Below are 144179 nucleotides of genomic sequence, written 5' to 3'. Positions count from 1 at the left end.
GAAAGAGCAAACTCACTCTTCCTCTGCCTTATTGTTTTATTCAGGCCCTCAGTGGTTTGGGCGATGCCCACCCACATTGGTGACGGCAATTTTCATTAATCTGTCTACCACTTTGAATGCTTATCTCTTCCTGAGATACCGTCACAGACACACCCCAAAATAATGTTTTACCAGCTACATGGGTATCCAATCAAGTTGAAACAGAAAATTAACCATCACAAGGCTCATGAGGAAATCAAACCTGCTCAACTGTGCTTATCACCCAATTTATTTTTTGCCCAGAAATCTGGTTTAGGACAAAGGAACTGGGATCTGAATCAACCCCCAAAGAATAAAAGAAATCACTGAGGTCCTTCCTCCTAGCCAGATGACTACTGCTTTTCTGTCCTTTGCTCCCAAACCTCAAAATCTCTAGGCCATGCCAAATTCTAACATCAATTATAAAGTGCTTTTTAACCTGCAAACCACAAACCAACTTGTGGTTAGACAACCTCAGTATCCATTATCTGATGATTTGGGAAGAAGTGAAAACTGTCTCACCAATATTTGGTTATTTAAACTTTCCAAAAGAACTTACAAATAGAAAATGTGCACCCTTGGGGTACCTGGGTGGCTCAGTCGGTTAAGCATCTGCCTTTGGCTTAGGTCATGATCCGGGGCTCCTGAGATGGAGCCCCGCATTTGCTCTCTGCTCAACGTGAAGCCTGTTTCTCCCTCTCCACCTGCCTGCAGCCCTCCTGCTTGTGTGCTCTCTCTCTCTGTCAAATAAAATCTCTAAAAAAAAATGTGCACACTTTCGAACAATGAAATATGGCAAATTCTACCACAGTGATCATCCCTGAAACCTGAACAGGATCCCTTCTTCTCTTTCTGTGGAGAACTATCACAGCTCCAGGACAATGTTTTCCCCTACACTCAGCAACTGATGAGAAGCTCCAAAGAAGAGAAACAGGAAAGGAACCAAAAGGAAGACCTGAACACTGACAACTAAACAAGTGGTGAGACTCACTGGCTATACCTCACTATGCAGGGGGTGCTTTCATTTCATTGCTGTAGTAAACTCAAAGCAGAAAGCAACATAATATGGGCATTTCAAGCCGGAAGCCTCCCATAAATCCACACGTGCACAGGCACACGCACAAGCACACACTCTTCGTGCGTGCTCCCTGCCCAGCCCCCTCAGCTCTGGGCACTGAAAGCTTTATGAACAAGAGCCTGCAGGATATCTGGAGATTGCTGACAAGATTCAAAGGGATGGAATTTTACAAATCCTCATAAAAGAACTGGGAGCCCTTGCCAATGGGAATTTGAAATACGTTCCTCTCCTTCTTTGGCTGTACTGAAGAAAAAAAGTCATAAGCAACTTGCCAAGAACATACATTCTCACAGAACATATCACCCTCAAGCTAAGTGCTCATCGTCCTCCCTTCTTCAAGCATTAGGAATCAGTGACATTGCTGGGATAATATGGACCTGCCTGGCACCTTCAATCACTTGGCAAATTCTCGAACAGGGCTATGTCACTTCAGCTACTGAAATAAGGAAGCAGACTGGCATTACCAAATTAGCATGTGCAGTGCAGAAGTATAAGAAATGGGACGATATTTCAAGGACTTGGGAAATGGCAAATTCTATATTGAGCCACATCCACTGCAGGGCACTATATTGCTATTTCTTCAAGGTGCGGGCATTGTATGAAGGTAAACTGTGCTGTGCACACTGGTAAAATGTTTATATTCCATCAGCTTTCTTGCCAGAGGAAAGAAGTCATGGAGCTTTGTACATATGCCAGATGAATTTTATTATAGAAGCCATAGCTTACTTCTAAACAAATTATTAAATCATCAGCTTTTTAATGAAATGGAATTGTCTACATGGATCTTCCAGCTAAAAGATGCTCTTTCATAGAAGATGACTGTCCCAGAATAGGAGAGTTAATTTAACCACATGCTTCAGGAGATTGTGGAAAGGTAACAAAACCAATATTTATTGAGCAAAATGCCAGGCACTGAGTAGGCATTTGCTGTGTGACTTTGCTATTACCAACCTACAGAGAAGAACAATTACTCCCACATCAGAGATGAGAAAATTCCAAGAGACTGGATCACTTACCTAGAGACATAATGCTAAGAAGTGGTAGACATGAGATTTGAAAATCTAGGTCTTCCTAAAACCTAAACTCATTTAAATGCCGTATGCTAACTCCCAACCTGGACAAACTAGGCCTAGATATTCTCGCCCTGGCTTTTCAAGCCAAAATTAAATATAAGTAAATCATCTGCAGTAAGTCAGTCTCCTGTCAACCAACAGGTGCGAATGCTCATATATTTTCGGTAATTGGTGGCATGCACTGGACATTTCATACGTGCAGACTATATGCCCTAATATAATTGCTGTTAGCAAAACAGAAGACTTGCTGGTCAAAAAAAATGGTCAGAACAGGGGATGCCTGGGTGGCTCAGTCGTTAAGCCTCTGCCTTCAGCTTGGGTCATGATCCCAGAGTCCTGTGATTGAGCCCCGCATCGGGCTCTCTGCTCAGTGAAGGACTGCTTCTCCTCTCCCACTCCCCCTGCTTGTGTTCCCTCTCTTGCTGTCTCTCTGTCAAATAAATAAATAAAAAATCTTAAAAAATTGGTGCCAACAATTTTTTAAAAGATTTTATTTATTTATTTACTTATTTGAGAGAGAGAGCATGAATACGGGGAGGGTAGACAGAGAGGGAGAAGAAGGGGGAAAGAATCCCAAGCAGAGTCTGTGCTGTGAAAGAGGCTCAACGTGGGGCTCAATTTCATGACCCTGAGATCCTGACCTGAGCTGAAACCAAGAGTCAGACACTTAACCAACTGAGCCACCCAGGCACCCCAAATTTTTTTAAAAGAGTGGAGTAGAATGGGAAGCTAAGGATCATCTAATTCATGCTTCCATTTATTCATTCAACAAATGTTTATTGAGTACCTAAGACCATGCACTGCTCTAGTCACTGGGGATATAGCAGTAAACAAATCAGATGACATTTCTAGGCTCATAGATCGTACTTTCTCATGGTGAAGACAAGTAATAAATAATATCTTTATTATGGAGAAACCTGGCAAACACTACCTTCATCAAATGCTGAAGGTTAACATAACCAATAATCTGTGGATTTTTTCACACATCATTTGTGCCCTGATATGATAAAAAGGGCATTTCACCTCTGTGGTGCTCTTTCAAAAAAAATAATAATAACATTAACTCTAGTCTAATTATGAGAAAACATCAAGTAAACTCATATCGGGGGCATTCTACATGAATCTAGCCAGTACTCCAGAGGACTGTCAAGATCATGAGAAACAAGTAAATTTACACACACATGGAAACTAAACAGTACATTCCTGAATAACCAATGAGTCAAAGAAGAAATTAAAAGGGAAATCAGGGGCACCTGGGTGGCTCAGTGGGTTAAAGCCTCTGCCTTCGGCTCAGGTACATTCCTGAATAACCAATGAGTCAAAGAAGAAATCAAAAGGGAAATCAGGGGCGCCTGGGTGGCTCAGTGGGTTAAAGCCTCTGCCTTCGGCTCAGATCATAATCCCAGGGTCCTGGGATCGAGCCCTGAGTCCAGCTCTCTGCTCAGTGGGGAGCCTGCTCCCCCACCTCTCTCAGCCTGCCTCTCTGCCTACTTGTGATCTGTCTGTCAGATAAATAAATAAAATATATTTTTTAAAAAGGGAAATCAAAAAATATGTCCAAACTAATGAAAATGAAAACACAATATACCAAAACATATGGGATGCTGAAAAAGCAATTCTTAGAGGGAAGTCTATAGCAATAAATGCATATATTAAAAAAAGAAAGATCTTGGGGCACCTGGGTGGCCCAGTCAGTAAAGCATCTATGCCTTCAGCTCAGGTCATGATTTCTGGGTCTTGGGATCGTCCCACGTCAGGCTCCCTGCTCAGCGGGGAGCCTGCTTCTCCCTCTCCCTCTGCCGGCTGCTCTGCCTACTTCTACTCTCTATCTCTCCATCAATAAATAAATAAAATCTTCAGGGAAAAAAAAAGAAAGATCTCAAATAAGAACCCAATTTTACATCCAAGGAACTAGAAAAAGAACAAACAACCTAAGCAGAAGAAAGTTAGCAAAAGTTAGCAGAAAAAAGGAAACAACAAAAATCAGAGCAAAGCGAAATAGAGACTAGAAAAATAGAAGAGATCAATGAAACTAAGAAGAAGGGATGCATGCATCTCTATGTTCATATCAGCATTATTTACAATAGCCAAGATAGGGAAGCAGCCCAAATGTCTATCAATTGATAAATGCATAAAGAAGATGTAGTACACACACACACACACACACACACACACACACACACACACACTGGAGTATTACTCAACCACTAAAAAGAATGATTTGGGGCACCTGGGTAAATAAGCCCTGGTACGTCCAGCAATGGGATATTATTCTGTTGGGTCCCCCAAAAACTGGGTACCCCAATAATGGGTCCGTGATTAAAGGAACAAGACTGATATAAGGTGAAAGTCAAGCAAAGCTTTATTTCGTGCCAAGCATCAAGAATCTAACCAAACGTTTGGGGCCGCACCTGTTACAAGAGAGGGCGACCCTTCTCTGTTTCAGACTAGCTTTTAAGGGCAAAGGCCATGTGGTTGGGCCTGGCCCCGCACAGGTGGCCAATGAAAATGTAACACACACAGGAAACTCCACAGTGATGCTAGGTGACCAACTGAATTACAATTTACCCTAGTAGACATTTGAACCAGCCTATTACATCTTGATTAGGATTGGCGCCAAAAAGGCTCCCAGAGGGCGGGGGTCCCTCCTCCTTGGTAGCTAAGGAGACAGTATGCAATCCCCCACTGATCGGATGTCTCCACCTGGCCAGACCCACCCTTTATCTGGGCTTTGTTACCCGGAGCTGGTTTCTGGGACTTGTTTCCAAGTAAATCCCCTGTGGGGAGGGGGCAGGGACAGTTTCTAAATAGGTCCTTACATTCCCCACTTTTCTTTGGAGACTAGTCAAATCTTTGACTTTTTAGCCAGTTCCATATCCCCCCTTTTAATGGCTGCTAGACTGTTTTAATGACTCCAGTGTGATTTATCCAGAAATAGTACTTCTCTCCTAAGGTTATGCAGAGCCCCCCCCCTTTGATCAGAAACAGTAAGTAAGCCCCCCCTTTTCTTTGCAATTGCTTATGCCTCCCGCCTTATTTAATTTTCCTAATATTTATAATTTTTAGTATAGAAGTTTTACATGTTTTTGTCAGATTTATTCCAAAATATTTGATCTTTTGATGCTATTATGAATGCTATTTTTTTATGTGTTACTGGTTTGCCTTCTTTCCTAAGTTTTTTTTTTTTTATTGTGAATTGTTGGTGAATATTGTCAGGTACTTATGGTGCATCCAATGGAATGATCATCTGATTTTTATCCTTTTTTTCTCCTAGACAGGCAAATGCTTAAAATATGCAATTTGACTGGGCACCTGGGTGGCTCAGTGGGTTAGGTGTCATACTCTTGACTTCAGCTCAGGTCATGATCTCCAGGTGGTGGGATTGAGCCCTGCATTGGGCTCTATGCTCAGAGGGGAGTCTCCCTGAGATTCTCTCTCTCCTTCTCCCCCCACCCTACATGCACGTGCTCTCTCTAAAATAAATAAATCTTTAAAAATATATATATACAGTTGGGTAAACTTTGACATATTTGTATGCTCATGAAGTCGTCACCCCCAAATCTCTCCATACATCTCTATAATCCTCTCCTCCCACACTACATGCTTCTCCACCTGCTAACCCCTGGGTAGCCACTGATCTGCTTGCTCTCCCTCTGGTTAGCTTTCATTTCCTAGAATTCCATATAAATGGACTCATAGGTATATATTTTTCTTATATGGCTCCTTTCACTCAGCATAATTATTTTGAAATTTATCTATGTTGTTGCACGTATCAATAGTCATTCCTTTTTATGCTAAGTAGTGGTATCCATAGGATGGATAAACTACAATTTGGCTATTTAAAAAAAAATCCTGCTATGAACATTCATGTATAAGTCTTTGTATGGACATATTACTTTCTCTTGCGGAATTATATTTGAGTGAAATGGCTGGGTTATGTGATTGTTTTTTAAAAACTGCCAAAATGTTTTACTAAGTGGCCATAAAAGTTTATAGCACTTCACATCATTTGGGAGCATCAAGACTTCCAGTTCTTCACAGTCTCGTCAGCATTTGGTATAGTAAGTGTTTTAAATATCAGCCATTCTAAATAAGGTGGTACCTATTTTTTGTTTTTATTTGCATTTCCATAAGGACTAGTGATGTTGAGCATATTTTCATTTGTGTATCTTCTTTGGCAAAACGTTTGCCGTAATCTTCTGTTGTGCATATTTTTACAATGGCCAGCAAAAGTTGAAGTGCAGGGTCGTATGAAGACAAAAATTTTTACCTCTTTTTTGCTCCCTTCCCATTCTCTTAAAAAATTAAATATTTTTTAAGAAGCTGCTCAGGTTGTTTTAAACAATATTTTATTTTTAGTGTAGTTTTAAGTTCACACCAAAATGGAGAAGGTACCCTGGTTTCAACGATAACTCCTGCCAGCCTCTACCTCCTCCACAAAGAACATCCTGAATTACAGTGGTCCATTCTCTTTATATTTTAAGTTTTTATTTCAATTCCAGTTAACAGACAGTGTTATATTAGTTTCAGGTGCACAATACAATATAGTGATTCAATAATTCCATACATCACCCAGTGCTCATCACAAGTGCGCTCCTTAATCCCCAACACCTATTTAGTCCATCCCCCCAACCCTCTCCCCTCTGGTCACTGATCAATTTGTTCTCTATAGAGTCTGTTTCTTGATTTCTCTCTCTGTCTCTCTCTCTCTCTCTCATTTTTTTCCCTTTGCTTGCTTGTTTTGTTTCTTAAATTCCACATACGAGTTAGATCATGTGGTATTTGTCTTTCTCTGACTTGTTTTGCCTAGTATTACAGTCTCTAGCTCCATTCATGTCATTGCAAATAGCAAGATTTCTTTCTTCTTTACGGCTGAGTAATAGTCTACTGTGCATATATACACCACGTCTTCTTTATCTATTCATCAATTGGTGGACACTTGGGCTGCTTCCCTATCTTAGCTATTGTAAATAATGCTGATGTGAACATGGGGATGCATGTACCCCTTTGAATTAGTGTTCTTCGATTCTTGGGGTAAATACCCATTAATGTGATTGCTGGATCCGTAAGGTACTTCTGTCTTCAACTTGCTGAGGAACCTCCATACTGTTTTCCAGAGTGGCTGCACCATTTGCATTGCCACCAATGGTGCGAGGGGATTCCTCTATCCCCACATCCTCAGCAACACCTGTTCCTGCTGTTGTTGATTTTAGCCATTCTGACAGGTGTGGGGTGATATCTCATTAGAGTTTTGATTCACAATTCCCTGACGATGAGTGATACTGAGTATCTTTTCATGTATCTGTTGGCCATCTATATGAAAAATGTCTAGTCATGTCTTCTGTGCATTTTTTATTGATTGGATTATTTGGTTTTGGGGTGTTGAGTTGGATAGTTCTTTACATGTTTTGGGTACAAATCATTTATCAGATGTCATTTGCAAATATCTTCTCCCATTCAGTGGGTTGCCTTTTAGTTTTGTTGTTTCCCTCACTGTGAGAAGCTTTTTATTTTGGTGTAGTCCCAGTGGTTTATTTTTGCTTTTGTTTCCCTTGCCTCAGGAGACACAGCTAGAAAAATGTTGCTATGGCCGATGTTCAAAGAAGTTACTGCCTATGTTCTCATCAGAGATTTGTATGGTTTCAGGTCTCACATGTAGTTCTTTCCTCCATTTTCTGTTTATTTTTGTGTATGGTGTAAGACAGTGGTCCAGTTTCATTCTTTGGCATGTGGCTGTCCAGTTTTCCCAATACTATTTGTGGAAGGGACTGTCTTTTTTCCAGTAGATATCCTTTCCTGCTTTGTTGAAGATCGATTGTCCATATAACTGTGAGTTTATTTTCTGGGTTTCTATTGATCCATGTGTCTATTTTTGTGCTAGCTGTTTTGATTACTACAGCTTTGTAATATAACTTAAAGTCCAGAATTGTGATGCCTCCAGCATTGTTTTTCTTTTTCAGGATGCTTTGGCCATTGTGTCTTTTGTGGTTCCATACAAATTTTAGGGTTGTTTTTTAGGACTTCCAGTACCATGTTAAATAAGAGTGTGAGACTGAACATCCTTATCTTGTTCCTGAACTCAGGGGAAAAGTTCTCAGTTTTTCCCCACTAAAGATGAGGTTAGCTGTGGGCTTTTCACAAATGGCCTGTATTATGTTGAGGTATGTTCTCTCTAAACCTACTTTGTTGAGGGTTTTTATCATGAATGGATGTTGTACTTTGTCAAATGCTTTTTCTGAGTCTATTGAAATGATCATATTATTCTTATTTTTTCTCTTATTGATGTGATGTATCACATTGATTGGTTTGCAAATACTGAACCATCCAGTAACCCAGAAATAAAACCCATTTGGTTGTGGTGAATGATTATTTTAATGTATTGTTGAATTCGGTCTGCTGATATTTTGTTGACGATTTTTGTTTCTATGTTCATCAGGGATATTGGCCTGTAGTTCTCTTTTTTCAGTGGTGTCTATCTGGTTCTGGTATCAAGGTAATGCTGGCCTTGTAGTTGTCCAGTTTTACAACTGATGAACCTACATGGATACATCATCATCACCTACAGTCCATAGTTTACATTAGGATTCATTCTTGGTGTTATACATTCTGTGGTTTAAACAAACTTATGATACATATTCACCATGATAAAATACCATGCAGGTAGTTTCACTGGCCCCAGAAATTCTCTGTACACCGCCTAGTCTCTCTCCACTAAACCCTAACAACCACTGATCTTTTTACTGTCTCCATAATGTTGCCATTTCCTGAATGTCATTATAGTTGGAAACATATAACACACAGCCTTTTCACACTGGCTTTTTCACTTAGTACTATGCATTTAAGTTTCCTCCATGTCATTTCATGCCTTGATACCTCATTCTTTTTGAGTGCTGACTAATATTCCATTGCCTGGATGTACCAGGATTTATTAACCCATGCACCTACTGAAAGCCATCTTACTTGCTTCTAAGTGGGGGGGTCTCCCTAGAATTTTTAACTCTTAGATTTATTCACATTGGGCTTTCAGAAATTTGTCAGTTACAGTCCAGGTTTTCCTACCTTGGCACTGGTGCCCACAGAGGTTTCTGCCTTCAGGTTTGTGCTCTAGTAAACTGGGATTCTCTGTTATCTGCTTCTCTGTCTCTGCAATTTTGGGGACAGAAGTTTGCTCTGTGACCTCACTTCTCTCATGGATCTAAGAAGATTTGCTGATTTTTATATTTGTTCAGCATTTTAATTGTCATTAGGGTGAAGTGACAACTTCTAAGTCCCTTATGTGCCAGCCCCAAAACTGAAAGTATCTCAGTAATTTTTTTATTATAGTCATCAAGTGGGTATTTTGTGGTATCTCACTGTGGTTTGGATCACAGCATTTGTTTTTTAGTGGTACCTCATAATGCCACATTTTACAATTTTATGGATGAGGAAAATGAAGCATAAGAAAGTTAAGTCCAAGGTCATATAGCTAAAAAGTGTAAAAGCTGATCTTTACTGACCCCAGGCACCATAACACCAGAACCCATACTTTTTTTAACCAACTAGACCTTAAGTAGATGATAAATAACTGTACAAGTGAATTTAACTTTAACCGATATTCCACAAACATTTCTGATTTCGTAACTTGTATGATGTAGTCTGTAATCTTACCCTTGCATATGCTTCAACTTAACACATTTGTAAAGCTTTTTCCCTGCCTCCATTTTCATTCTACTAGCCATCTTGAAGTGATATTGTTTAGTATGAATTGCACTGCTGAATTTGGCCTCAAGGTATAAACACTAATGTTATATCATTATTGGAGACATCATGGTTTCTAAATGCTGATGGTGTGTTTTATTCTTTCAGTGAAATGTTGCAATGAAAGAATATCTTCTAAACTGACCTTCAGGGGCGCCTGGGTGGCTCAGTCCTTAAGCGTCTGCATTCGGCTCAGGTCATGATCCCGGGGTCCTGGGATTGAGCCCCACATTGGGCTCCCTGCTCAGCAGGAAGACTGCTTCTCCCTCTCCCACTCCCCCTGCTGTGCCCTCTCTCATTGTGTCTCTCTCTGTCAAATAAATAGATAAAATATTTTTTAAACTGACCTTCAATCTTCTGTTTTATTTTAAAATATAATCTATTATTTTTTTATTTCATTCTTCTCTACTGGTAATCTTTTTAATAGAAATATAATTCTCATGGCATAAAATTCACCTTTTAAGGTATACAATTTGGGGCACCTGGGTGACTCAGTCAGTTAAATGCCTGCCTTCAGCTTGGATCATGACCCCAGGGCGCTGGGATTGACCCTTGCGTCAAGCCCCCTGCTCCGCAGAGTCTGTTTCTCCCTTCCCCACTCCCCTCTGCCCCTCCTCACCACTTACTCTCTCTAATAAATAAATAAAATATTTTTTAAAAAATAAAGTGTACAATTCCGTTACTTTTAGCATATACACAAAATTGTGTGATTATCAACATTATCTAATTCCAGAATGTTTTTATTATTCCCAAAGAAACCTTGTACCCATTAGCAGTCACTCTCCACTTCACCTTCACTGTCAGCCCCAGGCAAACATTAATCTATTTCCTGTCTATAGATTTGCCTACTCTGGACACTTCATATAATGGAATCACAAAATATGTAGTCTTTTGTGACTGGTTTCTTTCACTAAGCATGTTCCCAAGGTTCATCCAGGCTGTAATATGTATCCAAATTTCATTCCTTTTTATGGCGGAATAATATTCCATTGTATAGCTATACCACCATCTGTTTACCCATTCAGACCCATACTCAAACTTCTCTACTACGTGGCCCATCAGAACAGAGGGCAGAGTGCCGTCACTGTCTGATACTGAGAATACAGGAGCAAGACCAGGTTTGATGCAGAAAGACAATGAGTTTAGTTTTAGACGTACTAAGTATGAGGTTCCTGTGGTACCTCTGGCTGCAGATGTCCAGTTGTCTAAGTTCAATGGGCAAGTGTAAAGCAGTCTAAAGGTCTGGTATGGACATACTGATGAGGAGAGGGCAAGCTGAAACACCTAGGGGACGCTGAAACCGTGGGGGTGTATTGAAAAACATCCAGAGAGATGAGACAGAGCACATATAGTATTGTATTCGTAGGGCTCTACTAGATAACACAGTGACCCCTGTAATGGTGAGTATTAGCCATGTCTACCATATTTCCTATGGGGAGAGTCTCAAATGCCATCCCATCAAAGGGATGGAAAGTGAGAAGCCTCTATGCAAACTTATTGAACATCTTAGTATTTTAAGAAATTAAAGTTCATTTCTCCTACATACAGGGTCTCCCATCGGTCCATCCATTCTCCAGGGAATCTCCCGCCGAGTGGAAACTCAGAGACCCAGGCTGGCTCCACCATGTGCGTCCACCACTTTGATCCATCAGCACTAAGGATTGCTGCACCGGGGGAAGAAAGAGCTGGCGCTCAGGCAGGAGCTACAGCAGCTGAGGTCGGGGAGTGAAGAGCATCACTGCTTCCTACACCACTTACAAGCCACTTACTAGTTATGTTTGGCCCTCACCTGTGTGCCAACACTTTAGGAAGTGTAGTATTATGGGTAACCAGAAATGGGAGAAGAAGCAGGTAATGGTGAGTATTAGCCATGTCTACCATATTTCCTATGGGGACAGTCTCAAATGCCATCCCATCAAAGGGGATGGAAAGTGAGAAGCCTCTAGGCCAACTTATTGAACAGAGGCAGGGCCTTTTTGTAATTATTCACTCCCAGGTATATACGGAGGGAACTTGCACAAGAGATCACCCCAAGGGAGTATGACTCCATGGACCGGACAGGCCAAGTGGCCCCCACAGGTCAGCTGTCACTTAGGTATCACGCCATGTGACCTCACTCGCCAGTAGCTGGATCTAAAGGAACACAGGAAGCATGACGCTGGCTTCAACTTGGCCCATCCCAAAGAAAGAGAAAACCACAAGAGAGGAAGAGAAGACCAAGGTGGGAAGAAGGCAAGAAGGTGAACCCCGTTCCTCTCTGTGCCGACCACTCCAGCTGCCTCAGTAATTGCTGCATTTAATGTGTGACACAGTGGGGAGAAAACAATTATTAATAACCGAACCTGACTGGAGTCACTTCCAATCTTTCCCTGATGAACCTTCTCGATATTTCTATGCCTAAAAATCCCCAGGGATGTTTATGAGGATCCCAAAAGGCCAGACCTGGTTGTTTTGACCTCTTGCTAACAAAGCAGGAATGCACTAACACCCCCTGAAGCCAGAGGTCTCTGCGACATCACCACCACCCTGCTGAGCTCTGACACTCTCTTTAAAATCAGAAGCTGTTTGACAGCCTATGGGAGCTCCTCGATCCTACTGTTTCCAAGGCATTGTTCCCTAATTCTCTAAACCCCATTACCCTCTACTCTGTCTCTCATGAAAGGAGAGAAAAAAGATCTCTTCCATAGGCTTATACTTCAACTACATGGCCAAAGTATAATGAATGTTTATGGGCTAAATATCCCTATTAAAACTCAGATCATATCACAACACATATACATACTTATATAGGACATGTATCTCTCAGAGCATACCAAAATACACACACACATAGGATATGTGTCAGTGTGTGTGTGCGTGTATACACATATAATACAGATCTATCTGTTCAGGGGACAGACTTACAATAAAGTGATCCAAAAGTTAAAAGTAACAGGACACGTAACTAAATATCAGTCAAACACAACTAAAAAGGACACAGGGATGACAATGTTGACATCAGATATACATGGAGTCCGGAAAGAGATCACTCATAAGTCATCACTGGAGAACCTGAAGATCTCAAAACCAAGAGGTGAGTTAAAACTAGAAACACAACATGGGCAAGACCAAGAAACATAAGGTTCACTGTACTTGCCAAAATCAGTTAAATATATAGACTTCAGAATAAATATTTAAAACATGATTATAAAACCTGAAAGTTTTTACAAATCCATGAGATGTGATTTTTGTTATAACTTTCTGTATCTTCCCCAGCCACGTTTCTCTGTAACAACCTAATCTTAGTTAATTCTTATTTAATCTGGATTCACAGACACAGTTTTTTACTACATAATTCTAACTGGAACACGCAACTGCTTAGAATATAGTGTTTGAAGCATTTTTAATGAAATTCATTCATTTATTTAATAAATATTTATTGAGGATTATACTAGGCAAAAAGGATAAAACAGTTAACTAGGACACACAGTCCTGTCTCAAAGAGCTTCTCAGTATAGTAGGGAAAGCAGACAATTAGGCATTAATAATATAAGGCAGTAAATACCAGAACACACGTCCGAAGGACAACTAACCAGGAAAAACTTCCAAGTGAAGTGACACCTAATATGAGCAGGCTTTGATGGAGGTAAGGACTACATTTCTAGGCAGAGGAAAAATTATCTGGCAAAGGCCTGAAAACGGATGTGTGCCAGGGAAGAGTGGCAAGAAATGAGGCCAGGACGTAAGCAGGAACGCAAGTACATAAAGGCATTTGGAGTGTCTCTGGAGAGTGGTCGGAAGGTACCCTAGGGAATTAAGCAAGGGATCGCCCTATCAGATTTTGCTTTAGGAATTATGCTCTGACTAGGGAGAAGGGATTGAAAGAGGGATAGGACACGAGACAGCGGGGCCAGTTAGGAAGCTGTTAGAACATCCAGGTAGGATGGGATAGTAGCCTGAACCAGGGAAGTGGAAGTGGAAATGAAGAAAAATGGGCACAAATTTATGACATGGCGAGTGAGTGGATGCGATGGCCATTCAGTGAGCTGCAAAGCCTCTCAAACTTGACTCAGCAGATGAATCACTTGAGGACGCAGACCCTGACCCAGCAGGTCTGGGACGGGACCAGGACTCTGCATTTCTGACAGCTCCCAGGTGCCTGCATCACAGTGGGAACATTAAGGAGCAGAAAACAGAAGGGGAGGAAGAACACTGAAAGAAAAAAGAGATGTAATGCACTGGAATCCATATGGTACGTTCAAGGGGAGCTCTCCTCCTGTAGGCAGTTAGACACACGAGTCTGACACGCAGAGAAGAGCTGGGCTGGGAGCAGAGGTTTGAGTCACCAGTAAAAATATTGCGGAAGTTGCCGCCACCTGCTCTCCTGTTTTAAATGCAATAGTGGGGTTGGAAGCCAGATGGCAGTGAGTTCAGAAGTGAAGGGTACAGCGGTGGAGACACGGACTCGGGAAATTCAGTTGTAAAGGGACAGAGAAGCATAGAGCCATAGCTAGAGGACAGTGTGAAGTTGAGAAAGGATTTTTTTAAGATAAAACTGACTTGAACATGCTTACACGCTGTTAGACCCAGCTGTCCGTCAACAGGCCGTTAGGACGATCAGTCGGGCTTCCTCTCTGACAGTTCCACATCATCCTTTCTAACAGTAAACAACATTCTGTATTGGACTAATAATTTTCCTGTTAGCTTTGACAGCTGTATTATAACTGGAGTCTCCTATAGACACATAGTAGAACATAAAGAGGGCAATTCTGCCTAGGATCTACCTACTACCTACTCACCTTATTCTAAGGCTCTCTCTAAAAGCCATATATTGAAGATGCTTTCCGATCATTTTCACCACCAACAACAGTTTTATTTTTCATATTACTATGATGTATCATATTACATTTTATATGCCCTTGGAGCAAACCTGACATAAGCAATTAAAAGACAGCACCCAGGGATGGCTGTGTGGCTCAGTGGGTTAAGCCTCCAACTCTTGATCTTAGCTCAGGTCTTGATTTCAGGATCATGGGTTCAAGCCCCATGTGCGGCTCCATGCTAGGCACGGAGCTTATTTAAAAAAAAAAAAAAAGATGGCACCCAAGGACTTAATCACTGAATACTACTGAGAATCGTAGAATGTATGAAAGTTTAGGAAGGACAAGGAAAAGTGGAAAACTACTTCACTAGGCATATGGAAATTAGGAGTACTGCTGGCTGGCTGCCAGCCACTTAATGATTAAAGCCAGTATGCCAGAAACTCGAAACAGAAACCTAGAAAAGGTCAGTGCCCTCTCAGAGTTTATTACACTAACTACAAAATAGCAGTTTGCAAAGGCACAAATAAAGTGTGGAAGACTGAGATAAAGAATGAAACTTAGCAAGAAATGGGAAATAGAAGGACATAAAAAAGAATTGTTGAAGGCTTTGAAAGAAAAGACAAGGATGAATGATAAGCAGAAGAACAGGAAAGGGATAGAGTGAATCCTAAAGGTTGACCTCATCACAGAGTATTTATATAAGAGATACAGAGCTGCAAGATAAGTTTGCTAAATACTTTGAGTAAGTTCACATCACGACACCAAAATTTATGCAGGAGATGTCATTTTTATTTACAGTTCATTAAAAAAAAGGAAAAGGATAGCTATTTTGGGGGGAAAAATGAATCACATACTTGAAAGGACCTTGAAAGATATCTGATTCTTGACAAAGAAGTACAGCTGTCGGCCTCCAGCAGCACCTACAGCATCTGTCTCAGACTTCTAGCCAAGGTCACACTCCTCCAGGGCATCGCCCAGCCAGTAACTGAGCACAGCCGGGCACTGTGCACAAAAGCCTCCTCTTTGCCCTCTGCTCCCAAGCTCCCTTTTATGTTGCCCAGGACTCTGTGAGATCTCCCTAGCTCACACCTCCTATCACAGGTATCAGATCAGCGTCCCTTTGGCTTTCTCCACCTAATCATGCCTCCTTGGCTTTTTACCTCGCACAGGCATTATGCTCCCTATCCCCCAGGAAATTTCATGAACTCCTAACTCTACGTCCATGGCTGTCTCCTGATGGATACAACTAATGCAAAGAACATACTCACAATTCACATATCTGACAAAGGACAGAGTATACAAAGAATCTTCGAAATACGACCCAATTTTTTTTAGATGGATAAAGACTTCATTGACAAAGGTATGCAAATGGCAAACAAGCCCAGGAAAAGACAGCCAGTATCATAAGCCAGCTGAAAAATGCAAAATAAAAGTACAGTCAGATACAACACACCTGTCGGAACAGCTAATATTGAACAGACTGACAATTCCAGGTGCGAAAGAGGATGTGCGATGACTGACATTTGCATCCATTGCTGGTGGGAGTGTAAAATGGTACGATCACTTTGGAAACCAGCTCGGCTGTTTCTTATAAAGTTAAATTTGTATTTACCACATGACTCAACATGTACACTTTGAGACATTTACTCCAGAGAAATGAAAACTTTCACACAGAACAACTTGTACGTAAGTGTTCACAGAAGCTTTATTGGCAATAGCCAAAATGGGAACGAACCCAAACAATAAGTGAATTAGAGCATGTTCGTTCCAGGAAGAGCACCTAGCACTTAGAAAGAACAATGTAAGTCCAACCACGTGACTGAATCTCAGAAACACTGAGTCAAAGTGGCTTCTGCATCAGAGAAGTCAAATACTTAAAAGGACATTTATGATTCCATTTCTGTGAGGTTCTAACACTGGCAAAACTAATCTTGGGTGATAGAAATTGAATCAGAGGTGCCTTAAGGAGGGAGGGACAGACTGCAAAGAAGTAAGAGGAAATTTCCTAGGGTGATGGAAATTTCTATACCTTGATTCAGTGGTGGTTACACAGGTGTATATATCTGTCAAAACTCATCAAACTCTAGACACAAAATGTATGCATACTGCTACAACTAAATTATACCTCAATAAATTGATTTTTTTTTTAGATTTTTATTTATTTATTTGACAGATAGAGATCACAAGTAGGGAGAGCGGCAGGCAGAGAGAGAGAGAAAGGGGGGAAGCAGGCTCCCCACCGAGCGGAGAGCCCGATGTGGGGCTCGATCCCAGGACCCTGGGATCATGACCTGAGCTGAAGGCAGAGGCTTTAACCCTCTGAGCCACCCAGGCGCCTGGCATGTATAAATCCTTTATTAAATAAATACTAAACAAATATATAAATACTATATCTAAGAGTATCTGTTGGTATTGCAAGTGGAATATTTATCTCATTTACATTTAGATAATTATTGCTACAAAATAAAGAGGCTGTTGGTCTGTTTATTTTTCTTATAGACAGTGGCCTTATTCTGTTTTTTAACAGAATTCTTTCGGGTTTTATAGGCATATAATCATATAAACAGCAAAAAGAAATAACTTCATCTCTTATTGTCCAACATTTTATAATTACTTTACCTCTCTTATTACAATTACAAGTCCTCAAAATAATGTTGAATAATAACAGGCATCACCAGATGGCCTTTCTTTTCTCTACCTTCAAGGAAATATCTGAGTGTTTACACTACTACTTATGGTTGGATTTTTCATAAAGTGTTTATCAATTTGCAGTTTCTTTCCACTTCATTTTATTTTGTTAAATTTTTTCAAATGACTTTGCAGCTTAGATAACATACGGTTTTCTCCTTTAAACTGTTGATTCAAAAAAAAAGACTTGATTCCAATTAAATATACTTATAGATTTCCTAATATTGCAATAGTTTGATTCCCTTGAATAAAACATCTTGAATTACTCTTTTGTTGTGGTACTGGATTTTCTTTTAAATACATATTCATAAGCTAACTTGAACTTGGGAATTTTTTATACTATCTTTATCATGTTACTATAAGGCTGGCTTCATAAAATGATTTAGGGAGCTTCTTTGTCTTTACTCTAAAAAATATTTAATTATGTATTGTTCTTTTTGTTAAAGATTTGTTTATTTGAGAGAGAGTAAGGGAGGGAAGAGAGGGCAGGGCAGAGGGTGAATCTCAAGCAGACTCCCCACTGAGTATGGAGCCCATTTTGGGGCTTAATTTCAAGACCCTGAAATCATGACCTCAGCCAAAGTCCGAGGCTTAACCAACTGAGCCATCCAGGTGCCCCATCCATTGTTCTTTAAAGATTAAAAAGGATTTGAAGGATTTACTTGTGTGTCAAGTCTTCATGCTATTTTTATAATGGATATTTAATCTTTAATTTTTCTAAGGCAATTAGTTTCTTAGTGTTTTCTGCTTATTGAGTCAGTTTTATTAGAAAATCATTCACATCTCCTAGGTTTTCAAATGTGTGACTTCTGAATTTTACTATAGTACTTGAATTTATTTCTCTATCATCACCTTCTTTCTCATTTCTACCTTGTATAATTTTGTTCTTTTTTTTTTAAATCAAGATCAAAAGAGGATTATCTAGGACACCTGGCTGGCCTCATTTGGTAGAGCACGTGAGCCCCAATCTCAAAGTCAGGAGTTTGAGCCCCATGTTGGGCATAAGTCTTATTTAAAAAATAAAAAGTAAAAAATAATACACTCACACACATATGGGGCCCCTGGTTGGCTCAGTTGCTGAAGCATGTGACTCCTTATCTCAGGGTGGTGAGTTCAAGTCCCACGCTGGGTGTAGAGCATACTTAAAAAAAAAGAAGGGGCACCTGGGTGGCTTAGTGGGTTAAGCCTCTGCCTTCAGCTCGGGTCATTATCTCGGGGTCCTGGGATCGAGCCCCATGTTGGGTTCTCTGTTCCGGGGGGAGCCTGCTTCCCCCTCTCTCTGCCTGCCTCTCTGCCTACTTGTGATCTCTGTCAAATAAGTAAATAAAATCTTAAAAAAAAAAAGAAGAAGAAAAAGAAAGGAATCATCTATCTTATTGGTCTCTTCAAAGAACTAGCTTTAGGATTTATTTATGTGAGTTTGGGGATTTTTGTATTTTATTAATTTCAATGATGTTTTTATTGCTTCTCTTACTACCATTTCATTGCCAATTAAGATATGTAATAAGTTTATGTATTTTTTTCTTTTTTCTTAAATTATAATGACATTTAAGCCTATAGAATTGCCTCAGTACAACTTTCATTTGGTCCCATGTTTTCTGGTAGGAAGTGTTCATATTTTAATTGTTCATTGTATGTCATTTTAATTTTTATTTCCTTTTTGATTCAAACGGAAATAAAGTGATTCTATGCCCCGTGTAACAGTTTAAATTATTGGAGTCTTTTATTATTATTTATTACTAATTTTGTTGGATTATGATCAGAGATTATGACTTGTAAAATGTCTGAGTTTTTAAGTTGATTAAGATTATTTTATGTGGCTAAGTATAAAGTGTTTTTATATATAGTCCACGGACCTGTAGGTATACACACACACACACACACACAGTATATATAATATATACTACATATGTACTACATTATATGTTGTAATTACTATACATATGACGCAAGATTCTGAGCATTTATAAAATTATCAACTAAATCGCCCACCCCCCCTCACACACACGATCATGGTTCCCCTTACTTTATTTTTTCATAGCATGTATCCTTTATGATCTTGTAACAAACTATGTAATTTACTTATACGGCGCTTACTGCTCATCCTGTCAACTCTACATGACTGTAAGACGGAGCAGAGCCGATGAGTTTTAGCTGCGTCCACTGCTGTATCCCAAAAGCTACAACGGAGCCTGGCACCAGACCCCAAAATACATAAATCACCATGACCACACAAAAAGCTCAACAGCAATACGACTGGTGTCCGTTCATCACCACCATCTGTTTCAACATCCGCCACGTGTCACAACCAGGCAGGTGCTACGTACATGTAGACAGACAAGTCCCCGTCCTCGCCCAGCCTGTAGGGCGTCCGAAAAGGAACGGGAGCCGGGGAAGGACCCCGCGAATCCACGAGAAGCGGATTCTTTGTGTCCTGATCTCAGAATGGCCGCAGTGGCCACCTTTTCGACTCTTCTTGTGCTCTGCTTCTCACGGTTAAAAAGCATCAGCGGTCACATCCCTAAGATGTACTGAGGGGGCTTCTCAAAGAGACAGCGGCCCACCCCCTGAACGACCTCGAACGGCTCTCTCAAGGCGCGGGGCTCCCAAACCCACAACACTGCAGAGACCGCGGCGGGGATGCGAAGTGTTTCACTGAGGTCCGCTGCCCTCCGCTGAGGTCAAGCTCGGACGGGCCCCGCGAGGAAGCCACCCGCCTCGCCCACCACGGACGCTCGCCGACACGCTGGGTCCACCGAGGCAGCCCCACACACCAGCGAGCAAGAGCCGCCGCCCGCAGCCGGACCTCACCCAGCAACACAGGCATCACATACGCATGCGCAGTAGCCGACGCCCGGCGAGCTCGACTCGCAGCCTCCGTCCCGCCCCTCGGACCGGAAGAAGTTGCTGACGCTTCCGGCGCCAAGCAGCCCTTTGGTTGCCTCGGTGATGTCGTGGATTCAAAGGGTTCACTTGGTCGGGGGTCCCGGAGAGGAGGGGGACGTGTTCGACGAGGAAGCGGACGAGTCGCTCCTGGTGCAGCGGGAATGGCGGAGCCACATGCAGAGACGAGTCAAAGTAAAGCTGCGCGGCGGGTGCGGGGGACATATGCCGGATGGCGGGGAGAGGGGCACGGAGTTGTCGGGAGTCAGGGTCGCGAGAGGAGAGGCCAGCGTGGTCCCAGCCTGGCCGGACGCTGCCCTCCCTACCTCTGCCACCCCGATCCTGCTAGGATGTCCCACGTGAAAGCGTGTGAAACCACGGGGCGCGTTAGACGCCGGGAACAGACAGAATGAAGCAGGTCTAGACTCCGAAGAGCTTGCAGTTTGACGAGGATCGCAGACAGGCTGGGGGAGAAACGCAGACCAACTCTGGCTGCTGAAGGACAGGTGCACGCGGGTGCTTGAATGAGCGGAGACCCTGAAGTTAGGAACGGTATTAATCGATACTTGTGGGAAAAAATGAACTTAGGAATGTCGAAGAGCAGCAGAGTAAAGCCACTGTGCAATCCTGGCGGCTGGGTGAAGGAGCCGGAGTCGGTTTTTCTCTGTAGGTGTGAGTTACCCGTATCTACTCTGTCCACCGTCCGTTGAAACTAAGCTTAACACCACACTCAGCTTCCAGCTCCAGCGCTCGGAGCTGAGCTCACACGGTGAGGGCCGCTTCCACCTAGTATCCCTCCGACCTTATATTGCCCCTGATCCGCCCGTGTTTGTTTCAGTAAAATGTGTGCTTAGCCCAGCAACCGCGCAGTTCCAGAAATGCTTTATGTGCGGCGGGGGTTAGACCAGTAAGCCGCGATCGTCTTTGAGTGCTGTGGCACCGTCGGAGATGCAGGACAGAATGCCTGCCGACAGACAATGTGCGGTTCATTTGAATTTGGGGATCAAGCAAAACTTCTAGAACCACAGTTGCCGTCTTTTTTGCTAACAGTTTCCTCTTTCCCTGCTTGAGTCGATTATTAAAGACCTTGGATAACCTTTTTACTGCCCTGCCTTCTCGCCCACCCACCTCAGTCAGTGCTGCGGAGGGGCCAGACATGCAACTCCTCTGCATCCTTGCCGTGAAGGCATTGTTAACACAAAGTTTTTAAAGCGGTATAAGAATCAGTATTTTTAAGTGTGCCAAAGAAGTCGACTTCAAAAGTGGGATATGCCCATAATAACCTTTACGAGAAGCATAGTCTGCTTTGGTTGTGTGGCTGTGCCATCTGCCGTAGAACCATTATGTTAAATAGTAGTAAAGGCCTGTTTCATCAGTTTTCCAAGTTGGTTCCATGACTCTCTAGAAAAACCTACAGTGGTTTAGTTGGTGTGAATTACAGCCGCAGCTCTTCATTACTTGTTTTTAGGAAGGCTATAGAGATGGAATAGATGCCGGCAAAGCGGTTACACTTCAACAAGGCTTCAACCAAGGGTATAAGGAAGGTGCCGAAATCATTATAAACTATGGACAACTCCGAGGAACACTGAGGTAATTTTTAAAACGTAAATGCTGAGTCATTTTAACCCCAGTACTACCCGAGGAAGTTTATAAATGTATTATGTAAAAATAAAGCATTTAAACTGAAGTACTTTTTCTAGTGTTAAATCCACAAAAGAGTACTGTGGAGCATAGAATAATATTGCCTTCAAAAAGTCAAAATCATACGTTCATCCCCTTTAATATGTGAACTTTAATAAGTTCATCCACTTTAATAAAGGACAATAAAGGCGTTGTCCTTTATTGCAAAGAAATGCTAGGAAGGTGTATATTTTTTGCTACCTGAACTACCACTAATCTGTATCTCTAATTTAAAAGATCTTCAGGTTTTGAATAAACCTTTTAATCTTGCATATGTGCCAGAACACAGTATCACAGACTTCTAGACTAGAAGTGATGAAAATTATAACTGGTTATAGAGAAAAAAATGATTCCCTTTACTTTAGTGCTGAACATTGAACACCTGTCAAGATTCCGTAGTAATAACGGCATATGTCAAAGACAAGTGGTCAAATGACAGAAAGAGCTAGGAGCATGACAGACTTGTCATCTTTGACACTATATACCTTTTAAATTATCCTCTATAGAAAAAAAAACAAAAAACATAAAGTGATTCAAAGAATCACTCATTTTAAAAAAGGGTAGGAAATAAAAGTTACCAAAACAAAAGAACTCATTGTTTGAGGTTTTAGAAAATTCAGCTGTCAGAAATTGGAATTTATAGTCTCCAGTAGGAAAATGATCAAGTATTCATTTTACATCAAGTTAAATCTTTTACAAGCTCTGAAAGTTTATTGCTAACTCTTGTATATCACTTGATCCCATTTTTAAAACATGATTATTCTTCGATGCGCCTGGGTGGCTGGGTCAGTTAAGCGTCCACTCTTGATTTTTGCTCAGGTCATGATCTCAGCGTTGTGAGACTGAGCCCCAAGTCAGCCCCTGGGCATGGAGCCTGCTTAGAATTCTCACTCTCCCTCTCTCTCTGCCTCTCCCCCCACCTCTTTTTCCCTCTCTTAAAAAAAAAAAAAAAAAAAAAAGACAGGATTACTTTTCTCAGTAACTTATTTTATGTCATGGTTACCTGAACAATCTGAAATGTCAGAAAACAAAAGTATTGGCTGTAGTAGAAAAAGACTAGAAGAATTCTTACCTTTTTTTTTTTTTTTTTTAAGATTTTATTTATTTGTCAGAGCACATGCACAAGCAGGGGAACAGCAGGCAGATGGAGAACAATGTGGGACTTGATCCCAGGACCCTGGGATCATGACCCAGGCCAAAGTCATATGCTCAACCGACTGAGCCATCCAGGCATCCCAATTTCTTACCTTCTCCAAGATTATTAGTTAATTCCACAGTGATTATAACAAAGTCGGGAAAGAGAAGTTGCATCAGAACTTTTTTTCCTACCCTTTAGTTTTGATGGCAAGTAACTCTATGCTTAGAGCAGCTGTTTTCAACGTTGGCTGCACCTTGATATCAGCTGGGAAGCTTTAAAAAATAACACCTCCAGAGACTCTGATTTCATTGGTCCGGGATGTGACCTAGACCTTGACAGTTTTGAGAGCCACCCTGGTGATTCCAGTGTACATCCAAGTCTGAGAATCACTAGTCCGGAAGCCATGTGATGTCCTTCAAGGAGAAACTGATTTTTGTGATCTCTTCCTCTGAGTTGCATCCCTCTTCAGCAGAAGCTACACAGTCATAAAGAAAAAACCTAAAATCAAGGAAAGTGGATGTGGAGTTGTGAAGGAGGTGTTTGGAATTATAAGCAGTTTATATGATTACTTCCAGTTTAATTTTTATCAAAAGATAAATCTTTATATACATTAAAAGCTGTTTTAGCATCATTACTTTCCTGATTTTGACTTGCATTATTATTGAATTATTATTTTTGCATTGTGTTATCTGGAAAAGAAACGTGTAGGGTTTAGCATCAAAAATTTGAAAAGCCTGTGATTGTTTCATTTTCTTCCTATTTAACTCTTGTTTATATTTTCATTCAGTGCCTTGCTCTCCTGGTGTCATCTTCATGATAACGGTTCGGCTCTGATCAGTAAAATAAATAATCTTCTGGATGCAGTTGGCCAGTGTGAAGAGTATGTGCTCAAACATCTAAAATCAATCACTTCTCCGCCCCACGTTGTAGATTTATTGGACTCTATTCAGGATATGGACCTTTGTCACGTAGCTCCAGCTGAGAAGATGGATGAAGCGAAAGATGAAAGACTCTGTGAAAATAACGCTGAGCTTCACAAAAACTGCAGCAAGAGCCTTAGTGAGGCAGATTGTTCATCTTTAGAAGGTTGTGGAATACGGGAGCGTGAACATTCTGAAAACCCAAGCCTCACTTGGATTTTAGAACAGACAGCCAGTTTAGTAAAACAGCTGGGAATATCACTCGACATATTACAGCACCTCAAACAACTATAAAAATTCTCTTCACTTTTTTGATGAAAGTACTGTTCATAACATGTCTTAGAACATTTTGTTTCTTAACAAACTAACCAAAATATTTGTACCAGGTTCTACGTTGAACACATCATTTGTAGGTTATCCTTCATGGAAATTTGCACTATCTTCAAAATTAACACTATTAAATGTAATAAGAGCTTTTTTCTTTGTCACTGGTAATTTTTATGTCATTTAAGATATGCTCAGAGACTCAAGTTGCCATTGTCATTTTCAAGTTTCTGATCAAAATCAAGCATTTTCAGACTCATTAGCAAAAGTGAACAAGAATCAAACACATTTTGTAAGGACCTAACCCTGCTTTTTGCTTTTGTCACCATCAAGTGGTTAGGGCCTTACCACCAACTAATCAGACCAAAGTTACCATGAATAACCTAGTGGATAACATTATAAATAAACACACGTAGGCATATAGAAATATATATACTGAAATTAAGAAGCTATAAGTGTAAGAAACTGAAGAAATGTTTATGCTGAGGATTAAAAACAAAATATTAAAATTCGTTTTTGTTTTTGTTTTTTATTGTCACGCAATCTCCACACTGAGCATGGGCTGGAGCTCACAGCCCCCAGATCAAGAGCCACATGCTTCTCCAACTGAGCCAGCCAGGTGCCCCATAAAATTCATTTTAGTTTTATGTTAAAGGCAAGGACATACAATTCCAAGGAAAATACAAAATACATTTCGTGCTCAAGTACCTGGTTTTTCCACATAGTAAGGAGTCAGTAGTGGTGTCTAACCATGTGCCAGGTCATTTCTAAACCAGTTTTGTTTCATGTATTCAAATAGGAATAAACTCTGGAACCACTGACCTCTTCTACCTTGTAGCAATAGTCTTAGTCCAGCATAGACAACATTAAGATTCAAGCTTTTGCTCCAGCCCCTAAGCATATGAGAACAGGAAAGGATTTTTCAGCACTTTCTTGGCTAGAATACAAAGTTGTATGAGATGCCTTCTTTTCTCTAAAAGACAGACATACACAGATAGAGAATAGAAGATAAGTCTTTCCAGAGATCGATAAAATATTCTACTGTGATCTCACAACCTCCTTCAAGTTCATAAAACATTGAAAGGTAAGCCTGGCTGTCTCTGTTGGAGCATCCGACTCTGGATCTCAGGGTTGTGAGTTCCGGCCCCACGTTGAATATAGAGGTTGCTTAAAAATAAAATATTTTTTTTAAAAAGTTCACAGAACATTAAGAAATTAAGCAACAAATTTGAAGTCAGAGATCATATCCTGGGGCACCTGGCTTACTCAGTCAGAAAAGTATGCGGTTCTTGATCTTCAAGCCCCGCACTGGATTTAGAGATTACTTAAAATCTTTAAAAATAAGACCATATACTGTTTGAGGATTTCTGAAACATGTTGAAGATATCAAGTGACACTTGACAGCTACTTTAAAGAAGTGCTTAGGGGCACCTGGATGACTCAGTCAGTTGAGCGTCTCTTAGTTTCAGCCCAGGTCATGATCTCCGGGATCGTGGGATCGAGTCCCACATTGGGCTCCCTGCTCAACGGGGAGTCTGCTGCTCCCTCTCACTCTGCTTCTGTGCTGTCCCCTCTCCCTCTCTCAAATAACACTTTAAAAAATAATAAATCTTTTTTTAAGTGTTTATATCTCTCTAGGTGTAAACACTAATTCAGATATTTACTAATATCTCTCTCTCTATATATATATATATATGGATATTATGCACAGACTCTAAAATCTTAATCCACTGAGCCACCCAGGCGCCCCCAGACTCTAAAATCTTAAAGTGTTGTTCTGTCCTGCATATCACATATGAAATCTCCATCTCTAATGATGCATCTTGAAAAAGTCACACCCTGAGTGGAGATTTCACCAGTGCAGGAAATCTTGAGATTTTATTTGGGCTCACCCTGCTAAGATTCTCCGAAGGTAATACCCCTTGCCACCACGGATCATATGGTGTTTTTGTGCACATGTTCATAGAGAAGGAAATCACAGAGAATTAGCCAAGCTGATGAAGCAAGTTGGTCAAAAACATCTTTTAAACTTGCTTTGCCTTTTAAAGAAAATTATGGACTGCAGAGGAATGTTAATGGTATGCCCATTACACCTGCGTCTAATGAACAGAGCCTCTGTTTTACCTTTATGGTCATCTAGGGCCTTTTCATGGTAACAGCCAGCGGGCTTATAGCATGAGTCAGGACAAAAGACACGTGTCAAGCACGGTTTCTTTCCCTCACTCCTGCTGGTTCTAGAACAGAAGGTAAAGCAAGACCGTCCCAAAGCAGGCACAGCCAGAGTTTTAAGGCCCAGAACCCATACACGAGGCCCGAGTGGTATGGCTTCCTTACAAACAGAATTTTCACCTCAAGTAATTTCTAGATGCTGAAATCCCTAGAGCATTTTTGTTTTAATGGGAGAAAGAGTCCACAATACCCTGCTTTTCGGATATCTCAGTTGCTAGAGCTGCTGAGGCCAGGAAAATGTGTGTGAAAGACAACAGGAAGTGGGCAGCTGAATTTACCCTATCTGCATCCTTATCTCATTTATATCCTTAGCCCTGCTTGTGAACTGCTTTTGTGGTAAACCCAAATAAAAATCTTGAACCAAGTCCAAGTTGGAATTCTCACCCACCTTCAAACTAAAGTCAAAGCTTTGTGTTCCAGTCCAAGGTAGAGAGGCATAGAGATAATATAGGGAAATATATTTTAAAAATCTATGTAATTTCAATCAAATAAAAATGAAAATCTTACTAATTCCAGACCAATGGATGAAGTAAATGTAATATGTCATGTTAATGAACTACCAATCAGACTTCTGGCTCGACAGAACTTCTCAATGCTCCATCCTGGCGGTACTTGACCCATAGTCGGCCTTTCTCGCTTTGGCGGTCATCGCCGCTTCCCGACAAACTCCCCGCAAGAGGAGTCTGCTGTCATCTCAGATTGCCTTCTGCTCATTCACTCCTCAGCCTCAAACTGCTTCTTGTTAAGGTCACCTGTGGCTGAAGTCCCACAGCAGCCCCTCCCTGACTTGTCTCCCCTGTCACTGGACATGGTGACCATCCCCGACTTTCTATGGTCCCTCTGCTTGCCTTCTGCAGCGGCACGTCTTCCTGTCCTGCTTACCCTGGTCTCTCACTATGTCCCATCATTCTGCCAAGTCTCCCCTTCTCTGCCTGCGTGAGGCTACTATACTTTCATCCTTGAACCTCTTTCTGTTTTTATACTCTAACCAGATCGTCTCACTTTCTCCCACAGTTTCAAATACACTGACTATCCCAAAGCTGATGTTCCCACCCCTCTTCCTCTCCCAAGCTCTAGACCCGTATTTCCGACTGCAATTTCTCCTGCCCGTCTCCGGGCATAGCTGCACAGCACGTCTAAAACTGACCTCACTTCCATCTTCTCCCTTCCCGCCCGCCCAAACTGCTGTGCCTTTTGCACTGGCAATCCTCTCCTGTCATCTCTGTTCACTCAAAGCCAGCAACCTTTTCTTTTAATTAAGATATAATTGATACATAAACACTATATTAGTTTCAGGTGGCTGGTATAATTATTCGATATTTGTGTATGTTGCAAAGTGGTCACCACAATGAGCTAATTAACATCCATCACCACAAACAGTTATGATTTTTTTTCTTATAATGAGAACTTTGGCAATCTAATCTTAGCAACTTTCAAATATACAATGCAGTATTATTAACTGTAGTCACCGTGCTGCATATTGCAACCCCATGACATTTATTTTACAGTTTGTAAAAGCTAGAAACGTTTAAGTCTTTCTCTGCTTTTCCTTTGCTATCGGACCCTACTTCCACTGGGGAGTTTATCCATCTTACTTTAAAACATGCCTTGAGGGGAACCTGGGTGGCTCAGTGGGTTAAGCCTCTGCCTTCTGCTCAGGTCATGATCCCAGGGTCCTGGGATAGAGCCCCATGTCAGGCTCCCTGCTCAGCGGGGAGCCTGCTTCTCCCTCTCCCTCTCCCCACCTCCCCTCCCCGACTCATGCTCTTTTTCTCTCAAATAAAATCTTCATTTAAAAAATGCCTTGAATCTGGCCCCCTTTCATTCTAATCACCAGATTTTTTTTTTAAAGATTTTATTTATTTAGGGGAGGCTCAGTGGCTCAGTGGTTAAAGCCTCTGCCTTCGGCTCAGGTCATGATCCCAGGGTCCTAGGATCGAGCCCCGCATCGGGCTCTCTGCTCAGCGGGGAGCCTGCTTCCCCCTCTCTCTCTGCCCGCCTCTCTGCCTACTTGTGATCTCTGTCTGTCAGATGAATAAATAAAATCTTTAAAAAAAAATACTCCATGCATTATGGACAGTTCCCAGCTTCTAATTTTGTTCCCTGCTGACTCTTCTTCCCAGAATATGTTATTCCACATCCTTCCTTCCTAGCAAATTCCTTCTTACCCTTCAATACCACCTCAAATTTCAACTTCCTCAGGCAGTTAGTTGTTCTCCCCAGTATTCCCTCTGCATCACTTTGAGCGTCTCAGTCTTCAGATTTATTCAGGAAATCGCCTTATTCATAGTTACGTCCCAGCAGTGCCCATACTTAGGTGGTGCCTGATTAGAGAACAAGTGAATCAACTAGACAAAATGAAAACAAACCCAGAAATTTAGGATTAAAAATACATCCTGTTCTTTTGTCTTTAAAAGGGAAAAGCAACCTTTGTATTTAACTTGAAGAAAAAAAAATTCGCTTTCATTTTACACGTTAATACCACATACCCAAATTGTGTCATCGTCTTAAACCAGGCTAAACAGTAGCAGTAGACGCTACTACTCACTGGGGCACCTGGGTGGCGCAGTCAGCTGAGCGTCCACCTCTTGATTTTGGCTCAGGTCGTGATCTCAGGGTCATGATCTCAGCCTTGTGAGATCAGGCCCCACGCAGGCTCCACACTCAGTGGGGAGTCTGCTTGGGATTCTCTCTCCTTCCGCCCCCCCTACAAAGTAAGTAAATCTTTGAAGAAAAAAAAAAGCAATACTACTCACCAGTCATTTGAAATTGAACTAATGAATAAAATTACAGCATAATTTTTAAAGATACGAAACTATATTTGGAATTCAGTTTTAGCTATTAAGCAAGAAAGGACAGAAGGAAACCACAAGTGAAAAAACTGGAAAGAAAGAAAAATACTTGTTTCTAGCAGGATGCCTGGTGCCTAATCTCTGATAGCAATAAGGAGCTGGAGGAAATGCAGGAGTGGGGAAAAATAGCTAAAAATACAGTGTTCATGATACACAAGCACCGTTCTGAAAACTTTGCATGTACCAATTCGCTCATTTCTCACAACAATCCCATGTGACTGAGCTATTAATTATCCCCATCCCAGCAATGTGGAACCAGGGCACTGAGAAGACCAAATAACTCTTCCAATTCGCCGTTACGTATATGGCTCAGATGAGATGTAAAGCAAGGCAAATCTAGCTCCAGATTCTGTGCTCAGGGTAGATGTGCACTGAGTAATAGCCCAGTAGCAGCAGAACAGCTGTGTTCAGTAGAGGGTCTATGAACTGTATTTTGTCTTCATTATTCATTTTTACTTTTCTGCATTTTTAAAATCATCTCAAGTATTATTTTTTAATAAAATGTTGATAATAACCAGCAGCTACAGGACACCCGGGTGGCTCAGTCGGTTAAGCATCTGCCCTCAGCTCAGGTCATGATTCTGGGTCCTGGGATCCAGTCCTGCATGGGGCTCCCTGCTCAGCGAGGAGTCTGCGTCTCCCTCTGCCCTTCCCCATCGTGTGCAACATTCTCTCTCACAAATAAAATCTTTTAAAAATAATAATCAGAGTGACGAATAACAATAAATTTATCAGAAATTTGTTTGCCATATACTAGAAAAGGAAAAATACCATTCCCTTCTTGGGGGAAGGGGGAGAGAATCTCTCCATAGGGAGTGGTACAGCAAGGTGCATTTAGCATATTCCGAAATAAAATTCTCCTTGGACTCCTTAGACTTTCTACACTCCTCATGGAGAGGATTTTTGTGCCATCTATTCTGTGATAATGTTCCTTTAGCTTTCTTAAATTTCTACTTAACTTTCACAAGCAGGGTTATTATCTCTGGGCTTACAAAATACATGCATTGCTACCGAGCTGCCCAAAGGAGCTAAGAGTCCTTAACGTACCCCAAATTCCATTTCATTGCCCTGTAAGTAGTGTGATTTTTCAAGAAAGAAGGTTAGCCAAGTGCAATGAGACCTACCTATGATGGACTCTGCTGCGGAGGCTGAGAAGTTGAGCTCCCTGTTCTTTAAAGCTTGCGCGTGCAGCTGGCCGCGGGGAAGGAGGCGGAGATGGTCTCGATCCTTTCCCGAAAGCTGTGGAATTCCTTGGCCACTGGGTGGCGCTGCGGCATCCCGAAATGTAAGTGCTCTGTGCTTCGTCGTCAGTGTCGCAAGGACAAGCCAGTGATTGTGCCTGTAGCTATGCCAGACAGACTGAGTCACCCGTAATGCTGGGAAGGTTGGGAGTGAAGAAAATCACGAAATGAGAGCCCCCCCCCCCAGGCTGAGAATTTTTCTAAATCAAAATAACCAATCCTAAGGAAACGTGTTCGCAAGAAAAAAGCACCTTTTATTCTCCAAATCCCTGTGGCCTAAAGATAAACACCCAGAACGCAAAGTATAGGGACTTTAATCAGAAGTGATTAAAAAAATTATAATTTCACATGCTTGAAGCATTTCTATTTTGTCAACCAGGGCTGTCCCTAACGTGTTTCAAACAGTCTTAATCTCTCCCTCCATCCCTCTCTCCCTCCCTCTCTAGCTCTCTCTTCTCCCCCACTCTCCCTCCTTCCCTCCCTCTCTTCCTCTTTCCCTCTATCTCATCTCTATCTGTGTCTCTCTTTTTCTCTCTCACACACACACAAACACAACTTCTCAGGATTCAGACTTAGGGAGAGACAACAACTTACTTTGTTAACCTCTCCAATATGTCACAACCCTTCTTTTTTTTCACCAACATGTCGACGGCCAGAGGCTTTCTTCCTATCAAATACATCTCTTTCCAGCTACTCTTTAAGTCTGTTTCCTTAGGAGTTGCTAGTCACCATTATGTAAAATTAGTTACAAAATAAGTATATAAGTTCTATAAGAAATTTTTTAACAAAATATAAATAACTTGCCAAATCTTTTGTAATAATAAGAGTGATTTGACAACAATAAGAGTGATTTGACAGTCCTTATCAATAAAGCAAAACTGGACTGAAATGAGGGTATAACGTAAATAACCTGAAAATAAAAGACCTTCCTTCTTCTTCTTTGGGAACACTACAAGACATTTCTTTCAAACTCAGATCCTAAAATAACCAAGGACTCTCATTTGTGACTATAAACTTATCCTGTAAAACATCAAAGCATACTTTAGGAAACTTCAATGATGAATTCATTTACTTGTTAAAAACTCACCACAAATTTTTCATCACTACTAGAAATTATGGTCACAGAGTTGATTACAGAAGGAAAATTCATTTAATGCACTTAGACATTTAAATCCCAAGCAGGAGCCAATTAAACTATTGTCACATGAAATCACTTGGTTTTGCTATTCAAGATACCAAATGATATATTATTAATCTGTGTTTTAACCTTCTTATAAGAATGTATGAGGTTCCCACAAAGTCTGCAGTCTGGCGATGTTCATTATGACCCCATTTGTCGGCTCAGAGACAGTTTTTATTTCTGTCCTTATGCTAGAACAAAGGACTGCCATCGTGAATGTAGCGGCAGAACAGGGTCAAAGACGTGATCCAGGTTCACTCAGCTGCTCCCTGGCTCTATCCCTGTAGTGTAAACATGACGCTCCTGACCTCATCCCAGGTTACAGCTGTCTCAAGGGAAGCAACCAAGGGACGATGGGAGTTAAAGGTCGGGCAGAGTAAATGGCCATTGACAGATATTGTTCGGTTGACGGAGAGAGTGAGTAGAGAGGCTGACAAAGAAGAATACTGAAGCTCGACAGCTTTTTGTCTGCTATGGTAGGGTCTGTATCAAATCAAAGATACCCTACTTCTAGGATTGATCCAAGGGAATAATTGAACAGGTTATGAAAACTCTGCACAAAGATACTCATTGCCACATTCTATCTAAAGTAAAGAAGAATTAGAAACAACATAAATAACCAGCACCTGCGTGGCTCAGGTGGTAAAACATCCAACTCTTGGTCATGACTCAGGGCATGATCTCGGGCTCACAGGACTGAGCCCCGCCCTGGGCTCCATGCTCAGCAGGAAGTCTGCTTGAAGATTCTCTTCCTCTGCCCTTCCCCCTGGGCACACTTTCTCTTTCAAATAAATAAATCTTAAAAAAAAAAAAAGAGAATAGCTACGTGAATTATAACCTATCTATTCACAACAAGGACACACACCCGTTACAGATTATCATTATGAGAAACGGGAGGTACTTAGGGGTATTTTTAAGTGAAAGCCACAGTAATATGTTACATACCTATGTGGACAAATTATGTTAAAAAATGTGTATTTTACAGATTAAAAACTGGAAGATTATGCTCAGATTTGGTAATGTATTAATGTGATAGGATTAGAGGAGTTTTTCCTTTTTCAGAATTTTCTTTTATGTTGAGCTGTTATACAATAAGAAAAATATTTGGAAAACTATTCATTTTTAATAAAAAGAACCACGTGTGCTTTATCCTGAAAATCAGACTCTGGAAAAAAAGCAAATGCACTTAATTCAAAACAGTGGATCAGAAAAACATCCCTGGCTACTGTCTGGTGAGGGGGCATACAACAATAAATCAAAATATATTTATGGTTTACTATTTTTTCAATTATATCAAAACCAGAAATTTATCCCTTGAAGTATACATAGTCAACTTTAAACTCCAATGGAAGAGAAAGGGGCGTATGCTAGAAGCCATTTCTACCTGCTTTCAGCGCACTTTCTAACAGCCCTTGTAAGATACTAACAATAGTAAGATACTAACAATTATACCAGCTGGGGGGGGGTGCCCCAGGACAGGGGTACATTCTCAGTCGCCTGAGTAGACTGGCCTTAACAAACTAAAGCAAAACAAACAAAAATTAAAATTAAAAAGTGTTTTATTGGATTTGTCCACAATATTGCTTCCATTTTTTTTAATATTTTATTTATTTATTTGACAGACAGAGATCACAAGTAGGCAGAGAGGCAGGCGGAGAGAGAGGAAGGGAAGCAGGTTCCCTGCGGAGCAGAGAGCCCGATGCGGGGCTCCATCTCAGGACGCTGGGATCATGACCTGAGCCGAAGGCAGAGGCTTTAACCCACTGAGCCACCCAGGCACCCCTATTGCTTCCATTTTAAAAGAGAAGATCATTCACAAAATTGGAGTTCCTATTAGCCCAGTTTAGTTATTTTTCATTGACTCCCGGGGAAAACCAGTATCATGCCTATGAATCATTTGTACACAATATGTCTTACCCAATAATAAGATACTCAGAGCCCAAAAAAATTCAGCAAGAAGTGACCGACTGCTAAGTTAAGTAGCTTTGGAAGAGAACATATATGTTCCTCTCATTTCTTTGGTTCTCCGTGTCTACTGGACCAGGGCAATAACGGGTCAAACCCGCCACAATTCCGTGCATGTCAATAAGCCGTATGCATCCGGACATACTGTATGCTCTCTGCTTCCGCAAACACTTGGAGCCTGTTCATTCCACATCTGTAAAATGGAGGTAACGGTAGCAATTTCACTGTTTCTCCGAGGCTCACCTGCCATAAGGTATGTGGGATGCCTGGGAGATGCACAGTGCCGACAGCTGATACCCCTGGGGGTTGAGGACTGCGATCGTCCGCTCTGAAGCTCGGTCACTGGCAAGTCCCATCACCTTCCCGTGCCCGTTCCTTCATCTCTCAAATAATAGTGCCTCATGGGGTTGTCGAGAAGCATAAACGAATTCCTACAGGCAGAGCCTTCCGGGCAATGCCGGGTACGTCTGCGATGTTCACTGCCCAGCAGCTGTTTGTTTTCTGCTCGCCCGAGCTTCTGCCTGCTCTTTGGGTCAACGGCTGCCTTCAGACAACGTGAGCTATCCCGAAGTTCTCCCCCACCACTGCCCTGCCTAAAGGTAATAGCATGATTTCTTGCTCTCTTACTTTTTTTGTTTCACAGGGGTTGGGAGGAAGGATGGTTACGGAGAGAAAAGGAGAAAATGCTTTAAAGACTTACAGATATTAGTATCAAATTATACTTTAAAGTGATGATCGATGGGGGAGTTTTTGGAAACGGTGGGGACCTTTTTTTGGTTGTCAGAGGGATAGAGGAGGGTGTCTCTGGCAGTAGTAGGGGGAGAGGCTGCCATCCAAGCTGTAATGCCCGGGTCGACCCTTCACAACGCAGAACTGTCCTGCATCGCTCACGTCGCCCAAATGCCCCAGGAGACATTCGTGTCACTGGAAAATCTGCTTAGGATGATCTAAGCCTGAATCTAACTACTTATTAAATATGAACACAAATGGTTTTCTCTGTTCAAACATTATTGCTTTTCCAAGTTTTAAAATAATTAGGTTCTTCATGAAGTATTTTCAACATTATAGAAACAAGGTAGAAAATAGTATTTAGGGAAAATAAGTCTTTCATATTGCTACCTGTTATGGACTGAAATGTGTTCCCCACCCCACCCCCGGAAATTCACGTTGGAATCTTATTCCCTAGTACCTCTGAATGTGACTGTATTTGGAGACAGGGTCTTTAGGGAGGTGATTAGCTTAAAATGAGGCTGGAGGCTAGTAGGGCCCTAACACTTAGAAGAAGAGGAAATTTGGACATCCACGGAGACGCAGAAGAAAGACCATGTGAGGACACAGGAGAAGATCGACGTCTGTAAGCAAAGGAGAGAGGCTCCAGAAGGAAACATACCTGCTGAAGGGCTGACCTTGGTCCAGAACTCTGAGGAGATAAATCTCCATTGTTTAAGCCACCCAGTCTGCGCTACCTTGTTATGGCAGCCTGTGCAAACTGATAACCGCCCCCCCGCTCCCCGCTCCAGATTCTTTCAAAATCTTTCTAGGTACATACTAGCAAATGGCACAATTTTACTTCATAGAAATTCATTGCTTCAACAGATACATATTGAATGTGTAGTATTTTCAGAGAGGATACTTTGCAGTGTAGGACAAATTCTCTGCTAAAATGAAATCATGCCAAATATACAAAAAGCAGCTTGATCTCTTCACTTTATAACATATCCTGGTATCAGCCTCTGTCGTTTACTGCGGGCTTCCTATGTTCCGGGCAGTGGAATAAACACTTTGCTTGCAATGTCTTATCCCTATCCCTCGAAGCCAGAAGAGATAATAGACTTGAGAGCCTTTGGAAACTCTAAAGCTTAAACGACATGCAAAGGAGGTCTCCCCACCAGTGGTCTTCATGGATTCACTGACTGGAAACCATCAAATTTGGAAGGAGCTTTTATTCACCATACATGGGAGGAAACTGAGACCCAGGGGAAACAGGGCCTGTCAGAGCTCGTGGCTGGGATCCGTAAATTGATTCTGGTCAACAGAAGCCCCAAAAGATAATTTCTTGCAGAATCTCGGGTAACCACGGAAGAACCAAGCTCAGGAGGTTAAGGAAGGGGGTCCACAGCTCACCGAGCCACTGTGAGCCCCCAGGCACCGTGGGCTCCTGAGTCTGCCATTGGACTCACAACACCACTGCCACGAGAAACAATCCAGAACTACTCTCTCTTTTTGTCCTCTCTCTTCCGATTCTGAGTTCTAGGGAATAAATAAAATCTTAAAAAAAAAAAATTAAAATTTAAAAAAAATAAAAATAAAAACAGGAGATATCAAAAAAATAAAATAAAATAAAAATAAAACATGAGATATCTTTTTAAATTTTATTTAATTTTATTTTATTTTATTGGTGCAGTTTAGTACACACAGAATTTTTCTGGGGCTACAACTACTACCTAAAAAGAAAGAACATTGTAATAGGTTGTGTTTGGAATTTTGCCAACTGACAAAAAACAGCTCCTGGTATCAAGTCACCAAGGCTGCTAACCTCTCTGTCACATGAGCCCTGTCAGCTACAGACTCTGTCCTGCCTTGGTGAGGTAATGCCCACACAATCACATCTTAAAATACCGATGCTTTGGCTGATAATTATCTTCCTTTTACTTCTCCCTTATATTACAATTATAGTCCTTTTAAAAAAAGATTTTATTGGGGCACCTGGGTGGCTCAGTGGGTTAAAAGCCTCTGCCTTTGGCTCAGGTCATGATCCCAGAGTCCTGGGATCGAGCCCCACATCGGGCTTTCTGCTCTGCAGGGAGCCTGCTTCCTCCTCTCTCTCTGCCTGCCTCTCTGCTTAGTTGTGATTTCTCTCTGTCAAATAAATAAAATATTAAAAAAAAGATTTTATTTATTTATTTGAAGGGGGAGGGGCAGAAGGAGAGGGAGAGAGAGAATCCCAAGCAGAATGCGGGGCTCAGTTCCACAACCCCATGATCATGACCTCAGTGGAAGTCAAGAGTCGGAAGCCCAACAACTGAGCCCCATCACAATTTTTTAAATTATGTCTGGAGGTAAGTTATTATAAATTTCACTTTAAGGGAGTCAAGGATTCATGACAACCTATTACCCATGGAAAAGTGAGTAGACACATGGGTCAACGTGGGTTTCAAAACCACTGCTTTAAGGGTAGTAACTCAGGATAGAATCTGGAAAACAAAATTTTGTATGTATCTTCCTGACTACCTTTTACTTTTTAAAAATTCTCTCTAGTTTCTTTGTTTCCTTTTCTTGGTTTAATTGGCTCCGATTTATTCTTAGTCTCTACTGGTTTCCAGGGTTGGTTGGTTTGTTTGTTTGTTTGTTTTCCTTCTTCTTCTTCTTTTTTTTCCCCAGGTCTTTTTAAAGCTCCCAAACTATATCTGTCTCTGAGAGATACTATATTTTCTCCAGACTTTCTTTTGCTCCAGCCTAGATTTAATTAATATGTTACTGTGGGCTTTCTGGTCTTGAAAAGCTAGTGACACTCAGTCCTTTGTGTACATGTAGGGAGCTTGTAAACTTGGCAAAGCTTGGAAGAAGGAAACATCACAGCTATCCCCTACACTGCCCAGCAGGGACAGGAATTTCCAGTGTTTCTTTTCTGGCAATAAGTCTCCCCTCAAAGGAGAAGGCCTCCCCACTCCTACCAAGTATGTGGCTATTTGGTTAGAAGCTGTTTGCTGATTACATCCACTTGCAACAAGCCAGGATTCCTGTTTATTCTCTTGCTTGCTTCTGATTTCTAAAGACATCACCCTCTGTGTTTAGAATTTACCTTAAAAATGAATACACTGAGCAATTTTAGTTTTAGTTTAGTGTAAAATAAAAAAGTTATAAAGTAAGTCACTTGTGGTCATTTTATAAGCAATAGAAACTAATTTACCTTGGAAATTGATGGATTTTGAAAAGTGGTTGTCCTAGATAAACATCCTTACTTTGTAGCTTTCTGTATAGCTAGCTCAGTGGCTCAAGAGCACATGGATTTTAGGATCTGAAATCTGAAATTGAAGCTATTTGTCGATTGTTTGGGAAGAACGTCCTTAAATATATACAAATAAGTACTTACTGGTGCTCTGCTGATGTTCCAAAACTAAAATGGGTCCTTCTGATGGCATGCCAATTTCGCAGCATCTAAATTGTTTAATTATAATACAGTAGTGTTCAAACTTACTAATGTGTATAAAATATTTACAGATAAGTTATCTTTTCTTACATAATTGGGGACCCCAAATCCTACTGAGTTTTAGTAGAAGTCCCCATATTCTTTTTGATAGAGTATGAAATAGTTCAAACTTGGTTCTTAGCTATGCAGGAAACCCGATTTTCTTCAAGCTGGTGTTTCACCAGCAGAGTCTAAATTCCACCCACCCTCCCTCACCCCCCCAAAAGTAGTATTCCCTTTTTGACTCCCAAACACCTGAGGAATTGTGGTGTTAACAAAAGGCCTGTTTCTATCTGTTAAGGCAACTGTTAGACATCAATATGCAATAGGCTACCCTCTCTTAAAATCTTGTGAGTGATTTGGACTATCTCCTGAACTCCAGGGGGAGAGAGAAGTCTAAGGTCTAATAAGAGATAAACCTATCAACTTAATTGTCCGCCGATTGTTTGGATGGATTCGAGAAAAAGGAGAATCCATGAAGAAATATTTGTTGGTATGTATCGAACACTGTCCTCAGGAAACAAATTCTTTTCTTTAGCTAAGAACCAGTCATGCTCAGGGACGAATTTTTTTTTTTTTAAGATTTTGTTTATTTATTTGACAGAGAGAGATCACAAGTAGGCAGAGAGACAGGCAGAGAGACAGGCAGAGAGAGAGAGAGGAGGAAGCAGGCTCCCCACCGAGCAGAGAGCCCGATGCGGGACTCGATCCCAGGACCCTGAGATCATGACCTGAACCGAAGGCAGAGGCTTAACCCACTGAGCCACCCAGGTGCCCCTCAGGGACGAATGTTAACGCATCGACTCTAACTTCCACTGCCTTACCATTTTTACCTGAGCCATTGGAATACCCTCTCAACTTCCCTACTTACTTTCTGTAGCTCCCCTGTCCTGCACAATATTGCCAAGGAGGATTTTTCTAAAACCCAAGTGTGGTCATATTGTTCTCTTCTATGTGTCTCCATGACTGAAACAAGTGGTTCCAGCCTTCCTATTGTTTTTTTTTTCCTTAATTCATTTAGTTGTTGAAGTAATCTCTACACCTAACGTGGGCTCGAACTCCAACCCCAAGATCAAGAGTCCCATGCTCCTCCCACTGGGCCCGCCAGATACCCCATCCAGCTTTGTTTTCAATGTCTCTCCTGTTAGTGCAACAGAGCCTCACCCACCAGTGAGGCAACACATGCTGTTCTGAAGTACTCTGTGTTCTTCTAAGTATTTACTGCTATGCCTGGAATAAATTTTTTCCACTGTCTTCTCCTTTACATCCAACTAAAGTACCATCTCTAGGAAGCCATTACTCATTCTGCCAGGGCTAAAGTAATAACGTTCTCCTCCCTGCCTCCCTGGGACCTCCTGCCTTGCCACATCACACAGTATAATTAGTCTTCAGGGTTGCCCCATTGTTCTGTGAGTTCTTACAAAAATTAAACAGATTTTATTAAAATCTGGATCCTTGGCGTTTAGTACACTGCTAGACATCCAGTAAGTTCTCAGTATACATGTATTAAACAAATAACATTCCACAGAATGATCCTTTTCTCTCCCACAGTCTAGACAACACTTCCTTAAATGCATGCAAGTCCCTTTGTTTTCTGGGGAAGGGCATCTTGGATGTCTATGAAGATTTTGTCCATTGGAAACGTATTAATGCATAAAGTGACATGATTGCTCTGGTTTGTTTAGGTCTCTTGAATTTAGTCTGTATGACTGAGTTTGATAGAACTTGATGGCTCTGGACAGAAGAAATAGAACTGCTGAACACAGCTTTAAAGTTTTTCAAGCATCCAAGAGAACCCACCAAGACATAGACCTTGTGGGAACATTCAGATGACTGTTGAATTTTCCTCTTTTATTTTATTCCATCCCGGGAATTTTGTCTTATTGGATCTGATGGCTAAGATCCCTTTGGGATTGCTTGTTGGTGCATGGGTTCAAAACTTTAAATGGCCAACAAGATTCCTTGACTGTTTTGTGCCATTATTGCCCAGCCATTTTCATGGTAGTATTTTTGATTATGTGTAATGTGTTACTGTTTCTATTTTTGTTTTTCTTTTGTTTTTGGTCAATCACCTTCCAAATTGGAAATAATTTGCCTATCCCTGACTCCTCATCTGGGATTTGACCGTGTCTTTGACAGTTGCTAAATGCCAGGAATTGTTTTTGTTCCTTATTCTTTCATAATTTATCCCATATATTTTTGTTTATTGAAATAATTCTTTCAAATGTGAAAGTAATAATTTTTTAAGATTTTATTTTTAAGCAATTTCTCCACCCACCATGGAGCTTGAACTCAAGTTTCCAAGATCAAGAGTCCCATGTTCTATACCACTGAGCTAGCCAGGCACCCTGAGAGTAATTTTTTTAAATGTACAGTTGACCCTTGAACCATGCAGGGATTAGGGATGCTCATCTCCAGCACAGCTGAAAATCGAAATGTTTACCTTTGACTCCCCCAGAGTTTAACTGCTAATAGCCTGCTTTGGGCTGGAAGACTTACTGATAACATAGAGTCAGTCAACACATATTTTGTATGTTATGGGTATTGTATGCTGTATTCTTACAGTAAAGTAAGCTAGAGAAAAGAAAATGTTATTTAGAAAATCATAACCAAAATACATTTATGTACTTTACTGTAAAAAAAAAAAAGTGCATAAGTGGATCCACGCAGTTCGAACCTGTGCTGTTCAAGAAACAATTGGATGTTATTCACAGTTGTGAATACCCCAGCTAGACTAGTGCTCGGTAACATGTGGTGCTTCATAAATATCTTAAATGAATGGGGGAGGCACTTGGGTGGCTCAGTTGTTGGGTGTCTGACTTCGGCTCAGGTAGTGATCCCAGAGTCCTGCGATGGAGCCCCATATTAGGCTTCCTGCTCAGCAGGAAACCTGCTTCTCCCTCTCCCACTCCCCCTGCTTGTGTTCCCTCTCTCGCTGTCTCTCTGTCAAATAAATAAAATCTTACTAAATACATACACACATACATACATAAAATGAATTAGTGAACTTTTTTTTAAAGATTTTATTTATTTATTTGACAGAGATCACAAGTAGGCAGGCAGAGGGAGTGAGAGGGAAACAGAGTCTGATGCGGGACTCGATCCCAGGACCCTGAGATCATGACCCGAGCCAAAGGCAGAGGCTTAACCCACTGAGCCACCCAGGCGCCCCGAATTAGTGAACATTTTAAATCAATTCCTTTTTTTTAAATCTCCCAATTCCTAATACTGGTTATAAGACACAAGTAGATTTTTTTTCCCCTGTCATTGACATCAATAAAATGCTTATGTTTTTAATAGAAACAAAATTATTAAAAATATGTTTTCAACGTTCTTTTAAAGAATTTTTTTTTTTTAAGTGACTTGGCTCAGGATGCCTGGGTGGCTCAGTTGGTAAAGCGTCTGACTTCGGCCCAGGTCATGATCCCAGGGTCCTGTGATCGAGCCCCATGTGGGGCTCCCTGCTCAGTGGGGAGCCTGCTTCTCCCTCTGCCTGCCACTCTCCCTGCTTCTGCTCTTACACTCTTTCTGACAAATAAATAAAATAAAATAAAATAAAAGTGAATTGGCTCTTTCAGTTTCAGTTGTATGACCTGAAAATTGTTTTTTAAAATTTGAAAAGAGGGGTGCCTGCGCCTGAGTGACTTGTTAGTTGGGCCTCTGCCTTTGGCTCAGGTCATGATGCCAGTCCGGTGTCAGTCCCTGCTCAGCGGGGCCTGCTTCTCCCTCTCCCTCTGCCTGCTGCTCTGCCTACTTGTGCTCTCTATCTCTCCGTCAAATAAATAAATAAAATCTAAAATAATTTCAAAAATGTGAAAATAGAACTTCTGTATTAAAATTTTTATTTCTCTTAACTGCCACTTACGAAAGGATAATCTGTTTTGATCACTAACACTGTTATGAACCTTTGTGTTTTCCATAACTGAAGGTGATTTACTTAGCTCTGTAAGTAAGATTACTGATACCTCTGTCACAAAATACACTTGTGTTGGCCAGGAGGCACCATGAGCCCAGCAAGGGCGATTCCAGGAATCTGGCCCCAGCAACAAGAGCAGTAAAAAGGTACCTAAAATGTAGGGAAATGCAGCCTTATTTCAGGAAGCCATGCTTGGAGGCAGCAGGCAGACAATAAGGTCATACATCATGAGACACGGAGACAATGACTCACCAGAAGTCCCTTTCCAAACCTTGGGCCTTAGAGGAAGTAAACACCTGACATGTGTCACTAATAAAATATGTGTTATACTGGACAGTTTGTGATTGTAGAAGCAGGAAAGTCAGAACACGAGGGAGTGTGATTTCAGTACAGCCCAGCCCCATCAACATGAAAACCACATGTGTATACAAATGGATTATGACCAAGTATATACTACATATTTAAGTATTTAGTACATTAAATATATACTAAGACACTATGCTAAACACTTATAAACTACAATAATAGGGTTAAGATTCCCTATTTTAATCATTTTAGTTAGTGGAGACGTAATTAGATGTAATTATCATCACTTACACTAATCTCACAGAATTGCCATGAAACGATTATTTATTTAGTTTTTATTTATTTACTATCTAGTTGTTAAATGATAAAATCATGACACTTACTGAACGCTTGGATTGTGTCAAACACTGGTTTAGGGTTTCGTTAAGAAACTGTTATTCTCAGTAAGTGTTAATGTTACAACTACTTTACAGATAAATTAGGAACCAGTAAGATTGAACTCCTACCCGCCTGGCGGCAAACCCTATGCCCCTAAAAGGTGTGATCTTTGGTTACACCCCCTCAGGCCTCGCCACTGGATGGCCCGTCTTGGCCGTTGCCCACACAGCTTCATAACAGACCTTCACATGGCCGCCTCCTCCCTGTGTCCTCCATGGGGTGGTCTCTCCGTGCACTCACAGCCCTGCTATCTCTCCCCGTGTCCCTGTCTCCTCTTCTTATAAAAACAGCAGTCCTACTGAGTTAGGGCCTGCCCCGAAGACCTCTTTTTAGCTGAATCAGCTCTTCAAAGTCTTTGTCTCAAAATATGGTCACATTCGGAGGTACTGGGGATTAGGACTTCAACATGTAAACTGGGGAGGGACCCCATTCAGCCCATAACCTCTACTACATACACTACTTCAGCTGAAACTTTGTTCCAGGCGTGGCTTCTTGGGAACACAAACAACTACATCAAACAAGAAGGGTGCTGTTTGGCACACAGTCCTAAATATTTCTTTAATGTTTTTTGTAAAAAGCTGTTGTACCAGCAATGGGTCTCTTAGTTTTCATGGACATTAAAATGCCTTATTTCATTTTTATTCTTGAAGGTATCTTTGCCAGCTGTTAAATTGTAGATACTTTTACTAGATATAAAATAAAGTTCCAAGTTGGTTTTTGTTTTGTTTTGGTTTTGGGTTTGGTTTGGTTTTGTTCTTTCGGCACCTTAAATATGCCATTTAATTGCCTTCTGGCTTCTGGTAAGAAGTCAGCTGCCTTTATGTATCATTGCTTGCCCTGTTTTCAATGTGCTCTTTTTCTCTGGCTGCTTTAAAGATTTTCTCTTTAATTGTAGATTTCCGTAGTTAAGGAGGATGTGCTTAGGTGTAGTTATCTTTGTACTTAATGTGCTTGGGAGTTTGCCAAGAGTCTTGGATAGTTCACCAAATTTGGAAACACCTCTCTCTCTCTCCTTATAGGACTCCATTTACACACAATGTTAGACCTCTTGATATTGTTCAACAAGTCACTGGGGCTCTGCTCATTTTTTTCCCCAGGTTTTCTTCTGTTTGTTCAGATTAGATAATTTTACTGTCCTATTTTTAGGGGTACTAGTTCTTTTCTTCTGTTATTTCCAACCTAAAGTTAAAGATATCCAGTGGATTTTTTTAATCAGGTATTTTAATATCTAATTCTAGAATTTCCATTTGGCTATTTCTTTCTCTGTGTGTGTGTGTTTTTGTTCTTTTTATTCTTTCTTTCTTTTTTTTTTTTTTTTTTTAGTACACTCCACACCCAGTATGGAGCCCAGCACAGGGCTTGAACTCACTACCCTGAGACCAAGACCTATGCTGAGATCAAGAGTCAGATACTTGGGGCACCTGGATGGTTGAGTGTCCAACTCTCGGTTTCCACTCAGGTCATGATCTCAGGGACATGAGACTGAGCCCCATGTAGGGCTCTGCGTTCAGTGCAGAGTCTCCTTTGTTGGGTCCCCCAAAACTGGGTACCCCAATAATGGGTCCGTGATTAAAGGAGCGAGACTGATATAAGGTGAAAGTCAAGCAAAGCTTTATTTCGCGCCAAGCATCAAGAATCTAACCGAACGTTCGGGCCGCACCTGTTACAAGAGAGGGCGACCCTTCTCTGTTTCATAGTCTAGCTTTTAAGGGCAAAGGCCATGCAGTTGGGCCTGGCCACGCACAGGTGGCCAATGAAAATGTAACACACACAGGAAACTCCACAGTGATGCTAGGTGACCAATTGAATTACAATTTACCTTAGTAGACATTTGAACCAGCCTATTACATCTTGATTAGGATTGGCGCCAAAAAGGCTCCCAGAGGGCAGGGGTCCCTACTCCTTGGTAGCTAAGGAGACAGTATGCAACTCCCCACTGATCGGATGTCTCCACCTGGCCAGACCCACCCTTTATCTGGGCTTTGTTACCTGGAGCTGGTTTCCGGGACTTGTTTCCAAGTAAATCCCCTGGGGGAAGGGGGCAGGGACAGTTTCTAAATAGGTCCTTACACCTTGAGTTTCTTTTTCCCTCCCCTTCAGCTCCCCCCCAACTCATGAATGCTCATGAGCACATACTTTCTCTCTCAAATAAATAAATACAGTCTTAAAAAAAAAAAAGAGAGAGAGAGAGAGATGCTCTACCAATTGAACTACCTAAGTGTCCCATTTGGCTATTTCTTTTTAATTTCTGTTTCTCTCCTGGGATGTCCTAATGTTTGTTCACTACAATTATATTTTCTTTTATATCCTTGAGTACGGTATAGTAACTGTCTTTAAAATCCTTGTCTGCTGATTATAATCAGAGACATCCTAGGGTTGATGTCTATTGACTATCTTTTTCTTTGAGTATTGGTCACACTTTCCTGTGTCTTCTTCACTCTAGTAATTTTGGATCTTGCTCTGGACATGTTGAATTGTAGAGACTGAACTCCATTGTAAAGACTGAACTCCATTATGTTCTCAAGAGTATCAATTTTTGTTACAGAAGACAGTTAACTTGGCAGAACGTGGGCCCCAAACTCTGACTCTTCTTTGTTGGGCAGCAGCTGAAATCTCTGTTCAGTTCTTTCAGCATTATAGAAGCTGCTTGGATTCTGCCCTGCGCACACATAGTGCAGGGGTCCGCCAGAAGCTTGTGCAGAATTTATACTCCTAAATTGGAGACCCCTCTATGGCTCTCTCCTTTCTGGATTATTCTCGTTCATGTTTCCACTGTAGTTGCTCCAGGCACTGATTCTGAATATTTAACCTGTGAGGTTACAGGTTACTGAGCCTTAGCTAGCCTGCATGATGCTGACGGGAGTAGGCCCTCAGGTAGAGTCATTAAAAATGGAAAACTCATCTAATGTCCTTCCCTTCTTCCAAGTGTCCACTCTCTCCACTTTCTGCCTGCTTTGGTTACTTTTCAGTGCTTTCATATAGTTGTTTCCTTCTATCTTACACAGAGCTTCAAAGTTTACCTATGGAATGGTCGATCTGGTACAAGCTACTTGACCATTCTTGGAAGTGGAAGCTCATTTTCTTCCTTTAACCCAGAAAAATCTGCTCCATATATAGACATAATACAGATATTATGTCTATATATGTATGCCTATATATTTATAGACATAAATACAATATATATTGTATTTACATTTACCAACCCTGTTGCTCCCTACCAAAATATGCTTTGATTTGTTTTTTCACCTTTTAGAGATAAAATATTTGGAAAGAGGACAACTTCTCCACTCATCTTCTGGTGCTCGTATTTCATTTCTTTGCTGAAAAGAAGCTGTCAGGCTACTTTTTTCCCAGAACCTCTCTACTAATAGGGTTTTTACTTGTCCTGATTTATCTTTCCAATTCTATTCCTGTGGATTTGTGAATAGAAACAACATAGATGGGGAATTATTTTCCCAAGGTTGAGGAAGTGCCTGGGAGCGTTTCCAAGCATTCCATTCAATTGTTCTCTTTTTATTGATAAAAGTATTTACATAGAGTTTTTCTAGAGGATTGCACAGCCACTTTCTGAATAAAAGGGATGTTTAGTTCATATCTAATGGTATCACCATGAAAGGAGGAAAGATTGTCACATGTACCAAAGAAGATGGAGACACAACCAGGCTGCGGGGTCTACTCAATTCAAGAAACCTTAGAGAAGAAGGAGGAGAAGTAGGAAGGGGAGGAGGAGACGGAGAAGAGGAGGAGGAGAAGGGGAGAAAGAAGAAGAAGAAAGATCTCTCTGTGCCAGACTGTGCTGCTGATCTCACTGGGGCTGGGGGTGGAGATGACATTGGAGCACTAGAAATATCTTTTTAAAACAGTGTTTTGGGGTGCCTGGGTGCCTGAGTAGGTTAAGGGTCTCACTCTTCATTTCAGCTCAGGTCAGGATCTCAGGGTTGTGAGATTAAGCCCAGCGGGGAATCTGCTTCTCTCCCTCTTTTTCTCCTTCTGCCCCTCCCCTGGCTCACCCTCTCTCTCTCTCTCTCTCTCTCAAATAAATAAATAAACATTTTAAAAATAATAAAACATCTTCATTAAGATATAATTTACATCCCATACAGTAATTTTTTTTAAAGATTTTATTTATTTATTTGACAGAGAGAGATCACAAGTAGGCAGAGCGGCAGGCAGAGAGAGTGAGAGGGAAGCAGGCTCCCTGCCGAGCAGAGAGCCCGATGCGGGACTCGATCCCAGGACCCTGAGATCATGACCTGAGCCAAAGGATGCGGCTTAAATGACTGAGCCACCCAGGCGCCCCCCATACAATAATTTTTTAAGGATGAATACTATCTGAATAAATGAATACAAAGTTCCTAGACAACTTTTTCAGTAACTACTGGATTACAAAAGGAGGGGGAAATGGGCCCCTCACCTCCAACTCTCAAGTACAATTAGTGTTGCTAACATCACACTTACTCAAAGCTGTGTGTGGTGGCCCTAAGCAGATACCTGGCTAACTTTCAAGCCTGGAATGATTGGGCTTGAAGATGGAAAGAACCGAGATTTGGTATCTAAGGAACGCATCTGGAAACTGCTTCACTTCAAGCCCTCCTGAGATGAGAAGGAATCATACCTGCTTTTTCCTGGTTAAGGCTGCATACGGGGGTTTCTTTCTCTAACTCAAGCAGTTAAGGTTCTGCCCAGTTGTTCATTTTCTCTATGGAATACATCCTTTTCTTAATGTCTCTCTGGCCTTAATGATTTGAAGTAAAAAAGCCAAAGAAGTCACACTTGGCTGAATTCTCTGTCGTTAAAATAATTTTTTTTTTTTTTTTAGAGTCTGCAAAAGGAAGCCACTTATTATTTGGAACATTTGGGAACTGACAAAATTGAGTTTTACCCAATCTCACAATCTGTAAGTCACCTCTAATAATAGATATTCCCCATGAGCTAGCTTAAATGTTTCCGTCTCCTGACCACTTTTCTGACTCGACTCACCTCACAGCCTGGCTTATGCTGTGGCTGGCATGCCCTCTGTACCAACTTGCAACCTATTACTTACCACACTGCAATGAAATGCCCTATTTACCTCCCTGTCTCCCCCCATTAGGCCATCTGCTCTTTGAGAATATGCTCTTATCTCTCACTTCACTCTGAATCCTTGGCTTTTAGGTCAGTACCTGGAATAAAGTAGACCTTCAGTACATGTTTGTTGGATAAATGAATGACTGTGCCCAAGACACAACTGATATAGGGAAATTAATTGACATTACAAGAAGTAAACAGGTCATGTCTATACAAATCTCAAGGGAAAGATTTTAGAAACAAACATGATTCTATATCACTGGAATTGACCTTCTTTCCATTTGTGCTTCCAGTGACAATTAACACCTAAACTTTAAAGACATTCCTGGAATAAGTCACAGTAACTGTGGGGTTTGCCATCATGTAACAGATTGGAAATGCAAGACTTGTCTCTAAAATGGAGTTATTTTTTAACTGTGCCTTCTTCACAATAGAAAGGATCCTGTTAAAGTCTTTAGGGAATTTAAGGAAAAAAGTATATATATATATACATATATATATACACACACACACATATATATACACACATTTAGTCTAGATACCCTTTTTGTGTTACTCATGATACATTTGTATTACTCTTGATGTTCTACATAATCAAACAGAATAGTTTCACCTTCAGAATCCTGTCACTTATTAGAAAAGAAACAGTGGAGCATATGAATGAGCACCTGTTTAATTCATTGTGAGTTTAATTTCAGAGACTTATTAGCTCAAGGAACTAGTTGGCCTCAGTTTATTGCATTTTTTTTTCCCCACAAAGGTGCCATTGCTGAATTATGTTTTTGCCTTAAATCCTGGAGGAAAGATACCCCTCTGATCAGACCGCAACCCCTATCTACTGTCACCTGGTCTGGAAGAAGCCAGTATCAGCAGTGGTACCAAAACCCTGGACTTTTGACAGAGGAAGGGGTAGAATCACTAGATATAGCTGAAAACAGGATTGTTTTCAATTCTGGAAAGAGCTGAATCCCACCCCTCCACTTTCCAAGCGGTTTATCTCTAAGAGGTAAGATATTTTCTGTACTTTGCCCTAGAATAGTATGTCTACTACCTTCCCATTAAACTTAGTTTTCAACATAGTCTGGATTTCACATAACTGGATTTAACATAGTCTGCGGTGCAAATTCACAGAAAGGGGAGCCCTCTATGGGAAGGGAGAAGGAAGGTGAAATAAGATGCTTGGGAAGAAATGCTGACAAAAGGAACAAATGGATTGTGAATGTTGACAAGTCAGAAAGAAAGCAACAGAGAAAGAGATAACCCTACCCTGGATTAACCATAGTATTACTTTACACACCCTTTGAAGGTGTCGGAAAGACATATTTTCGGGGGCACCTGGGTGGCTCAGTTGGTTAAGCGTCTGCCTTTAGCTCAGGTCATGATCTCGGAGTCCTGGGATCAAGTCCCACATTGGGATCCCTGCTCCATGGGGAGCCTGCTTCTCCCTCTCCCTTCTGCTCTTTCTCGCTCTCTCAAATAAATAAATAAAATATTAGAGAGAGAAAGAAAGACCAAGAAAGAAAGAGGGAGAGAGGGAGGAGGGTAGGAGGGAAAGAGGGAAGGCAGGCAGGCAGGCAGGCAGACATAAAGACATGTTTCAATTCTTCCTGCCATTATTAGATGTATGTAAATGTAGGGAGTAGGTAACAGGGGGCTCCCGCTCAAGTACCAGACCATTGGGTTAAATTCTCCCACGGCCATCTGTCAGCCTTCCCAGAGCTTCAGTTTCCTTGTCTACAAATAGAAGTGAAAAGAGTTCCTACTCCATAGTGTTGTTTTAAGCGTTCAGTGATATCATTTACAGGACGACACTACATAGTGTCCAACAAAAATTGGCCATTATTGTCTTTAGCTGTCCTGCCATATGGTTTATGACCATTTATAGTCCCTTTGTGTTTTATTTCATTTCCTCAGAAGGGAAAAGGGGCACAAATCCATGAACTAAAGTTTTTTGAGGTCAAAGTGTGTATCTTATTTATTCTGTTATTCCTGGTATCTAGCACAGTGCTTGGCACACAAACAGTAAATATTTATTGAAGGAAGAACAATATTACAAAACATAATTCTAATTACAAGTATTAAGGGTTGAATTGTGTCCCCCTCAAATTCTTTTTTTAAAGATTTTATTCATTTATTTTGAGAGAGAGAGAGGATGGGGGAGGGCCAGAGAGAGAGGGAGAGAGAGAATCTCAAGCAGAGAGAGTGAGGAGCCTGACACAAGGCTTGGTCCCAGGACCCTGAGATCATGACCTGAACTGAAACCAAGAGCTGGACGCTTAACTGACTGAGCCACCCAGGTGTCCACTGCCCCCCCTTCTTATGTTGAAGTCCTAATCCCCAGTACTTCAGATGTGATCTCATTTGGAAATAGGGTCTTTGCAGATATAATTAAAATAGAGGTCATACCAGAGATGTGCAGACCCTAATCCAGGATTATTGATGTCCTTATTAAAAGGGTAGATTTTGGGGCGCCTGGGTGGCTCAGTGGGTTAAAGCCTCTGCCTTCCACTCAGATCATGATCTCAGGGTCCTGGGATGGCGTCCCGCATCGGACTCTCTGCTCAGCAGGGAGCCTGCTTCCCCCCCTCTCTCTCTGCCTGCCTCTCTGCCTACTTGTGATCTCTCTCTCTCTCTCTCTCTCTCTGTCAAATAAATAAATAAAATCTTTTTAAAAATATTTTTTAAAAAAGGGGTAGATTTGGGGTCAGACACATCAGGGAGAACACCATGTGAAGATGATGACAGCTATGGGGGGATGCTTCCACAAGCCACGGACAACCCATGATTGTCAACAGAAGACCAGAAGCCACAGGGCAGGATGTGTTTGTTTCAGCCCCCCAAGTCTATGGTACTTTGTTATGCAGCCTCAGGAAATGAATTCACTAAGTTAGTGACATCATCATCTTTAAAAAACTGGGTATGTTTATTTATAAGTGTAGTTCTTGGTGGTTTGAATCTATTCTGAAAGAGGTGCTTTGGTTGGTAGTATTTTGCATAAGCAAAAGTTATACAAACCAAACATAATCAAGAGCAAAATGAAATAGTTTTCTGGGAGGCACAATTCTGAGAAGTTATCTAAGTTTTTTTGGAAATGCCGTCATATTACTGAACTCTGTGCCAAGAGCATGCACAGCATCTGACATTAGAGCTGACTAAGTCGGTAGCTACAGTAAGCAGACTGAGATCAGCAGCAGAAGAAATCTCATTGTTTAATTTTATTCAAGTCGAAGTTCTGTAATTACCTCTATTACTTTTATGAAAACACTGTAAAATGTTTACAGGGTCAAGTAACACTAGTAAGCAAATCTGTTTATGGCACTATTTTTTTTGAATTCTCAAGAATAACTGACAATAAGTGTAATGATAAACTATGAAGAACAGCCCAACTTCCTTGACCTAACTGGTCCTTGTTGCCTTGAATCCCATTTAGATTCTTAGGAAGAGCATTATATCGATTTGACGCTGTTATGAAATAACAAGGGTTTGAAGTATATTCATGAATATTCTAACCTCAAGGAGAGCTAATGATGAACCATACTCAGCATTTAGAAAACAATGAATATTAAATGAAGGAATGAATGAAAAAATGAGTGAATTAAGAGAGCAGATTACTTTTGAAAATGGAACCCCAAAAGAGTAATTAATGGGAATATCTGTGGAGCAGTGACTGTCTTGGGATCATGTTTGCTTCCTCCATCCGTTCTAGAAGCAGATCAGAGGGACTCAAAAAGGCAGCCAGTCAGAAAGGAGAGCTAAGAGAATATCTGGTTAGAGAAACGTGGTTAAATTTAGCCGGGACTCAGCCTATCCGGTCTCTCCCTGAGAATTCCCCAATCTGCTACTGCCAGAAACATGCCACACCCCAGCCCAATCCAACCAATACCCCCTGAAGCAAATCAGTGACATAGTTAGTTTTCTTGATACCGAAGAGACTTGCAGAGAGGTAGGCAGACAACACATTTCTAAGAGGTTTTAATTTTTTTTAAGATTTTATTTATTTGACAGAGAGAGATCACCAGTAGAGAGGCAGGCAGAGAGAGAGGTTGGGGGAAGCAGGCTCCCTGCTGAGCAGAGAGCCTGATGCAGAGCTCTTTCCCAGGACCCTGACATCATGACCTGAGCTGAAGGCAGAGGCTTAACCCACTGAGCCACCCAAGTGCCCCTCTAAGAGTTTTTAAAAGCCAAGTTTTATTTCACTCAGAGTTTTTTTTTTTTTTAATTTATTTGAGAGAGAGAGAGAAAGAAAGCATGCGAGGAGAGATGTCAGCAAGAGAAGCAGACTCCCTGCCGAGCAAGGAGCAGATGTGGGACTCAATCCCAGAACTCCAGGATCATGACCTGAGCCAAAAGCAGTCGCTTAACAAATTGAGCACCCAGGTGCCCCTACTCAGAGTTTTACCATGAATAGAAACTGGTGATGAAAAGAGGATTCCCATGCCGTAGAGGTTGTTAGCACACAAAAAGATTTGAGGCTTCTGAGAAGATCCACTTTGCAAATATTCTCACACACTCCTTGTATTAGCATTCATGTAATGCATATACAGAGGAAGATATTCTTTAAAACTCACAGTGACTTTGGCACGCCTGGATGGCTCAGTTGGTTGAGTGTCCAGCTCTGGGTTTCAGCTCAAGTCATGATCTCAAGATCACGGAATCGAGCCCTGCATCGGGCTCCATACTGGGCATGGAGCCTACTTAAGATTCTCTCCCTCTCCATCTGCCAGCTCCCCCTCCACTCTGCTCATGTGTGTTCCCTCTTTTTCTCTCTCTCTAAAATAATAAATAAATACAAATAAACAATCAAAACTCACAATTACTACAGCTGTTTCTTCTAAGACGAAGTGGCAGAATTCCTATCAGGGAGAACATTACTATCCGTTACTTCCTTCCTTTGGCAGATGCTCATAGCAGAGAACGAACGGAGGGACTGAAGTTTTCAAGTATCTGCCAACTTTCCACATCCCCAAAAAGTAAGACCTGAAGTAAATGGCGCTTAATTTAGCAGTACAGGTAATGAGTTTTGGTACGCAAAGATAAGCCCCAGTTCCTAGGTAGATGGAAAACTAAATTAATCTGAAAACAAGGTCTGAGAATTGTGATGAAGTGCTTCGTCCTGAAGAGATTAGCTTGAAGACTGAAACCAGAGACTACTGTGGAAGGTGATCAGTGAAAATTTCCAATAGACAGAATTCCTGAGGATGTCTAAAAACATTAATGTCTAATAATCCATTTTAAGATGTCTAACTGGAGTAAAGTAAGTTCTATGCCCTTATTTTGAAACTTCAGTAAAGTTTGGTGCACACATATGCACACACACACAAACATACACATAGCTCTGTGTGTCTGATATGAATGGGTTTTTTTATATGGAGGAAAAGAAGTCATGTTCCAATGGTTGGATGAACACAGTGCATAAGGAAACACTTTGCCAGAGGAGATAAGCGGTGAAGAATTCAGTAGAACCAAGAAGTTGGACTTGAAGAATGTCAGCCTGAGGAACTTCAAAAAAAATATCGGGAGGATTTTGGATTTCCCACCAATGGCAAGATGAGGGTTGACTCGGTTTTTGAAATAGATCAAGGGCAGAGTTTATCAAGTAAGATGACTTTGGATGCAAGTAACAGAGAACCCTGGTTCAATCTGACTTAAATGGTAAGATAGTTATTTATCTCACATAAAGGCGAGGATAAAAGAAGGGCAGAAAATACAGAGGAGGGGTTGGTTGAGGATAAGGACTTAGGTGCTTTCAGTATCTCCTCTCTGACATTTCCGGTTGACAGCAAAAAGCAGTTCCTGGCAACACACCCTGATACAATATCCAGAGGCAGGAAAGAGGCCATTTCTTGGAATCTCCTTTTTATGATTGAGGAAATCATTCCAAGAAGCAACTCCAGCAGACTTCCCTACATACCCAGTTGGCCAGAATTATATCACATGCCTGCTATTAAGCCAATCTCCTGACAAGGGAGATTGCTTCCCTCCAGAAACACCCTAATTGGTTTAAACCAATCAAGATTTTCTCCTGGGTTGGGTATGAGTCATCTTCACCTGAGTCACAAAGCAGGCATAGGCAGATACATAAAAATCAGGATTTTAGGTCCACAGTGTGACTTCCATAGGTATTTGAGTCTCAAGGAAAATGATACATTGTTGGATGTGTTAGAGGCATACATATATACATATATAGTTTGTAGGTTGTGTGTGTGTGTGTGTGTATATCTATATACACACAATATAATGTATACTATATTAAGACTAGTGTGATTTTTAGTCATACATAATGGTTTTAGTGGTTCTCACAAAAAGAAGTTCCTTTTGTTTTAATATAAGAACACAAATAGAGACCCAAACGTTGATTTTTTTTTTTTTCAGCATAAAGGAGCTAGAACCCATTTAGGAAATGTTTTCGGTTCAAGGCGTTATATTTTTTTTTTTTTTTTTTTTTTTAGATTTTATTTACTTATTTGACAGACAGAGATCACAAGTAGGAAGAGAAGCAGGCAGAGAGAGAGAGGAGGAAGCAGGCTCCCTGTGAGCAGAGAGCCTGATGCGGGGCTCGACCCCAGAACCCTGGGATCTTGACCTGAGCCGAAGGCAGAGGCTTAACCCACTGAGCCACCCAGGCGCCCCAAGGCGTTATATTTTATGAAAACTGACAAAAGTGCAGTGCATCAAAGAAATCTTGTGCTATGAGAATTAGAGGAATAAGCTGGGGCTATGTAACCTGGGGGAAGAAAAACACTTGGGAGACTATAACAGATACCTTAATGTATTTGAAAAGTTAGTACGGGGGATATGGTATAGAACTATCCTGGGTAGTTCAACAGGTTAGAAGTAGGACAATTGGCTAAAATTATAGTGAGACATCCTTCAAGTCAAGGAACATAGCCAGCTTGCAGCGGTGTTATTGAGAGATTCTTGCTTTGGTAGGAAACCAGATCAGGTCAAAGTGACTTTATAACATACTGTAAGCTGACATCCTACCACATGGGCTGTGATGGCTAATTTTATGTGCCAACTTTGTTGGACAACAGGATGCCTAGATATTTGATCAAACATTTTCCTGAGGGTGTCTGTGAGAGTGTTTTTAGAGGAGAATAACATTTCGATCAGTAGACTAAGTAAAGCAGATTGCTCTTCCTAGTATGAGTGGGCCATATCTAATCAGTTGAAGGTCTGAGTTAAACAAAGCAGCTGACCCTCCTGCAGAGAAGAGGGAACTCCTCTTACCTGATTGCCTTTGAACTGGGACATCAGCTCTTTCTCCTCCTTCAGAGTCAAACTGAAACACTGGCTCTTCTTGACTCTCTGGCCTACTGGCCTTTGGACTGGTACTTATAGCATTGTCCCCCTACCAAGTTCCCACGTTGCTGACCACAGATCTTGAAGCTTCAGCCTCCATGTTGTGTGAGCCAATTTCCTAGATATAGACAGATAGATGATAGATAGATAGATAGATAGATAGATAGATAGATAGATAATCTCTTGTTGGCTCTGTTTCTCTAGAGAACCCTGACATATATGAACTGAGAACGTTTTACAAGGCAAGCCTTTTCTTCATTTCTTACAGGTGAGTGATTCATGTTCTGTAGATTATCCTTTTTACTTATTGCTGGTCTGAGGAAAATCTAGAACTCTGGTTCTACAATTTTTATTGATCCATTCATCATTGTTGTGTTCTTTTCATTAGAAAATGGAAACAGGGGCACCTGGCTGGCTCAGTCAGTGGAACATGAGACTCAATCTCAGGGATGTCCCACACTGGGTGTGGAGATTACTTTAAAACAAAATCTTAGAAAAGAAAAGAAAATTGAAACTGGTGGGCTGCAGGATCTTTTGGCCTATCTTCAGGGGTCATGGTAAAACGATTTTTGAGAAATTCTCTGGTCTAGACCACATCAAAAGTCTCTTAGAACTTCAAAATCCCTGGGGCGCCAGGGTGGCTCAGTCAATTAAGCATCTGCCTTCAGCTCGGGTCATGATCTCAGGTTCCTGGGACTGAGTCCCATGTGGAGCTCTGTCTCGAGCTCTGTGCTCGGCTCAATGGGGAGCCTTCTTGTCTCTCTCCCTCCATCCCACCCTCTGCTCATGCTCTCTCTCTCTCAAATAAATAAAATCTTTAAATAAGAAGTTGATTATCATAGGGCACCTGGGTGTCTCAGTGGGTTAAAGCCTTTACCATCAGCTCAGGTCATGATCCCAGGGTCCTGGGATCAAGACAGGCATGGGGCTCTCCACTCAGTGGGGAGCCTGCTTCCTCTCTCTCTGCCTGCTTCTCTGCCTGCTTGTGATCTCTGTCAAATAAACAAATAAAATCTTAAAAAAAAGAAGTTGATATCAATCTAAAACATAACTATAAACAAAATAGATATAATTCCTGCCCTCCCTATCAAGTAAGAAATACGAACAAGCAGTTCTAATATACTGTGCTAGGTGTTAAGCAAAGCCCAGGGACACGAAGGGAGCCCATGCCTGTGTCACCTGTGGTAGTCAGGGAAGGTGTGGAAAGTCCTCTAGAAGTGACATCTAGGTTGCGATGTGAAAGGAGAGTAGAATGTAGTGATGAGTAGTTGCCATGTGGTGTGAAAGAGGAGCGAAGGGGAGGTAGGAGGCTGGAGGGGGAGGTGAGAGATTTTCTCCAGGCAGGAGAAACAGCAGCGACAAGAACGCCACATGAAGTGGTACTCGACTTCACTGAATCCACTCCCACCCCACCCTCTACTTTTTCTAGGCTGAATTGAGATCACAACATATCCACTGACAAAAATGGGAAGTCGTTATGACGCAGCAGAGGTCGTTGCCATCTGACAACCGACTTCCAGATAATCTTTGTACAGCAGTGCTTGTGCAATGATTTGAGTATTTTGGAACTCCATCTTTAATAAAAACTAATGAAAGAAATAAAAAAGGTTGCCACTAACAGTGTAATTGAGACAAAGGCCAAAAAAAAAAAAAATCATTAGGTTTTCTTCATGTTGTGAATCTTTAGCCCAAATCAGATGCTTATTGAAGTGGATTTCCTGTGAGTTCAGTAAAAATACTAGAAAATGGGGCGCCTGGGTAGCTCAGTGGGTTAAGCCTCTGCCTTCAGCTCAGGTCATGATCCGAGGGTCCTGGGATCGAGCCCCGCATTGGGCTCTCTGCTCAGTGGGGAGTCTGCTTCCCCCTCCCTCTCAGCCTGCCTCTCTGCCTACTTGTGATCTCTCTTTCTCTATCAAATAAATAAATATAATCTCTTTTTTAAAAAATACTGGAAATTTACCCTTTACAGTTGTGTCTAAAACATAAAATACAGTGACAATGGAAATGGAGAAATTGTTAAAATTATGGATTGCTCATTGCCATCCTTAAGTATTCCAGTGATTTGAACACAGGAAAAAACATTGTGCAAACAAAATAGGTACACACCTCACTAATGAACCTGTTACCAAGAGAAAGCTGGAATTCAAGCTTCTCTCAGTAATTTCCCAACAGTAACAAAAATGATCACTACTCTACAAAATACACATCGCCAACTTCTTTCCAATATGAAAATGAATTTTGCCTACTAAATGTCACCATAAATGGGAGAACTGGAATGTGTGTTAAGAAATTTATCATATTCTGGGGTGCCTGGGTGGCTCAGTGGGTTAAGCCGCTGCCTTCGGCTCAGGTCCTGATCTCGCGGTCCTGGGATCGAGTTCCGCATCGGGCTCTCTGCTCAGCAGGGAGCCTGCTTCCCTCTCTCTCTCTCTCTGCCTGCCTCTCTATCTACTTGTGATCTCTCTCTGTCAAATAAATAAATAAAATCTTTAAAAAAAAGAAATTTATCATATTCAATGTTTAACCTAGGTTTTAAATATATTATGTATACATATGGCAGGGTTAAAAGATAAAACCTTTGTACAATAATTGGAAATATTCTAGTGTTTATATTATAATCTTACAAACCGTTTGTTCATTTAACGTTCACACATTGTGGGGGACCACAGTATATATAAAAGCAGGCAACTACTTGTATTTTGGGACCTGGATCTGTGTGTGTGTGTGTGTGTGTGTGTGTGTGTGTGTGTAATGAGGGAAATGGTGAGTGACCAGAGATGAGACTACAGAGATCAGTTGACATTGATTGTGTAAGGCTTCATAGGACACATAAAGGAATTCAGAACAATCCTGAGATTAATGGAAGTACCGAAAGTGTTGAAGCAGAGTACTTATATGAATCCATTTGCCTCTGGAAGATCATAAGAGTTGCAGCATGAGGAGTGGATATAGGGGGGAATACACTAAACCCACTGGATCTGGACGGCAGTAATGGTAAGCAGGTAGAAATGGCTCAGATTAGGAGAGTGGGAGTAGATACGGAGTGGAATGCATGACTTCGAGATATCCTAAGGGGGAGAGTTTAAAAGATTGTGATGATAGAGTAGATGTTGAGGGAGAAGATGGAAAATGCAAAGTAAACATTTAGATTTCCAGTTTGGGGCATTTTGGGTGAGTGATGGCATTGGTTCAGTGTGGACATTCTGTGTTTGAGTTGCGTGCCTATGAAACACCAAAGAGATATCAAAGAAGGAACTGAATATATAGGTTTCAAGCTCAGGAGTGGGCTCATGGCTAGAAGTCATCAATGTATGGGTAGTAAAACCATGGGCATGGATGAGATCATCCAAGAGAACATGTAGAGAAGACAAGAGTGATAAGAGCTTTACACTTCCTTGGAATGGCAAAATTTAAGCAAAGACAGAAAGACCAAGGACAACAGGGAGTGGCCAGAAAAGAAACAATGAAGTATAGTATTACAGAAGCTAAGAGAACAGATTGTTTCAAAAAGAAAGGAATGATCAACGAATTCAAATGCTGTTGAAACATTAAGAAGTTAGAGATATCATGGGGCGCCGGGTTGCTCAGTTGGTCAAGCATTCAACTCGGTTTCAGCTCAGGTTGTGATCTCAGGTAGTGAGATCAAGCCCCATGTCTGGCTCTGTGATGGGAGTGGAGCATGCTTAGATACTCTCTCTTCATCTCCCTAAGGCCCTCACCCCCTTCAAAAAAAAAGAGAGAAAGAGAGATCATATAATAGGGGTGATATTGGTGACTGTATCAGAGATGTTTCAGATAGTGTTGGGGATGAAAGCTTGATTACAAATGGTTGAGGAGTGACTTGGAGGTGAGGAAGGGGAGATAACAAGCACAAAAAAATCTCTGGAAAATTTTCTTTAGTGGAAGGAAGGAAAATCTGGGTGGAAGCTAGAGGAAGAGAGGATATGAAGGAGATACCTTGCCAATGAAAATACCAATGACAAAGAACCAGTAGCGTAACAGTTGAGTTTTCAATGAAGAGAACAACTGATGGAGATAGGTCCTCTGGTAGATAGGAAGAGTTGAGATTCAGAACAGACAGAACGATGCTCCTCTATGGTGGAAAGAATGAAGAAGGGATGGATATGTTTCAAAAGATGTGTGTTTGGTTATAGTAACTAACAACATCTCATGTAATTTTTATTCTTATAATAAACTATATGGTATAAGTAATTTTTTAAGAAGATTTTACCCATTCATTCATTTGAAAAAGAAAGTGAGCATGAGCTTGTGGGGGGGTGGAGCAGAGGGAGAGGGGCAAGCAGGATCCCTGCTGAGCACGGAGTCCAACCATGCTCCCACGATCCTGAGATCATGACCTGAGCTGAAATCAAGAGTCAGATGTTCAACCGACTGAGCCACGCAGTTGCCTCTAAATATTTTTTAAGTGTTTATTTATTTTTTTTAAAGATTTTATTTATTTATTTGACAGAGAGAGATCACAAGTAGGCAGAGAGGCAGGCAGAGAGAGAGGAGGAAGCAGGCTCCCCATGGAGCAGAGAGCCTGATGTGGGGCTCGATCCCAGGACCCTGAGATCATGACCTGAGCCGAAGGCAGCGGCTTAATCCACTGAGCCACCCAGGCACCCCAAGTGTTTATTTTTAAGTAATCTCTACACTCACTGTGGGGCTCATTCTCACAACCCTGAGATCAAGAGTCACATGCTGAACCAACTGAGACAGCCAGGCACCCCCAGTATAAGTATGTTATTTTTTTTTTAAGATTTTATTTACCCCCAGTATAAGTATTTTAAAAGGCAGAGAATAATAGGATTTGTTCAAGTGTCCTACTTATTAATACTATTTTCTCTGACTTCCAAGACTCAAACCACCTTATGAAGCCTAGCCAGATGTTACTTCTTTCTTAAGGTACCTGCTGCAAAGTCTGAAATATAGTAGATATTTAATAAATGCTAATTTAATTCCCTTCTGTTGGCTGACTCTGGATTCCAGTAGCCAGCTGCTTCTGCTTCACCAACGGTATCTAGTTCTCCCTTCTGGCTTCTCAGATCTGTACCTTCTGGTCTAATCCTACCTACCACGTCCATCTTCGGAAAAGAGTATAGTATAACTCACTTAATGAAGTATATTAAAGACTAAATTCATGTTCTGCATGAAGATGTGAAGGCAGCCTGTGTATGTGTATGCCCCCCACCACACACAAAGGAATACAGGAGCACTAGAAATTGCTGCCATGTGACAATTCCTCTGAAAGTCATACAACTTATAAAATGAAACAAAAACCGAGTATCAATTTTCACAGTCACAGATGATGACCAAAGGCATACTTTCCCAGACTTTCTCCAAATATATCCAAGAGCCCTTAAATATCCAATTGGGTTCTTCATTTACTCGGGATGAAAATGTACAATTTTATTTTATTTTATTTTTGACAGAGGGAGAGATCACAAGTAGGCAGAGAGGCAGGCAGAGAGAGAGGGGGAAGTAGGCTCCCTGCTGAGCAGAGAGCCAGATGCGGGGCTCGATCCCTGGACCCTGAGATCATGACCTGAGCTGAAGGCAGAGGCTTAACCCACTGAGCCACCCAGGTGCCCCGAAAATGTACGATTTTATTTATAGTTAACAAGTACAAACATTTGTTCAAGGCTGAAAGACTACAGAGAAACCCGTAGAGAAGTAGAGAAATTAAATAGAACCAAGTTTATCTATTACCTCGTTCTAGGGAAATATTTCATTTGAAAGGTCAATCCGAGCAGCCAATGGCTTCTAAAGAGTGAATATTTGATTACACAACAGTAAGAATTGATTTTTGGAACTAGTTTAGTGATAGGAGGACAATGTAAAATAAATAAAGTACATCATCTCATGTACCTTAACTATGTCTTAAAGAAAATGATATGAAAATACTACACAGCCTCAAGTCCAAAACTTTATCTAATAGGTATATTATTAACATTTCTTTTACTATGTCAGGAAAGATTAAAAGAAACAACATAGAAATACTTTCAGCTATCCAAATTCAAAGCCTCTATGACAAAAAAAAAAAAAAAGAAAAAGAAAAAAGGATTCCACCATTGTTTACATACACTTTTTTCTACATAGAAAATGCCTGTATCTAACATAATCTTAGCAATTGTAACCCTGGGCAACGGGAGCAATATAGTTGTAAAACTTATTATTTAACACAGTACTTGCCTCATGCCGGATAAGGTTCTAAGCACTCTACATGTATAAACTCATTTAATCTTAAAACCATGTAACAGAGGGGCTGCCTCCATCTGTGGAGAATGCAACTCTTATCCTGGGGTCATGAGTTCGAGCCCTATGTTGGGTGTAGATACTTAAAAATAAAATCTTTAAAAAGTTAAAATAAAACCATACAACACAATACGGTAAAACAATTAAAAAAATGAAATTGCTATTTTGCTCTCCTACCCTGTTGTATGTAGACAGTAAAGGTCCAGTGAAAAGATCTTTAACTTTGTTAAAAGTTTGTTTGTTTCTGGATCTATTTATGGTTCTGGGTGACGTTGGATAAGGTAATGAAACCGGAGCTTCCCAAACCTGACTTGACTGATGATCAGAATTAGGAGGCTGTTTTACGTACACACACACACCCGTTTTTTAATTTTTTTAAAAGATTTTATTTATTTGCCACAGAGAGAGAGGAAGAAAAAGAACACAAGCCGGGGAGTGGAAGGCAGACAGAGAAGCAGTCTCCCTGCCAAGCAAGGAGCCCAGTTCAGGACTTGATTCCAGGACCTCAGGATCATGACCTGAGCTGAAGGCAGAAGCTCAACCGACTGAGCCACTCAGGCGTCCCCACATACCTGTTTTGGAGGTGATTTTATAACTGTATATATATATATTTTTTTTTTCTTAGTCAACTGATCATCACAGTATACTTTTTATTTTCATCCCTAAAATACTTTGAGTATTTATGCCTGACATCATGAAGAATACAAAGATGAATAAAACAAAGTTTTTGGTGAAGACACTGCCATAAACATAAGAATAGCGGCTTAATTTTCAAAAATTCAAGTGTGGCTGAATTTTAGATCCTGCAGTCAATCACTCATAAGCCAGGAATGTCATATTATGAATACGTTCTGGTCTCACAGTCATATCAAGCTGGTAACCACAGTATCAAGCACTACTGGGAACAGTGTCTTTGGGAGTCTCCAAAGTTTGACTTTGACTATGCTACTGGACAATTTGTAGCAAGTCTTTAAGCCCTCTGGGCCTCTTTTTCTGAACAATGTGTACCTCACAAAGTTGTGAAAACAAAATGAAGTAATACAAAGTTTAAGGTAGTACCATGGGTATTATAGACAATAACATGTATTTTGAGTTGTTTTCTATCAATAGTGAATAACCACTATAATAGCCACTGCTATAACCACTGCTTTGTTATCTGGCCAATACACCCAAAGAAGTTTTTGTTGTTAACAGTTGTTTCTATATGTGTGGTTAATGTACATTCATATAATATTTTTATAAATTGGTATGTAATAAGTATATGTATAAAATATGCACATAATATAGCCATGAATATGTTTATATGTGTTTATGCATATACCTTTCAAAATAGAAATACCAAAGCCACGAATCTAATGGGCAAAATTTCATCTACTGTAGGGTAGACTTTGGATAAAACCTCAAGGACCTATGTATTTTATTTTGTATTTCTGATTAAACAATGATGGGAATGACAAAAGATTCACAGGAATGCTTCAGGTTTCAGATAAACATGTAACTGGAGCTAAAATTCTTACTATCCTTTAGGGACATGTGTAGTGCTTTCATAGAAAATTCCAGTAAACTAACTGCAGTAAACTAATCATTAGTTCTAAAACAAGATTCTGACAAAAGCATACCACTCTATACCCCCCCGAAATACAGATTATCTATAACATAAGAGCTGTAGTTACTAAAAATTCCTTTTACTTCTTACTCATAGTATATTTAACACACAAGCTTTGGTCATAAATAAAAATTTACACTCACAAGAAGCAATCTGAGCTTTTTTTTTTTTTTTTTTTTTAATCTAAGCCTATTTTAAAAACAGAATCCTTCATGTTCTTTTGAGTTGCCTGGGCAGCAAATTTAGGAACGCTCATGAGTTCTACTGGATATTGGTGCTAATTATTAATGATATGTAGTCACAATTATACCCTTTCATCCAAGTACCTCAAAGAGCTTTTAAAGCATTAATTTGTTATTTCTTATAATATCTCTGAGAGGTAGGCCAGTAGAGGATTATTATTATTATCTCTATTTTACAAAGAAACTAGGGCATGGAGAGGTTAAGAGACTGTGCTAGGGTCATAGGGTAAACAAAGAACAAAAAAGGGCCTCGAGATCATTGTTCTAATTTCCAGTTCAGTATGGTACCCATTAAAGGGTTGTTTAATACGCCTACATGTATTTCTACTCTAGGAAAACTGCAAATAATGTATTTGAATAATCTACGGACTAAAGGTGAGAGTTCTTTTATATTCAAAAATGTTGAATAAAAATAATTACTCTTTGGTTTGCCACTGTAGCTCTTATTCATAGGGCTTTTATTATTTGTTGCTTTCCAAAGCCTCTGCTTAAAATGATCCATTCTATTTCTGACGGCTTTCAGCTAGGTTAGCATGGCTGTCAACAACGAAGAAGCAACTGAGACAGGCTGACTAATGAACTTGAGGTTGTCTGTCATTGTGTTCCCATTGCTCACTCTTCTTGAAGTCATCTTCCTTGTTCTCCACTCAACAGGTGTTTGTGCAAACTACTATCCTCAGTCCTTTCTGGCTGGCTTTAAAGAAGCTGTTTATTGTCAATGATAAACCTAACAATTTTCAAAATTAATATCTCATCTTTGAGTTTATGCTTATATACTAGTTATCATTGTCATACTGTTTTTCGTAAGCCTGACCTTTCTGGTCCAATAGAAACATTAAACATTTGAGTACTGGCATGGGCATATGTATTATTACCACATCGGGATTTTAAAAATGTAGTATTTCTGCAATTTTCCCAAGAAAAGGTAGGGAGAAAGAAGTGGTTTTGAAAATGTGCTCGACAAAGTGGGCCTGCAGTGGGCTTGGACGTGGTGATACAAGCCTGTGGTGTTTCTAACTTCAGCCCAGAACTGCAGACCCATGTAGCAACTGCCATGAGCCAGCATCACTGGCACCTCAAGCTGGCCAGGTCCCAAATGGTGCGCGTTTCCACATCCTCTCTCCTTTCCCAACCCAGCCATTCCCTATTCCATTTGGTAAATTACACCTTTACCCTCCCCCCATCGCAAAACAAGGCATCATGTTGCTACTTCCATTAGCTTACCCAGAATATTCCCCCCAGCAATCAATTACAATGACTTGATTTGGCATCCTAGTATTTTAGGAATCCATCTTTGGGTGCTCACAGACACTCCCATCATGGTCCTTATCCTTTCTCTTGATTTCTGTCAAGTCCCCTTGTCTACAAGCCCTCTTCCCCTCTTCTTCCCCTCGACTAATGTCCTCTACTAACAGCCTAAATTGTAAAACTGTCCAGGGTCATTCCTCTATTCATTGCCTCACCAAGGAGTGAAAGACGGTTTACAATTTGGTTCCTATCTGCTTCTCCAGATTCATCCTTTTCAGTAACTCAGGCTTTAACTTTTAAGTCCTGTAATGACTACCCAGACTTCTAGACACATATTATTTGTCCCTTTGCTGCATGTCCTTTTTACTAGGATCTGGATTTACCATCCTACCCTTAAGTTTGTGCTGGAAAATCCCTTATCTTGAAAATCCAACGCAGTTATGAGTCATCCATTCTTTCCTCTGTATACCTTGATATACCACCCTTCCAATCACAATTATCTGCTTCCATGTCTGCCCATCCGAGTGGGCATTCCTTGAGCGAGCTGTGCAAAGCTGGGAATTGCTACTCAACAGTGGGAGGAGATAAGGGGATAAATAAATGTCAACAGGTGCGAACGGACCTTAGGCAAACGATCTATTTCAGTTCGTGGAAGGAGTGAAATAGAGCAACCGATTTAGTGGAACTCCTAACTCAAGCTACCAAACCACAAGATGCGGGCGCCGTTTGATCTCAGCGCCGCACCAGACACGAGACCTGCGGCGTCGGGGCGCTCGAGCCCCCTCAGTAAAAGATCACAAACCACGCTAGGGTCCGAGCTCTCCAGGGATCAGCAGTTAGACCTGAGGCCAGGGCGGCTACCGAAACCCTCTAGCCAGGGGAGCTCCAAGTATTCCGCCCGCAACGAGCCACGTCGCCAGCTCCACTCGGGAAAACCCGGCCCCGGGACGGAGAGGCCTCCACCCTTGGACAACCAGGGAGAAGCCGCGGCCCCCGAAAGCAAGATGGCGGCCTCCGCTTTCCCCTCTTTCCCCGAGAACCCCCTCCGGGTCCCCAGAACGGAGACAAGGACGTCGCGGCGCCGACGCCGAGATCCGGGAACCTCCGCGAGGCCTGCGGCAGCTCCCGACCCCCAGGAGGCGACTCCACCTCGCTGGGCGCGGGGACCCGGGGGCGGGGCGGTCCGAAGGGCAGCGCAGCCAGCTCTCGGCACGCAGCGGGTGGACACCGGCAAGCCCTTGCCCTCCCGGCCATTGTTCTCCAGCCCCGGCCCCTGACACCCTCCTCCCCGCCCACACACAGGAAGTTGCTCCCCACCCGGCCCCGCCCCGCTCCCCCAGCGCCCCGGAAGTGATCTGCGGCGGCTGCTGCAGAGCGGCCAGGAGGAGGGTGGATCTCCGGAGAGCGGAGCGCCCCGAGTCCTCCTCCTCCTCCTGCCGCCCAGGCTCCGCCGCCGCCCGCCGGACTCGTCCTTCTGCCGCTCGCGGCGGGGAGCCTCCCAGACGACAAGGGCCGAGCTCTTTCCGGCGGAGGCCAGCCCAGCCGCGGCTTCCGGAACCTGCGGGGCGGCGGACCGGCTTGCGGTGCAGGTGAGCGATGCCTGCCCGGGCCGCCCCGGGAGGGGTTGGGGCGGCCGGGGCGGCGGCGGCGGGGGTGTGTCCGGGCGGCGGCAGGCCGAGGCCCAGGCTCAGGGCCCGGACGCCGAGATTGCACATCCCGCGTTCTGTCCGGGAACAAGCTGCGGGACGAGCCCGGGCTGGAATCCGGGGCGCGGTGTTCACTGCTGTGCGGGCGAGTGCACCTCCGGTGCTCGGTCCTCCGAGCCCAGCACCGCCTAGAGTTGGCCTCGTCGGAAGGTCACCCTGCATCTCTGGCCCGCCGCGCCGAGGTCCCCGCCTGGGCGGTGCCCGCGACCTGGGGGGACCCGTCGCCGCCGCCGCAGTCCCCGCGCTTCACTCCGCCCCTCTCCCCTCCTTCCCTTTCTTCCACTCCTCGCCTGTACTAGAGCAGTTGCTTTTTAAGCATCTCCGCCAGGGTTTTGTGCCAGTTAAAGGAATGGCTTTTTCAGACTGAAGTCGTTAGATGCTCTGCATTGAACTGCACAGCTTTACCCATATTAGGGTAATCTAGCCTCTAAAGCGAGGAAGACAATACAGATATTTTTTGAGTGAGAGGGTAATTCCTCTGGATTTGTTCCTTATGGTTTTCCAGGAGTGGAAGATGTGGTTTGTATGCTTCAGGCTGGGTGTATGTGTGTAAGTGGGCAGGGATGACAGCACAGAGAGGTGGCAGTGTTGTTTCAAGGTTTAAGGAGAATTAGGGAGTTAACTGGCCTTTGCTTGAGAAACCTGAATGTCCAGACTTGTGAGAGCTTATCCAGGTGTCTGGGGTTGTGTGAGAACTGCGGTGCCACGCCCTGCGTGTCAAGCTGAAAAGCAACCAGTTTACAAATTGTGTTTGGTGTGTGTTGGAGGGAGGGGTGGGGAGTGAGGAGGCCTTTGTAAAACGTGTGTCATTAGTTAATCTTTGTCCTGACAGTACATTACAACTTTAGTCATGTTTCCAGACTCGGATAACAAAATTTGTTAGTAAATTTGCAGCAGAGGGTCTTTTTTTTTAGCTTGTTTATTAACATATTTAAATGTATTTTACTAGTTTATGTATTTTTGTGTCTATTAATACAATATTATTGTAAGAATTACTCTTGTGACTCTTCAGACGTTAATTTTAGACTTTAAATTTTTTCAGGGCAGGAACTATGTCTTATGCATCCCTCTGTTCATAAGTAATGACTGGCACATAGAAGTTATTCCCATATTTCTTCACTGAATGAATGAACGTGTAGCTGACCCCACAGTTGCCTCAGGAATCATTTATTTTGTTGGTTTTTTGTGTCCCAGTTTCTTGGCACATACAGACTTTGCTTTGTCTTAATGTTTTTTAACGTGATGAAAAGGACAATTTAAGAAGAATCCTTTGCTGTCCTTCCAAAACTGTCCTCCTCTGAAAGGTTAAAATTATATTTGGGATATTGTGATTGGGCATTATTATAGCTTGTATTCCAGTCTTCAGTACTTAACTACTTAAATATGTTTATCCAGGGTTATTAAGAAGAGATTTTCTAGTGATAGTAAGTTTATGTTTGCGGTTGATAGCCATACGGTAATATTAATACAAAAGAGGAAATTAGAAGTCACCACTGTTTGGAAAACACGATACATCGCAGAATTGCTTATAGTGGCTTATTTCTCCCATGGGTAGAGGAAATCCTCTGACATCCTGATATGACCTTGGCATGATTTACCAGTAGCCACTTTCTCATTTCTTTGTCAAGATCCTGATGTTCGCTAGTGTGTCTGCTGAATGTGCAGCCATCTTATCACTTACTTTAAAGTAGTTTCATACAACCCTTTCTTTGCAGGGCTTTCAGGGGGAAAAGAAGGGCTAATTATAGGGAAGGATCTTTTCTGCCACAAATGTGGGGGAATAATTTTTGTCTATGGATGGTTGGGTTGTTTTCACTTCCGAGAGATCCAAAAAAAAGTGCTGATATCTTCTTTCCTCTCCAAATGCCTGGTGGTGGTCCTGCACTTGTTTTCGAAGCTCAGTGTCTACAGGATATACATGAATGTACCAGAATCACGTCTTGGATATGTGTGTATCACTGTTATACACACTTGTAATCCATATAAATGGGTGGCAAGAACAGTCATTTTTAAAACAGTATGTATTCTTGATGAGGAAAAATATTATGACTTGGAAGTAGTAGGGAGAAAGTTTATGATTTTTTATTGTTTTGTAAAATGTTTTAACTCTTAGACACTAAGGAGAGGGAGGCCTGCAGTTTCTTAGCACCATCACTGTACAGAGGTGAGATCTCTTTTTTAATTCAGCAACCCTCTTGGTAATAACAGTCCATATAACATTGATTGCCTGCCAAGCACTGTGATAAGAGTTTTAGTTATATTATTTTTAATCTCCACAGTACCTCTGTAAGATAGGTAGTTTTTCTGTACTTTACTAAGGCTAAGAGAAGCTGTTGGCTGGAGGCTGGTAGCTAGTATTTAGGAGAGTTGGGATTTGAAAGTACTGATTTCTGAGAGCATTGCATATTGCAGTTAATCCTAAAAGGCTGAGGAAAAGTAAGTTTCTGATTGAGCTGAGCTTCAGGAACATGAATCCAATGACCTCAGCACTCTTGGCCATCCAGTGGGCCCTAGGGTTAACGGCTCTTTCTGTCGTGAGTGTCTACAGATGCGGTGTTCATCCACCTGGGTGTGCCGTGCAGAAGTGGTTGGGTATTGTTGGAATAGGGGTCCTGGAGGAGTAGAATGTTAGGAACTCAAGCAGTCAATTACTGCTTTTTGCTCTGAAATACCTGAATAATCCCTACTGGAGAGGACCATGGAAAACTTATTTTGTGGTGACCTCTACTGAAACCTTGTTTTTTATTTAGTTCTTTCACTAAAGGAGGTGGTGGGGGAATGTTGGGAGGTGGGAGGCGGAATTGGGAAGAATGTAGAAAGAGACGAAGGTATCCTGGATCTGTTTTTATCATTTCAAACCAGGTATCATTTTCACTTTGGGTTTAATATAGAAGCTTAAAAGTCGCAGAGTTCTTGTAAGGGTCTGGTTGCTATTCAGTGCTGGTTAACTCTCTTTACTCTTCCCAAGCCTGTGCGGTTTTGGGTTTTTTGGTGGTGGTGGTGGTTGTTTTTGTTTTGGGAAAATGCACTTTTAATGGGCTTAATTTGAAGGATGTGTTCATCTCTTGTTTATTTATTTTTTTTAAAGTATGTAGCTCTGAGTAAAAAATGGCTCATTCCCCAGCCTAATAACAGTTCATTAGGAACAGTTATTCTTTGTTTTTCTAAGACACCTACCTTATTACACTCTAGAGGATTTGGTTACAGTATAGAAAAAGTGAAAGTAAAGCTCTGTGAGTTTTAAGAGTCATGTGAGTAAATTTTGGAAGAGAATTTGAATCTTTGATATAATTATACCTGAAGGTACAATTCCTCAGCATCAAGAGGGTAGTCTGTACAAGCCAAAACCAGCAAGCTTACATAAACTATTAGGATACTATTCTTCAGGTCCTTCACAGTTAAGAGTTCTCTGTTAGATGGAATAGACCTAACGCTTGACACACATAATCTCTTTGAAGTCTGGGATCCAGTTGGGTTGCTGAATTCACTTACTGGAACTAGGTATCAGGTTTGACAATGTCAGGTTGGAGAATAAAACATAGCAAGATTATGAAATGACTTCTACTCCCAGATGCATCATGAAGGGTGGGCAGAGACCCCCAGTTTCCACAAAGATCATGATTGTAGTCATCTAAGGCACAGGATCTCTGCTTCCTAATGCAGTTGAGTAGCTAGCATCGTTCCTCGTGGAAAACGGAGGCTGCCCACTACTGATGGCAAGTGCTTTAGTTCAGCTGCTCTGTCTAGGTCTGTTTTGGATTGCTGCAGCAGCTCGTTAGCCTTTTGTTGCCCACTCCACCCGGATCTGTTCTCCACTCTTGGTTAGAGCAGTCCTGTAACATTCCCTGGCTTAAAGCCCTTTTCCCAGCTCCTTCTTGCCTATTAATAAAATCCAAAGTCCTATAATCCTTAATCTCACATACAAAACTTTCAAGACCTCTTCTCTTCCAGGATATTCTGTTCCAGCAGGACCAAACTTCTAGAATGCTAGCGTTTTCTTGGTACCCCCATTTCCTCTTCTTATAGTTGTAGCCATCCCTCTTTACCCCAATCTGGTGTATGCCTGCTTGTCTTCAGCACCTCACTGTGGGTTATGCCTCTCCAAAAACTGTGTCTGGATTAGATTCTTTCTCTTGATCTCATCTCTAAAAACAAGAAACTGAAAAACCAACAAATAAAAACTTCAACAACTTTCGAGACTGGACTAGTTGCTCTTTTTATGGGCTGCCATAAAATCCAGCATAGCACTTTTACCACTATGGGCAGTGCCTTCATTAAATTTTGTTGACCACAATCCATAGTAACTACACGCAGAGCTCATAACTACACACATAAATACACTCTTAAAAGTCGTCACAGGCCTTTACCAGAAGTTCCCAAACTTTCTTGGGAACTTAAGTTCATGACGTCCTTATCATACCAATAATTGTTTCACAGCATCCCTAGGTCAAAAAACACCTAACGGTTTAATTTATTAAATAGGCCTAAGCAACTTAATAAGTATTTAAGTCCTAAAAATTCAGTAGCTACATGAAAAAAAAAAACACGTGAATTAAAATAATTTTTTTTTTTTAAGATTTTTAAAAATTTATCTGATAGAGAGATCACAAGTAGGCAGAGGGGTGGGGGCGGGAAGCAGGCTCCTGCCAAGCAGAGAGCCTGATGTGGAGCTCGATCCCAGGACCCCAGGATCATGATCTGAGCCGAAGGCAGAGGCTTTAACCCACTGAGCCACCCAGGAGCCCCAATAATTTCTTTCTTAACAGCATAGTACTCCATGGTTTATTCATCCAGTCTCCTGTACTTGGACATTTTTTTTTTCCTTTAATTTTACTTATTTAGAGAGAGAGGGAGAGGCACAAGCAGGCAGAGTGGTAGACAGAGAGAGAGGAGAAGCAGACACCCTGCTGTGAAGGGAGCCTGACATGGGACTCAGTCCCAGGACCCTGGGATCATGACCTGAGCCAAAGGCAGACATTTAACCAACTGAGCCACCGAAGCGCCCCATGTCCTTGGACATTTAAATAATTTCCAGTATTTTTCAATTACAAATGATGTTATAATGAAAATCTTTACGTACATGTGTCTTTGTATTGTTGGAAGTAAATATTCAGGATAAATGCATATATAAGATTTGTTAGATTTTGCCAGATTCTGGTCCTTAATGGAGCTATACTATTTTGAATACCTACCAGCAGTGTGTAAGAGTGCCATGGCCTCACCAACGGAGTATATGGCCAAGCTTTTGGATTTCTGCCGATCTAATAGGTGAGAAATGGTATCTCAGTGTAGTTTTAATTTGTGAATTGAACTTTTTTTTGAATATTAAAGTGCCATTTTTTACACTTTAAAAAAGAATTGTTCATGTTATTTGCCCACTTTTAATTTTTTTTTTAAAGAATTTATTTATTTATTTGACAGAGATCACAAGTAGGCAGAGAGGCAGGCAGAGAGAGAGAGAGAGGTGGAAGCAGGCTCCCTGCTGAGCAGAGAGCCCAATGTGAGGCTCGATCCCAGGATCCTGAGATCATGACCCGAGCCGAAGGCAGAAGCTTAACCCACTGAGCCACCCAGGCGCCCCAATTTTTTTTTTTTAAAGATTTTATTTATTTCTCTGAGAGAGAAAGCACACAAGCAGGAGGGCAGCAGAGGGAGAGGGAGAACGGAGAAGGGAGCCCGATGTGGGACTCAATCCCAGGACCCTAGGATGGTGACCTGAGCCGAAGGCAGATGCCCAACCAACTGAGCCATCAAATATATTAATCTTAAATGTATTACATCTGGATTTTTAGTTATCATCAGAGAGCCTTTCTTTATCCCTCGGTTATAGAAAAATTTACCCATGCCTTCTAATACTCAGTATAGTTTCATTTTCCACATTTAGTTTTCTGATCCATTTGGAGGATATTTCTGTATATGGTGTGAGGAATGGATATAATGTTATCATTTTCTACATGGCTATCCAGTTGTCCCAGTGCTATTTATTTTTAGAAAATCTTTGTTTCCTTTATTGTATACTAGATTTCTCTATGTAGTTGGGTGTATTTTATTCTGTTGGACTATCTATTAATGCACCGGTATCACACTGTTTAGTCATAGAGGCGTTGTATATGATGTCATACCATGTAGGACTAGTCCCCATTATAGTTCGTCCTCTTCATTGTTTTCCCTGCTTTTCGAGCATGTTTTACTTTTCCATATAAACTCTAGCATCAGTTTATCTAAGTCCATTCATTAAAAAGCTTATTGCTATTTTTATTGAGATTGCACTAAACTTATGATTTAACTTAGAACTAATTTCTTGGTGGTGTGGAGACAACCTAGAACGAGCAATGTCTTTTCATTTTCTCAAAACTACTTTTATGTCTTTGCAGAATGGTTATAGTTTTCTTCATACCAGTTTCAAACATTTCTTGTCAAGTTTATTCCTAGGCATTTTATCTTCGTTGCTGTGTTGTTGTTGCTGTATTATAAATAGAATTTTCTTATACGTTATATCTTCTGGTTATTACTCATGTATATGAATATTACAGGTTTTTGCATGTTTTCCTGCTACCTTGTTAAACTCAGTGTTTGAGTTACTTTCATCATTGCTTCTTTTAGGCTCAGATACTGTTCTTTCACCTGCAGAGATTTCAGTCCTTTCTTTTCCAGTGGTTATGCCTCCAGTTGTTTATCCTATGTAACCGCATCAGTTAATATCTCCAGGACAATTAAACTGCAGTTTAACAGTGTCTTTAATAAGAGATGCTGGTTGCTTTATTATTTTTTTTCTGTGGATATACAAAGGTATACATTGTACTATCTGATACTAACGTAGATATGGAAGTGACTTTCGAAGATTGCAGTCCTTTCCTGTCTCTGTAATTATAAATGGAGATGCAAGTGGTGAGAGGCAGGAAAAATGGACTTTCCTAGTGGGCAAAGTATAAAGATAAGCAAGGTAAGGACTGATCTGTAGTTTCCCAGTTCACGCATCCAGTCCTAAGTTTTGTTCTTTCTTATCTTGCCACGCAGTTTTATCGAACTTCATTGTAATCTTTTCTCAGTCAGTCACGGAGCCACAGGGTGACCTCCTTTTCTCCTTTGGGCTAAAGCTGCCATGGGTCTATGATGATCTAAGGGTGCCCTTCCTGGCTTTCGCAGTCTCAAGTGGTTTCTTTCCATTGTAAACAGATAAATTAGGCTTACCTTGTATTGATGTGGTTATGGCTTGGGTTCTTGGGGCTATAGGTCATATGGCAAGGCAGGTGTGTAATTAGATGAGTTTATCCGTGCAGGTGACCTAAAGTACACGGATGTGGGGTGCTTCCACACAAGTTTGTAGAGCCTCGATCATCTGTTCTTTCTCCAGAATTCATTTCCAAAGATTTAGTCCTCTAGCTGGAAGCGATGTGTTTGTGTGCAATCAAGTGTTGGGCATCCAGCACACTTTCCATCCACAGGTCCGTTATGGACACACACCAGTGCTGTCTCCCAAGTTCTAGAGGGTGCTTTAATTTTGCTGCCATCTAAGTTACCCAGGAAGTTTAAATAGCATATTTTCTATAGATTCTTATAATTTCACAATTATCTAGGTCCATCTGTGAACTCCCAATCCACATCCTGTTGTCTTTGTCATTCTAAGTATTTCCTTCCCCAGGAGTGGTGCGTGGCAGGATGTTTATTAATTTCTTGCCCCTTACGCTGAGGAGCTCCTCCCCAGAAGTCCCTACAAGTCTTAGTCCTTGGCCTATTGTCCATCTCACTGGCCCGGGAACACTGATACATAGGGTGTCCAATAATCTCTTCTTGTCCCTGGGTTGAAGAGCTCTCACTCACCAGGTGAGTGGTCCACGGTCATTTGGCCATCTGCACTTTTCCTGGGACCTGCGTTGCCTTTTTCTCTTTGGGTCATGTGGCCTCTCTGGCTTGCAGTTCAGCCTGAACGGGGTCTGGAGACCCTCACATCCCGCCCTCTGGTACATGGATGGCACCTTGATGGCAAAGTTTGGGGAGGAGGCTGATTTTTTTTCTATTCATATATGGTTTTTTCCCTTATTTCACCTACCTGCACCTTTTAAGGCTGCGGACCGTATCCCTGTCTCCGCTCAACCTTCTGCGTAAGACATTTTGTCTGTGACAGAAAATCCCCATTCCCCGAGGTCTTCAGTTGTCCTAGTCTTAATACTTGGATTATTGGTAACTTTCCCACTACCCTGTTGGTCTCCAGGGTCTTCCTGTTTCTGTGTCTGCATGCTACAACTGAGATGGTTCTCTGTGTCTATTACTTGATTTATTGTTGTTTGCTGCTTGTGGGTTTTAGTAGCTTTCTTGATCCCTCAGAATAAATAAAACTTGATCAGTTGCTCTGCTTATTTCTTATTCTTTGCTTTGGCTCAGATCATAAAACTCATTCTTGTCTTTATATATATTTTTAAAGTTTATTTGGGTACAACTGTTTAAACTCTTTGTACAGTAACTGGTCATTTATGTTTTTTATTCTGTGAATTGTCTTTATGTCATTTGCTTATTTGGGGGGGAATGGAGGGACTGGACTTAAAAAAATAACAGATTTATTGAGACATAATTCACATACCATAAAATTTACTCTTTTAAAGTATAATTCAGTGGTTTTTAGTATAGTCACAGAGTTGTGCAACCATCACTACTGTCTGATTTAAGAACATTTTCATGACCCCAAAAAGAAACCCCATGCTCGTTAGCTGTCACTCCTAATTCCCTCTAGCTCTGATCCACTTACCGTCTGTACAGATTTTCCCATTCCGGACATTCCTCTATTCCATAAATGGAATCTTACAATGTGTGGTCTTCTGTGTATGGCTTCTTTCACTCAGCATGTTTTCAGTGTTCATCCAGGTTATAGCATGTATCAGTACTGCATGCCTTTTTATGGCTGAATAATGTTCCCTTGAATAGATGTTCCACATTTTGTTTATCCGTTTATCAGTTGAGGGACAGATTTGGTTGTTTCTACTTTTTGGCTTACATTTGAAAATGCTGCCATGAACATTGATGTACATGTTTTTGCGCGGACATGTGTTTTCATTTCTCCTGGGCATATAGATAGGAACGGAATTAGTCGTGTAGTAAGTCCATGTTTAACATTTTGAGAAACTGCCAAACTGTTTTCTAAAACACCTGCACCATTTTACTTGCCCAGTATGGGTGTATGAGGCTTCCCAGTTTCTCTGTATCCTCCCCCATATTTGGTATAGTCCCTCTTTTTACAGCCATCCCAGTGGGTGTGATTATCTTCTTCCATTTGCTAGAATACTTTGTCTGAGCTGCCCTGTGTATGTGAAGTAATGACACCTTTTCTTCTTAGATATTTTACTTTGAGGCCCAATTCCAAGAATGTTTTCTTTATTGTAAAAGCTATAGTAAACGTGGCTTTTTGTTGGAACTTCCAGGTGAAATTTGCTTTTGATTCATAACAAGATTTCTGTTCTATATTAGTGTGTCTGATGAGTTTCAAACTGTTATAACTTTAAATTGTTAAAAGCACACTGTTAAAGATTGCGGCATAACAAGTAGAAAGACAAAATGCCTAAGTTAGAGAGTGAAGGGGAGTCAATCATAGTGGACACTGACAATGTTTTGAAGATTTGCTGGTGCGTCGTTGACTGCAAAATTAAGAAATACCAATTATACACAAGAGTAACCAAAAAAGGTGTTAGGTTTGATCCTATGTTTGTATTCCTCTTCTGACCTGGAAGGTACCAAGTGTAAGTGACTAAGTTTTTAAAAATTGAAACTTAGCACTCTTGTGTACATGATCTCGTTTGATCTTTGTTATCAGCCAAGAGTTATAGGTGGGATGGGTGCTCTTTGGTGTGGGAAAATTGACCTTCATTCAACAATGTTTTCTTGGATATACCTGTAACTTAAATATTTCCACACCAACAAATAACTATGTTGCTTTGTCTTCAATGATTATTTCAAAAAGTATTGGTTAGTATTAGCATATAAAGCTCTAACTTGCTAAGTCTCTGCATAATTATCTTATACTTTAGTTCCCATTGTTCTCTATTATTATCTATATGTTCATAAAGAGAGGCTGATCTTTATAGCTCAACTATAGGCCTTTTTCTGAAATGCATAGAGAACTGCATTGATGATTCTGTTACATGTGGTTACATTTTTAAATGAGAGTGCTCTTTTCCCCCACCCCACTAGCCTTGTATTTTGAAATATTCCAAACTTATAAAAAAGTTAAAAGAGTATTATATTATAAACCTGTATTTCCCAATTCCCAATTTATTTTGCCCCATTTGCATCATCTTTCTAAGTATAGATGTTTTTATTTTTCTCTATTATTTATGAAAGAAGGCTGAAGACCTCATGAAACTTGACCTCTATATACTTCATCTTGCATCTTCTGAGAATAAAGACATTCTCCTGTATAACCTTAATGCTATTGTAATGCATAAGGAAATTAGTATTAATTCCATACCATCATTTAATATGTAGCCCAAATTCAGATTTTCTTCCCTCACTGCCACCCAGTGTCTTTAGTAGCTGTTTTTCCTCTGATGCAGGGTCTGATCAAGGTTCATGATTTCTCTTTGCTTATTATGTCTTCTTTAGTCTCTTATTTCATTTTTTCTAATTAACTTTTTTGAGATATAATTTATGTATCATAAAATTCACCCGCTTAAGTTTACAGTCATTTTTAGTAACTGATTATGTGAACATCACCATAATCCAGTTTTAAAACATTTTTATCACTTCAGTAAAATCCCTTTCCCAGTTGTAGTTAATAATCCCCATTCGCACCTCCAGCCCCAGGCAACCATTAACGTACATTCTGTCTCCACAGATTTGCCTTTTCCGGGCATTACTATAAATGGAATCATTCCATAAGTCGTCTTTGGGTTTGTTTGTTTTTTTCTGGTTCCTCATGTTGTGGCATGTGTCCATAATTCTTTCTATTGGTGAACAGTAGGTATGCCATTTTATGGAAACGCCACATTTTGCTTATCCATTTACCAGTTGATGGACATTTGGATTGTTTCCCCTTTTTGGTTATTATGAATAATTCCGCTTTGTGTGGATGTATGTTTTTAAATTCTCCTGGGCATATACCTAAGGAGTAGAAATGCTTAGTGGTATGGTACATTTATGTTTAACCTTTTAAGGAGGTGCTAAACTGTTTTCCAAAGTGGCTACATGTTATTTTGCATTTCTATCAGCCGTGTTTGAAAGTTCCCATTTCTCTGCATCCATTCTGGTGGGTATAAATTGGTATCTTGTTGTGATTTAATTGCATTTCCCTAATGACTAATGGTGTTGAGCATCTTTTCATGTGCTTATTAGCCATTTACAAATTTTCTTTGGTGCAATGTCTACTCAGATCTTTTTCCTGTTTTTTTTTTTTAATTGGGTTATCTATCTTGTTATTGAATCGTGAGTTCTTTGTGTGTTCCACATACAGCCCTTCATCAGATATGTGATTTGCAAAGATTTTCTCCCAGAGAATGCTGTTTTGTTTTTGTAATGATGTTAACCATGAGCCTTGCTTAATTTTTCTCATTTGCCATGGGGCTTTTTTAGACAATTGGAATAAAAGCTAAATCTTTTCTTAATTCTTCCACGTGTCTAGCTACTACAGAAGCAGAGTAAATAGTTAAAGACAGTGATAGTTACCTTCATCTTCATTCTGCAGCTAAGCAGTGAGAAACTTCCCTTCTGAACCATAAGAAGCAAATAAAGATACTGCAGATACTAGGGCTCTTTCAGTTGTAACAGCCAGAAGTCCAGTTTAAACTGAGGAGTTTTTTTAAGATTTTATTTATTTGACAGAGAGAGAGCACAAGCAGGGGGAATGGGAGAGGAAGAAGCACGCTGAGCAGGGAGCCCAACATGGGGCTCCATCCCAGGACCCTGGATCATGACCTGAGCTGAAGGCAGTCAGTCTCTCAGCAAAGTGAGCCACGCCCCCATCCCTTGACTGTCTTGGGCAAAACAGAATGTTGGTGTTTTTCTCTCCCTCTTCAGCTCACATCTTTCTTCATTCTGTTGGCCAACTCTTCACATGGTTCCCACTTTCATTTCCAGATTCAGTTCTTCCCAGCTCAGCAGAAAGAGCCAGTCTTTCTCTGTAGCCCGGGAAAAGGAGCGCTCTGGCCAGTCTGGGGCTCTTGTCCACTTTTGAGGGAGGCAGAGCATCCAGATTTGCTGGCCTGTTGTAATGCAGTGAGTAAGGAGAGGGTGGTCCCACCAGAAGAAGGAATGCTCAGCAGACAAGCCACGTGTCTGCTGCTTTAGGGGTGTCGGGTCATTTATTGCCCACTTACGAAATTAAACCGAAAGTAATACATAGAAAGTTGACATCTGGAGTTTGGGGGGGGGGGGGGATCACGTTTGTTATCTGATTAATTTTAAACCTGAATGAGCCTTTACTAGTAGTACTTTTTCTTAAGTAAACTGATGCAGTATTTGATTTAAACTAAAACATCCCACTCACCTCTTTTCCTCTCCTGTGGAGGTGAGGAGCAACCGACATTAACAATGGTAACAACTTGGTAATTCATTTTTCTCTACTTGTCTTCATTGTTCTTTCATGTAGTTTTCTTTAGCTGAGTGGAGGTTGTATCCAACTGTCTTGGAGTTCCTACATTCCTACAGATTGCTGAAATCAATTTTTTATAATTAGTTTCTTTCCTCTCCTCTTTCATTTACTTAGATTCTCAAGCTCTGTCAGTGTCCATATGTTGTATGATTCATCTTCAAAGTGTTTTTTTTTTTTAAAGTAAAGATAGTTCCCAATTCCTTTTCGTGACATTGGGTTTATGATGTGTATGGTGATAGTGACGGTACTGTTGATGTAATTGTGAGTGTCTGGCTCTGAAAAGGAAATAATTTCTATCACTTAAAATGTTTCTTATCTAAAGCTTTTAATAGATAGACAAAATTGCTGTATAAATACTGTCCCTGAAGTCGAACAAATAACTCTGGATACTGTGTGGCTCTTACGTTGCTTCCATACTTTTCTAGTACTCTTTAGGATTTGTTTTCAGTATGAAAGTGAAATGCAGAAATGAGAACTTACGGTTTGGGGTTGTCTGTATAAAATGTGTTATGTCTCATTGAGTTAGAAGAATGGGCCTTGTAAGATTTTCTAGTGTGTTCTTCCACAGTTAACAAAAATCCCTTCAAAACTACCCAGCCACTAGCCTTTCCTTAAGCTCTTGCAGTGATCTTGTGGAAATCTGGGTCATTTTTGGATGTTTGCATTTAAAATTCATTCTTGTTTTGTACTGAAGTGTGTTATCCTGTGACTTGTCTTTGTGCCTGGTTTGCTCTCTGAAGAAGCACTTAGTACACAAACATTTTTGAGCCCTTGTTAAACAGTACATTTGTTGACAGAATTGAGAACAGGCATTTTGCAGATATCTTTCTTCAAATAATTGAAGAGGGCAGTGATACAACTCCTTTGCCAGCTTCCCAAGTGTCTGCCTATTCAGGCCAGACATCCCTCATTTCTTTAGTTAGTTCCTAACTCCTGATCACAGGCTTCTGATAATAATGCAGTAACATTCATTTATTTTGAGGTCAAATTTTACAACTTAAAATATTAAACACTCTCAAAGAGGAAGGAGGAAACTAGAATTTGTAGATTTCCTTCCATGGCCAGGCCCTGATCCTGAACAATATCAGATTCATTATTTCCATTTAATTGTCCGGATTCAGCCAGATGGGGCAGAAGATAAGGAAATGTTAAAGGCTATAAGAATCAGGAATTCAAGTATAAAAACATAGAAAAAACAACATACCTTTGAACATCCACAGTAGAAAAGCAAGGTCCTAGCACTACAGGCTGTTAAGCATCTGATGCTCAAGAGAATAATTACGCCATCTTTCAAAAGTCTTACTTTATATCTAATTGCAGTAAGCCTGGTAGTGTGCAGCCAAACAATTTTTAGGGGTGAAGGGATGCTGCTGAAGGCAAGCACATAGGCAGTAGTGATCAGTGAGGGACAGCTATGAAGGGAAGGCAGGAGGCAGAAAGCTATAACACGACATTAGGAGAATTCAGAGTTCCACAATCTAGGGCTCTGAATCCAGGGAAACGTGCCCAGATTCAGAAGAGCCTCTGAGAACAGAAGAATAGTGGCTCGTTACGATTCTGAGTTATCAAGGAATCTTTAAAACACTGTTCAGTTAAGTTGAGGAATTTGTGAGACATACGATTAGGAACTCAAAATCTTTGTTGAATGCACCTCAAAAATTAGATACTATCCTTCTTGGATACTGCTGGTGGCTAAATTGCTTGTTTCTCATCGATTATCAGATCTTTGCTAAATTCCCATGATGATGTTTTTTTTTTTTTTTAAGATTTTATTTATTTATTTGACAGAGATCACAAGGAGGCAGAGAAGCAGGCGGGGGGGGGGGGGAGCAGGCGCCCTGCTGAGCAGAGAGCCTGATGTGGGGCTCGATCCCAGGACCTGAGCCGAAGGCAGAGGCCTTAACCCACTGAGCCATCCAGGCGCCCCCCGATGATTTTTTTGATGTATGTTAAGCACTAAATAAAATAAGCTGTTTAATTTTTGATTGATTGTGGGAGGTGTCCTGTACAGTTAGAATTTGTCTTTTCCTATAACGTTGGCTGAATTACCAAGGTTCTCCCGTCTTTGATGTGTTAACAGTTTGTTACAACTTGTCTTCCCTTTGTGTGCCCGCACATTCTGGTCCACTTTCCCTGCCATCAGTTGATAAATATTTAGAGAATGCTGTTAAGCAAAACAATTTAACTTTTTATATAAAAATATTGTGAGTACTTTTAAAATTACCTAATTAGCAGTTGCTTTCTTTTGGATTGGGAAGTAAAAGTTTAAGATTGTATTATTCCAGAAATACTTTAGGTTTTACCCTCCCTCTCCTTTTCTTCCAAACCCCAGCTGTTCGTTTGGTTCCTATTTTGATAGAAGTAGTCATTTGCCCTTTGTTCTTTTTTTTTTTTTTTTTAGAGATTTTATTTATTTATTTGACAGAGAGAAATCACAACAAGGCAGAGAGGCAGGCAGAGAGAGAGAGAGAGGGAAGCAGGCTCCCCGCTGAGCAGAGAGCCTGATGCGGGACTCGATCCCAGGACCCTGAGATCATGACCTGAGCCAAAGGCAGCGGCTTAACCCACTGAGCCACCCAGGCGCCCCTGCCCTTTGTTCTTAAAAGTTTCAACTGTCTCTAATATTATTACATCTTTAAGTCTTTGATGTACATATTGACACCTAGTTTTTCAATCAAAAAAGATAAAACTGTATAGTGCCAGAATGTTGATGGGGTCTTGTTTTTTGGTTGTTCAAAACGTAGCAGTAATCTTGTCAGAACATTGCTATCATTGACGATTATAAAGTAGTAATCTTATCTGTGCTTTCAGTGAAGTTTTAGTAACTCCACATTAAGAACAATTTGTTATGTAATATAGAATTATAGAATGTATATAATTACCTGACAGACTTGTGAAAAATGTGGGAAACCCAACCTCTGCTTATAAATTACTTTGTGCTGTTTATGTTGATAGACGAAGAAGTATGATACATTCAGACTTTTCAGTGATTTTCCTTAAAAGTGTGAAGTGCTCTTTGGCTTAAAATACCGAGGCTGTGATTATAACATCATTTGGGTTCAGAACTCAGGACTCATTTTTTCAACTTACTGTCAGTGTAAAATATTTTCACTGACATTAAAGTATTTGGGCCAAGGGTAAATAGCAGCAGGTTTCCTTTTTGTAGTTTATTTTTGCTAGGTTAGTCAGTAAACCGCTGTTTTAGGGCAATAGGGTTTAGAAGGAAGCATTCTGTTTATTGTTTCTGTTTTCTTGGGGAGAGAGCTCAAGAGTGCATGCCCTCCTGGGAGTGGGTGGGGGGTTGATGGGGCAGAAGGAGAGAGAGTTTTTTTTTAATTTTTAATTTTTTTATTACCATATAATGTATTATTAGCCCCAGGGGTACAGGTCTGTGAACTGCCAGGTTTACGTACTTCGGAGCACATACCTTCCCCAATGTCCATAACCCACCACCCTTTACCTACCCCTCTACCCCCAGCAACCCTCAGTGTGTTTTGTGAGATTAAGAGTCTCTTACGGTTTGTCTCCCTCCTGATCCCATCTTGTTTCATTTATGGAGAGAGAGAATCTTAAGCAGGCTCCATGCCCGGCCAGAGCCCTACATGGGGCTGGATCTCAGGAACCTGAGATCGTGACCTGAACTGAAATCGAGTCGGACACTTAACCAATTAAGCCACGCAGGTATCCCAGGAAGGATTCCCTTTTAAGGCAGTCATATGAAAGTAATTTTGAGTTGAAAGTTGTTAATAATGTGTGTTTTCTTCATTCCAAAACTTGGACATGTTGCCAATAATGTTTCATAAATGGAAACAAGAAAAGGAAGATTGATAGTAGTTGAGGGTTTTTTTTTCCCTTTAGAAATTTTCTTTTGTTTTGTTTATTCTTTAATATTTGAAGCTGATATGGCATTTATTTGTCAGTAGTATGAAATGTTTTTAAGAGAAGTATAGAACACTTTGGGGGAGACAATATGTGCAGTGACATGAGCGTAGGTTTTGTGTAATACAATGTTTGTTGAATTAATAAGCACCTATTGGGGGCACCTGGGTGGCTCAGTGGGTTAAAGCCTCTGCCTTCGGCTCAGGTCATGATCCCAGGGTCCTGGGATCAAGCCCTGCATCAGGCTCTGCTTAGCAGGGAGCCTGCATCCCTCTCTGTCTCTCAGCCTGCCTCTCTGCCTACTTGTGATCTCTCTGTCGAATAAATAAATAAATAAATCTTTAAAAAAAAAAAAAACACCTGTTGTGTGCCAGGTACTGTGCTGGACGCATAAAAGGACAAGCACTCAACCTAGGCTTAAGGAACAAGGAGCGTTTTCTGGAAATGACCACCAGGAGGATGAGTAGGAATTTGGTAAAAAAAATCAGGGTCTGGGGGCGCCTGGGTGGCTCAGTGGGTTGGGCCGCTGCCTTCGGCTCAGGTCATGATCTCAGGGTCCTGGGATCGAGTCCCGCATCGGGCTCTCTGCTCAGCGGAGAGCCTGCTTCCCTTCCTCTCTCTCTGCCTGCCTCTCTTGTGATTTCTCTCTGTCAAATAAATAAAATAAAATAATTAAAAAAAAAGAAATCAGGGTCTGGCTGAATTGGACATTGAGGGTTCAGGACTAGGGAATCAGATTCATGCCATGAATTTAGAGTGAGTGTGGTGTATTCTTTAAAGATTTTATTATTTTATTTGACAGACAGAGATCACAAGTAGGCAGAGAAGCAGGCAGAGAGAGAGAGAGGAGGAAGCAGGATCCCCGAGGAGCGAGAGCCCGACGTGGGGCTCGATCCCAGGACCCTGGGATCATGACCTGAGCCGAAGGCAAAGGCTTTAACCCACTGAGCCACTCAGGCGCCCCAGTGTGGTGTATTCTTGAGGGTAAAGTAAAGAACTGTTTTTAAAATTTTCAATATATATCAGGGTGAGAAGTTTGTAAAATACAATACACTAAAAATTAATTACCAGGAAAATGAAATTTTAAAAACAGAAAAGCCCATTTCAAAAGTTAGATTGACGGGCGCCTGGGTGGCTCAGTGGGTTAAGCCGCTGCCTTCGGCTCAGGTCATGATCTCAGGGTCCTGGGATCGAGTCCCGCATCGGGCTCTCTGCTCGGCAGGGAGCCTGCTTCCCTCTCTCTCTCTCTCTGCCTACTTGTGATCTCTCTCTCTCTCGCTGTCAAATAAATAAATAAAATCTTAAAAAAAAAAAAAGTTAGATTGACTAGACATAAAATTACTAAGTTTAAGTTTTCTAAATTAAGTTTTCTAAGTCTCTGAATATATGCTCTCAATTTAGTTCTTTCCTGGTCGTTAACTAGTTAGGCTTTCGATACCTCTGCTACAAGGGAGTGATCTCTTTTTGATCATATGCCCCATCACTACAGAATTCTAGAAACTCCCATGTGTATAATTATTTTTAAATCACTCACATATACTGCTGTGCAATTATACATTATAAATCAAAGAATATAAATTGTAAAATAATGGGAGGTTATATAAGCTATTTTAAATTTAAAAATTTTAGTAGTATAAAATTTTTCTGTTGGCACTAAAACATTATTTAGTGAAAACACTGTAGTCAGATGTGCTTTATTATAACTTTTACAAGTCTTGGTTCATTCATACAACAGATAAATAATATATTAAATCATCTTGTGGTATACAGTTTCTCCAGATAGAAAGTTGTCAGTTTTACCTCCATAAAGCTGAGAAAAAAAAAAGTAAAAAGCAAGTATTATTCAGGCCCCCTTATAGATGCTGGGGGATACAGTAGACCATAATATATACTAAAAAAAAACTGTCTCTGCTTACCATGGTCTTCATTCTAGTGAAAGTTAACATTTCGTGAAATGGTGATTCAAAGGCTTGGTTTTGGGTGCAGTCTGTTTTATATTTGTTTTAATGCTTGTCACATTTGAAACATATGCCTTATGAAGATATAGATCAGACATTGTTGATTGTGTTGGCTTAGTGATAATCCTCAATTCTTAATTTTATCTAATAAGGACAGATTTTTAATGAAATTTGTCATGCTGATTTCTGTTTTCTCTGATGTCAGTCAGTTCTTGCAAATTCATCAAAATGTGTTTCCTTTTTTGTGTGTATTTTTAATAAATGTTTTCAAAATCCAGTGTATCTATAGATTTACACAGGTTAGAAATTAATTTTCGAGTTGGTGTTCAGGTGAGATTATCTTTTAAAATGTAAATACATTTACATTACATACATACATTACATTACATACAGTAAAAATTTGCCAACTCTCGGTGTATCCATTCACTAATATCACAGGTCTTTATTACTGTAGTTTTATAAAAAGTCTTTTTAGTCACTGGAGTGGGAGTCAGAAAAGGTTTTCTCAAAGGGCCAAAATATCCAATGTACACTTTGTAGGCCATACGGTCTCTGTTAAAACCACTCACCTCAGCTGCTGTAATGAAAAGCAGCCATGGTCAGCACATAAACAGATGGGAGTGGCATTATCCCAGTAAAACTTTGTTTACAAAGAGAAGCATTTTGCCATAAGCCTAAAACCGCCCTAAAAATAGCCCATTAAAAAGAAGTGCAGACAGAAGAAACAGCATCATCGCTTTTGTGGTATTCCTGTGGAACATGCAGAACCTGAATCTAATCATCAGACAAAACTCAATTAAGAGACAGTCTATAAAATAATTGGTTAGTAATCTTCAAAATTGTTGAGTTCATGAAAGTCAAAGTATGAAGAATTGTTCCAGACCGAAGGAGGCCAAAGAGATAGAAAAACTAAACATAACGTAAGATTCTAAGCCAGTGCAGAACCTTGGATAGGTTCTGAGGATTCTGTGATAGGACTTTGTTGACGTTCATATCCCAGGGGTGATGACTGTGTGTTGGTTTGTTGGGGATTGTCCTTGTTTGTTGGAAATAAACTCAGAAGTGTTCGGGTGAGATGAAGCATCATATCAGCAACATACTCTTCTTCTTCTTTTTTTTTTTCCTTGAGAGAGAGCAGGGGAGGGGCAGAGGGAGAAGGAGAGAGAGAGTCTTGAGCAGGTTCAGTGCCCAGCACAGAGCCAAATGTACAGCGCAGTCTCACAACCCTGAGATCATGCATAACCTAAGCTGAAATCAGGAGTTGGACCCTTACTCAACTGAGCCACCAGGCATCCTAGCAACTTACTCGTAAATGGCTCAGAGACAAACTTTCTGTATTGTACTTGTAACTTTTCTGTAAATTTGAGATTGTTCCAACATTTAATAAATACATATCATTAAAAGTAAGTAAAATAAATTTATTATAGAAAAAAACCTAAGCAGCCTAATTTGCCAACCACTGGGTACTTTGATGACTGTTCTTCAATTGGTCTTGGATATTGTTGGTATAACTGTTTCTATACAAAAAAAATTTTTTTTGAGATTTTATTTCTTTATTTGAGAGAGAGAAAGCATGAGTGGGGGGGCGGGGAGTAGAATCATTGCTGAGCATAGAGCCTGACTCAGAACTCAATCTCAGGACTCAGATCCCAGGACCACAGTACCATGATCTAAGCTGAAGGCAGATTATTCCACCAAATTAACTACCCCAATGCCCCATGTTTGCATACAAATTTTAAAATCAACTACCAGGTTCCACCAAAAAGCCTGCTGGGATTTTGATTGGGATTGCATTAAATCTATAAATAAATTTGAGGAAAATCGACATTTTTTTACAGTAATGAGTCTTCCAATCCGTAAACATAAACTAAAGCATTACTTAGGTCTTCTTTAAATTTTCTCATCACTGTTTTGTAATTGTCTATTTGAAGTTCTCTGTGGTCGCCATCCTCCAAATTGCCCCCAAAGATTGTTGCCTCTTCGTTACCTTTCACATTGACTGAATGACATTGTGTGACTTCGAAGTCATTAAAGACATTTTGGCTCCTGCCTTGCTGTTTTGGATCACTCATCTGGAGAAAGCAACTGTCATGTTAAGAGAACATTTAACAGCCCAGTGGAGAGGCCCACATGGTGAAGAGCTCAGAGGCTTTCTGCCGCAACAGTGATGTGAGTGAGCCATCCTGGAGGCAGATTCTCCAGTGTTTAAGCCTCTAGATGATTGCAGTTTGACAGCATCTAACTGAAGCCTTATGAGAGTCTTTGAGGAAGAAGCACCTGGCTAGGCTGCTTGAACTGTAGGATTATAAATGTTATTTTAAGTCACTAAGTTTTAGGGTAATTTGTTGTGCACTGAAAGACAACAGTCTTAATACATACTTTTAAGTTTTCATCCTCAAATTCTATGTAATTACTAGTTTTGTTTCCCCTTTTTTTGTGGTAAAATACATATGCCATTTACCATCTTAACCATTTTAAGTGTACAATTTTGCAGTATTAAATACATTCATATCCACGTTGTTCAGCAACCATCACTGCTGTCATACATCCCCATAACTCTTTTCATGTTGTAAAAATGAAACTCTGTACTCAGTAAATAATAACTTCACATTCTCCCTTCCTCTTAGTCCCTGAACCACCACTATTCTTGCTGTCCTTATGATGTTGATTGCTTGAAGTACCTCATATTCGTGGAATCTTACAGTATTTGCTTTTCTGTGTTAGCTTACTTTGCTTTAGCATAATGTCCTCAAGCTTCATCCATGTTGTAGCATATGTCAGAACTTACTTGCTTTTTAAGGCTGAATAATATTTCAGTATGTATGTGTATGTGTGTGTACTCATCTACCCATGGACACTTGGGTTGCTATTGTGAATAATGCTGCTCTGAACATGCGTATACAAATATTTCTGCAAGACTCTGCTTTCAATTCTTTTGGATACAAAGCAAGACATGGAATTGCTGGATCCTGTGTAAGTGTGTTTTTTGGGGGGGGGGGCTGCCATACTGTTTCCTACAGCAGCTGCTCCATTTTACATTCCCCACAGTGCACAGGGGTTCTGATTTCTCCACGTCTTTGCCAGCACTTGTTTCTTGTTGTTTTGTTTTGTTTTGTTCTGTTTTGTTTTTTAGTGATCATCCTAATGCTTGTGAGTTGGTATCTTGTAGTTTTAATTTGCATTTCCCTAACTATTAATGATGTTGAGCAGCCTTTCCTGTGCTTGTGGGCCATTCATTTATCTTCTGTGAAAAAATGTCTATTCAAGGGGCGCCTGGGTGGCTCAGTGGTTTAAGCCGCTGCCTTCGGCTCGGGTCATGATCTCAGGGTCCTGGGATCGAGTCCCATGTCAGGCTCTCTGCTCTGAAGGGAGCCTGCTTCCCTCTCACTCTCTCTGCCTGCCTCTCTGCCTACTTATGATCTCTGTCTGTCAAATAAATAAATAAAATCTTAAAAAAGAAAAAATGTCTATTCAAGTCCTCTACCTATTTTTTTTTTTAAAGATTTTATTTATTTATTTGAAAGACAGAGAGCACAAGCATCCTCTGCCTATTTTTAAACTAGGTTGCTTGGTGCTTTTGATGTGGATATCAGTCCCTTGTCAGATATATGGTTTGTATATATTTTCTCCTGTTCTGTGGTTGCCTTCTTACTCTGTTGATAACATCTTTTGATGCACAAAATCTTGTAATTTTTGTGAAGTCCAGTTTGTCTATACTTTCTTCTGTTACCTATGCCTTTGGTGTCATAGCCAAGAGACCATTGCCAAATCAAATATCATGAAGCCTTTGTCCTTTTTTCTTCCAAGAGTTGTATTGTTTTAGGTCTTACATTTAGGTCCTTTATCCTGTAATTACTTTTTAAATGTCGAAATAAAATGTTAAGTTAGGACCACATTTTCAGCAATTTTGCTAAATTCACTTATTAATATTGATAATTTGATTCTTTTGGAATGTTGCCTCTAAATTCAGTTTTGCTTCTTCCTATCCAGTCTTCTGCCTTTTATTTCTGGTCTTGCTTTATTGCACTGACTAGAATTTCCAAGACTTTACTGACTAGCAGTGATGATAGTAAGCAGTCTTGTCTTATCCTTCATCTCATGGGGAAAACATTTTACTCTTTTACCTGTGAAGTTTTGGTAAATATTATTTATCAGTATTAAGAGGTTTCCTTCTGTTTCTGGTTTGCTAATAAGGCTTTTCTTATGAATGAATGTTGAATTTTGTCAGATGCAATTTTTTGCATCGGTTGAGATAATATGATTTTCTCCTCTTTTGTGAATTACACATCGATTTGGGAATAGAAGTTTATGTTCCTCGAATAAACCCAGTTGGATCATGATGTTAGGTTTTTGGGTTTTTTTGGTTTTGTTTTTGATGTATTGTTGGTTTGGTCTGCTATTATCTTTAATGTCTTTACATCTTTGTTCTTTGAGAGATTGGCCTGTAATTAACTTCTTTTCCTTTTCAGTTTTGCATGTCAAGATTAGGTTGGTATTACAACATGAGTGGGAATACAGTCCCTCTTCTCTTCTGTATTTTAAGGGTCTTATTTTCATAAAATGAACCATATTAATGGCATAATATTTTGTGCACTTCCAGTTTCAGTTTGGTTACACTAGCTGTGAATTATGCAGAGAATAAATCTCAGACGTGGTGCTACCTCTTGTGCTTATCCTAGAACCCTCCTCTTCTTCATCCAGATAGCTCCATCGGATACATGTACACGGTTTTTCCATGTAGCACATTGTTTTTGTGAAAGAAGTCATTTACTTTTAGAGAGCTCTTCTCTGCTACCTCTTGCTTTTTTAGCAATTAAAAAGCAGCTCTTGTGTGTTACGTTGTTCTAGAACCTAGTAAATACGTTAAACATTTGCACTTTAAATCTGCCTGTCCAAGAATCTTGTGCTTGTTAACCTAAAACCTATATGATTTCCAGCAGTGTTTGTTGTTAGTGAAATTCAGTTGAATTTTGCCTTTTGTTTTGTGTGTGTTTCGACATGTTTACCATGGCAGGAAGAAGTCTTAATAGAATATAATGTGGATTTCGCATTAAATAAGAAGCCTTATTGGATGCTTATGAACCTTTATCATTAATTTCAGAGTAATTACAAGTAATAGAAGTTTTGACTCAGTATTGCATTACTTTAAAGATGACCAAAAAACATGGAGATTTTCTTGTTCTAACGCTTAGTTTTCAAATACCTTAGTAGTTCTAGTACTTTCATACTTCCATTCTATAATCTTATCCAAAATGGATGTGTTCTAGGATTTGGAATCCTTAGAATTTAAGAAAGATAATTTTATGCATATACTAAATATTTCATAATTTGGGGCAGTTCCCATTAATCAGATAATATTTATATATCAAAATGTATGACTATTCACACTAAATAAATCAGTAGTACAAACAACCTCTTGTCTGTTCAGTTCAGGTTTTGCCACACATCAGTTTGCACCATACTTACCTGAAAAAAACTTCATCATTCAGACTTTTTTGTATTTTGATACTGTGGCTGACTCTTGGTTAACAATGAGGAACAGAAATGAGGGTTATTGTTGATAGGTTGTTGGAGACAGCTCATCTCAGTGTTCCCCTTCTTTTGTAAACAAACTTCCCACATACACGCAGAGCACGCTACAATTCCCCATCTCCCTTACAATTAACTGTGGCCAGCTGACTCATTTCTGGCCAGTGAGATCAAGCAGAAGTGATTTGTGAAACTCCCTGAAGGGCTCTCAAAGTTGAGAGGGTTGCACACCTTCAACTTATTTATAATGACTGGGAAGCCTCTGCACCTTGGGGACAGCTGCCCGCTAAAAAGCCAGAAGCATGCTGGTTGCTAGATAACTATGGAGCCATGTTGTCAGCCCTGCATTGCCTGTCTCTGTATGCTTACATCATCATGGAAATTAATTTTTCTTCTTAACTGTTATTTGGGGTTTTCTGTCATTAGCAGCCCAACCTAAACCTAACACAGATTTAGATATATAAATCCCTATTACCATTTCCGTCTTTCATTTCAGTTTGGCCAACTTCTCAGATCTGATTTACTTTGTCATTGTTTTCTTCAGTGAAACTGAAGAGCTTATACTGGAAGTGAAAATGAGTTGACATTCTGCCATTGTCTTGTTGCTCACCCATGCTTCTGTGAATCTTTTTAATTCATGGTGTCTTTTCCAGAAGTTTATTAAATTATCTATCCTGTAAAGATGTTTTAGGTAAAACTTAGATAATATTTTTTATGTCTATCTACGTTGGTCGTGTAGACTAAAACACCCCCGATATCCTGACAGTGAACAGCTGGGAGAGCACCACTCTTCACGTCCCTCAGATTGCTCGCTCTTCCCTTAGGTCTGACCCCTCAAACGTCACATGGACCTTCTCCATTTGACACAGACCCAGTGAGGATGCCAGTGGAAGTCAGCATGTTGGCTATTGGTAAAGTTTAATTTCTTTCTCATTTTTTAAGATGACAAACACAGAAAAATAACAAGTTGTAATATTTTCCCATATTCCCGTGGCTGGTTTTCTATTCATCCTGGTGGGCATATTAGCGTACTGTCAGGGTCAATACTCTAGAGAAGGCACTGGAGGGGGTCAGGCTATCAGGCAGGGCTAAGAAGATTCTTAGAACAGCCCAGGCTGATAGGATAGGTTCCTAAAAAGGATACAGGGGATTAAGAAAAGCAGCTCAATTTGAAATACTGAGGAGATAGAACGTGTAGGGCTTGAGTGATTAATGGCACATGAAAAGTTAAGGAGAGGCATGAAGAATAACTGAAGTTTCTGGTACGAGTCCCTGAGCCTGAATGGATCATCATGTGAGTTTCAGTTGTCTGTGAATATCCAAATAAATATGAGTGGTAGCATTGGAAGCATGGACTCTGTTCACATCACCACTCAGCTTTTTAATATGAAAAATTTCATAAACCTGTATTTGAATAAATGGCTCAGCCATTTATTAGCTGTGTAGTCTTGGATATGTTACATAACTATGTTACATGTTACATATTACATGTTACATAACATATGTTGGTCTATTACAGAAATCTAAGCAAAGAAAATTCTTGGGGTGCCTGGGTGGCTCAGTCAGTTAAGCTTCCGACTTTAGCTCGGGTCATGATCTCAAGGTTCCAGGATCTAGCCCCTTGTCAAGCTCCCTGCAGGATCTGTCTGCCCCTCCCCCATTCGTTACTGCCTCTCTGTCTCTCAGATAAATGAAACCTTTAAAAATAATAAATAAACCAAGAAAATTCCTATCTACTTTCCGGCATTATTATTGTATCTAACATAAAGCCTTGGACATTCAAAGCCCTTAAGTAAGTGTCTTACCTCCTGTCACCAACTTACCTCCTGTCACCAACTTACCGCCTGTCACCAACTTACCTCCTGTCACCAACTTACCTCCTGTCACCAACTTACCTCCTGTCACCAACTTACCGCCTACTCTGGCACTTCCCTGTAGAGCGTGACATTTTTTCCAGGAAGTTCGACTTAGACTTCCCTATGAGCACACCTTCATAGAGACTGCGGTCAGATGCCCGTGGGCTTGAAGAGGATCTGTAACTGCTTAAGTCTCTGAAGTCATATGCACAATTTTGGATGTTTGTCAATTTCTAAAGGATCCAGGGTTCCTAGTGCAGTTTTCGTTTTACAGATCTGAAAACCATGGTCATTAAAGAAAAGCTAAAGACTTTAGAGGCTGGCGGGTGGCAGAACCTAGACCACTGACTGACACTCTCGTCTTTTTTTATACTCTATGTTACCAGGGGCTTTGATTATATTTAAGAAACACTATGAAAGTAGGAAATGAGGAAAAAAGTTAACATACCCATCTGTTTTACCAGTAAGTTTTCCATCAACTAGAAAATATGTTTTGTCATTTTTCACAGTTAACTCATTCATTCAGCAAATACTACATAAGGATCCACTGTGTGTTATGCACTATATAAAGTAATGGCGATGTAACAAACAGTAAACAAAGAAAAATTCCCTGCCCGCATAAATCTCACATTCTGCTGAGGGGAGTCCTAAATGATGTGAGGGAGTGAGCCATGTGTTTATCTTCTAGTAGAAGGAATGGCAAGATAACTTAGGACCTTACATTTCATTGTAAGACTGTATTATTCAGAGTAACATGGAAATTCTTCACAGGAGTAGATCTATTTTGAGGGTAGAGCTTACAGATTTGCCAGCACATCATCAGATGTGGGCTGTGAAAAAGGAGGCAAAAATGACTCAAGGGTTTTGGCCTGAGCAACTCAAAGAATGGGGTTGCCGTTTACTAAGAAAAGAGGAAAACTCAGAGAGAGGGAGGTTGAGGTAGGTGATACTAAGAGGTTAGTTTTGGGCAGTTTGGAGTTTGGAACCCAACCAGCTGAAGATGTCGAGTAGGCAGCCGAGTAGAAGTCTGGCCTTCAGGGGAGAGATGAAATCTGGAGGTATAAATTTGGGTGCTATCTCATATAGAAATATACTGAGTGAGGTTATGAAGGAATGAGTATAGACAGAAAACAGAGGTTCAAGTTGAACCCTGAGATCCACCACACTTAGAACAAAGGGGATCAAAAGGGAGCAGCCATAGAAATTAGAGGAAAACCAAGTGATTATGATATCCAGGAAATAAAACAAGGTATATTTTTTTTAAGATTTTATTTATTTATTTGACAGAGAGAGAGACGGTGAGAGAGGGAACACAAGCAGAGTGGGAGGAAGGCAGGCTTCCCGCCAAGCAGGGAGCCCAATGTGGGGCTCAATCCCAGGATCCTGGGATCAGGACCTGAGCGGAAGGCAGACACGTCACGAACAAGGCGTTGATCATCTGAGTCAGCTGATACTGCTAAGTGAAGTGTAATGAAGGCTGATAATTGACGATCATTGATGATCTTAACAGAAGCCTAAGAGTAGGCTTGGGGAGGAACATAAAGACAGTGAAATGGAGAAATGGAAGCTGGGTTGAGAGAGTTTATTTTGGGTTTTTGTTTTGTTTTGAATTTTGTTTTTTAAGAGAGAAATAACGTGTATATTCAGTAGAGTGGGACAAATAGATGCATTGGTTTTCTGGGCTTTCTGGAGCAATATTTGGAGTCGGCTAGAGGGAATGGGATCTACTGCATGAGTCGGAAGCATTGATCTTACCAGTTTTCATTTATAGTAGGTTGGCAAGCCACAGTTCTGGAGCTAAAATCAGCCTACCAACTGTTACTGAAATAAAGTTTTATTGGGATGCATCCGCACCCATTTATTTAGCTGTTTGTTGCTGCTTTCAAGTTGTAGGGATGGTTCCTACAGAGAAGCCCAAGATATTTACTGTCTGGCTCCTTGCAGAACAGGTTTGCCGACCCTAGATTTACAGTAACTGAAAGAGGAGATGAAATACGAGTGGGAGAGGAGAACTAGAAGGCAATTCTAAGGAACTGAACATTTTGAAAAGGGGTACTCAAATGTCATTTCTGGTTTGGGTCAGATCAGAAGGAAATCAGAACCTTGGATTTAGAGCAAAATGAGTTACAGTCCTAGGGGCTTTTTCAAACTAAGGTGGGTTCTTAGAAGGACCAAAGTCTCCAAAGGTATAAGCTAACCATATAGTCAACTATTGCTGTGACCCCAATCTTGGAGGCTTCAAACAACCAACATTTATTATCTTACAGTTTCTGGGGTGAGGCATCAGAAGCAGCTTAGTGGTATGATTCTGGCTCAGTCTCTCACGAAGCTGCAATCAAGGTGTCAGCCAGAACTCCCGTCATCTGAGACTTGGCTAAGTCTCCAGGTCTGGCTTTCTGCCTTGCTCACATGGTGCTAGCAGGAGGCTTCAGTGTCTTGCCACAGGGGCTTCTCCATGGGACGACTCACAACATGGTTTTCCCCAAAGAGAGTGGTGAGAGAGAGTGTCCAGGACAGAAGCCTCAGTCTTTTATAACCTGGTCCCGGAAGTGACATGCCTTCACTTCTGCTGTTGTAATGGTCATACACATCAGTCCCGGTACGTTCCAGGAGGATACTGCAGACAGGTGTGAATCCCGGGAGGTGGGGGGTGTCCGAGCCATCTTGGAGGCTGACTACACAGGCTGACTACACAGACTCACTTGAACGGCTGCGGAACTACATTGTACACCATCAGCTTTGCCAGGTGGTGACCCGTGTTTTCCTAACTGCCCAGAGCAGCTATTATTGACAGTTTGATTGTATTAAAGCCCAGTATTTTTTTTTTTTTCCTAAGCTTTTTTCTTTTACAGAAGCAACATTCATGATAGAACACTGGAATTCAGAGAAGTAAAAGGCTCTGTAAATTAAACATTTTTATTGTGCCTCTGTTTTGATTGCTCTTCCTGCTCTTACTTATTTTGCTATCTGATGTTTTTCCTGTTTGTACTAATATGTAATCTGTTTTCCTATTTCACATTATTTGTGAGCTGCTTTCACATATTTTGTGAACTTTTTCAGTGTCCTTCAGTACTCAGTGTCATTTTTAATGACTGTTTTATAATCCCATTATATGACTATCCATAATTTAATTCTTCATTTTTTATTATGAATAGTGTTACAGTAAATATCCTTGTTGTTAATTCTCTTTGAACAGCCATGTTATGATAGCCTTTTTTTCAATTATCAGTTCTTACTAATAATTCATATACAAATTCAACAAAAGCAATAACTGTAGGTATTAATTTTGTGACATTTATATTAGTTTTTAAATAGGACCATGGTGAGACTTCTGTGTTGAGGGTCCATAGATGTTCTCAGAAGTGACTGGGATATTCATGTCCTCAGTTAATTTGCAAAAATAGGTCAGTGACTATAAACTTAACCTTACATAAACCTCTTGTGTTGGATATAAGAATATAGCACATATCTAATGTCCCCCAAACTCCTATATCTTATAATGTATATGTAAGGTAAAAAGCAAAAAATTTATTTGTGGAGATTTGCCACTTGCTATGGTGATCTTAGTAAATGACCTCATTATCAGAAGATTGAATTGCTTTGTAGTCAGATGTTATATAATGTTGACATGGTTATATTAATTTTATTAAGAAAATTGCATAAAGTATCTGCTGAGCTGAAAATTATCTCTTACTATTCCATTTAATTTTTTTCTGAGGCTTTTTAAGTACATTAGTCCTGGAAAAGCTAACTTAGCTTGTGAGACCAGTGTTTAATTTGTCCATAATGCATAATACGTTGTAATTCCAAGTAATACAACATCGTATTATCAGATGTGGGAGCAGTCTGACTCTCTGCTGGCTCTCATTCCTCTGCCCATTCCCTTAATCAGCAATGTTTTTTCTTTTTTTTTAGTGAGAAAGAGAGCGTGCATGAGCAGGGCAGGGAAGGAAGGACAGAGAGAGAGGGAGAAGCAGGGATCCCAATGTGGGACTCCATCCCAGGATCCTTGGGTCATGATCTGAGCAGGAGGCAGGTGCTTAACAACTAAGCCACCCAGGCGCCCCTCAATAAGCAGTTCTTAACTAGAGTTCCTATTCTTGTTGGGGGAATGTCTCAAGATTTTACCAATACTGATTACCTGTTCCTCAGTCATTTTCTAGAGTTTGATTTCTTTTTCAAAGTATTTGTATGGGGGCGCCTGGGTGGCTCAGTGGTTTAAGCCGCTGCCTTCGGCTCAGGTCATGATCTCAGGGTCCTGGGATCGAGTCCCACGTCGGGCTCTCTGCACTGAAGGGAGCCTGCTTCCCTCTCACTCTCTCTGCCTGCCTCTCTGCCTACTTGTGATCTCTCTCTGTCAAAATTAATAAATAAAATCTTAAAAAAAAAAAAAATTAAAAAAAAAAGTATTTGTATGTATTAGTATTTGCTAGATACTGTGCTCGATGCAGGGATTTCAGAACTGAAAAAAAAAAAAAAAAAAAAGCTCTTTGCTGTTGAAAAGCCCCCAGTAATTAGTGTGGTGTGAAGCACTGATAGCAGTTATGTCCACAGTGCTTTGAAACCACCCAGGAAGTAGCCACTCAGGCCCCAGAGAGCAGTCGGAGGGCTGGACATGCTTCACAAAAGAGGTTTTGTTTAAATAGCTTTCTTTACCCTTATGTACACATTTCACATCACCCTGTTCAGCCATTGTTTTCATTGAAAATGTTTTGATCAGGTTGTATGGATCAAGAACTTTTTTCATCATTGATTTAATATGGTATCAATATGCATTAAATTAGTCATCTTAGAAATAGCTAAAAAGTATATTTACAGAGTAAGAAGCAATTTAAATTTAATTATTTGAGTCCCTACTACCCTCTTTCCTACTGTTTGAATCCTTTGTTGGGAGCTTATATATAGTTCATTCATTTTTTACCATAATAAGTAATCAGAAAGAATCTGTGAGTGAGCCAAAATTTGCCTTTTTCTTTTCCTCAGTATTTTTATTTTTTATTATTTTTTAAGATTTTTTAAAAAAAATCTATTAGAGAGAGAAAGCACAGGCAAGGGGAAGGACAGAGAGAGGGGGAGAAGCAGACTCCCTGCTGAGCAGGGAGCCCAATGCGGGGCCCCGAGATTATGACCTGAGCTAAAGGCAGCCTCCTAATCAACTGAGCCCCTTTTTCTCAGTATTTTTAGTTTTAAATTCTAAACATTTTTTCCCAGTTTGTAGTTTATCCCTTCATTTAATTTTTTTTAAAGATACTATCTTAAAGTAATCTTTAAACTCAGCATGAGGCTCGAACTTAAAACCGTGAGATCAAGAGTCACATGCTCTACCAACCGAGCTAGCCAGACGCCCCTCATTTTCTTTTTGAAAGGGAAAAAAAAATTTTTTTTAAATTATGAACTCAATCCATTTGATATTATCTCAAAAGATGCAGTGCTTTTCAGTACATTCATCAATAGTAGAAGTTAGAAATTAGCTTTAAAAAACCTCAGCAAATGGCAGACAAATCTTGGAAGTCACAGTCACATAGAGAATGCATCCCAGAAGAGAGGAGGGGCAGATCAGATACCACCTGCTTTTATGAGGTTCATCGAACACCAGACCGACTCAATGGTGGACAGAAAAGTCAACTCTCAAAAAGGAGTATATTACTACATAAGGCTTTTACTACATGCTTTCTTAAGAGCATGTCACCGTGTCGTTGGGTGGGGGGAGCACAGAGTAGGGGACAACGACATGTTTTTTAAACTAGATCTAGGAAGTGGAATCAGTTAATCAGTTTGTTCTCTACACCTTATTGGCCGTCCACTGGTTAATGGCTTTTTTTAAAAGACTAAATAAAAACAAACCAAGCACACACCCTGAAAATGGAAAAGAAACAGATACCACTAAGACATCCCTGATTACTCTCCCAGGTGGAACCAGGGAACAGCTTCCACAGTCCAGATTAGTCTGTTACAGAGTCAGCTCAAGTATGGCTGGCTCTTAAACAACAATGAAAGCATTACTTTTTTTTGGAAACTACAGATCAAAGACCAGTACTGACCACTTTTCTGACAACATAGAACTCCTCAGAATTAACTCGTATCAGGGGAGGTGGGGGGGTCATACCCGTGGGCCGTGTCTCACACGAGTGCATGTGGGAAGGTGCAGGGCATTTGTCATTATTGGAAAGACAAATTTTTACTTTTCGTCTTTGGCTTGAGTAAAACGTTGCATTTAGTACGGTGCTGACGCCAGCTGTGCAGAAAGGGCTCTGGAGAGACGTTCACAGCAGCAGCGCACATCGGCAGCTCCTCTTTTGGCCTTTCTGTGCGAGTCCAAAGCCCTCCACGTCCTTGACAGCGTTCAAGCCGTCTCTGGTTAGGCTTCTTCTGTTTGTTCTTAAAGCTTCTCAGTAGGAGAGGGGTCATCTCCAAGATCAGTTTGGGTCCCAGCAAGCAAGAAAGGAGTCTCTTTGCACAGTGGTGAATTATCGCAGGCACTTGCTTCTCCCAGTTTGAATGAGGACAGAAAACAGTGAAACACACGAAGTCCAAGAGTACGTGGCTCTCCACCGATCATAACCATGACTGCATGGTTGTCAAAAACAGTTGGTCCATATTCAGATGGAAATGTAGGGAATCAGGAGACACCTTTTACCGGCGGCCCCATCGCCCACAACAGTGCGCTTGTTTACATCTGCAGTGCTGAGACAGTTCTGTATCTGTTTTGAGTATTTCAGATTTCGTGTTGACCTCAGCTTCTCCACTGGGGCCTTTCTGTCTTTCATTTTCTTCTACCTGCATCATTTTTTTAAGTAAGCTCCACACCCAGTATGTGGCTTGAATTCGTGACCCTAACATCAAGAGTCTCATGCTGTACCAACTGAGCCAGCCAGGCACCCCTCTTTTCATTTTCTTAACTGTCTTTTATTTTTTAAAGGCAGAAAATATGGTTTTTTATTTTTTGAGTATAGCTGACACACAACCTTACGTTAGTATCAGGTGTGTAGCATAGTGATTCAACAAGTCTGTGTTACGCTGTGCTCACCACCAATGGAGCTACCACTTGGAATGAATGAATGAATAAATCACAGGAATAAAAGGCAACACCATAGGAATGTAGCAGATGACGGCGTAATCATTTACTTAACTGTCTTTTAAAGAGTAGCAGTTTCTCATTTTGATGTCCCATTTATCATTTTGTTCTTTTGTGGATTCTGCTCTTGATGCTGTATCTAAGAAATCATTACTTAACCCAAGGCCACATGCCTAATTCTGTGCTTTCTTCTAGAAGTTTTGCTATTTTAGGTTTTACATGTAAGAATGGTCCAATTTGAGTTAACTTTTGTATATGGTACTTTCCTTTTTTTTTTTTTAAACGTACGGATGTCATAGTTGTCCAGTATCATTGTTGAAAAGACTGTCCTTTTTGTACTGCATTGCCTTTTGCACCTTTGTCGACAGGGGTCAAAAACTGAACGACCCACTTGTCCACCAGGCGGTGGATGGATAAACGAGTAGTCGTAGTGTATCCGTACAGTAGAGTGCCGTGCAGAGTAGAAGGAAAAGAAGGGCTGCTGATACAGGCAACAACAGGGATGTATCTCAGAATTATGTGGAGCGCAAGAAGCCCGAGGGATGCATATTGCATAATTGTAGAAAGTCTAGAAAGTGCTAATTAACCTATATAGAAAATAATTCAATGAATGAATGTATGTAATGTATGTAATTCAATGTATTAAGGAGGGTGACAATGGAAGGGGAGATTACAGTGGGTCAGACTTCAAATACGTGCAGTTTTTTATATGTTACACCTCAATAAAGCTGTTACAAATAAAATTCCAAAAATTTTATAGAATAATACAGTAAACTACATATTGATAGCTAAAATTTTTCTTTTCTTATTCCTTTATCTTTTCTTCATAAAATAACTCCCGCTTTGTTATTCCTATTAAAAAATGGTGTGTAGGAGCACCTGGGTGGCTCAGTGGGTTAAGCCTCTGCCTTCGGCGCAGGTCATGAGCTCAGGGTCCTGGGATTGAGTCCCACATCAGGCTCTCTGCTCAGCGGGGAGCCTGCTTCCCTCTCTCTCTGTCTGCCTCTCTGCTTACTTGTGATCTCTCTGTCAAATAAATAAATAAATAAAATCTTTAATAAATGGTATGTAGTTCTTAATATAGCATTCAGAAAATGTGATTTGTAAACTCACTTCAAGTATACCTTCTACTTCTTTACTCAAGTCCTTATGTGATGTCAGTTCCTATAAGGTCTGTTATCTTTCCTTATTACCATTGTTCAACTGCATACAACCCACTTTACTATCCATTTAACTCAAACTCCCCCAAATGTCCACACGTATTTCACTAGTAGAAACTGAAAAATGCATAGGATCAAGATATATAAGGTTTAAGGGGAGAAGTATAAAAAGGGAAATAATCAGGGGCAGATGACATACGGAGACAGTATTACAGAATTTAGACTTTAACCTAAGAGCACTATGGAATCTTAGGCCATGTCAGACTAATTTCCCTTTTAATGTGATAGACTGTGTTTACATAAAGAGGCAGGCAATATTAACAATGAGGGGCTTTGTGTCAGTCTCTTTGGTATTTTAGTTAATATGTAGTTTGGGGGGGAGGTGGTGGCAGGGTCAGTACTCTTCTTCTGATACTTTAATTTATCCCCAGGCTTTGTACATTATAGTTGCATCCTGTCAAGTGAAATATAGCTAATAATTCAAAGTTCAGAACTACCTGAATTTTCTTGCTTCTGAGAGCTTCTTGGATTTAGGAGAATGACAGCTATATTTAGGCTTAAGAATTTAGTCTACTGGAATTAAATACAGGCTTCATGTATTCATCCTTACTGTTTTTCAGTATGAAGTCTTATAAAATAGAATGTAAGTGGTTTTAATATTTTATTTTTCTTCCTTTCAAACCTTTAGAGTCAAGGTTCACTGATTTGGGATTAGTTACCATTCTCGGTTAAGGCATTAGGCACTAATTCTCAATGACAGCAAGAGATGGCAAGAACCCAGAAAGGAAAAAGGTGATTTATGAGCAGTGGCCAGTTTTCTGGCAACTGGAATGCTCTGTTGTTATAGTGAGTTTATGGTTAGAAGTTTCTTTGTCTTCATACAGCACCTGTCACTGCCTAACCAAGACCATGTTTTTCAACACGTGGCATAACCTGAAACTACTAAATCATATGAGACCAGTCCTTCAGGAGGTTAGTTGAACTCAGTCCTCCAGTAGGATGGATTGGTGACTGTGGAAGCCTGTAAGTGGTTACCAGTTACTAGCGAAATAAACATGCTGAGCCCTTGAACTGAACCGTTGATTTTGGGATAGAGCAAACGAATAAGGATAAGGAATAGTGGCTTCAAAAGTCATGTGAGTAGGGCGCCTGGGTGGCTCAGTGGGTTGGGCCGCTGCCTTCGGCTCAGGTCATGATCTCGGGGTCCTGGGATCGAGTCCCACATCGGGCTCTCTGCTCAGCGGGGAGCCTGCTTCCCTCTCTCTCTCTCTGCCTGCCTCTCTGCCTACTTGTGATCTCTCTCTCTCTCAAATAAATAAATAAAAAATCTTTAAAAAAAAAAAAAAAAAAAGTCATGTGAGTAACCCAGTGATTTCACGTCTGCTCTAACTACACTGACGCAGATACACAGATTCTGCTGGATCGTTACCATCCTGGGTCAGTTTGTTTTAACTCTACCACAGCTTCCTGTGGAATTTCTTACAAGTGACTTAACTCTTCTCTAGCCCTGACTACTTCTTAGGAAAAATGAGAGAATTGACTATTTTAAGACTTCCTTCTGTAGTTCTTCAATTATATTGTATTGACTTGACTTAACATCTTACAGTGAAACTTCTGGGTAAAAATGGAAATGACTTTTTAAGTCCCATCACATATAAAACTGGAAGAACTAGGCTAGTATACCAAAGGGGATATTGTATTGAATGAGGTCCCTAAGGAAATCTTTCTGTGGGGCCTGGACCTTCCAGATGTTATCTCTTTGATTATCAGAGATGATAATGACATGCCAAAACTTTGCTTCTTACCCCCAGTTTGAATCCAGGTGCACATGCTTAGTGTTTTCATTTTAATACATGGTTGGTTTTGGGTGATAACAGTTTATTTTTTTTTTTTAAAGATTTATTTATTTGACAGAGAGAGATCACAAGTAGGCAGAGAGGCAGGCAGAGAGAGGGGAAGGAAGCAGGCTCCCTGCTGAGCAGAGAGCCCGATGCGGGGCTCGATCCCAGGACCCTGAGATCATGACCTGAGCCGAAGGCAGAGGCTTAACCACTGAGCCACCCAGGCGCCCCTGGGTGATAACAGTTTAAAGAGATGGGAAGCTTTGTTGTAAATGGGCCTGCTACCCAGCCTACGATTCTCGACCATTCCTGATGAGCCCTGACCTTGCCCAATCAGCTCCTTCTACCCACTCTCGCCCACAGCCAGCCCCCACCCCCAGAGTAATAGGACAGGCATTCTGCTCTGTGTTCTGGCTGTTAGACATGTTGGAAATGACTGAGGAGGCTTATCCTTCCTTGACCACATAGACAGTCGCTATTGTGGGAGTCATTTTAAATTAATGTTGTCCAGTCTCTTCTTCTGCCTCCAGACATAATGATGATTTGCCCTCTGGTATCATCCCTGACCACTCCTCCTCTTCGCAGCTGCCTTTCTTACCTTCTCACTTCCCCATACAAAGTCTGGGTATATTTTTGCCCACTTCTTCACTAGTGTTAGGAAACTTGGAGCAATAGGTGTGCAGAATTTAGTGCCTGGTACAAAGTAGTATATTCAGTAAATGTTAGCTGTTTTTAGTTGCAGCCACTTTCTATTAAATGAATCATATGAAACTGCTGTTTTATAAGTAAAAAAAGAAATCTAATGTTGGCAGTTTTATATATATTTATATAGATCTATATAAATATAGATTTATGTATCTTTATAGATACAGAGAGTGATGGTTTTTAACCAGGATGCGAATTAGAATTATCTAGTCAGCCTTTTATAGTATGTAAATATACACCAGCCCCATCCCAGCCTATTGAATCAGGATCTTCATGCATGGGTCCTGGATAAGTCCCTTTTTTTTTTCTTTTTTCTTTTTTTTAAGAGAGGGAGCATGAGCGGCGGGGGGTGGGGGGTGGGGGTGGGGGGGGCAGTGCACAGAGAAAGAGAGAATCCCAAACAGGCTCCACACCCAGTGTTGAACCCACTGCTGGGCTCAGTCTCACAACCCTGAGATTATGACCTGAGCGGAAATCAAGTCTGGCACCCAATCGACTAAGCCACCCAGGTGCCCCCTGGGTAAATGTATTTTTTTTAAGATTTATTTATTCATGAGACAGACAGGGGCAGAGGCAGAGGGAGAAGGAGGCTCCCTGCTAGCAGAGAGCCCGATATGGGACTCAAATCCCAGGACCCTGGGATCATGAGCTGAGCTGAAGGTAGATGCTTAACCCACTGAGCCACCCAGGTGCCCCATGAGTAAAGCATTTTTAAAAAGCTCCCCAGATGATTCAAATTCATATTTCTACTAAAATACCTGTCAGAGAATCTTCCTTTCAGATTGTTTTCTTTTAATGTACAGGTTCTTTTCTACAGACCTGTATGTTTCTCATGTAATCCATTTTCTGTCATCAATTAAACTTTATTTTTATGACTCCTCAAATTATTGTCATTTTTAACTTCAAGATATGATCAGATCTCGAATTAAGATTTATCAGTATTTGATCTTGGGAAGGAAAATCTAGGTGCTATAGGATGTTTTCATGATTTTCAAGGAACTTCCAGGTCTTTTTCCCCCCCCCATTATGAAAGATCACTTCACATTATTTTTCATGCAACTTAAATGTAGGATTTTACACTTTTCCAACATACTTTTGCCTTTTCACGCAAAAGAGAATTAGTAGTAGTAAGGCCACAATTCAGATCAACCTACTTTGACTCACCTGACTCTCAGTGGCAGCTCACCCACATACTGTAATGTAGCCAAGAGAAAATGGTGGGAGTTTCTTTGACAGCAGCTTTCTTCCTTCACTGATAGTAATTCGTTTCTTGTTCTCTTATTGTTAACCAGTGTTTGAAATTTCTGGTAAGTGGTTTCTAGATGAGCCCAGAATTACGAGCAAAATTTCTGTTAGTTCATTGACCGCTGTAGACAAAATATTAAAACGCCGAAGAGAGAATTCTGGGCTCTTTTCTACCTCCCGCCACTGTGTTCTCTCTGACTTGCATGCCTCCCTCATGAAGTGGGGTTGCTCTAGTGGCATACATAGTTTCTTAAAATACGGAGAAGTCTGCGTTCAGTGTGGCTCCTCAAGGGAAGTGACTCTCAGATTTGTACAGCACTTCATTAAAGTGTATGTATACACTAAACAACATGCAGCCTTTGCTTAGTTACCTCAGATTTTTTTCTGAGGACGGAATATTGCATTTTACCTAATGTCTTTTTCTTTTCTCTTCTGTTGGTTATATGGGTTTTCTCATTTGGCTTATTCATGTGATTAGATCTTACTCTAGCATTCTCAGTATTAAGCTGTTAGTATTTCTGGGATATAACACATTTAACTGTAATGGATTATACATTACTAAGAGGTAAAAATGAGGTATTTATATTTTATGAAATGTCTGTTCTTTTTTTTTTTTTTAAAGATTTTTTTATTTGTTTATTTGACAGATCACAGGTAGGCAGAGAGGCAGGCAGAGAGAGAGAAGAGGAGGCAGGCTCCCCGTTGAGCAGAGAGCCCGATGTGGGGCTTGATCCCAGGACCCCGGGATCATGACCTGAGCCAAAGGCAGAGGCTTTAACCACTGAGCCACCCAGGCACCCCGAAGTGTCTGTTCTTTAATGAGATTAAAATGTGGCCTTCTTTTTGGTATGATTGCTGCCATTTAGTACCCCTGGCTTTTATTACCCAAATGAGATGATTAGGGTCGCTTTTCTGTGCTACCCATGAGAATTATCTCTTTAGGTTTAAGAGAAATTGCCTTTAAACCTATCTGGGGCCCGGGGCTCCTGGGTGGCTCAGTCAGTTGAGCTTCCAACTCTTGGCTGTGGCTCAGGTCATGATCTCGCGGTTGCGGGGTCGAGGCCCATGTCCAGCTCTGTGCACAGTGCGGAGTCTGCTTCAGATTCTTTCTCCCTCTCCTTCCCCCTTGCCACTCCCCACTCACTCACTCTTTCTCTTGAAAAAATAAAATCTTTAAAAAACAAACAAAAACTGTCTGGGGCCCAGGCCCTGTAGAAGGTCATTCTTACCAGTTTCTTCCATAGTGGTAATAAAGTTTAGATGGTAAACACTTAGGATCTAGATTTTTTAAAAATCCTGGCTTCACACCAACAGTGTGATTTTGAACACCTTCTCAAGGCTCTCTGTGGCTGAGCTGTAAAATGTGGGTTATAGTTTTAATGTCCTTTAAGAGTTTCTTGAGATAATCAAGTAGTTGAAAAAGTGTCCAACTTAAATACTCAATAAATGAAAATATTTATTTTTCCTGCAGTGTTACTGTCTTATCTTCAGGTTTTGTTTTTTTTTTTTTATTTCCCTTTTATTCTTTTTCCTGCTTTCCTTGGAATTTTTCTCCCAGTTTCTTGAACCATATGATCAATTGAATGCTCTGTATGAGATAGTTCTAGTGAGGCGTCTGGATGGCTCAGTCAGTTAAGTGGTCAAGCATCTGCATTGGGCTCAGATCCAGATCCCAGAGTCCCAAGATTGAGTCCTGTGTGGGTCTCCCTCCTTGGCAGAGAGTCAGCTTCTCCCTCTGTGCCGTAGCCCCCATCCCCTGCCCTGCTCCTCTGCTCATTCTCTCTCTCAAATAGATAAGTAAAATCTTATAAAAAAGATAAGGTAGTCCTAGAAGAAGATAAAATTCAAAAATATTAAGTTACCACACAGGCGACTTTTCCCACTTGTGTCTTCACTCTCCAAGTCTTATATGAGGAGTACATGTTGCTTTTTATAATAATGAAAAATTTAGTGAAAGAGAAGCACACATCCAATGTCATGTATGTATGTGTGTATGGGCAGTTGATCAACACTAATGGTAACATTAAGAGTACTCGACAGCATTCAAGACAGCCTTCAGAAATGAGCCTGTGGTTAAGTTCCTGGGTGGTTCAGTCAGTAAGCGTTTGCCTTTAGCTCAAGTCATGATCCCAGGGTTCTGGGATCGAGCCCAACATTGGGCTCCTGCTCAGTAGGAAGCCTGCTTCTCCTTCTCCCACTGTTCCCTCTCTCGATGTCTCTCTGTCAAGTAAATAAATAAAACCTTTAAAAAGAAAGCAGGAAAAGAAATCAGCCTATGGTAAACAGATTTGCAAAGGAGAATCTAGTTGATAAATACTCAAGCTGTTATTAAACATAAGTTCAGATTGTCTATTTTTATATTCATTGTTAGAGTTTTTAATGAAAAACAGTGATTTTCCTGGTGTTTTGCTGCGTCATACAGTAAGCATCATAGAATACATACTAGAAGCTTAATGAGACTCCATGGATGCCTCGTGCCATGCGTGATTGCAAGTCAGAGTTTCAGAGGTTACCAGTTTCTCCTTTCTTTCTGTGTTTTGAATGACTACCTGCTATTATTTAAGAATTGTCTGCTGGCCCTCTACTCCGCCTTGCAGCTCCCCCACTGCCTTCTCTCCACCCACCTTGACCTTGCTGCACACCCCAACGGGCGTACTGTCCCGGTTCATTGCCACCTTCCACCTAGGCCTCTCTCTGCGGTCTCTGCCAAAGCCAGCTCCTGGTGGACCCATGTGGAAATGGGACTTCCAGACCCCATCCTGGGAGTCCCAGAAGCCAGAAGCCTTTCAGAGAGACAGCAGCAAAAAGATGAATCTGGGAGTTGGTGCCTACTGGATGGTAATGGAAAGCCTTATGTGCTTCTCAGTGTCGAGAAGGCAGAGGCCCAGACTGCTCCAAAATATTTGGACAAGAATACCGGCATGTCATGAGACTTGCTGAATTTTGTAAGGCAGCTGCAGAACTAGCCCTGGGTAAGAACAACCCAGTGCTGAAAGGTAGCAGATAGGTCACCCTGAAGACCATTTCTGGAACTGGGGCCTTGAGGATTGGAGCCAGTTTTCTGCAAAGATTTTTTTAAGTTCAGCCAAATATCTTCTTGGGGAATCATCCTGGGGAAATCAGGGATGCTGGCGTGCAGCCCCAAGGTTAATTGATATGATAACCCTAAGACATGCAGCTTTGACTTCACAGACACTATGGAGAACATTCTGAAAATGCCCCCAGCAAAGTGTTCGTCTGCATGCTTGTGTCCACAGACCCATGGAGTGGACCCTCACCCTGAGCAGTGGAAGGAAATTGCAACGGTGGTGAGGAACAGTTTCTTTGACATGGCCTCCCAGGGCTTTGCTAGCAGTGATGGCAACAAGGACGCCTGCGCTGTACGCCACTTCGTCGGACAGGGCATTCCTGTTGGTCTCTGCCAGTCTTGTGCCAAGAACAGGGGCCTGTATGGAGAGCACAGGGGAGCCTTCACTGTGGTCCGCCAAGAAGCTGACACAGTCAGAAGGGCGGAGTCACAGTTAAAGATCTTGATCCATCCAATGTATTCCAACCCTCCCTGAGCCTTGGGGCCCAGATTGCCTGGACCATCTGGTCAGCCCCAGCCACGAGGCAGGAAAAACAAGGCATGGCCCACAGCATCGTGAGCCTGCGGACTTCACTGGTCTCCAGCCTCAAGGAGGGCTGCTTCCACACCGGCAGCACATCACTGACCGGACTGGCGTGTTCCGTTTCACAGGACTAAGGCTCAAGCAGGCTGAGAGGCCAAGGAGTTCTCCGCCTGAATGACAGAGGATGGCCGCACCTCTGTGGCAGGGGGCTACCCTGCCCATGCCTTTCACTAGGTCACCACGTCATTTCCCTGGTGAGAGGAAACACAGACAACCTTCCCATCTGCAGCCTCCACTGTTGTGAGGTTCACATGGAGGAAGGAGGAGGGCGGGTGGTGGCCCGCCCGTCATTTCTTTCAACCGCAGGACTTAACACTTGCCACCGAATGTGTTTCTTAGAAAAGGACATGTTGTGAGATAGGGCAGAGGCATCTGTGGCCGGTGTCTGAAGCTTTGTGGCTCAGAACTCAACTCCTGCCCATCCGTTAACTCCAGCTGTTCCGAAAGAGTTTACGTGTACAAGCAAGAAATAGCCCCAAACAAAACAGAACACCTGTTGATCATGCCATTGCGACATTCCAGAAGCTTTCGCTGCTGCACATGATGCTGTTGGGGGCAGCTCTGTAGATCCAGCATGAGCACAGCACCCACGGGAGGTGTTGCGGGAAGACGTGCTCGGCATTAGCAGGCAGCCTCGGGCTCGTCCTCCCGTGACTGCGCGGACCGACCCGCAGACCCCGTTCCAGAAATCGTGGTGCACGAAAACCAGCAAGTATGCTTCCCCTGCCGCGCGGAAAACAAAGATGGTATTTCCTGCTTTACTTCATAAAGAGAATAGGCTCTTCTTTTTAATGCTTTCAGGCATTTAATGTTCCAGTCTTCTCCCTTAGCATTGCTGTTCTTTTCATCAGGCACAGAGATCTGTACCAAGCCCAGGTTCTCATCCTGTCCTACTGCTTGACCGACTGTCAACCCTGTCCTATAGGGCTTTGTTCGGTGTCTTCTTCAGTGATTGATTGTCTCCCCTTGGGATGCCGCCTCTGCCCAGTTGGACCTCCTCCTTCCTTCAGTACAGCCGTCAGTCTCTCATCTCACCTCATGAGCGGGCGATGCAGGGCAGAACCAGAAAAGATCGGAGTATCCTGGCTCCGCTTGTAACCTGTGTGTGCTGCCAGCCACACTCGGGCTCCACATTTCCCTTTGGAAAGATAACCGCCACCTGCTCCAGTCACCTAGACTCAGTACAGCCTGGTTTCTCTGTGAAAGTATCTATAGACCACCCCCCCCACTGCCACCGAATAAAAATAAGTAAAACCATTGGCTATTCAACCACATTTCCATAAAGTAGAACTCAGCAGGTGGTCTAGGAAAGAGCTGTAGTAGAGGTCAGTTGGTACAAAGGTTTTCTTTATTGCCGTAGAGTTAATCTTTAGCTTTAAATTCCTGGTTTATGGGGTGCCTGGGTGGCTCGGGTGGTGAAGCATCTCCCTTCAGCTCAGGTCATGATCCTGGCACTTGGAGGATCCAGCCCCGTGTTGGACTCCCTGCTGGGCCAGGAGTCTGCTTCTCCCTCTCCCTCTGCCCCTCCCCGTTTGTGCGTGCTCGCTCGCTCTCTCTCTCAGATACATAAAATCTTAAAGAAAAATAAATTCCCGGTTTATAAAAATAGTTTCAGTACTTCATTTGCAGAGCATGAGTGATCAATATGGCCCTTTGTAAATTCCTAGTTTTAGCTAACCTGTCTCAATGCTATAAAGAAAACATTTTTTTTTTAAAATCACTTCAACACTTCTCTATAGCAGCAGTGAAGACCACTGGCTCTCCTTTCTCTTTTCTCCCACTTGTGCCTCACTCCTACGCCATTTCTGTGCCAGAATTTGCCTAATCTTAACTTTTTTATTCATGATTATTTGGTCACTCATTTCCGGAAACCTATTTATTCTTAAAATTGGTGCTGGATACTTGTATTCTTTAAAACTGATGCTAATTTGGGGCACCTGGGTGGCTCAGTCAGTTAAGCATCTGCCTTTGCCTGAGGCCATGATCCCAAGGCCTTGGGATTAAGCCCTGTGTCATGGTTGCTGCTGAGCAGGGAGTCTGCGTGTTCCTCTCCTCCTGTCTACCCACCCCCCACCCCCAGCCCATGCTCTCTCGCTTGCTCTCTCTCAAATAAGTAAATAAATAACCTTAAAAGATAAAACTGAGGTTAATTTTAATTAGATGTCTTTAATGAGATTTTCGTAATTCCTGAATTTGAAATATTTTGGGATTTCAAGGAAGTCCCCAAGGATTTTGACTCAGGTTTGTGTAAGTGAAAGCCAGTAGACCCACTCCTCTGTGTCAAGGAGGGCTCCCAGTGAAATGACAGAGGAAAATAAAATTTACAGACAGAAATTTGTAAATTTGCAACAGCACTGAGAATGGGAACAGATGGAGTGACCATCAACAAAGCAGAGACTTTCCAGGTTTTGGAAGACAGAAAACAGATGGCATTGATGGATGAACCGGGCTGGAGGAAGCCCCAATCCGGCATACCCAGGAGCACAGCCTGCAAGGGCAAGAGGCTTGATGCTGAGTTGGGAGGAACAGAGCAGAAGAGATGACAGGACATGGTATTACATATGTATGTGTTAAGAGTTAACTGGATAATCCCTGCCCATACACCCAGCCTATACAACACTGGTTCCCATGGTAATTTTGGAAATCGATGTTCAAAAAAGTTTCCTTTTAAACCCTCAGCCTGAGGAGGACTCGGAGTTCCAGTGAAAGTGTTAGTGACCCAAGGTAAACTCTCCTTGGTTTGATATTTGGGGAGAAATCCAACCTGTCATGCTGTTCCTTGCCCAAGAACCCTGAAGTGAAGTTTTTCTGTTAAAATACCAGTGAACCGGGGCGCCTGGGTGGCTCAGTGGGTTAAAGCCTCTGCCTTCGGCTCAGGTCATGATCTCAGGGTCCTGGGATTGAGCCCCGCATCAGGCTCTTCTCAGCAGGGAGCCTGCTTCTCCCTCTCTGCCTGCCTCTCTGCCTACTTGTGATCTCTGTCTGTCAAATAAATAAAATCTTAAAAAAAATAAAATAAAATACCAGTGAACCTAGAGTTTCCAGATCTGTAACGGGAAGTAGGTCACCCACCACCAGTGGAAATGGCCTGGGGAAGCTAGAGGAAAGAAAGCCTAGCCAGTGGTGACATGAAATTATATAAAATGTACAATACTATTGCCGGATTAGTACAGGATATGAATTAACAGTTCACAAAATAACTAAATGGAAAAGATATTCATCCTCTTCATGTAATCAAAGACGGAATAGAAATAACAATGAGATCTTTTTCCTAATATATAATGAGCAGATTTTTTAAAGCAGGTTTTTTTAAAAGAATACCAATTGCTAACAGAAACGTTTGAACAATTGTACAGCCTTTTTGAAAAGGAGTTGGACATTATGCCTAATAAACCTTAAACAGTCCATTCATTCATTTCTGTTTCTTGGACTCTACCTCATGAAAAGCATTTTAAATGTAGAAATAAATGGTCATTCATTGTTACACTGAAGAATTCTAACTGGCTATAATGTCTTCTATTACAACACTTGGTAAGAAAACTGATGTACATCTACAGAATGACTATTAAATAGTCATAAGAATTATAACCGTCGGCCAAGAAAACACTGAAAACCAAGTGTGACTTAAGTGGAAAGGGATGCAGAAGCAAACTTGTGTATTGCAACTTGACCTCTTCCCATCATGTCTCTGTACTTGAGTATGACTCGCTTATCTCTGCGCCCATCCTCTACCATGCCTGGCATGGTACCTGACTCTCAGTAATTATGTGCTTACTCAGAAGATGGGCGTAGGAAAAAGAAACGGGAAGGAAATCCAGAAATAAGCCAAAAGATCAGAGAAGCCACTTTACACAGAGAGAGCTAACTTACTAATGAAACATGCGTTAGAAAGTGGAATTTAAAAGATGTCTTCATGTGAAATTAGATTCCTTTAAAATATTTCATGTGTTCATGACTGTTTACTGTTAAACTTTTTGTATTCTAATATGTACGGCTTTTTTTTTTTATGATTGACTTACTTATTTTAGAGAGTGCGCAGGGAGAGGGGCAGAGGGGGAGAGAGAGAAAGAAACTCAAGCAGACTCCATGCTGAGTGTGGAGCCCAACACTGGCTCCATCCCACAACCCCAAGATCACGACCCAAGCCAAAACCAAGAGTCAGTTGCCTAACTGACCATACCTCCCAGGCACCCCACTAATATCTAGGTTTGATATGTCTTATTTGAATAATTTTTAAGCTGAATCATTCAGACATGATCAATTCAATTATTTTTTCTGGTTGCATTCTTTAACTTAGCAGAGCTTTCATAGACAATATGAGGTTCATAAACTATCAATAAGAGAAATTGTAATTTTATACATATATATATTTAATTTATAGCTCACACCCAGTGGAACGTAAAGCAGATATGTTACATACTTTTTTATTTGATCTGTTAAGCATCCAGGCTCTGAGTATTATTTCTTTTTTTTTTTTAAGATTTTTTATTTATTTGACAGAGATCACAAGTAGGCAGAGAGGCAGGCAGAGAGAGAAGGAAACAGGCTCCCTGCTGAGCAGAGAGCCCGACGCGGGGCTCGATCCCAGAACCCTGAGATCATGACCTGAGCCGAAGGCAGAGGCTTTAACCCACTGAGCCACCCAGGCGCCCCCTGAGTATTATTTCTTCATCCAGTTTTGTAGCTAGTAAAATTCAGTAAATAACACTTAATGTATTTAATTTTCAAATAAGTAACATATTCGCATCATTCAAAATTCAGATGATTACTATCTGTTATATGTATCCTCCAAAGTTACCATAGCAGTACAGAAGCAAAATGTATATTATTTATAATTATTATTTACTCTTTTCATAAACTGTGTAGTCTTATTTCAAAAGCACATTTAGGGGTTCAAAGACAAGTGTTAAAATAGCTATAAATAGTAGTTTTACTATTTATAACCCGAAAGGGTTCCACTCTGTTACTTATTTCCCAGCATTACTAAAATCAAGTCATAAAAGGACTCCTGGGCAGCTCAGTGGGTTAAGCATCTGCCTTCAGCTCAGGTCATGATCTCAGGGTCCTGGGATCAAGTCTGTCATTGGGCTCCTTGCTCCGCAGGAAGTCTGCTTCTCTCTCTCCCTGCCCTTCCTCTCTCCCACTCTTGCTCTTCCACTCATGGGCTCTCTCCCTCTTGTTCTCTCTCAAATGAAATTGTTTTAAAAAAAAAAGGCAAGTCATAATGTGGTAACAAAAGACTGAGGCTAGGGTGGAAAAAAAGACACTTATACTTAGGCTCTACTTAGATTCTTGTTTTCAATTACTTTGATCTGTTAAAAGATCAGTATTGATTTCCATTATTTCGCTGCATGAATCCTTCTCACCACGAACACCCCCCCCCCCCCAAAAGACTGCTCATTCCTCCTCTTTTCCTTACCCATGTCCATTCTCGCCAGAAAGTTGGGTGATTTGGCTTGAACTTCCCCATTCACCCCTCACATCTAATCTGTCCCCAGACTGGTTGAGTATCTCCTGAATCCATCCACACCTTCTCCCTGACCCACATTCAAGTGCTCGCGGCTCTCTAGCCTTCCAGTTGTTCTGCCAGCCTCTGAGTCATAGTCTCTCTTCGGAACTCCGGGTGGGTCTCCACTGCTCCGAAGACAAAAATCTAAATTCCTGGTACCTAAGGTTCTATTCCTGGCCCTTTCTCCTTCTGGCTTCATCTCACTCCCTCCCTCCCGGGTTTACCTCTGGTTGGCTAATGCTTTGTCTTTTAAGTCTCAGCTCTCAGTTCCTCATTTGTTCTAAAGAATTTTTGTTAGTTTTAACTGAGGCAAAGGCTTTACCTTTGTGCTGATATTAGTAATTTTTCCTGACTGATGGGTGAATATTTGCTACAGAGAAAGGTTAGATCTTCTGAAAAGATGCTGAAAAAGCTGAATGTTTATATTACCCATGCTTACTCTGTCAGACATCTCACAATGCTGTTTTATTCACGTTAACCTTGGCTTTACAAACAGGTGGAGACCCAAGGAGATAAAATAATTCAAGCCTTTGTGATTTTAAGTCTGTGCTTTGATATCTAACATGTTTGGCAAGTCATATAAATAAATGTTGTTATTCAGACAAAGCAAAATGTTAGGGCATCTTTAAGTGGTTTCCAGCCACTGTGCCTTTAAAACAGTATTGCTTTCCTTATTTCAGTCTTTATTATGATTTTGTACTCTCCTTAGTCAATGCAGCTTGAATAATTAGAAAATATTATGTTGTTATATTTCAAAAATAAAACAGTGCCTCAAAAATTAAACTTTCTGACTTTGAATGTTGCTCATGTAGACCTTGATTGTATACTTTAAAGTGGAGGAAGACCTCCTAAGAGTTTAGGGTGACAGTTACTACTAATGTCATGTTTCACCTGGATTTCCTTCCACCTTTTCTTTTTAATAATGACAAATTAATAAGGTTTTGTTTATAAATATTCAAAATATTCAAATAAGTAGTTTCTTTGTAATTTAATATTTGTCAAAGATTACTTGGAATTCCTAAAGTATGAAATAAAAAAATGATGAATAAGACTTTGTCAAAATTAAAAGCTGCTCCTCTTCAAAACACATGTAAGGAAAATGAAAAGATAAGCCACAGACTGGGAGAAAATATTTTCTGGTAAAGGGTTTTGTTCCACAAAATATAAAGAACTCTTAAAACTCCCTGAAAAAACAAAACCCAGTTTTTATAAATGGGCAAAAGATTTGAACACCAATAACATAGATGGTGGACAACCACATGAAAAGATGCTTAACATGATTAGCTGTTAGGAAAATGCAAATTACAACCACAGTGAAATACTAGTACTCATCTATTAGACTAACAGTACCCGGATAAAAAGCAATAGAAATCTTACGTATCTTAGTGGAAATGCAGAAGGGTACAGCCACTTGGAAAACATATTTAAACACACCATGCAGTTTAGCAATCCCATTCCTAGGTATTTATCCAAGAGAGGTAGGAATTTACTTACTTACTTACTTATTTATTTATCTATAAACACACACATAAGACTTGTATGTGAATGTTTATAGTTTCTTTATCCTTACCATCTTAAGTGGAAACAACCTAAATTGAATGGATAAACAAATTGTGCTATTTGCAGACAGCTGAATACCATCCTACATTACAGAAAGATGTATGCACTGCTGCTCCATGTAACAATATGGATGTATCTCAAAAGCCACAGCTAGGTAAAAGAAACCAGGTACAAAAGGTTACATACAATATGGTCCATTAATATAACATTCTGGAAAGGTGATAGGAACTGAAGTTGGATCACTGGCTGGGGGATGGGGTCATGGGGGGAGATTGACCGCAAAGGGGTAAGAGGAACTTTTGGGCGGGGGGGGATGGAAATGTTATGTTTCTTGACTGTAGTGGTAGTTATGTGACTCTACATTTATCAGAATTCACTAAAAGGGTGATTTCAGGGCACCTGGGTGGCTTAGTCATTAAGCTTCTACCTTCTGCTCAGGTCATGTTCCAAGGTCCTGGGATCAAACCCCCCATCAGCTCCCTGCTCAGTGGGAAGCCTGCTTCTCCCTCTCCCACTTCCCCTGCTTGTGTTCCCTCTTTCACTGTGTCACTCTCTCTGTCAAATAAATAAAATCCTTAAAAGAAAAAGTAGGGGTGGGGCACCTGGGTGGCTTAGTGGGTTAAGCCTCTGCCTTCAACTCCCGTCATGATCCCAGGGTCCTGGGATTGAGCCCCACATCGGGCTCTCTGCTTGGCAGGGAGCCTGCTTCCTCCTCTCTCTCTGCCTGCCTATCTGCCTACTTGTGATCTCTGTCTGTCAACAAATAAATTTAAAAAAAATAAATAAAGAAAAAGTAGGGGTGTTTATTGTATGTAAACCAAACTGCCTTTAAAGAAAAAGTTAAAGCCAGTTTTCAACATTGGAAATTATCTTCACAAATTTAAGGGTAAAGAAAACTCTAGGAGATAGATCAGATGACTCCTAAATCAGGTCCCTTGTCTTTTGACTCAGTGGTATTTTTTTTTAATCATGAATAAATTCTTATGTATTAAAAGTAATGGTCTTTTTTTAATTACAGGATTTTGTGCCTGTATCAATGTACAATCTTCTTACCCCCAAACAGGATCTCTCTTCATTTATTTGAATATTTATAAAGTTACTAAGTATATTATTAAATTGTCTTCATGTATATCTTAGTTTGTGTCAGTCATTCTTTCTTATGTACCCTTTGTGAGTGCTGTTGCAAATTCAGTCTTTTTTTCCATTTTATATATATATACATATATATTTTTTAATTGTTAGACATTAGGTTGTTTCCAGTTTTTGGCTACTATGGATGAAACTACAAACATTCTTTTGCAAGTCTTTTTGTGGACGTGTATCACTTGTGTAAAGCGTACAAGTAGAACTTACGAGTCATGGGGTATGTATGTGTTTTATTTAGCTTTTTGAGAAATTGCCATTTTTCAAAATGATTGTACCATTTTTGTACTCCCATCAGCAAGGCAAAAGAGTTCTGATAGTTCCACATCCTTGCTTACATTCAATGTTGACTTTTTAGCTTGAACTATTCCAGTGGGCATCTGACTTTAATTTGAATTTCCCTCTAACGATGACCGATTTTTTTAATAGGGAGGATTATATCATTTTTATTCATAATATCTGAAAATATCAAATGATTCAAAGAAAGCAATAGCATTATTGCTTGCATTATGAAGTTTGCATCTCATAAACATTGAGAAAAAGACGGCAGATGCACAAAAGAAATTTTTGTTTGATTCTGTTAAAAAGAACTCCCACTCAGTGTTGAAGGAAGTCAGAATAATGATGACCATTACAGAGCTGAGGCACTAATACTGAAAGGCACAGAGGAACTGAATGATGGAAGTATTGTTCCTATGGCTTTCCTTGATAGTAATATGAGGATTTCTTACTTCCAGATTTTATTCCAAAATATTGATCCAATTCTCTGTTCTTCTGATTTCCTGACATTTCTTACCAGGTCTGACCACAAGCCTCACAGTCTGCTTTTTAGTGACTTCCAGAGAATGACCACTTCTTGCTTCGCTGCCATTGCAGCTTTTCTCCAAGGCAGTATCTTGTAACAAATGCAGTAAATGCAACGTTGAACAATTTTTAATGAACTTTTTGGCCAAAGAAATATCTTTTATGAAGTGTTTATGAAGGTCAAGTACTATGCCCAGTTTTTATTGGGTTGCTTATATTTTTTCCATTACTTTGTTGGAGTTACTTATATATTCTGGATGCAAGTCCTTTGACAGACATATATATCGTGAATATTTTTTTCGCAGGCTGTTGCTTACCATTTAGTTTTCTTAACAATCTCTTCTGATGAGCAAAAGATGTTAGTTTTGATAGGCCCAATTTTTCCTTTTTTTCTTTTGTACTTCATATGTTTTGTGTCCTCTCTAAGAGATCTTTTTCTCGGGGCACCTGGGTGGCTCAGTGGGTTAAAGCCTCTGCCTTCGGCTCAGGTCATGATCCCAGGGTCCTGGGATCGAGCCCCGCATCAGGCTCTCTGCTCAGCGGGGAGCCTGCTTCCCTTCCTCTCTCTCTGCCTGCCTCTCTGCCTACTTGTGATCTCTGTCTGTCAAATAAATAAATAAAATCTTTAAAGAAAAAAAAAAGAAAGAAATCTTTTTCTCCTTCAGGGTCAGACGTATTTTCCTATTTTCTGAAAACTTTATATGTTCGCTTTACATTTGAGCCTGTCATACATACAAATTAATTTTTTGGTATAGTGTGAGAAATGCATAGAGGTTCTTTTCTCCCAAGATTTATATAGTTGTTCCAGGACCATTTGTTGAAAAGATTGTCATTGCTCCCATTTAATTGCTTTGGCCCCTTCTTTCATTATACATGCTAACTGGTTACTTGAAAAGAAATTTATGTTTTATATAACATATTTGTTAGTAGAACCACTTACTCTTTGAAATCTTCTTGTAATAGCAATTTTTTAAAAAATATTTTTTAAATATTTATTTATTTATTTGATAGAGAGAGGGAGACCACAAGTAGGCAGAGAGGCAGGCAGAGAGAGAGGGGAGAAGCAAGCTCCCTGCTGAGCAGAGAGCCCGATGTGGGGCTCAATCCCAGGACCCTGAGATCATGACCTGAGCCAAAGGCAGAGGCTTAACCCACTGAGCCACCCAGGCGCCCCTATAATAGCAATTTTTCAGTTGATTCCTTTGGCCTAAATATGAAATTATATTATCAGTTAATAATGATCGTTTGCTCCTTACTTCTCATTCTGATGTCATCAGATGCTATTTCCAGAACGGTGCTAAAGGAGTGATGGTAGTGGGCATTCTTGTCTTATTCCTGACAAAAACGTTAGTAGGAATGCTTTTATTTTATCATGAAGATAAATAACAATGAGATTTTTAGGGTTTTGGTTTTAAGGTCACCAGTTTCTCTACTGTGTGAGTACTAATAAATTTCTGCTTTATTAGGGGTTTTTATAAGTAGTGGACTTTGAATTTTATCAAATATTCTAGATCCTGTGAAGGTACTAATATGGTTTTTTTCAACTATTAATATGAGGAATTATAATGACGTCCTAAAATATAAAGCTGTGCTTGCAATATCTGGTTGGTCACATTGGTTTACTTGGTCACTTTGGCTTATTCTTTTAGTGTGCTGGATTCTGTATCGTAAAATTTTTTTTAATTAGAGTTTTTGCACTGTGTTCACATAATAGGTCAGTTAATCTACAATTCCTCTAGTCTCTGTTAGGATTTCATTGGTGTTGAGCTGGCTCTCTGAAGAGAATTTGGAAGCTTTTTCTGGAACAGTAAATAGGATTGATAATACCTGTTTAAATTGCTGGAAAATTATACCAGTGATATTATTTGTGACTGGTAGTAAATCTAAATAGTCTTTTTTTTTAATTTATTTATTTGACAGACAGAGATGACGAGCAGGCAGAGAGGCAGGCAGAGAGAGAGGGGGAAGCAGGCTCCCCATGGAGCATGGAGCCCGATGTGGGGCTCGATCCGAGGACCCTGGGATCATAACCTGAGCCGAAGGCAGAGGCTTTAACCCACTGAGCCACCCAGGTGCCCCGTAAATCTAAATAGTCTTAAAGCCCTTTCAAAAAGCAATAGTGTGTCTCATTTCCGTGGTCAAGTATACTCTTAACTCTTCTAAAATTATTGAATTTATACTAAATTCCTGGATTGGTTTTGTTTTGTTTTATTGAGCACATATTCTTTTTTTTTTTCTAAAAGGTTTTATTTATTTACTTTACAGACAGAGGTCACAAGTAGGCAGAGAGCCAGGCAGAGAGAGAGAAGGAAACAGGCTCCCCACTGAGCAGAGAGCCCGAGGCGGGGCTGGAATCCAGGACCCTGGGATCATGACTTGAGCTGAAGGCAGAGGCTTAACCCACTAAGCCACCCAGGCACCCTTGAACAGATATTCTTAATGCAGATAGGGACTGTTGTGGGTGAGTTGTTTGTATGAAATACCTTACATTTTGAGAATTCATCACTGATTTGGCTATAGGAACTGAACTTGAATGATCATAAACCTTTAATGCACTCTTAAAATTGCGAGGGGAGGTGAATGCTTCATTTAACCTCTTTATTACAAAGAATCTCTCATTAGGAGCTTTTACAGCTAGCATTTTTGTTAGACTAAAGCCTAATAGTAAGTACCTTTATTAGGAAAGTCTAAAGACAATAATGAACTCTGGAAATAGGAAGACCATTGGGATTTTTGTTTTGGGTGGGCAGGGACTGTTTGATCTCTTACTTGATAGAGTATTCCTTATTCAGTATTGGAGAACTAGACTGATCGTTTGTTAGAAAGTTTCTTAAAGTTTAAAATAGAGAGTTTAGTATTTGGATTGAAGGTTTGTAGTCTGAAGCTCCTTGCCCTTTCTGTGGTAGGCTGAGTAATGGCCCATGACATCCATGACTTAATCCCTGGAATCTGTGAATGTTACTTCTGTGACAAAAGTGACTTTATAGGTGTGATTAAATTAAGGATCTTAAGATGGGATGGACAATCTGGGTGGACCTTAAATGTAATCATGTGTCCTTCTATGAGAGAGGTAGAGGGGGGTTTGACTACAGTAGAGAATGCAGTGTGACCACAGAAACAGAGATTGTGTGATACAGCCAGGGAATTTAAGTCTTTTTGCAAAGGGGTTTAAGGCTGTTTAAGGGCCAAGGAAAGTCAGTCTCTAAAAGCTGGAAAAAGCAAGGAAAAGATTCTCCCCTGGAGCCTCCAGAAGGAATCTGCCCAGCTGACACCTTGATTGAACCTTAAGACTCATTTTGGATTTCTGGCAATCAAAACTGTAAGACAATCAATGTGTATTGTTTGAAGCCTGTGTAGGTTTGTGGTGATTTGTTACAGCAGCCACAGGAAGCCCATATGGTGTGGCTACCCATCCACTAAACCTCGGCGGCCAGGCTTCCGCCCCTGGGGTTCAACTCCACAGCCCCAGCCCGGAAAACAGTGCCTTTGTGAATGGAGGAAGGCAGAGAGGAAGGGAAAGTCAGGGGATTTGTATTTTACACGAGGCTTTTTGAACATTGGTATAGGTGTCTAGTTTCTGAATGAAGCAGAGAAAAACAATAGGTTGAAAACTTGAAGCCTACCCATAACCAATAGATTCTATAGTATTATTCTAGGACATTCCTTATTAAAAACTGAACAGTAGAAAGTAGAAGATAATTGAGAAACCAAATAAACCAAACCATTTGAAATCCAAGAATCTCTGTCTCATGAGTTGAGGGGAAGACCCACGTACACATATGGAGATGTCATATCTTAATTAAAATGTAGGTTCAGTCCTCCAATTCCTAGTTTGGATGGAAGTTCCAACAAGGTACTTAATTGCACTTTGGCCAAGTGAATGCGAGCAATAAACAAGCATATATTATTAGTTTATTTTGTGACTTATTTTAATTCTTTGTTTAAAACAAGTTGTATATGCACGATACAAAAATCAAAATGCAAAAAATGGTGCGCAGTAAAAACCTGTTGTCCCACTTCTGTCCACTAGTGACTTCATTTCTGTCCTCACGGGCAACCTGTGTTACCATTATTTTACATTGTTCCAGATACAATAAACAAGTGAATTCCTAAATAAGCCTCTTCCTCATCTGTGTATGCGGTTCATACATTGTTCTGCCTCTTGGTTTTTTCACTTTAACAGTATGTCGGAGCATCCTTGTGTTCGTGGCTGGGGTTATTCCATGTCTCCAGCTTGCACTCCCGCTGCAGTGAATGGATGTGCCCGTTTCTTTCCACCAGGGATAGATAAACTGTGAAGGCCAGAAGTAAACATTTTAGACTTGTGGCTCACATGCATTCTCTGTTGTATATTCTTGGTTTGGTTTTGTTTGGTTTGTTTCGTTTACAATCCTTCAAAAACATAAAACCATTGTTAGCTCAAAAAGGAGGCCAAGGGGCTGTAGTTTGCTGACTTTTGCAGACATATTGTTCTTAGCGTGATGGATAAAACAATGGTGTCCCGGTGTAATTTATTTGTATTTCTCCTATCAGCAAAGTTGAGCATATCAGAGCCATTTACATTTCCTTTTCTGTGACTGTTCATGTCTTTTGTCCATTCTCCTATGATTGTTATTTATAGTAACATTTTATATAAGGGAAATTATATCTTTGAAATGAATTGCAGATATTTTCCTCAGTTTTATCTTTATCTCTTTACTCATAGAAGATTTTATCAGGTAGAAATTGTTTTGACTAGTAATATTTGTCAGTTATTTGATGATGAGTGTTATGTAATACTTCATGCCTTTCCCATTCTGAGATTATCAAACAGTTCTTCCAGAGTTTCCCCCCCCCCCCGTGCTTTTGTGATTTTTTTTTTTTAAGAGTTCTTTATTTATCTGAGAGAGAGTACACGCGCACGTGAGTGGGGCGAGCGGCAGAGGCGAGCGAATCTCAAGCAGACACCGCATTGAGTGAGGAGCCCATGGCACAACCCTGAGATTGTGACTTGAGCTGAAATCAAGAGTCAGACCTTAACTAACAGAGCCACCCAGGCGCCCCAGTGCTGTTGTGATTTTATTTTATCCTCCAAGTCTTTGATCCAGGTAGTTTATATTGCTGTGAGAAGAGATCTAACTTTATTTTTTTCCAGATGGCTCACCAGTTGTCCCAGTACCACTTACTAAATTATCCTCCATGCTTCCCTCCACACCTCTGTTTGAAGTTATGCACTAAACCATAGCATGTAGTCAGATTTATTGCTGTATATTCTGTTCCATTGATCTATCTAGACAGGCTTTGCCTTTGAATTACAACTCCCTCACTGAATTGCTGTGTCATCATATTTCATGGAGGACATATAGATATAGTTAAATGGAGAAATGATCAGATCTCTCTGCAACCTTCACCTGGACCCCTGTTCTTCGCTTTAACTCACCTCCTGTTACAAAGAAAGAGATGGCCCTCCTGCATGACCCATCTCCACTCCTCTGGCCACTCTTTTTAATTTTTTTTTTAATATTTTTTTTAAGATTTTATTTATTTATTTGACAGAGAGATCACAAGTAGGCAGAGAGTCAGGAAGAGAGAGAGGGGGAAGCAGGTTCCCCGCCGAGCAGACAGCCCGACGCGGGGCTCGATCCCAGGACCCTGAGATCATGACCTGGGCCGAAGGCAGAGGCTTAACCCACTGAGCCACCCAGGCACCCCTCCTCTGGCCACTCTTAAAGGCACTTTGCTCCTGGAAGTACCCTCTCTTCTATGTCATTAATTTCTATTTTTTTTATTTTTGAAGTACAACTAACATACAGTGTTATATTAGTTTCAGGTGTACAATATAATGGTTTAACAATTCTGTAGATTACACAGTGCTCATCACAATGACTGCTGTCTTCATTCTTTTTTTAAGATTTTATTTATTTATTTAACAGATCACAAGTAGGCAGAGAGAGAGAAGGGGGGAAGCAGACTCCCCACTGAGCAGAGAGTCCAATGCGGGGCTCAATCCCAGGACCCTGAGATCATGACCTGAGCCGAAGGCAGAGGCTTACACTGAGTCACCCAGGCACCCCATGTCTTCATTTTTTTTAAGAGAGATAATATAGGGGGCTGGTGGTGAGGGTTGGAGGGAGAGGGAGAAAATCTTAAGCAGGCTCCATGCCCAGCGCAGAGCCAGATATGGGGCTCAATCTCCAAGTGAGTTCATTCCATTTTGTGACTTTAAATACATCTGTAAACTGAGGCACCTAGGTGGCTCAGTTGGTTAAGCGTCCGACTCTTGGTTTCAGCTCAGATCATGATCTCAGGGCTGTGAGATCGAGCCCCACGTCAGGCTCCGCACTCAGTGGGGAGTCTGCTTGAGATTCTCCTTCTCCCTCTGCCCTCCCAACCCATGCATGCATGTGCTTTCTCTATCTCTCTCAAATAAATAAATAAATAAAATTTTTAAATACGTCTGTAAACTAACCTTCAAATTTTTGTGTCTATCTCTACCCTCACTCCTGAATTCCAGACCAGAACATCCAATGTCCTTTTCAGTTCCCAACTAGATATCTAATATACAAGCAAAGCTTAGGATTGCTTTCCCAGACCTATTCCTTCCTGTCTCTTTCCGTGTCAGCTAGTGGCACCAACACCCATTCAGTGTTTTTAGAAGATAGTCTTACCCATCCCCCCTCCACTTTTCCCCCATATCAGCTGTTTCTCCAGAAGTATGCCACATAGCATAGTAGTTCGGAGAGCCAGTTTGCCTCAGTTTGAGTCCTGACTCGGCCTTGAGCGAGTCGAGTTCTGTGATCTCGGTTCCTCAGCTTTCAAATGAAATTAAGATGGTGCCCATCTCACAGGACTGTTCATTCATAACCTGTGGTGCCCAACGGAATTCGTACGTCGGAGGTGCCCCGAGCAGTGCCTGGCACTAGTGAGTGCTCAGTAAAGATTTGTCGTTGTTGTCCCAGTGTAGGTAGTATTGATAGTCATGCACGTACTAGTTAGGGGACATGTCGTGTTACCAGTTGGGCTGCAGCTGCCATAGGCCAAGCCTGTGACCTCTCCTGCATGGACGATGAGGCAGCCCCCTGTGCTCTCCACCCTGGCACCTCTACCAGCCACTCGGCACACACCCGCCAGGCTGATCTTTTTAAAAGATAGAAGTGAAGCTTTGTCACTGTCTTGCTTAAAAACTCTCCAGGGCTTCCCATTACAATTTGAAGAAAATGCCAACATTTTTCCACGGCCTTCAAGGCTTTTTGTCGTTGGCCTCTCTTACCTCTCGGTCTCGCCTCCTGATACCCTCCCCACTGTTACTCCCAAGGCTCCATCCCTTCCGGACTTCACTTGGTCCCTAAAACATGCCAAACTCTCCCATTTTAGGTCTTTGCACTTGTCATTTGTCTGGAATGCTCTTCCCTCAGAGCTGCCTGGTTCTCTCTTAAAATTCAGGTCTCAGCTCAGGGGCGCCTGGGTGGCTCAGTGGGTTAAAGCCTCTGCCTTCGGCTCAGGTCACGATCTCAGGGTCCTGGGATCGAGCCCCGCATCGGGCTCTCTGCTCCACAGGTAGCCTGCTTCCTCCTCTCTCTTTGCCTGCCTCTCTGCCTAGTTGTGATTTCTCTCTGTCAAATAAATAAAAAATATTAAAAAGAAAAATTTCAGGTCTCAGCTCAAATGCCATCTCCTCAAAGGAGTCATCCTTGACCGTCCTGGTTAAACTAGCCCCGTGCCCCTCATCTACTGTGGAATTTTCTTATTTGCATATGTGTTTGTTGTAAATTCTAGGTAGGCAAGGGCTTCGGCTTTTTACCTTCAAAACAACATCTAGACTAGGGATCGGGAGCTAAATTGTGGAATGCCAAGTTTTTGAACTGGGGAGAGTGGAGTGTCTCCTTGGTGGAAGCTTCTCATCCAGCATAGCCTCTTGAATGTATGAGACATGCAGCTCCTAGTTACTAGGGGCCGATTGCACTTTGAAAGAATGTCTTGGGGAATCTGCTTTTTTTTACATCTATGTCATAATATTTTATAATATTTAAATTTTACATATGTGTATATTTGAAATAAATACAATGTAGCTATTTAAATTACATATTTACAAATATTTAAACAGTATTTTTAAATTGCTCTGAAAGGAAAAGTGTTCTAAACCAGTTGCTATAGCTGCTAAATGTTTTGCTTTCAAAACACACACAGCTCCTAGAGTATACTTAACTGTTTTAAAAATAAGACAGTGGTTACATAGTCAACAGCTACCAGCAAGTAAGGGTCATAGTGGTGAGAAGTTATTTCCTGATTCACCTAGGAACACCAGCAGCATTGTGCTCCATAAACTGCGTAGGCTGGGAAGACTTCAGGCTTTTAGTTCCTTATCTGCAATATGCTATTGTTTTTCACTATTTCTGAGGAATGATAGTCATTCACACTCTAATGATCATGTCCTTGGCACCTAGGAAAAAGGGGAACTCAATTCTTGTTTGTTGAGTTGATCAAATTGCTAGCCTCCAAGTATGGATTCTTTATGGGATGCTTTGCAGTGCAAGCTGCTTCTGCTAAAATATTTCTGATACACACTAAGAATGGGATCAGAGATTGCAGCTCAAGGAATGCTCCATACAGTTTGAAAGCAGGCTCAAAGTACAACATGTTCATGTTGTTAAATAGATAGTAAGATTATGGGAGGTTGTATTTGTTTTTTTTTGTTTTTGTTTTCCTTAAGACTTTTCTGTTTGAGGGGGCTCCTGGGTGGCTCAAGTGTGGGACTCTTGGTTTTGGCTCAGGTCATGACCTCATGGGTTCTGAGACTGAGCCTCTTGTGGGGTTCTGCACTCAGCAGGGAGTCTCTCCTTCTGCCCCTCCTCCCTACTCACTTGCATACTCTTTCTTTCTCTGTCTTTATACAATAAATAAAAAAAAAGAAAGAAAGAAAGACTCTTCTGTTTGGGCAAATAGTCATACGGGTGTGATTTCTGGGTGCAGCTGAGAATTGCCCAACTCTTGGGTGCCTATAACCCAGTGGGTGAGGCACAGACCCCCAGCAGAGGGCCTTGCCCAGACTTGGGGTCGGATCTCTAGTAGCAATGACCACTTTATACCAGTACCGTCTACATCACTCCCTACAGTTGTCAGTCTGAGAACATTTATTTGTTCATTCAACTTGTTTGTACCAAATGGCTGATTTTGCCAGATTGTGTTACTCACGTCGGGTGTAGAGTAAGGCAGGTAGACATGGCTCCCTGCACTCGAGTTGTTTCTGGTGTATTAGGGAGGAAGACCCCGAAGAAGCAGCTAACACATTCAGGCAGTTTCAACCTGGAGTAATGGTTATGAGGGAAAGTATCAGCAGATGCTGCAGGAGAACTCAGGGCAGGGGAGAGCCTAAGCGAGACGGAGAGTTTCAGGTAAGGCTGAGACCCCAAACTGAGAGGTCTTAGCCAACTGGAATGAGAGGATGCCAGACGCAGGATACTGCATGGCAAGGACTGGGATACCTGAAGAACCAAGGGAGGGCAGTGGGGGTCTGGTGCAGCCGAGCTGGGAGACACTGGCACAGAACGGGAAGGCAGGCAGGAGGCGGTGTGGCCCTGCAAGCTGCAGTTTGGGAAAGCCGTACGGTGACCAAAAGTAGGCAGAGGATGCTGAGAAGGAAGGGTAGCAGCAGCTCCCTGGAACGTCGGAAAGCAGAAGGGCTTCTGGCTAGGGCTGCACACGGGCTGTTGGTTGTGACCTCATGGCCTCTTTCTCTAAGGCCGGGTACTGGGTGCCATTAGCAGAGAGCAGCAGCCAGCTTCTGGAGGAACCTGCTCCTCCCACCCTGAGCGTAGACGGACAGGTAGTACACAAATGCGTGTTCTGGAGAAAGCGGGGGCACACTGGATCCAGCTATGTAAATTACATCTACTCCATGACATCCCTTGGGAGGTGTGATACACAGTATCGGAGTCTATCTGTAATTCTGCTACCAAGTTACTGGGAGGAGATTCCTTCATTTATAAGCTGACCGGGAGTAAGCCTTTCAGTCGGCAACTTTTTTTTTCTTTTTGCAGGTGGGGTGGGAGGGGAGTCAGTTGTTTCTTACTAGAATTAGAAGAAACATGTCTCTAATTATGGTCACTCAAGGTTAACATGAGAGCAAAGTGATTGTTTGGTGTGTTTTCATAGTCTGTGGTTATGCTCCAATACCTGCAGTGTCCGTTACTGTCAGCACGGGGTTGCACTGGGAAATTTTCATTGTGGGTCACAGCTCGTTATGGAAAACGAGCTGTTCTAGGAGAAATGCCCTTGACTCATATACTTGTTGTATTGTCATGGTGTTCCCTGATAAGTGCTTCTTCCTCTAAATGAGCATACTTCATTTGCCATCTGTTTCAAATCACCACAGTGATTTCATGAAAATGAAAACTAGTATCTTGAAGCCCAAGGACACCATATCTCTTCCCTACACTTGCAATTCTGAAGAAGAATATACTGAATGTTACTTATTTTTTCATCCTTTCTAGATTCTTCTTACTCCTTCGCTGCAAACTCTGTGACACAAGATGGCTGCAAACAAGCCCAAGGGTCAGAATTCTTTGGCCCTACACAAAGTCATCATGGTGGGCAGTGGTGGTGTGGGCAAGTCTGCTCTGACCCTACAGTTCATGTATGATGAGGTGAGTGCCCGTTTTATAATGGATAGCAAACTTTGGGTTTTCAGAGAGGATTTCTATGGCTTCGTTTTGGTGCTCTTTTAAATATATTCCTGAATCCTTGAAAGCGACTAGACTTTTTCCCCCCATTTTTCAGTTCAGAGCCAACATTTATACACATCCTGATTTAACAAGTCAATAACTCAAGAGCCTTAAAAACGTTATCCTTTAAAAACAAAGCAAACCTGGGAGCAGTACCTACTCTAAAGCAATCTAACTTTGGCTTTTTCGTTTTAAGTGTTTAATGGAGATTCCCATCTTGAATTAATGGAACTGGTAGATATAGTACCTAATTGAGACTTAAAGTTGATGTAATAAGGTGTCCTGTGATAATAATAGTGATACTAATAAAACAATTCTAATAATAGTGGAAAAATTAGTTGTAGTATTTGGCATGGCACTACACTCACCATTAGGTAAAGGCTGTATCCCTAAAACATAATTCTGAGAAGGCTACAGATTTGTGTGCCTGTGTGTATATCAGACTTGACTGCCCCAGAGTTAAGGTCTCAGCCCACATATAGCAGCATATTCTTTCCCCAGAAGATTCTTATCAAGCCTAAATGATTTAAGAGTTGAAAATCCAGTTTAAGCATTTATCCTCAACTCTTCCTTCCAGAGCAGCAAGGTTATATGTTTCTCTTTCTTACTTAATCCTCGTAACATCCTGCACGGTGTGGTAGTGTCCCCATTTTGCAGATGAGAAAACAGAACCTCAGAGAGTTTTCTCAGCCTGCCCTAGAGGACTGAGCTCCAGTGAGTAATGGAGCCTGAAGCCTGGTCTCCTCTCACAGCAGACCCTGCAGGTCCTTACCCCCTAGTTGCCTGCTCATCAGCGTTTGTCACACCCGCAAAAAGCTTAAATCCAGCCGTTATCTTGCTTATTGGGGACCATAGCAAAAAATTTGAAATGGCTGATTTATCTGTTCAATTTCTTTCCCATACTATTCGTTTTAATAACTAGTCTTTCAAACTAATCGCTAAATCCAGCCCCTCCTTAACAGTAAGGAGGAGGTCAAAGGTAGGACTAGTCACACATTTTAAAAAGCAGACATTTAGAGAACCATCTCAAAATTAGTGATTTGCCATTATACTGAGTAGTATAAGCCACTTTATTGACTTGGTTCATTTTAGAGAAGAGATCTCATAGCAGCTTTCTGTGCTCGCCTCAATATTGACTTACTTTCAAGCTATTTCCACAATTCTGGCATGAACATTTATATTTAGAGTCACATTGAAAGGAGTTTTTAGATATTTGATTAAACAGATGTATAATTGTTTTTGCAGGTATGGTGTTTTCAGGAAGGAAAAAGGCCTAGCTGTCAAGTTGTAAACAGTCTAGACTTACTCATTCAACCCTTGCTTTTTGCAAAAGTAGAAGCCACTGAATTATCTATAACGAAAATGTAAATTGAGTGTCAACCATTGAGGAACATGGAGGGAAGAGTGCATGGGACCTCTCTGTACTGTGTTGGCAACTTCACAGGAATCCGCATTTCATTTTTTCTAGTTCGTGGAGGACTACGAGCCTACCAAAGCAGACAGCTACCGCAAGAAGGTGGTGCTGGACGGGGAGGAAGTGCAGATCGATATCTTGGATACAGCTGGGCAGGAGGACTATGCCGCGATTAGAGACAACTACTTTCGGAGCGGGGAGGGTTTCCTCTGTGTCTTCTCTATTACGGAAATGGAGTCCTTTGCAGCCACGGCCGACTTCAGGTATGGCGGGGACTGAGGCCTTCGCACTGACTTTGTGCACAGTAGTGTCTTCCCCGAAACAAGCGGACAGCTAGAGGTGGTTATTTGTTAGTCTTTAACTCTGCGTGTGATCGTGTTTACTCCCTCTTTGATGGCAGGCTGTGACTCCGTCCCCGGTGTACTGACGCTCAGATACCCTGTACACCTTACTGCTGTCTTTCCGCTGTCCCCGTGCCACCTGCACGGGGGCGTGACACTGTGACAATGTCAGTACCTATTCCTGAAGTATCTCTCTCTGGAGTAGAATATTGCTACCGCCATCAGAGTTGACATTGGCTCATGTCATGAAACTCTGCCCCAGATTTTAGATCTTTCACTGTTGGTCACTGGGGTCCTGCGCCTGTGTAATGCTCAGCAGGCTCATCGCCGTCCTCCTCACGACACAGATGCCAGACAGCACACACTGCTTTTTGTCATAGAAATAAAAATACTATAGATTGGCACATGAGGTTAGATTATATATTTTTTATATCTTATTTACTATTTGCTTAATCAAAATCTGTCATCCGTTTGGTTTGCAGGGGGATGGTAGGGGAAGGAGAGGAATTCTAAGAGACATACGGCATAAATAAGTTCTTGAGTAGTCTCATATCCTATATGCATAATCAAAAGTATTCTTTGGGGGGGTAAAGATTTTATTTATTTATATATTTTAGAGAGGGAGAGTGAGTGGGGAGAGGGAGAGATCCCAAGCAGACTCCGCACTGAGTGCGGAGCCAGACACAGGGCTTAGTCCCACACCCCAGGGTCGTGACATGAGCCGAAACCCACCGAGCCACCCAGGCACCCCCAAAAGTATTCTTTAATTATATTTTTTTTATTTCTGTTTTACAAGTTTGCCTTGGTATGAGGCACACAAAAGAAACACGTAGTGTATCCTCTGTTTTCGTGATTCATACAGCCTGGTTGAAAAAGGGGTGAAGCCAAGAGCGAGGTGACAAAGTAGGAGACGTGGGCAGGGATCGTTGCAGGGACCCGGGAGCGGAGAGCAGCCCAGAGGCCCTCATGAGAGGGCTGAGCCTGCGGGCTAAGAAGGATTTCCGCCGATGAGGGAAGTTTTCCAGGGGTTGAGCAAAACCTGAACCTGGGCCTATTATAAAGCCTGCTTTTCATGTGTACGTGAAAGTCTCAAGAACTTAAAGGAATCGAAGAGAGCATTCTTTGCAAAAAAACATGTCATTGAGAAACTTTTTTAAAATGCAGATTTATGGGGCTCCTGGGTGGCTCAGTGGGTTAAGTGTCTGACTTCGCTCAGGTCATGATCCCGGGGTCCTGGGATGGAGCCCCGCATCGGGCTCTCTGCTTGTGGGGAGCCTGTTTCCCCCTCCCCCTCTGCCTGCTGCTCCCCCTGCTTGTACTCTCTCTCACTCTCAAATAAAGAAAGAAATAAAGTGCAGATTTATTTGTAAAATTAACTTTGTTGGTTTCTCTAAGGAAGGAGTTTTGTGTGTGGTGAAGTGCTTGCGACAGTGCCGCCGGCACACTTAAAACACTCTCAGAGTCAGCTTGATGTGCCTGTGTTTTCCTTGAGGAGGGAAAACTCGTGAGAGCAGGACCCTTTTTTCACCCGTCCGAGTAGCCCTGGTGCCCGTATTTGACACGGTTCCTGGCATGTATCATGCAGGGCCTGCTTAGTAAACATTTGGTAGAAAGGTTAGAAAACTCTCTCTCTTTTTTTTGGGGGGGGGGGTGGTTCTCACTTTTCTTATGCCACAAATGAAGAAATTGGACCAGTTTGTGAAGGTACTTTACTATTCCGAAATTCTATAACAGCCTCTAACACTCTATTTAAAGTAAAATGTATCTGAAGATTGTAGACATAGTATTGCCTTTCTCTGACATCCACGAAAGTAGCTCATTCAGACCAACTAATTAACTCAAGAATATGGTCCTCTCACCCCTGAACCCAGTAAGTCCAGGCTTTCCATGGCCAGGTTTCTGAAAGCACTGATTCATGCTATCACTGCACTTTCTCTCTTGGTCTCCCTGAAGCAGGGACTCGGTAGGTGTTTATTAAGAAATAAACTAATGACTGTATATACATAGACACATACGACCGCAAGTACCAGAGTCCTGAAAACCAGTGTCAATCTCTGCGGCTTAGCGAGACAGGTGGTCAGTCTGTTGTCGTGAACATCTTAGTTGAGGCTGTAGATCACAAGGGAAGCTGGCTAAGAAGGTACCAGCACATTTGTTGTTCCGGAAACGATGGTGGCTGGCTAGTATCCTCTTCACAAGCACGTCAGAAATGTGACAGTGGTAATGGCGAGCATGGACGTGCTCCTTGCAAGAGGTCACGTGCATGGTGGGAAACATCCAGCCCCAGTCCTGTACAGCTCAGCACGTGTCCCCCAGTTACTCTGCCCCAGTGACCTTGTTCCTTCCTCAGCGGTGGTTAAGGTAAGTACAGATCCCCGAAAGACGGAGGTGACTAGGAAACTAGGAATGAGGGTCCAGAGAGCTGCCCGCATACACTGAGCCTGCTCGGGTGTAGACAACATCGACAATCAGGTGAATGAAGGAAAACTAAAAGTAACCCTGCCTAGTACTCACGCAGCGCTCACCACACACCAGGCATCAACAACATGCGCTAGATACTAGCGAATTTCATAGACTCGAAGACCCACATTTTTTGCATTTTATCATCTCCAAATTGGGGCCATGTCCTCTAGGAGGACAGCTTACCGTTGTAAGTGATGACGGCTTTCTCTCTGCGGTGCGAGCGTAGTGTGTGCAGTTCGTGGCACTGAAAGCCCGTGGCCGTGGGGAACACTCAGTAAATGGCTCGCGGCGGTGGTGGCGGCGTGGCATCCAGGTGACGCTGCCTGGAAGCACAGTGCAGACAAAGCTGAGATTAAGACTTGCGAAGATTCCTGCTCCATCTCAGACATCATGATAGATCCCTGCAAAGTCGGTGTCCTCAGCTGACCTGCCATTCTTTTTTTTTTTTTAACATTTTTTTTATTTATTTGGCAGAGAGAGAGAGATCCTAAGTAGGCAGAGAGGCAGGGGGAAGCAGGCTCCCCGCTGAGCAGAGAGCCCCATGCGGGGCTCGATCCCAGGACCCTGAGATCATGACCCGAGCCGAAGGCAGTGGCCAATCCACTGAGCCACCCAGGCGCCCCCGACCTGTCATTCTAATCACCCCTTTAATTTTCTCATTTTCTTTCAGTCTAAAATATCGTTCCTGTAGTTTCAGTGTCTCTTTGTTTCAGAGGAGAGACATCAGTAAGGTAGCAAGAGAATGATGATTTTAAAAGAAAACTTCTTTCTCCAATAGAGCACTAGTAATCATTAAGAACGGCTCGCATTTGTTGAACATTTCCTGTGTGTCAGACCCAATTGTAAGCACTTTACATTTCATCCTCCGAGCAACTGTTCTGTTGTTAGCCTCATTTTATACACGAGGAGACCGAGGCAGAGAAGTACTCATTGCACGGAGTCACGTGATTAGGAGGAACAGAGAGCCGTCATACCTTTAAAATTGGTGATGGCATATAACTTCTCTCTGAACACAAAATCCATACTCAAGAGATGTCTGGCCTGGGTGGGGCTTTTAAAAACATTTAGTGGGACCATTGATATGAGGTAATAAGAATGGCACTCTCTCCCTCCGTGGTCCTCCTCCCCAAATCCCATGACCCCGGTTTAATCACACGAGAAAAACATCAGACAAATCCCAGTTGAGAGATTTTCTACAAATGAGCTGACCAGCAAGCCTCAGAACTGTCAGGGTCATCAAAAACAAGGCAAGTCTGGAACTGTCAGAGCCACTCTAAGGAGAGTTGATGACTAAATGTCGCATGGGATCCTGGATAGGATCCTGGGACAGGAAAAGGACATTAGGTAAAAACGAAGAACATCTGAATAAAATTTGGACTTCAGTTAATAAAGACGGATCAAGATTGGCTTATTAGTTGTGACAAATGCACACACCAGCATAAGATGTTACCAGTAGGGGAAACAGGGTGCAGAGAATAGGGGAACTCTGTACTCTCTTCGCAACTTCTCTGCTCATCTAAAACCACCCTTCTCATAAAAGTTTATTTTTAAAAAAGCAGGAAAAGGAGGAAGTTGCTTCTGACGCTTCCATTTTGTACCTCCACTGCCATTTTATACTCCCTACTCTGGTGTATTCTTCCTTCATCCAAGAAATGAGTGTGTAACGCAAGTGATTAATGATAAAATTAAGGAAGATGTGATGCTTGGTTCCCATCATGCAACAAATGAGCTCATTGTTATTGTAAAGAATCCCGTGAATAAATGCTCATTGCAGCTGGTGTTTGTTGTTTTGTTGGTCAGACACACGGGGGTAATATTAATATTTCTTTCTCATTTCCTCCTATCCAGGGAGCAGATTTTAAGAGTAAAAGAAGATGAGAACGTTCCATTTCTGCTGGTTGGTAACAAATCAGATTTAGAAGATAAAAGGCAGGTTTCCGTAGAAGAGGCAAAAACCAGAGCGGACCAGTGGAATGTCAACTATGTGGAAACATCTGCTAAAACTCGAGCCAATGTTGACAAGGTAAAGGGCAGCCCTCCTTATGGCTACATGGTGTTAACAACAAGTTGATTCGCTCTAACTCAGCTCCATTGTGTCTAGAGATCTGTGACACCTGCACATAGTGATTTAGTATGTGCTGATTTTCATCCGCCCTCAATGCTCGAGCACGGCCTGTTAGGAATTTCTTACTTCACCTTGTCCTCAGGTTCCCAAGAGACACTGAAACATGAGACACCACTTTTTTTCTAGTACTGACGGGATTTCTGACCTGAATCCCTGCCCTTTTTAAATTTTTCTTTTTTCTTATCCTGATGGGCTGGGTCGTTTACAAGGCATGGCGTAAGTCTTCTGAGCTGACACCTGCCCGGCCCCACGTAGGATCGCTCCCAAGATAAAGACGAGAGGACTTTGAAATCTTTTACTGCACCTACACTCCCCACCCTCAACCTCTTTTCTCCTCTCTGCCCTCTTCTGTACCTTCCCCCTTTGTTCAGGTGGCCCTTCCCTGAGTCCAGGGGAAAAACACCCTTGCCTCCTTTCTAGGAGCCAGCCCAGGTGCATTGTGTCATCCTGCTGCAGGAGACCCACATGTTCAGTGTTCAGGAGGGCTGCCCGCTCGGCGGAGGCATGGGCTCCTTGAGCCCCCATGTGGGGCCTTTGCCCGCCGCCAAGCATCTGGGCTCTACCGAGTGCCTCTTAAACTCTAGTGGGCAGAATCGTCTGTGAAACTTCATGAACACACAGATTCCTGGGTCTGACCCCCAGAGATTTTGATTGGTTTGCTTTGGGTTGAACCTGAGAATTTGCATTTCCACTAAGCTCCCCTGCGGTGCAGACTGTGGCCCGGGGGGACCACAGTTCAAGGAACACCGCTTCTAGGTGGCCTCAAGTTTTACTGAACTGGTCTGCTTGTGCCTGTAGACTTGTAACGCCAATCCAGAAATCATTAAGTTAAAAAAAAAAAAACCTAGAGATTCTTAACAAAAAGAAAAATTAGAGATTCGTTCTGTTCAGTTACTGTGGGCCTGATGACAATGTCCAATTAGGTTTTTTTGGTCACGTGGTCAGATTCCCATAGGCCTAAGATAGCCGTACAAAAGAGTGTTACAAGATTTTTACTTAGTATACCAGTTTTCTCTAAGGCTGCAGCACATGTGTTTAAACTGGTAATGAAAATGTGTCTTAAAGTTCAGTGTGTTTGGAGTTTTGAGAGGCAACATTGGATATTATCATTTTGTGTGTTCTGGGGTTCCTTCTAATTGATGTCTTGAGTGGACTTAGAGCACACTCTAGAACCTATTTACACTGAGGAGACTGGGGAGAGGAGGCGGCCAATAGCCATCGACGCCACAAAGCTGTTGTTCTCACAATCCCTGTGCTGTCATCTGCGGCTGTGAATTTTTTTTTTGCCATATGCACGTATTGTCAAAGAAAGGTCAAGGGATCGGGCTTACTCTGACTGTGTAACACAAACTGTACCCCCCAAATTTATGGGTGAATACAACCATTTCTTATGCTCATGGAATCTCTGGGCACGAATCTGGCCAGCTCACGGGGGAGATAGCTTGTCTCTGCTCCACAGTGTCTGGTGCCTCCGCTGAAAAGCTTCAAGTCTGGAAACTGGAAGCAGCTCGGCTTAGGTTCTAAAGACCATTTACACATGTCTGATTCAGCCAGTCGATGCTGGCGGTCGTCCAGGGACGCCCTCCAGGTGGCCTACTTCAGGCTTCCTTCCAGCAGGGAGGCAGGGTAAGTGCCAAGGGCCAGCGTCACAAGAGAAGAAGAACCAGGCAGAAACCACATCACCGTCTCTGGCCCGGCACGGAAGTTCCACAGCCTTATTTCGACTCCGTTCTCTTGGCCGAAGTAGTCCCAGAGTCCCAGCCGGGATCAGGAGAGAGGGAATCGACTCCACCTCTTGATGGAGAGCGGCAAGATGCCGGAAGGACGTGGGGAGTGTTGCTGTGGCCGGTGTGGGAACATGGGGTCTGTAGTCAACGGTCACCTCTCCGAAGCAAAGTGAGATGCAATGTGGAGGCTTGTACTCCAAGGCAGAAGTTCCCGCTAACTGCTCTCACTGCGCATGCTGCCACACCCTGAGCAGCGTGCGTGCCCTGCCGCATGGAACACCTCAGTGGCTACGCAGAAGGAACTTGCTGCAACTGACTCAGTTTCTAGAGTTAGGTGACATTTGGTTTCTTGCTGAGGAAATAATGTTAATGGTTAAAAGAGCTCACATTCAGTCGTGTCTCTAAGACGCAGGCACTGTGGCCAGCACTAGCCATGCATCTTTAACCCAGTAAAGCAGAAGGCCTCTTTTCATGCTCACTTTCGAGAGGAGGAAACTGAGATGTGGCGAGATTACATACCTGAGTCGAGTTCTGAAGGCCTGTGATGGCAGCTGCTGGCCCTGGGTGTGGCCGGCTCTGGTGCCGTCATCTCACTCTTCGACTCCACACGATGGTTGGAGCCCTTGGGGCATCCCCCAGGTGTATGTCACCCTCTGTGGGAGCCGCGTACAGGTTTCCTGGGGTCGTGAGTGTTAACACTGTCTCCTATTATATTGGGAAGTATCTTGTTCTGTCAAAGGAAACAAATCCTAGCTCCCCTACAAGACAGTAAGGGCTCATGCTGTGCCCTCCTCTGGCTTCCACATAGACCATTGCAAAGAAGTTTCGAAGAGGCAGATTTTGAATCCACTCTGTGAGAAGCTTCATGACCATCTGAATGGTTGAGCAGGGGCCTTGCCCATCACAGAAGCCACGCCTGTCACAGAGGACACCTGGCAGTCCTGCTCTCGGACTCACTGGGTGCTGGTTCGCCTCATGACCTTGTTAGCAGCCTTCTGGCTGAACGCTCTCGCTCTCGAAGCGTAACTCCAAGGTTGCTCCTAATTTTTAAGGAACATCTTGAAGGAGTGGGAAGAGGTGGAGCAAGTAGATGTCAAAATGGAGAGTATGATTTATTACATGAAGAGAGCCAAGTTTTTGTTGGGGAGAGAGTTTTAGTAGAAATGTACCATGTTTAATTTTTTTTTCATTAAAAACATGGACATATGCTTATTGTATAAAGAAAAATTTGTAGTAAGGAGAAAAAGGGAGTCACTCCTCACCCACATTCCACTTCACTCCCCTTCCTATGAGGTAACCACTGCTAACTCAGACGTCTTTCCAGATGTTTATCCGCATTTAAAGACCAGTATATAGAGTCTAAGGGAAGACTTGCATTTGCTTGTGTTTCCCATGTATACACAGGATTTTTACAGTGCATCTATAGTGTATTTATGTATATGTACGTAATGTATATATAGTATGTATATACTGTATACGTATTATATACATAATGTACACACACACACACACGGTATTTCTCTGTGTGTAGATCATGCATTTCTATAGTTTGCTTTCTAAATTTTCTAACAGGGGCACCTGGGGGGCACAATCGGTTGAGCATCCACCTCTTGACTTTCACTCAGGTCATGATTTCAGGGTCGTGAGATCAAGTACCCAGCATGGAACCTACGTAAAAAAAAATTAAGCCTTCTTCTGGAGTGCGGTCCATAGCAATACATCGGCATCAGAAGGCTGCGGGGGCGTCCTCCGATGTCCCATGCAGCTAGTTTGGAAGCTTCCTGCCTCAGCGGGCCAGCTGCAGACTCGAGGGGCAGGTGTTCCGAACTCACCCCAGGGAAGCTGAGGGGCATCAAGTCGGGGCAGAGACCTCTGGCATCTGTGTCACCTGTCTGTTTCAGTCTCCTGAATTCTCTGTGCGTTTTCTCTGCTCAGTTTTTCCCTGTTCTAACCATTTGCACCCCTTGTGTTGGTCCTGTGTGCATTTGACTTAAGCCATTAGTCTCTAATCACTTCCTTGCTTTTTTTTTTTTTTTAATAGCTTCCTTGCTTTCTGACTTACTTTCTGTTTCTCCTCCAGATCAGGGATCAGCCATTTATCTAAGGAACATGGTTCCCCTGGAAGGAATGATATTTAGCAGCCATAGCCTGAGGGTGAATGTGTTGCCTTGTTGTTGCTTTGTGCCCTTCCTTGAAGTGCTAGGAAATATGTAGTAAAGAAAACAAATCATGGGATCATCCTGTTACTTCTAATTCAGTTTCAGCATTCAGGACTTTCTGCTTCATATCTTCTCTCTTACTCTGGAAGTCTTGGTTCCTTACCTGCATTAGCATGATTGCTCTCTTGCACTGTCCTTCAACCTGTTGTATGAGATTGTTCCAAGTCAGCAATGCTGCCGTACTGTGAACAGCTAAATTACAAAGTGAAGTTCAAGATTTGTCTTGTTTTTTCATTTGTTGAGGTTTTGTTTTTATTTTTATTCTTAGCTTCTATTCTGAGATGTATATTCTGTATGCTGTGTTTTAAAGTCTCTTAAATTCTTTGTTCTGTGTGATTATATCCCCAACTCTCTTTGTAGCTCGCCTTAAAGTGTTTTGGTTTGATTTTCAGTCTTCGGCAGCTGCTTTTTTGTGTTTAATTCCATTTTTTAATACGTAAAACATTTACCGTTCCAAAGTAGAAGTTGTACCATGAGTATATTCACAGATGCCTCACTGTTCTGTGTCCCCTGTTCCCTGCGTCCTGAAAATAATAGCAGTGTTTGGTTTATCCTTTCATTGTTTCTGTTTCAAATGCAGGCAAACCCACATAACTCCTGCAGGTAGCTCGCTGCCCGAGCTTTTTTTTTTTTTTAAGATTTTATTTATTCATTTGACAGATAGAGATCACAAGTAGGCAGAGAGAGGAGGAAGCAGGCTTCTGGCTGAGCAGAGAGCTCGATGTGAGGCTCGATCCCTGGAGGCTGGGATCACGACCTGAGCTGAAGGCAGAGGCTTTAACCCACTGAGCCACCCAGGTGCCCCTCTCTGCCTGAGCTTTACAGCACCTAGCTTTTTCAGTTAGCCTTTCCTTCAGAGAGCTAGAGGCACACCGGCCACTACGTAACATACATTTGTTTACTTAGCACCTTCGCAATGCACAGGCCAACTAGAATTTTTGAGATCTTTATATTCAGCTGAGTTCTTAATAAGTCGGTGTGGTGTCACTTCTGATTTCATGCTTATGAGAAAAATAAATAAAACCAAAGTACTAACTTAATTTTTTTTAATTCAGAATTTTAGAGTGTAGACCCTGAAATTTTTTCATCGGGTCATCATACGCATACTTGTAACTATTTATGTACGATGTGAGCCCATGTCCTTCTAGACCCTTGTCTATCTGCCCTCAGGCATTTGTCAGCAATATTTAACTTTCGAGTTCTAGTAATTTTTTAGTTATTGTGCTAATAGCTCTCATTTGCCAGTTTCTGGATAGCAGACAGAATGGATAAAATCTCAAATATGTTGCCACAAAGAAAATTGTTATCTTAGTACCTGGTATCAGAATGATAAAGGAAGCGCTTTTTCCTCAGCTTTGTTTCTCAAAATGTAGCTGAAAACAAACAAGTTATTAAATATAAATTTTATTAAACATAAATTACCTTTATGAATTGGTGAAATGCATTCATTAACTGTATAAACAGAATCCACGTCATCGATAGTGCTAGTATCTTCTTTATCTTTGGAGTTGTCATCTGTAGTGCTGTTATCTTCTTTATCTTAAATATTGGGATGGGAAGATCAGGTTATATGATGTGAACAATTTTACTGAAAAGTGTAACCAGAAAATGTCCCACCTTTCTCAGTATCCTGGAGAAGGAGGCTTTGGTTTTGTGCTGTCTTCTCCCTGTGCTCCCTAAACAAGAGCACTGAAGTAGTTACTCTTAGTTCATTCCCAAGACTTACTGCTGTGGTTCCAAGAAGTACCAAGCTCATGTTATCTGTTGGCTTTATTTACCCTGTTTTCTTCTTTCTAGGTATTTTTTGATCTGATGAGGGAAATTCGAGCCAGAAAGATGGAAGACAGCAAAGAAAAGAATGGAAAAAAGAAGAGGAAAAGTTTAGCCAAGAGAATCAGAGAAAGATGCTGCATTTTATAATCAAAGCCCAAACTCCTTTCTTATCTCGACCATACTAATAAATATAATTTATAAGCATTGCCATCGAAGGCTCAGTTGACTGAAATTACTTTAACAATTTGGAAATTGTTATGTATCACTAAAAGCATGAATTGGAACTGCACTGAAAGTCAAATTCACTTAAAAAAAGAAATTAATGTGGCTTCACCAAGAAGCAAAGTTCAACTTTTTTCATAATTGCCTACATTTATTGCGGTCCTGAATGTAGTGTGTGGGCTTGTGTTTCGAGGGCAGTCTTTCTGGAACTGTTAGAGCTGAGATGGGGTGGGGGGATGGGAGGAAAGGCTACTTCCTCTGGTTTATTATAAAGCTTAAATTTTATATCATTTTAAAATGTCTTGGTCTTCTACTGCCTTGGAAAATGACAATTGTGAACATGGTAGTGAAACTGTACCACTTTTTTTAACCATTGTTATGCAAAATATAGAAGAAAAGTTGTTGGCATGATTGTTGCATATAGTTCAATTGAGAGTGATTCATCTGTGAACCTGCATTAATTACCTGGTGATTAACGTGGAAAAGTGGTGTAAACTTGTACATGGAAATTTTTGAATATGCCTTAATTTAGAAACCGAAAAATCCCCGGTGACATCATCCTGGGTGTGTCCTCACTGGTGCCGTGGGCCCATCGCCCCACGCGTCCTGGTGAGAGAAAATTTGCCTGGTGTGGAGTACAACTTTTGTATAGAAGATTCGTAAAAAAATAACCGTCTGCTAGGATCTGTCCAAATTTACAATGTGTGCCATACTCTGGTTCTTGAAAGTGAGGTTCCAGAGCACCTCGATTACTTTTGACTAACTGTAAGGTAGTTTGCAAAGAAGGGCCAGCATATACTTGTAAGATACTTTGAGGCCGTGAGGATTCAGCGCAGTCACGTTTCAGTGATCCCTCTTTTTCTTTAAAATGCCGGTCCCCGGAAATCCCTTTCTGCAAGTGGTGAGCATGTGTTAAGTTGTTGGTCTCTCTGGAACAGGGCGCGGGAAGAACGTCATTCGTGCTAACGCATTTTGCCCTGGAACACTTGGGGAAGGCGCGCGTGCTGGCCAGCCGGGCTCAGGAGGTGACAGCTGGGCTCTGGGAGCGTCTTCAGGAGTCATCACGAAGAACACCAGAGCCACACTGTCCTGACGTTGACACCCGGCCGCTGGCCCCTAGCGTAGTGCAGGAAGCATGTGTGGCAAACGCAGGCCAGACATGAGCTTCTGTCACCGTTGTGTGGTGCGCGCCCTGGAAGAATTCTAGCATGCTATCTGGGAACAGAATTTCCACCGGAAATACACTGCTGCCCAGAGTTCTCTTTTCTTCTTTGGAATGGGGCTAAGACAGTTGATTCAACAAAGTTCGTCTTCCTTTTGGCTCAGTCCTAATTTCAACAAGTCCAAGATGTGTTCAGGCATTCCAGGTAACAGGTGTGTACGTAAAGTTAACAAAAATAGGATTTTTAGGAACTCAGCTCTTTAGATACTCCATCTGGCTTGTCCTGTTAAATATTTGTCCTTAAAGGGTTGGAGATGTACATCTTTCATTTCGTACTTTTCATAGGCTATGCCATGTGCAGAGTTAAAGTTCTCCGCGTGACGCCCGCCCCGCCGCCCGGCGGTCTCCATGTGTACTCAACTGCAGTCCCATCTAACCAGGGGTCCTCACCACTAACGTTGTGACTTTGCTTTAGACCTTCCCCTCCTGGGTACTGAGGTGCTATGAAGCCAACTGACAAAGATGCGTCACATGTCTTAGGCTGATGCCACTACCCGATTGGTTTATTTGCAAAATTGAGCCATTTAAAGACCAATAAACTTCCTTTTTTTAACTGCTTGTGGTGTTACTTGATGTTTACTATACGTATATATGTAATATGGAACATTCAGACTTACCAACCTGGGCAGCTTTACAGGAGATTTTCAAACCGCTAAATCTCAGGGCACCTGGGCGGCTCATTCGGTTGAGCGTCTACCTTCCACATGGGTCAGGAGCTCGGGGTCCTGGGATCGAGCCACGCATCGGGTTGTCCGCTCCACAGCGAGGCTGCCTCTCCCTCTGCCTCTGTGATCGCTTTCCCTCTCTCTAAAATAAATAAAATCTTTAAAAATATATAAATAAAACCGCTAAGTCTCCAGGCACCTGGGTGGCTCAGTCGGTAAGCATCTGCCTTTGGCTTGGGTCATGATCCCAGGGTCCTGGGATCGAGCCCCATGTCCGGCTCCCTGCTCAGCAGGTAGCCTGCTGCTCCCCCTACTTGTGCACTTTCTCTGTCAAATAAAGAAAAAAACCTTAAAAAAAAACAACTAAATCTCTTGAGCTCTCAGTTTAGGGCTTGCTTTTGGGTAATGCCAGATTCCCTCAATGACCATAGCCTTGGTGCTCAGCTGCAGCCCAGGCTCAGAAGTGGGAGAATCCCATGAGCATAATTACAAGGAAGATTCCCTTGTGTGGTCATGAAAGTCACGTTGTGTGCAGTACTTTCTGAATACTGCTGATGTCCAGAGTGACCAGGGGATGGCTTTATATTCATATTCTAATCAGGATGATCCCCACAGATCATTTAATTTCCAAATTGTGGCAGGAGTCACCTCACTGCTACCGTCTCACAAGGCTCAGGCCATTCATTCCCTCACATTGGATGTCTGGTGGGAAATGGTGGTGGTAACTATCAAAGAGCCTGGGGGTTAGGAATGATCTGACCCAATTTTGACTGAGTACTACCTTTTCAAAAGCCAGCTGATTTTAATTTCTTAGTTCATAAACAGTGCCAGAATGAGCACATTTGAGTTATAGTTGGCATAGTTTTAACCTCACTGGACCCATTTTTTTTTTTTAATTTTATTTATTTGGCGGGGAGAGAGTAAGGGTGCATGAGCGGGGATGGGGGGTTGCAGAGGGAGAGAAGGGGACCTCCACTGAGCTTGGAGCCCAACTCGGGGCTTAATCCTATGACCCAAGATCATGAATTGAGCTGAAACCAAGAGTCGAACACTTGACCAACTGAGTCCCTGGACCTGTTTTTTTTGTTGTTGTTGTTGTTGTTGTTTTAATTTATTTGAGAGAGAGAGATCATAAGTAGGCAGAGAGGCAGGCAGAGAGATAGGGGGAAGCAGGCTCCCTGCCCAGCAGAGAGCCTGATGTGGGGCTCAATCCCAGGACCCTGAGATCATGACCTGGGTCAAAGGCAGAGGCTTAACCCACTGAGCCACCCAGGCGCCCCCCGGACCTGTTTTTAACACCAACATGGGGCGTGCTGTTAAATATTACATACCAACAGAGGTTAGAGTAGTTCCAGTCTTAAACTAAATCAGAATGCCATGTCTCAAAATTGTGCGACAAGACCATAAGTTAATACTTGGCAACCTTTTGTTACCACCATTAGAGTAAAACCGTCAAACCATTTACCAAAAGTTCCTGCAAAGTTTTCAAAATAATCCTTTTGATTGAATCCAGTGTTGTAAGTCTCCTTTAGCAAACTGCAAGAGTGGCCGGTCACTAGAGGCCTTCGTTCGTGCCTTTCCTTTTCAGTCCATATTTGTGGGCACTGCTGAGAATAGAACAGGGAAAGGCCAAACGAGTTGGGGCGATTAGGGAGTCAGACTGAAGAAAGGACCTCTGTACCCCGTGCAGAAAGAGGGTAAGTTTTTAAAAAAAACTAGGTCTACTTACTCTGGACTAGACCCCCTGTTTCTTATGATTGCTAACATGTAAAACAATCCTAATCAGGGGCACCTGAGTGGTGACTCAGTACGTGAGCATCAGACGCGATCTCAGCTCAGGTCTCGATCTCAGGTTCATGAGTTTGAGCCCTGCGTTGGGTACCGAACCTACTTAAAAATAATAATAGCAAACAATGCATCTTAGGTGCCAGATACTGTGTATACGTAGTTAAATTTAACATTCATCCTATGAGGAAGGTGCTGTCACTAACCCCTGTTTTGCGGATGAAGGAACAGTAACTTGCCCAGGGCCACAAGGCTAGCAACTACCAGCCAGCAAAGGAAGCACAGCGGGTTGGGGGGTGGGGCATGCCCTTCTCGGCTGTACAGTGCAGGAGTAGAGTGGAGACGAGCGAATTGTTGGGTAGCCAGTACCAAGGTGGGAAGCGCCCCAGGTGTCCCCACGGTGGTGGCAGCCGCTTCAGCGCTGATGGCCTGGCTGAGAGCTGGAGGCGAAGAGGCCCCTTGTGTGGACAGTCTGGTTGGTAAGAGAAAGGTCAAGTGCCCGGAGGGAAAGCTTTGTGCAGTGCTCCCCCGTGGAGTCAGGCCTCCCTGTGCTTTTTCTGGAACCTCTGGAAGGAGCAGCCCTCCTCTGAGACGGCCGGCATTTCATCCAGTCTCCTAGCTGCAGAGTAATGTCCTGGCCCTGCGCTCCAGCAGCCCCGCACACAGCTGCTGTGTGCGGACAGAGGCCCGGGGGCACCGGGTGTGGGGAGCGGGGAGTTTTGGGCCATCTGTAGCCTTAGTCTCCGCAGAACACCACCCCTGGGGGGTGGCCGGGGCCGGGAGATAATCTGATAGAAGAACAAGACGGCGTTTATCCAAAGCCCGGAGGAAACCCAACAGCCAGAGTGTTCAGGTGCTTCCAAGCACCTGGATTTACAGTCCAGTTGCCAAGATTGGACAAAGTGTTCCTGTATATCCTCCCAGCAGA

The 144179-nt window shown here is 41.5% G+C and overlaps 2 protein-coding genes and 1 pseudogene across 3 annotated transcripts; all 3 read left to right on the top strand.

The window, feature by feature from the left end:
- Positions 1–20296: 20296 nt before the first annotated feature.
- On the top strand, positions 20297–24493 carry YAE1 (YAE1 maturation factor of ABCE1). The gene is made up of 3 exons (XM_046020066.1): positions 20297–20474; positions 21748–21869; positions 23885–24493. The coding sequence occupies exons 1-3, from the start codon at positions 20346–20348 to the stop codon at positions 24309–24311; spliced, it is 678 nt and encodes a 225-aa protein (XP_045876022.1). The 5' UTR covers positions 20297–20345; the 3' UTR covers positions 24312–24493.
- A 41282-nt stretch (positions 24494–65775) lies between these two features.
- On the top strand, positions 65776–141354 carry RALA (RAS like proto-oncogene A). 2 transcript variants are annotated; one of them, XM_046021077.1, is made up of 6 exons: positions 65776–65969; positions 90851–90937; positions 127065–127217; positions 128764–128972; positions 133362–133536; positions 139382–141354. In XM_046021077.1, exons 3-6 carry the CDS (start codon positions 127104–127106, stop codon positions 139502–139504), a joined length of 621 nt encoding a protein of 206 aa, XP_045877033.1. In that variant the 5' UTR covers positions 65776–65969; positions 90851–90937; positions 127065–127103; the 3' UTR covers positions 139505–141354. The 2 variants fall into 2 exon arrangements, with proteins under 2 accessions (XP_045877033.1, XP_045877032.1); XM_046021076.1 differs by lacking the exon at positions 90851–90937 and having other exon boundaries at positions 65777–65969.
- LOC123951572 lies at positions 71299–107753 on the top strand (annotated as a pseudogene).
- Positions 141355–144179: the final 2825 nt, after the last annotated feature.

Source organism: Meles meles, chromosome 10, assembly GCF_922984935.1.
Source record: "Meles meles chromosome 10, mMelMel3.1 paternal haplotype, whole genome shotgun sequence".
NCBI classification, from domain to species: Eukaryota; Metazoa; Chordata; class Mammalia; order Carnivora; family Mustelidae; genus Meles; species Meles meles.
This window is presented reverse-complemented; position numbering and strand designations above follow the sequence as displayed.

Coding starts and splice junctions, on each gene's coding strand:
- YAE1 (XM_046020066.1), top strand. CDS start 20,346: ATGTCGTGGATTCAAAGGGTTCACTTGGTCGGGGGTCCCGGAGAGGAG. Junction 20,475..21,747: donor ACATGCAGAGACGAGTCAAA/GTAAAGCTGCGC, acceptor ACTTGTTTTTAG/GAAGGCTATAGAGATGGAAT. Junction 21,870..23,884: donor CAACTCCGAGGAACACTGAG/GTAATTTTTAAA, acceptor ATTTTCATTCAG/TGCCTTGCTCTCCTGGTGTC.
- RALA (XM_046021077.1), top strand. CDS start 127,104: ATGGCTGCAAACAAGCCCAAGGGTCAGAATTCTTTGGCCCTACACAAA. Junction 127,218..128,763: donor TACAGTTCATGTATGATGAG/GTGAGTGCCCGT, acceptor CATTTTTTCTAG/TTCGTGGAGGACTACGAGCC. Junction 128,973..133,361: donor GCAGCCACGGCCGACTTCAG/GTATGGCGGGGA, acceptor CCTCCTATCCAG/GGAGCAGATTTTAAGAGTAA.